At 45.7% G+C, this 125,414-nt stretch overlaps 4 protein-coding genes across 8 annotated transcripts; 3 read left to right on the forward strand and 1 right to left on the reverse strand.

The window, feature by feature from the left end:
* The first annotated feature begins 40,577 nt into the window (after nucleotides 1-40,577).
* LOC125154049 (ectonucleotide pyrophosphatase/phosphodiesterase family member 7-like) lies at nucleotides 40,578-71,430 on the forward strand. Its single transcript, XM_047837714.1, has 6 exons — nucleotides 40,578-40,827; nucleotides 58,312-58,457; nucleotides 65,135-65,761; nucleotides 67,845-68,091; nucleotides 69,269-69,392; nucleotides 71,376-71,430. Exons 1-6 carry the CDS (start codon nucleotides 40,578-40,580, stop codon nucleotides 71,428-71,430), a joined length of 1,449 nt encoding a protein of 482 aa, XP_047693670.1.
* A 1,558-nt stretch (nucleotides 71,431-72,988) lies between these two features.
* EEF2KMT (eukaryotic elongation factor 2 lysine methyltransferase) lies at nucleotides 72,989-87,366 on the forward strand. The gene is made up of 8 exons (XM_047839088.1): nucleotides 72,989-73,102; nucleotides 75,338-75,400; nucleotides 77,297-77,377; nucleotides 78,522-78,623; nucleotides 83,200-83,333; nucleotides 83,420-83,715; nucleotides 85,141-85,290; nucleotides 87,022-87,366. Exons 1-8 carry the CDS (start codon nucleotides 73,007-73,009, stop codon nucleotides 87,120-87,122), a joined length of 1,023 nt encoding a protein of 340 aa, XP_047695044.1. The 5' UTR covers nucleotides 72,989-73,006; the 3' UTR covers nucleotides 87,123-87,366.
* Nucleotides 87,367-87,581: 215 nt separating this feature from the next.
* Nucleotides 87,582-97,689, reverse strand: ALG1 (ALG1 chitobiosyldiphosphodolichol beta-mannosyltransferase). Of its 3 annotated transcripts, XM_047839084.1 has the most exons (13): nucleotides 97,477-97,689; nucleotides 96,481-96,558; nucleotides 96,260-96,363; nucleotides 95,659-95,807; nucleotides 94,101-94,190; nucleotides 93,685-93,795; nucleotides 93,134-93,255; nucleotides 92,904-92,942; nucleotides 92,532-92,591; nucleotides 91,613-91,723; nucleotides 90,295-90,409; nucleotides 89,322-89,397; nucleotides 87,582-88,242 (listed from the first exon to the last, which is right to left on the reverse strand). In XM_047839084.1, exons 1-13 carry the CDS (start codon nucleotides 97,682-97,684, stop codon nucleotides 88,111-88,113), a joined length of 1,395 nt encoding a protein of 464 aa, XP_047695040.1. In that variant the 5' UTR covers nucleotides 97,685-97,689; the 3' UTR covers nucleotides 87,582-88,110. The 3 variants fall into 3 exon arrangements, with proteins under 3 accessions (XP_047695040.1, XP_047695041.1, XP_047695043.1); XM_047839085.1 differs by lacking the exon at nucleotides 97,477-97,689 and having other exon boundaries at nucleotides 95,659-95,821; nucleotides 96,481-96,494; XM_047839087.1 differs by lacking the exons at nucleotides 96,260-96,363; nucleotides 97,477-97,689 and having other exon boundaries at nucleotides 96,481-97,460.
* Nucleotides 97,690-102,071: 4,382 nt separating this feature from the next.
* On the forward strand, nucleotides 102,072-117,731 carry CE3H16orf89 (chromosome E3 C16orf89 homolog). Of its 3 annotated transcripts, none has more exons than XM_047839119.1 (8): nucleotides 102,072-102,370; nucleotides 106,779-106,928; nucleotides 108,003-108,153; nucleotides 109,245-109,362; nucleotides 111,624-111,759; nucleotides 112,424-112,528; nucleotides 113,851-113,937; nucleotides 114,432-114,748. In XM_047839119.1, the coding sequence occupies exons 1-8, from the start codon at nucleotides 102,160-102,162 to the stop codon at nucleotides 114,464-114,466; spliced, it is 993 nt and encodes a 330-aa protein (XP_047695075.1). In that variant the 5' UTR covers nucleotides 102,072-102,159; the 3' UTR covers nucleotides 114,467-114,748. The 3 variants fall into 3 exon arrangements, with proteins under 3 accessions (XP_047695075.1, XP_047695074.1, XP_047695073.1); XM_047839117.1 differs by lacking the exon at nucleotides 114,432-114,748 and adding an exon at nucleotides 116,539-117,731 and having other exon boundaries at nucleotides 102,073-102,370; XM_047839118.1 differs by lacking the exons at nucleotides 112,424-112,528; nucleotides 114,432-114,748 and adding an exon at nucleotides 116,539-117,731.
* The last annotated feature ends 7,683 nt before the right edge of the window (nucleotides 117,732-125,414 follow it).

Below are 125,414 nucleotides of genomic sequence, written 5' to 3' on the forward strand. Positions count from 1 at the left end.
TTAAAATAACCCCCTGCCCGCAACAACCCACCCCAGGGGACCCCAAATAAGAGTTCAGAAAATCAGTGCACTCAGAAAAGAAGCTAGAAAAAGTAAAAGCCACTCGAGGGACAGGCATGGCAAAGGGAGTCTTCCCCCACAATATTTACATATTTTCACTTCATTTCCTTACAATGCCTAAAGCTCTACTAATTAGAAACTCATTTGAGATAACTAGTAACCAATTTAAAAATGCAAACACCTCAGGGGCTAGCCAGAGTCCTCCAAACAGTCCTGTAAATTGGTTTCATCAAGGATTTCCTCCTACCCATTGTGAGAGGCCTGTTGCAAGGACAGACTGCGGGAGGGCAATGGGTAACTCTGTTGCTTAAAGCACTTCCGGATGGAGAGGTGGGATAGAGACAAATGTAGTTCACCAAGAGGAGGTAGAAAGGGAAGCTTATTTATGCATCTGAACAAACGTCCTGGTTTGTGGCTCTGCAAATATAGCCCCGATCAGGCTACAAGACGTTGTGGCAGCAACATTTACACTCAGTCACTCCTCGTGGGCCCAGCCACTTTTCAAAACACCCTTGCACAGCCGTGCAGAGCGGCCGGCTCCACTGGCAACCGGCAGAACCATAACTCACGCTGTCATCGCTCCCCTCAAACCTCTTCTGTAAGCACTTTTAATCAATGTAACAAGAATAAACATTTGCTGCAGAGTGGCAATATGCAGCGAGGAACATGGTTCCGCTTGGCTCAGAAAGCAAAACCTTCCAGCTGTTTCCATCTATGAGAGCCCACAGGAAAAGCCCCTCCATCCCAGTGTCACTGCCTGGCTGGACACATTTTCCCCAACCAGGTTAGCTTCTCTTTCAGAGTTAATTTGTGCTTTCAGGTGCCATCTGTCAATGACATTGTTCTCCAGTTGACTTTTCAAAGCATCGCTTCTCTCTAAATGGTCACCAGCCCCGCCCCCACAAGCCTCCAGGTGACGTTAGACTTCAGTGAGAAAACTGAGCATCCTCAAGTCTCTGCATGGGGATGGAGCCTTTTTTTCCCAAGCTGTGGTCTAAACGTTTGTTTGTAACTTGCTTTGGTTGCTGGAGACTTGGAAACTGACTTCCCATGTAATCAACAAGAGTAATGCCATCGACTTGGGTCTAGCAATGAGGTTTATGATTAACATTACCAAGGGGTGAAACCTGACCAGAGCATTAGCACATTTCATCCTCCTGAGAGCCCTGCAAGGTGGATACCCTTGCAATGCCCACATTACAGAAGCGGAAACCGATCCCAGAGAGGTTGAGCAACTAATACAAAGTCACACAGCTAGTGAACCAGGATTCTAAATCATTCTTCTGAAGTCTGTGCTTGAAATCAATCTGCTCCTGGGCTGCACAGAGAGGTCACCTTCTCCGTGTTCGGGGTAAGAGAAGAAATAGAAGTTGATGGCCTTAGAGGAGAAATAAAGCAGGTGAGAGCATAAAAACAGGGGAGGGAGTGGGGAGGAGTCACAGCCTGTCCTTGAGAAGTAGCATGCCTTTCTTCCAAAGACAAACCAGGTGTACAGAAACCCAAGAATCAAGAGTCAACTTGGGGGAGCCACAGTGTAAAAGCAGAAGGGAATCATGGTATGGGTAAGGTGGCAGTCTTGTTTCCAGGGCACCTATGGGGAGGTGGAGGGGGTGGGAGTAGCGAGGGGGCCATAAGGTGCTCAGACTATTTGCATCAGAATCTCTAGGAGGCAGGCTTCTTAAAAATGCAGGTTCCTATATATGGATGAATCCTGAAAACATTTTGCTAAGTGAAAGAAATCAAGCACAAAAGGCCACATATTGTGTGACTCCATGTCCAGAACAGGCAAATCTAGAGGGACAGACAGCTGATTAGTTGGTGCCAGGGTCTGGGGAAGGGGAGTGGAGAATGACAATGAATGAGTGTGGGGTTCCTTTTTGGGGTGATGGAAAAACTCTGGAGCTAGATAGTGGTGATGGCTGAGCAACATTATGAATGTTATAAATACCACTAAATTGTACACATTAAAATGGTTAAAAAAAGTAAATTTTATATTATGTGCATTTTACCACAATTAAAAATGTAGCTTCCTGGGTTTCATTATTCATTTAACAAATACTAATGGTACCTCACTACATGCCAAGCACTGTTCTGAGTGCTGGAGATACAGCACTGAACAAAAAAAGACAAAAACTCTGCTTCCGTAGTGTTGGCATTCTAGGGGGAGGAAAGGAAATTAAGTAAGATAAATGCTTTAAATGTTTATGTGTTAGAGATGAAAGTGAGAGGGGAAACAAAGTAGGGACGAGGATAGGGAGTGTTGAAGGAAGTGTGGGTATCATGATTTTAAAGATATTCTTTTAATATTTATTTTTGAGAGAGAGAGAGACAGAGTACAAGTGGGGGAGAGGCAGAGAGAGAGGGAGATGCAGAATCCAAAGCAGGCTCCAGACTCTGAGCGGTCAGCACAGAGCCCAACACAGGGCTGGAACTCACAAGCTGTCAGATCATGACCTGAGCCAAAGTCGGACGCTCAACCAATTGAGCCACCCAGGCATCGTGGGTATCACAATTTTAGACAGAGAGACTACGAAAGCCTCATTGAGAGGTGACAATTGAGCAGGGAGTTGGAGGGAGAGATGGAGTGAGCCATATGGATGTCTGGGGAACGGCATTCCCGGGAGAGCACAAATGCAAAGGCTCTGAGGCAGGAGCAGGCCCAGCATAGTCATGGAACAGAGAAGAGGCCACTGTGGCTTGAGCAGGAGGAGTGATGGGGAGAGGTGTAGCAGATGAGAATGGGGAGGAGGCAATTAGGGGCCAGGTCTTATAGAGCCTTGTAGGGTATAGTCAGGGTTTCAGCTTCAACTCTGAGTGTTGGGAGGCACCAGACAGTTCTAAACAGAGGACTAATATAACCTGACTTCTGTTTTAAAAGGAACATTCCAGATACTCTGTGTAGAACAGACTCTGGGCAGGCAAAGGCAGAAGCAGAAGACCACCAAGGAGAATGAGCAGTGATCCAGGCGGGAGTCAGTCATGGCTCAGTCCAGGCTGGCACTAAAGAGGGGGCTGGAATCTGGATATACTTTGAAGGTGGAGCAACTCATTGATTCTAAGAGTGGCCCCCCACGAGTCAGCATTTGTCACAACCTTCCTAGAGGATTCTAACTCAGCCTGAAGCTGAAGAACTTCAGGTTTAAGCTAATCTTCTGTTTCATATTTTGGGAAGATCCTGCGGGATTTTCTCCAACCCAACTCAGAATAGATTCTAGGAAGGACATTCCACAACATCTGACCTCGTGTGCACAGCTCTAGACAGACCTCATGGCTTCTGGCAAATAACATGAGCTTTGAAGAGAACGTCAGGTGATGGGAGCACAACAGTGAATGACCATGGGCCCTTTCCTCAATGAGCCTTGCCTTTGATGAGGGAAATAAATAGTAAAAAATCAAAAATCAAAAATCAGGGGAACCCAGGTGGCTCAATCAGTTAAGTGTCTGACTCTTGATTTCAGCTCAGGTCATAATCTCACAGTTCATGAGTTCAAGCCCCGAGTTGGGCTCTGTGCTGACAGTGTGGAACCTGCTTGGGATTCTCTCTCTCTCTCCCTCTCTCTCTGCCCCTCCCCCAGCTCACTCTGTGTGTGTGTGTGTGTGTGTGTGTGTGTGTGTGTCTCCCTCAAAATAAATAAACTTAAAAAAAAATCCTCATTCACAACTCCAAGTGGAAAGTGCTATGACAAGAGTTCACATGGGGAAGTGGAAGCACACGGAAGAGAAAAAGAATCTAATATTAGGTGGTCGGAAATATATCTCCGATCAGATGACCCTAAGTTGAAGACTAGAAGGTAGTAAAGTTGTCCAGGTGAATAAGGAGGACCATGGAAGACTGCTCCAAGCACAGGGATGAGCACATGCAAAGACTGAAAGGCGAAAGGGTATGTGAGGAGCAGAAAGAAGTTCATATAATTTTAGGAGTAAGAGCTGAGGAATGTAGAAGTTGGAGCCAAATCATGGCTCTTGCCAACCACGTTTATTCTGTGGACAAAGGGAGCCAAGAGAGATCTCCACGCAGAAGAATAACAATCTTCTTTGTGCTATGAAAACAGAAATCCGGCTGAAGGATGGATGGGAGGAAAGGAGACCAGATGACAGACTGCAAGAACCAAGTGAGACAAGGTGTTGGCTGAACCAAGCCTGTAGTGATGTAGTTGGAGAGGAGAGGATGGACTAACTTGACTGAAGAATGGGGAGAAATACAAGATGGCATCTAAATTTTTTTGGAAGCTTTATGGATGGTGGAGTGAGTTGGACCAGTTGAACCCAGGCAGAAGAGGAAATCAGGAGAGGAGAGATAACCTGAGGTCAGTATGAGAGGGACATCCAAGTGGAGAAGAATGCCCAGTGGACAGCTGGATATGCCAGAGCAGAGCCATGGACAGAGTTCTGGAATGTAAATAAAGATTGAAGGACCTTCAGAATAGATGATCCCCCAGAGAAAGTGCAGAGGAATAAGCATAGAACCTAGGACACAGAGGAAGGGGAGAGATTTGTGATTAAAACCAACCAACCAGGGGAGCCTGGCTGGTTCAGTCGTTGGAGGATGTGACTCTTGATCTCAGGGTTGTGGGTTCAAACCCTATACTGGGTGTAGAAATTACTTTAAAAAATGTTTTAGGGGCGCCTGGGTGGCTCAGTCGGTTGAGCGTCCGACTTCGGCTCAGGTCATGATCTCACAGTCCATGAGTTTGAGCCCCACGTCAGGCTCTGTGCGGACAGCTCGGAGCCCGGAGCCTGTTTTGGATTCTGTGTCTCCCTCTCTCTCTGACCCTCCCCCATTCATGCTGTCTCTCCCTGTCTCAAAAATAAATAAACGTTAAAAAAAATTAAAAAAAATTTTTAATTAAGAAAAAAACCCACAACCATCAGACATCTTCCCAGAAACACAAATTGGAGGTTTCCTCAGTATGCGTTATTCAGGACCATATTTAAGATCACATTCAAAATAACTACTGGGAAGTTCTCAAAACATGTAATGGTGCCTTTTAAAAAAAATTTTAATAAAGAAAATAGGAGTTCAGCTATTGCACAGACCTTGAAGCAATTTTCCAGCAAGTGTCTATCAAACAAGAATCTGATCTGACTCAAGAGGGTGTCACATCAAGTGTAAGAATCCAATTCCATTGTCTGTACAAGCCTTTCTGCCAGGTACAAGACTCTAATCCAGTTGAAGTGATTTTCTATTGATTAACAGGCTGGGAATACACAGGTTGTTGGTTTTTGAGATTCCCTTTCCTGGGTCTTGATGCCAGCTGTGAATAATTTTCACAGAGTCGAAAAGCTCCATACCATCAAAATAAAAATGACACTCGGTCACGAAGGAGGCAGATTATAGGTCAATCACCTTGATTATTTTTTAACTGTGAAGCACCATTAATGTTACTGAATAAGCAAATCTGTTTGCATAACCAGATTTTTATAGGCTACTGGGAATAAAGGTTTTCCTAAGTGGATGATTTGTACAACGATAGCCTTTGGGTCTCTGATGGAACAGCTCTGATGAGGAAATGTTCCTTTAATTATGTGGAAGGCCAATTACCATGTTATAGCCACATTGTTTTGCAGATTGCATATAATTTCGCCATTTCCATAGCTTCAGCACTATAATTCTAGAGAAAACGCAGGCACCAAGAAGACACTTGAGGCACATTATGCTGGAGATGAAGATGTTTTAGCGAATTCAATTTAAGCTACAACATTAAAGTTATTTTGTTGAATAAAACATAACGCAATAATGAGCTTGTGTATGTCAACTCTATAGTGGAGGTAATAATAGCTAGAGAGAGAGCATCCCCTCTCCCCTTTCTCATGCTCATTAGAGTAATAGATAATGCTATGGAGAGAACCTTTCTCTAATATGTGCTTCATCTCAGGTTAAGTGTGTTTCCTGCAACTGTGCTTCATAGGAGAAAAAAAAAAAAGTAAAGGGACTAATTTGGGAGCCATTCACAGAAGTACTACTACTTGATGTTTTTTATCCACTGAGATTTCTTGTTCCCAATGCCAGCCAGGAAAGGACTTCCTTGAGAAGGGCAAATTAATCACTATCTTTATGAACTTAACAATGGGAGGTTCGTAGAGAGAAATTGAAGAAATCAGAGCAAACGTAGAAGAAAAACAACATGAAGGCAGAAAGGCAAAACTATTGCAGTGTTGGTCTCAATTCTGCCACTAATTAGTGATACCAATGACTTCCCTCTCTAGAACTCAGTTGTTCTTGTCTGCAAAATGGAGGAATAGGAGAGTCTTTAAAGCCCCCCAAAAGTACCACCATTCCATGACTCCAACTATCTATAAAATACTTTTCATTCATTCTAGTAGGGATCTTGACCACTTTGCCAAGAAGATACAATAATTATCAAGCTGAATACAGCGAACAACATAGCCTTGAACTATGTAAGCAAAAACTGTGTAAATTATTTGGGAAGACAGGCAAATCCCCAATAAGAATAAGAAATGTTTGGCACACTCTCTGTGTGCCAGACACAAAACTGTGTCCACCACACTGTTTCTCTTCCTGGACATGTAGGACATTTCCCAGCCTCCCTTGTGATTAGGTCTGGAACCATGTGACTGCATTTCCACCAATAGGAATATAAGAAATCATATGTCACTTCTGGTCCAAGATAATTAAAGGCAAGTGTGGGTTCTCCATGCCTTCCTCTTTTTCCACATGGCTGTAAGTGGAAAAACTGTGAGATGGCAGAATTACAAAATGGAAACCTCCAAGATCTCTGAAACACTGACTTGCACTGGACTGTGATGTGGGTGATAAATGATTGTTGTGTGAAAACTCTGAGATTTCAGGGTTTATTTGTCATAGCAGCATTGTCAGAGTGTTACTCTGACTAACCTACAAGGTTCTGAGAGATCTAGCAGAGAAAGAAGTTAGACTTCAATTATACTGCTATCCTTGGCTATATATTTAAAAATTAAAACTCTCCTAAAAAGACAGATCATCCACATGCCTTTGAAGGACACATGACATGTTTGTGAAAAGTTGACCACAATGGAGGCCCTAAGAGAAATCACAACAAAATCCATGACATAACTGGCATTTTACAGGCCACGTTTTCTGACCATAATGAAGCAAAATTAGAAATTAACAGCAAAAGATAACTAAACATAAGCATACATTTAGAAAATCCTTCTGAATAATCCATGAGTTAAAGGGAAAATCACAATAGAAACTACTAAATATGTATACTGAATGACACAACTACATATATATTTTTTTTCATGTGAATTCATTCAGCTACTTGACTTTTGCTTTCATCAAGTTATTCTAGGGACAGTAGTTGCTCATTCCAACCTACTTTTATTGCAACCCGTAATTGATAAGAACACACCTCTTCCAGAGGGCTAAACACTGAGCTGAATTATGCTTCAGCACAACCATGGCAGGAACAACTATGCTACTGGGGAGCGGTGGGGTGAGCGTGCACACACTGGCAAACCTGTGCAATGACAGAGACAAACGATGGCTTGAGCAGGTCTTTTGTTATGCCAAGCATCCAGACAGAAGCTAAAAGTCAATCACTAAGCCATCTCAATACATTTTTTTTAATTTACATCCAAGATAGTTAGCATATAGTGCAACAATGATTTCAGGGGTAGATTCCCTAATGCTCCTTGCCCACTTAGCCCATCCCCCCTCCCACAACCCCTCCAGCAACCCTCTGTTTGTTCTCCATATTTAAGAGTCTCTTATGTTTTGTCCCCCTCCCTGTTTTTATATTATTTTTGCTTCCCTTCCCTTGTGTTCATCTGTTCTGTGTCTTAAAGTCCTCATGTGAGTGAAGTCATGTGATATTTGGCTTTCTCTGACTAATTTCGCTTAGCATAATACCTTCTAGCTCCATCCCCGTAGTTGCAATTGGCTTAATACTTTGATTTCACTGTAACTTTTGGCAGCAGGTTGCAATTGAGAGGAAGAAAATAAAGTAACGAGAGTGTAAGGTAAAGTACACACACACACACACACACACACACACACACACACACACACGTATAAAAGAAGCTGGTGAGACCAGACTATATATTTATCTCTCTTTAGCTCCTCAGGTCATTTGTCTTATAACATACCAAGGGGAAAAATACAAACTTGCTCCTGTGTCTACTTCCTGCTCTTTGCTCATGTGTCCCAGACGTATGAGGCCCTTTCTAGGAGCCAGTGTGCAGGTCAGTTCTATGTGACAAGCATGTGCTCAAGAAAGCACAGGCAGGAAAGAACTTTGGACAGTGGTTTCCTCTGAGAAGGGGGGAAATGAGATGGGGTGGGGATGTTCATCTGTATCTGTGATGTCGTTTCTTAAGAAACCACAAAAGATCTGAAGCACATATTGCAAAGTGATGTTAATAGGGGTCTTTTGTATTATATTTCCTTATCTTCTGTACATTTCTGTATTTTTGAAATATTACACAGTTTAAAAGAAATTTAATAAAAGAAAAATGAATTTAGAGAAATACCTGACCTTCCTTTGGGGGCGGGGTGGGGGGGACATCCAAACTGACTTTGAAGCAGACCCAGCTGGGAACATGACTGAGAATTCATCTGAGAACACCTTCAAGGAGGGGCTCCCGGGAAGACACCTTATGTGGCCCCACCTGTCCTGCTGCAGGCTCAGCCAGGGCCCAGAAGTCCTGCATGCAGTCAAGAGTTTAATTCTACAATGGAGTTTAATTCTAGAGTGTCTGGTTTGAAATGCTTTTGTGAACTCCGTGGCTGAACCACAGATGTAACAGTGGATGGGAGGGAAATAAAACATGGGGTTTGGGAAGGAGCAGGTCACCAACCCCGCTTTCCCCACTGAGGGATGCAAGGGCATACCTACGTGCCCTCAAATACCAGCACCCTGATGGAGGTCCCCTGCACCCCTCGACATACTACTGTTCCATTCTGACTTGGGGAGAGGGTGCCTATAGCCTCCAACTAAAATCAAATCCTTCAGGGCTCTGCGAACGAGCCTGGAACATTTTTTGATTCATCTTGGGCACCAGAAACACCCAGGTGTTAGAACACTGTCCCTTCCACATCTGAAACACCAAACTTCATCACAAATTTCAACCTAAATTGGAATGTTTCTATAAAGAACTCACCAAACTCCACACCCAAAACACAAATAATCCAGTGAAGAAATGGGCAGAAGACTTGAATAGACACTTCTCTAAAGAAGACATCCACATGCCCAACAGGCACATGAAAATATGCCCAACGTCACTCCTCATCAGGGAAATACAAATCAAAACCACATTCAGATACCACCTCACGCCAGTCAGAGTGGCTAAAATGAACAAATCAGGAGACGATAGATGCTGGCGAGGATGTGGAGAAACAGGAACCCTCTTCTTGCACTGTTGGTGGGAATGCAAACTGGTGCAGCTGCTCTGGAAAACAGTGTGGAGGTTCCTCAAAAAATTAAAAAGAGATCAACCCTATTACCTAGTGATAGCACTGCTAGGAATTTACCCAAGAGATACAGGAGTGCTAATGCATAGGGGCACTTGTACCCCAATGTTTATAGCAGCACTTTCAACAATAGCCAAATTATGGAAAGAGCCTAAATGTCCATCAACTGATGAATGGATAAACAAGTTGTGGTTTATGTATACAATGGAATACTACTTGGCAATGAGAAAGAATGAAATCTGGCCATTTGTAGCCACATGGATGGAAATGGAGAGTTATGCTGAGTGAAATATGTCAGGCAGAGAAAGACAGATACCATGTTTCACTCATATGTGGATCCTGAGAAACTTAACAGAAGACCATGGGGGAGGGGAAGGGGGGAAAAAAAGTTACAGAGAGGGAAGGAGGCAAACCATTGGAGACTCTTAAATGCTGAGGACAAAAATAAAGAGAAAGAAAGAAAGAAAGAAAGAAAGAAAGAAAGAAAGAAAGAAAGAAAGAAAGAAAGAAAGAAAAAGGATGGAAGAAAGAAAATGCTGAGAACAAACTGAGGGTTGATGGAGGGTGGAGGAGAGGGGAAGGTGGGTGATGGGCACTGAGGAGGGCACCTGTTGGGATGAGCACTGGGTGTTGTATGGTGTTGTATGGAAACCAATTTTACAATAAATTATATATATATAATATAATATAAAATATAGGGGCGCCTGGGTGGCGCAGTCGGTTAAGCGTCCGACTTCAGCCAGGTCACGATCTCGCGGTCCGTGAGTTTGAGCCCCGCGTCAGGCTCTGGGCTGATGGCTCAGAGCCTGGAGCCTGTTTCCGATTCTGTGTCTCCCTCTCTCTCTGCCCCTCCCCCGTTCATGCTCTGTCTCTCTCTGTCCCAAAAATAAATAAACGTTAAAAAAAAATTTTATATAAAATATAAAGAAATAAATAAACAAACAAACAAATAAATAAGAGATGGATCTAGCTACGCAAACTCAAAAAAAAAAAAGGAATGTTTCTATACAGGTTTTATAATTCTAGCTTAAAACTGATCATTCACTCCCTAATACTTTTTTCTTTTTCTTTTTTTCTTTTTGTTTTTTGTTTTTTGTTTTTTGTTTTTTTGGAACCAGTTGAATTTCTGATGGAGCTTCCTTACAATCATGGTGCCTGGTTCAGGGCCAGGCAGGAGGTAGCAAACCCTCCCCATGCTGCCTAAGGCTGAGGGGTTGGGAGTAAAAACAAAAGTTTAAAGCTATGTTTGACAGTTTGGGCACTGACAGTGCCCTGGATGCAACAACCAGGAAAATCATGTTAATCAAGGAAACAAAAATCCTTCTAAACTCTGTGATACTCTTTTTTAAAAGCAGCAAATGAACAAAAATAAGTTGCCTAAGCTACTGCTCTCAGGATAATGGTTGGCCCGTCCACTCCAATATGTGGCTGCTGCGTTCAGAGTTCCTTGATCCAGTTATTACTCAAAAAATAGTTATTGAGCACTGACTGTGTGCCAGGTACCACTTGAGGCACTGAGAACATAGCTGTGAGCAAGAGAGACAAAAACCATGGGTTTCATAGGGACTGCAGTCCCTAAGGAACACAGACAGTAAACAAATTAATATAGTAACGTGTTATTAACTTACCATCTGTGGAATGTATTGCTATACAGTTACAGCTAATTAATACATCCTCAAGTAATAATAATATGTGCATATAACTGTATATTGACATCACATATATAGTATATACATGACATATAGTTAGTTAGTTCGTTAGTTGCAAGTGCTAAAGGGGAAAAAAGTGAAGCAAGAAAGGAATAAAAAGTGCCAGGGTTGGGTTGCAGCCTCAGCTGGTTGGCCAGGGAAAGCTTCCATTAAGTTAAAGATGACCCTGTAGACCAGAGTCAAGCCCATACCACTCCTAGGGGAAGAGCATTCCAGGTGTTGGGAACAGCAAGACTGAGTGCCCTCAGATTTGGTTTGTTGCAGGAATCCCCAGAAGCAGGGAGGAGAGGGCAGAGCAGCAGGAGATAGAAGACTCTGCTCTGGCCCACTGAGATGGAGGGAGGCCTTGTGAACACAGGAGTGACACATTCTGGCTGCTGTACATGGGGGAGGACAGAAGCAGGAGGGCCAGGTCAGAAAGTGCTGTCATAACTTGGAGGAGGGATGAGGCAGACCTGGAGCAGGGTGGTAGCTGTGAAGGTAAAGGCAGGGAGAAGCCCTTGGGAATTGCTGGTCAAAATCACTGCTAGGATGGGCAGAGCGATGTCAATCTAGGGAGTGACTTTTTTTCTATGTGCTTTCAGATTTCTGTGCCTTCTTTTCCTTGTCTTGAAATGGGCACAACATCACCTTGTCTGCTCCTTTGGAACGTTCCATTAGATTCAGTGATCTAAAAAAGGCTGTCAAGGCTCAGAGGAGAAGTTGGCTCTGATGACACTGAAGGAAGGCTAACTCACTGTCCTGGTCACACTGTCATAAACGCCATGCCCTCAAATTTGCTAATAGAGAGTCTGTCCTCTGTCAAGATACCAGTGGTGGAGAAAAACAACTCTCCCCACAGAAAGCCAGTCTCCCCAAAAGCCTGTCCCCACTTGGATCCTTTTTTATTATTCTTGGGAAAGTGGTGTGAAAATTTGATAAGGCAAGACATCAAAGTCCTGGTATTGTTACAGAAAGGGCTCTCACTTGCTGATAATGTGCAGATACGGCAGGTCAAAAAGTACTTTTTTATTGCTTCAGGGCGCTCACTCAGTATCGAAGTTCCAAAGCGGCTGGCTGAGTCAGCTCATTCTCAGCCACTCAACCTTCCAGAACATCATCTGCACAAATCTGCAGCACAATGCTGATTTCTGAGTTCATCTTCTGGGTGAAACCAAACCGTCTCTCAGGGAGCAGGATGGGTCAGCCACTATCTCCACAACAATGGCAGTCATGATGGCAGATGGCAGACACCCAAGCTCTCTCAGGTGGAGGGTCACTCTCCTAGGAACACAGGTGTTCCAAATGTAACATCTGGGAAGGATTCTCCTCTTGGTTCAGTCCTGCCACAACAATCTCATTAACACATACTGCTGTGTTTAAAACTTCTAAATCTTTCCTTTGGAATATGTGATATCTGGATTTTACTTGTAAATAACCAAGGAGCTAGGGGGAGGAAGCATATGGGAGGTATAGATTAAACAAGACTGGCCATGAGGTGGTAATTTTTACTGTTGAAATGCATGATGGGTACACAGTATGCGTTAAACAATTCTCTCTACTTTTATATATTTGAAATTTTCTATAATAAATTTTTAACCACCCTTAAAGCAGTTTGGCAATATCTCATAAAATTAGAGAGGTTCATATCTTTTGACTCAGCAATTCCACTTCTTGAAATTCATCAGACATACTAGCAAAGGTGCCAGATAAAGTGTTTTTCCTTGTAGCACTGGTTGGAATAGCAAGAGGCTAGAAACAAGCTAAGCGTTCATCAGGAGGGAATAGGTTACGTAAATTGTGGTATATCCAAACAATGGAACATTGTCTATGAGGCTGATACAAGGGAAAGAAGACTCTATGCCCTAACATGGAACAATCTCCAAGATTTATCATGATGGGTACAATAATGGTCCCGAAAGAAGTCCACATTCTTATCCCTAGAATCTCAGAATATGTTACATGGCAAAAAGGACTTTGCAGATATGATTAAATTAAGAATTTTGAGATAGGGAGACTACTCTGGATTATTCAGTCGAGTCCAATGCAATCATAAGAATCCTTATAACAGGGAAGAATGAGGATCAGAGTCAGAGAGAGATTTGAAGATGTTATACTGCTGGCTTCAAAGATAGAAGGGTCCTTGGGGCGCCTGGGTGGCTCAGTCGGTTAAGCATCCAACTTCAGCTCAGGTCATGATCTCACAGTTCGTGAGTTCGACCCTGCATCGGGCTCTGAGCTGACAGCTTAGAGCCTGGAGCCTGCTTCAAATTCTATGTCTCCCTCTCTCTCTGCTTCTCCCCCGCTCATGCTCTGTCTCTCTCTCCTTCAAAAATAAATAAAAACATTAAAAAAAAAATAAAAAAGATAGAGTGGTCCTTGAGCCAAGGAATGCAGGCAGCCTCTAGAAGGTAGAAAAGGCAAGGGAACAACTTGATTTTAGCCCACTGGGACCCATTTGGAATTTATAAACTCCAAACAACACAAAAATAAATTTGTGTTGTTTTAAGCACTAAATTTGTGGTAACTTGTTATAGCAGCAATGGGAAACCAATGCATAATTTAAAGGAAAAAAGTTGCAAAATATTATTTATAGTAAGCTATCATTTATAGGAGATGAGTAGGTATAGGTATAGATATAGATGATATAGACATAGATATTCTTTGCGGAAGGAGACCAGAAACCACTAATACTTGTTACCTGTGAGGGGAGAACTGGTAGCAGGGGGAGAAGGATGGAAGGCTGACTTTTCAATGTGTACCCCGTCTATAACAAAATACCACTCAAGCTGCTATAACAAAACACCACAGATTGGGTAGCTTATAAACAACATAAATTTATTTCCTCACATTTCAGTCAACTGGGAAATCCAAGATCAAGGTGCCAGCAGATTTAGTGTCTCTTGGTTCATAAATGGCCATCTTCTCCCTGTGTCCCTGGTAGAAAGGGTGAGGGAGCTTTCTGAGGACTCTTTCATAAAAACACTAGTCCCATTCATGAGGCTCCACCCTCATAACTTAATCATCTTCCAAAGGCCCCACCTCCTAATACCATCACATTACAGGTTAGAATTTCAGCATGTGAATTGGGGGGAGGGGAGGACACAAATATTTAGTCTATAGCAACCCTTACGCACCTTTTGAATTTTGTACTATTTGAATTTATTGTCTAGTGAAACAATAAAATTTCAATGTAAGTAAACCTCCCTCCATTACCATGACATACAGATTTTTGAAGATTCAGATTATTTAAAATGTACAAACTGAAGAAGTGTGGAAATAGAATGATCACTACCCAGTGGTTGGGGCTCCTGGGAGACCTGGAGTACCTGAGAAGTGGAGACAAAAATGGGAGGAAAATCTTAACCAGATTTCACCAGCTACATGGCATTCAACAACTCACAGGGCCAGTGGCCCATTTCAAGACTGACTTAAGGAAGAAATTTCTGGCAAATAATACATAAGCCCCTATTACAGACCTTTCTCCAGTCTTCTCTGGATCCTGCAACATGCCCCAAAATGGCAGTAAAAACAAGCTGTGATGCCACCTATCCTGGAGCCTGCTCCGTCCTTCGAGGTTCCAAGTAGGCCACAGCTAGACTCTGCAACATCCCTTGCTCTACCTAAAAAATCCTCAATCCTCTGATTTTATATGTCAGCTAGGGAAAAGACTGGAAGACTATAAGAGCCCAAGGCAAAAATGCTTCCAGACCTAAAGTGATTAGCTTTATGGAAGCCATTATGCAAATTTATGGCTATTTCAAAGCTATTCAGCCTTGAGAAGACCTGGCAGAGAATGAGAAGTAGAACTCAAAAGTTTTTGATTATCCATGTTCACTCAAATTCTAATAGGAATATTAAACTTGCTATGATTACTATATGGTCCCTGTATCATCAGATACTTTTAAGCTTTACTGATATCATGTTCAAAATCAGGGCTGTAGAGAAGTGAAAACAGTAATGACTCAAAGAACAAAGGTTGGTCTAGTGTCATCAATTCCTGGGGGTTTTCTCTCCCATCACCTTTGTACCTGGACCAAGGCATCGGCCTGATCTTACCACTTACTTCTTGGACAAGCAAGATGAGGTAGCTGCAGACATACCCAAGCTCAAAGACTTTAAGCTAGAGTCCAGACTGAGGTCCCCAACAACTCAGAAAGAGACAGGAGAACATTTACTGAGCACTTGCTACCAGCAGGTCACACTTCACAATAGAGTACTTGTACGAATTCACGTACTCCTCCCAGCAGCCCCATGAGTTCCACACTGATACTACCGACCACATTTGACAAATAAGGAAGCTAAGGCACCATTGATTAGTGACAGCAGGGATTCCATCCAGCAATTCACACTGTCTCCTGGATCAACATATGCTTCCCCCTCTAAAGCATATAAAACTAGTAATTTGGGATTTCTTAGATATGACATGTATGTATCCTACTTGGATGGACAATGTTCTGGACAGGATGAGAACGGGCTTGGGCCCTGAAAGGAGACAACCTGTGTTCAACCTTGGCTGTGACAATGCTCCTTATGTCATCACAGATGAGAGTCTTGTTGTTCTTGTTGCTGCTATTGAGATATGACTCACATATCTTAAAGTGCACAGTTCAGTAATGTTTAGTGTATTCACAAAGTTATGCAACCATCATCACTATCTAGTTCCAGAACAATTTTCTTCACCCCAAACAGTAATCCCGTACGTAATTGCAGTCACTCCCAATCCCTTTCCCTGCAATTCCAGGCAACTGCTAATCTACTTTCTATCTCTATGGATCTGTCTATTCTGGACATTTCATATAAATAAAATCAGGCAACACGTGGCCTTTTGTTTCTGGCTTCTTTCACTTAATATCATGTTTTTGAGATTCATCCATATTGTAGCATGTGTCAGTACTTCATTCCTTTTTATAGCAGAATAATATTCCATTGTGTGAATGGACCACATTTTATTTATCCAATCATCAGTTGATGGACATTTTGGGGTGTTTCCACTTTTTGGCTCTTATGAATACATTTTCTATGAATATTTGCGTACAAGTTTTTATGTGGACATATGTTTTCAGTTCCCTTGGGTATATACCTAGAAATGGAATGGCTGGGTCATATGGTAACTCTATGTTAACTCTGAGGAAATGCCAGACTATTTTCCACAGCAGCTGCACCATTTTACATTCCTGCCAACAATGCATGAGTGTTCCAATTTTTCCACCACCTCACCAAGCCCAGTTATTATGTCTTTTTTTATTATAGCTATCCTCATGGGTATGAAATGGTATCCCATTGTGGGTTTTTTATGTATTTATTTTGAGAGAGAGAGAGCGCGCGCATGGGAGAAGCAGAGAGAGAGAGAGAGAGAGAGAGAGAGAGGGAGACAGAGAGACAGAGAGACAGAGAGAGAGGAGAGAATCTCAACCAGGCTCTGCAGTGTCAGCAACGAGTCCAATGCAGGGCTCAAACCCACAAACCATGAGGTCATGACCTGAGCCAAAATCAAGAGGTGGACACTTAACCGACTGAGCCACCCAGGAGCACCCCCACCATTGTCATTTTTTAAACTGAGATATAACTCACATATCATGAAATTCACCTTTTAATTTACAATTCAGCATTTTTTGGAATATTCATAAAGTTGTGCAACTATCACCGTGATCTAATTCCAGAACATTTTCTTCATCCCCAAAAGAAACCCCATACCTATTACTGGTCACTCTCCATTTCCCTCTCCCTATAGGCCCTGAAACCACTGGTCTACCTTCTAAGGGACAAGACTTTTATCCTCTCCATCTATACAGAAAGGCTGATAATAACCCCTGCCTCTTGAGCAGTGGTGAGGATAAGATGAGATCATGAGTAGAAACTTGTAGTGCAGAGACTGGCACATGCATGCTCAGATCTAAATCTAGGCACTGGGCTGATAGTCTCCCCTCTGCTCTACTTGCCATCCTCAGGGCTGTGTCAAGAAAGACCCCCAGCTCCAAGGCATTACTCAGAAATTCAGAATGTTGGCCAGCACTTTCTTTTCCTAAATGAATGATCCTCCTGAGAAAAATTCTGTGAATGAGTGCAAACCCTGCTTGGTATGTCCTGGACCCCACACCCAGCAAAGCACTTGAATGTGACAGTTTCAAACTGGCCTGATCACACCATTCCCTTTCTTAAGAACCTTCACTGTATCCCCACTGCCCAAAAATGAAAATACATGAGTGACTCTCCACAATCTAGCCTCAACCTATTTGCTCCAATGATTACTAATTGTTGAAGAGATTCCAGTTACTCTAGAGAAGCTCCTTTCAACCCAAAGGTTGTGACCTTGCTGGCTGTGGCCTTGAAAAATCACTTCACCCCTCTGAGTCTAAGATCCTCCTTGTTAAAGTAGAAGCAATAATGGCTCCCTTGCAGGGCTGCTGTAGTTATTAGATGGAAATGTAACTAAAAAGGGTCTGCCCCAGCTTCTGGCATACACAAGACCAGGTATCAACTATGTTTTTGTTTGGTTTGGTTTGGTTTGGTTTGGTAAATGGCCAGACAGTAAATCTTTAAGTTTTGTGGGCCATATGGCCTCCATCATAATTACTCAAAGCTGCAGTCATAGGGCCAAAGCAACCATACATCATATGTGAAGGAATGGGAGTGGCTGTGTTCCAATTAAACTTTATTTACAAAAGCAGGTGGTGGGCAAGTTTTGGCCTAAGGGCCGTGGTTGCCAATCCCTGCACTAGTCAATAAATTTCTCTCATTTGCCTACGATGTCTTATTCCTATGCCACACCAGATTCCTCACAGTTTTCTGCACACAACCCTATACTCCACTCCATGTCTCCACTCAAACTTGTCTACTACCCCAAACTGTCCAGCATGAACCTTTGTCTCTTTTGTGGTGATTGTCCTGGATTCCCCCATGCCCTGCAGGCTGCCAAAGTCCATGCTCTTGTCAACACGTGTCCACATCATCCCATGATGAGTGGCTTACAATTCTCTCTTCCAAATTGGACAGAGATCCCTATAGTCCTCATAATCTCAGGGCCTAGCACAGCACACAACACATCACAGGTGATCAGTAAATATTTACAGAGGAAAAGCAGCAGTAATATTCACACAACACGATGAAGAAATCTCACAGACATGATGCTGAGTGAAAGAAGCTGGACACAAAAGAGTTCCTACTGCAAGATTTCAGTTACACAAAGTTCAAGAATAGGCAAAACACACCAATGATGACAGAAATCAAAACAGGTTAGCTCAGGTGAAGAAAGAGGTTATAAACTGGGAAGGGGCCCAAGGGAAATTTCTAGGTGCTAAATCTGCATCTCAGTGGTGGTCACATGGGTATATCAATTTGCTAGGTTTCTATAACAAAGCACCATAAAGTGGGTGGCTTAACACAACAGAAATTTGTCGTCTCAAGTTCTGGAGGCCAGAAGTCTAGGACAAGGATATGTCAGCACAGCCACATTCTTTCTCTCTCTGACAGCTCTAGGAGAGAAATCCTTCCATGCCTCTCCCAGCTTGTGGTGGCTGAAAGAAATCCTGGCCTTCCTTAGATCGTAGAGGCATCCTTTCAATCTGCACCTTCGTCTTTACATGGTCTTCTCCCTGTGTGTGTGCCTGTAACCAAATTTCTCTCTTCTCATAAAGACGCCTGTCACATTGGAATAAGAGTCCACACCAACCCAGCACAATCTCATCTTAACTAATTTTATCTACAACAACCCTGTTTCCAAATCAGGTCACATTCTGAGGTCCTGGGGGTTAGAACTTTCCATATATCTTTTATGAGGACACAATTCAAATCACAATGGGTGTATACATGTGTAAAAAATCATCAAATTGAAAATTTAAGATGATTACACCTTACTGTATAAACATCATGTCTCAACAAAACAAAATGAAAGAAAAACCATAAATAAGCATAACCAACAAGTCCCACCTCTCTGTCAGCATCTGAGAGAGCCGGTAATAATACACCTCACTTATGGAGTAGATATGTTTTATTTTTTCCTCTCACTTATGGCATCAGATATGCACTCCCTCCCCATAAAATCTGCTCAGGCCCCTGGGATCTGCCTCTTCCAGAGGTCAGGGAGAGACTGATTGTGAAACAGCCATCATTTTCAGCGTGAAGCCGTCTCAAAATTAGCAGGACCAGCCAGCTGCTCACTTTCCACCCTCACGTGCCACCCTTGGCAGACAAGAAGGAATTTTAAAAGACTGATTACACATTCTTTTTTATTGGTGCCATGTTTGTAGTATTTGCTGTCCCCAGCTGGTGCCACAGTAGGTGATATAAAAAGATATATGAATAATGTATACAACAGTTCCACAGTCATCAGAGAACCTCACTGCCAAAACAGGCAAGGGACAGCAGGTCGAGATAATGGATTCGAAGGGGAAGCAAAAGAAATGCATATTCCTGCTCAGTTGTCCCTGAAAACTGTGGGCTATAGTCGGCTTGAAGATGAGCAAGTGAGACCCTCATCTAGCCCTAGAGGAAACTCTCACCAGGAATGTACAGGGTATTTGAACACAGTAATGCCACATCCCAAAATGTAACTTACCAAAATATGGTAGCGGATGTACAAATATTTATGGACAAGGATGTTCATTTCAGCACTGTCCTACTTGTGAGGAAAATAATTAAACCTACTGATTTAAGAGGGTTTTTCCAGAAAGTCCTCTTCATAGAGCATGAGCCCTACAAACAAAAGCTGCCTCATAATGAGACCGTCCCTGACATGAGTTGACATATATAGGTCTTAAGTGATCAACAAGATATGACTTGTTGCATTGGGAAGCGCATGGAAGAACATAATGGATTAATTGGCGATTTACTTGGAAGAGTTGGAAGGTTGTCTATCCATGGGTAGAGACCCCTCCTCAGCTCTTTCTTTCTCTCTTGCCTCTGTCTACAGAGGCTGAACAAGAGATGTTTGCTTTCCCAGCCTCTCTTGCAGCTGGGGTGGCCAGGTGACCCAATCTTGACCAGTGAGATATATAGGAAGGTCTCCTGGGAAAGACATCTCCTCCTTAAAAAAAAAAAAAAAACCTTCCTCCCACTCTCTCTCCCTCCCTCTCTCTCTCCCTCCCTCCCTCTCTCCCTCTCTCTCTCTCTCTCTATCACACACACACACACACACACACACACACACACCTGGCCATACCCAGCACCCTCTCACTCACTCACATTTCACACCTTTGGATGGAGCTGTGTGAACACTTCCTGCTTGATTCACAGCAGCCATCTTGCAACCAAGAGGGAAAAGCGAAAAGAAGCACAGAATCCCCTGATATCGTGAAGCTTCTGAACCATCCCCAGAAACACCAACCTTCAGGCTTATTATGGATCTTCCCATTTACCTTCTGAGAATTGGGTTCTCAGTTGCTTGCAGGTGAACACTCCCTAACTGCCCTATGCCTAGCCTGTGACTGCCTGGCTGCCACAGTAACACCTGTTCAGCTCCAGAAAAGTCCCAGCCTTTTGCCTAGGACAACTGGAAGTATACCAGAACTCTCCCTGAGATGAGTTAAATAGTATGACTCTCCCCACTCCCAAATATCTACCCCAAGCCTCAGAATATGACCTTATTGGGAAATAAGGTCTTTGCAGATGTAATTAAGGTAAGAATTAAGATGAAATCATTAGGGCAGGCCTTAAATCTAATGAGAGTATCCTTGTAAGAGAAAAGAACACACAGATATGCAGGAAAGAAGGCCATGTGAAGACAGAGGCAGAGCCTAGAGGGACATAGCCCCAAACCAAAGAACACCAGGAGTGACCAGAAGCTGGAAGAGGCAAAGAAGGATCCTCCCCTGGAGCCTTAGGAGGGAGGATGATGGCAACACCTTGATTTCAGACTTCTGGATTCCAGAACTGTGAAGATAAGTTTCTGTTGGTTTAAGCCACCAAGTTATTGGTGATTTGTTGTGGCAGCCCTAGCAAAGAACAGCATTCACTCGAGTCTGTTCTGTGTTCTGCTAGACTCACTGGTGAAATCACTGTGCCTCCCTGACCAGATGGCCTGACTCACACTCTTCCTGAGGCCTTTCAGGCTGTGGGGATGATGACCCAATCCCCACCCCACGGCCAGAAAATTGCACTCCTTACTCCCTGGCTCAGAGACTCCTCCCCCCCACCCCACTAGATGTGGAAGTGGCAGGAGACAGCCATGAAGTACACTCTTGTTTTACTTAAGTCTAGAGAATCTGTGTCTTCAGTATAAGGTCCCCTTCAGAAGAGGAAAAAAACCTTTCACTTAATTCCACATTTACAAGTAGAAAACGCATCCTTATCTGGCTAGTATCCAAAATATATAAAAAACTCACCAAACTCCACACCCAAAAAACACATAATCCAGTGAAGAAATGGGCAGAAGACATGAATGGACACTTCTCTAAAGAAGACATCCACATGGCCAATAGGCACATGAAAAGATGCCCAATGTCACTCCTCATCAGGGAAATACAAATCAAAACCACACTGAGATATCACCTCACGCCAGTCAGAGTGGCTAAAATGAACAAATCAGGAGACAATAGATGCTGGCAAGGATGTGGAGAAACGGGAACGCTCTTGCACTGTTGGTGGGAATGCAAACTGGTGCAGCGGCTCTGGAAAACAGTGTGGAGGTTCCTCAAAAAATTAAAAATAGATCAACCCTATGACCTAGTGATAGTACTGCTAGGAATTGACCCAAGGGATACAGGAGTGCTAATGCAGAGGGGCACTTGTACCCCAACGTTTATAGCAGCACTTTCAACAATACCCAAATTACGGAAAGAGCCTAAATGTCCATCAACTGATGAATGGATAAAGAAGTTGTGGTTTATGTATACAATGGAATACTACTTGGCAATGAGAAAGAATGAAATATGGCCTTTTGTAGCAACGTCGATGGAAATGGAGAGTGTTACACTAGGTGCAATAAGTCATACAGAGAAAGACAGATACCGTATGTTTTCACTCTTATGTGGATCCTGAGAACCTTAACAGAAGACCATGGGGGAGGGGAAGGGAAGAAAAAAGTTACAGAGAGGGAAGGAGGTAAACCATAAGAGACTCTTAAAAACTGAGAATAAACTGAGGGTTGATGGGGGGTGGGAGGGAGGGGAAAGTGAGTAATGGGCAGTGAGGAGGGGACCTGCTGGGATGAACACTGGGTGTTGTATGGAAACCAATTTGACAATAAATTTCATATTTAAAAAGAAAGACAGAAAAAAAATGTGTCCTTACCTAGACTAAACATAGCTGAAATTCCCATTAATAGGAGACAGGATAAATAATTTACAGAATATTTATCAGTGGGATATTACACAATAGTTAAAAAGCCTGGGGGTCTACTGAGAAAGTTATAAATGCAGTGATATGATATATGGGAATATGTGTGGGAAGGGGGGAATTGGATGGGGTAAGTGTCTAGATCAAATATGTTTGGCTAGGAGTTGATAAATGTTAAAGTTCAGTAAAGAGGATTCATTTTATTATTCTCACAACTTTTGTATATGTTTAAAAGTTTCTATCATAAAGAATTTTTTAAACGGTCTTCAGCAATTCTAATCTAACACTGTATGTCATTATATTTCAATAATAATTTTTTTAATGAGGCAGTCCCTAAGTATACTCCAGGAAAGAGATCCATGATATATTCTAAAGTAAAATAAAACAGCTAGTTGGTGAATAAACCCACTTATATGTATAAGTGTGTGTGTATACATGTGCACACTTTATACAAATGTAAGTATGGAGAATAATCTGTAATTATTATTGCAGAAAATAATTATAAGGTCTATAATGATTTAGTTATAAAATCTATAAATTCTATAATAATCAATACAACAAACCCAACAATGGTTTTAAAATTTGGCCCGCTGTTGCGCTCTCTCATATTATTATTTCTTTTCCATAATATGCCTTCTCGTGTTTGTGATCACACACTTACAGCCTGTGCATATTAATCACTCCATGGATATTTCCTGGGTGGGTGTTTGACTTCACTTCCCCATACCTGTGCAGCTTGAGAAGTCACTGAATTCACCAAACGAACAAGTGAGATATTGGACCTAAGGAGGCTCTGCAAGTTATTACCATTCCAGAGCAGTTTATTATTTATTCTCTTAAAGACAGAAATTCTACTCTTGGCAGAATAGCCTGTGGGCTCAAGTGCAAAACTGTAACATGAAGGCAGACCTTAGGAACAACTCAGGCAGCCCCAAACAAGATCATAGGCTTGAAATCGATCAACACAAAAACTCTGGAAGGGCTTCCCACCAGGAAAAGTCCATTTTGAAAGAGCACTTCACTGGGACCCAGAGGTCAGCTCACAGTGGGAGGGTCTGCTTAGGCTGGGAGCAGTGAGGAGTGGGGGGCACTCCATGAGAAAGGATCTGTCTTGACTGGAGTTCACTCTACCAAGTTCAGCTCAAGTTGCTGTCAAAGGCTGATACACAAGTAAAGCCAGGTCTGAGGTAGACACACTGACTCAACAGGGAGTATGGCAGCCAGGCCTGAGGTCAGGATCCTACCTTCTCGACCTGTACTGTCAATTTATAGGGAGGCACCACGATGCCTCCTGCAGCTGGGAGTGGAGGTATGGCAAGAACAGATTGGAAGCTGCCCAATCCAACACACGCCACGCACTACCCACCAGTTACCCATAAACTCCACAGTGCAAAGTACAAACTTGGAACTGGACAGTGCTGCCAACAGACCTGGGCTCCAGTCCTGGCTTGGCTCCTAAGCATGGCCAAGTGGCTTCCATTCTCCAAGCCTCATTTTCCTCACCTGTAAAATGGGACTGATGATCATGGCTCCTACTGGGCAAGGATAATGTGAAGATTAAATAGGAGGATATGCTTAAGACAGTTTAAACACATACTGTCCCAGAAGCAGACCTCTTGAGACAATGGTTTGGGTACAAGGAATTGATTTGGGAGGTGATCCTAAGAAGCATTGATAGGGGAGTAGGGATGTGAGATGGTGACCGGAAGAAGCCAATACTAGGGGTGTGATGAGCAAGCCCTGTTGTGGGCAACTGGGGCTCAATTGCACTGGGCAACTCAGGGAGACTATGTACAGCTTATCTCAGAACCTGTCTCCTAAAGGGAAAGGAAGCTGGGGGTTTAACAATGAACCCCTGCCTGTGGTTGGCTGAGGACTGCTCCTGGCATGGTAACTTCCTGGTGACTGGTAACTTCCCATAAACCACTTGGTTACATCTGGTCTACCCTGTGCACTGGCTGAGCAAGCAGGTGGACATGGGTGCAGAAAGAAGCTCTGTATACAAAGTAGTGTGAGTGCTAAGCAATGAAGCAGGGCCCCAGCAGCGTCTGCTATAGCTACCTGCTACGGTGAATAAGAGAGCAGACTTTGAAGCCAGCTGCTTGGGCTTGTATCCTGACTCCACCACCTAGCAGCTGTAAGACCTTAAGAGAGTAGAGGAGGCAAGAGTCCACAGATGATAAGCAGGGCTGTTGACAGAACATGAGGAAATGGGAGTGAGCAGCAAACAAAACTACACTGGGCACAGTGATCATTTAAAAAGTCAGTCCAGTGATCCCTGAGAAACACAAGTACTTTGTAATATAAAATATATCACATAAGCAAGACAACCACTCAAAAATAAGTGGAATGACTCAGCTGACATGCAAAAAGAACCTTCTGAGCCTCATCTACGGCGGTGATTCTCCAGATTCTTCTGCATCAGGGTCACAGGGTGGGTTGGTTCCTGGGCTCCAATGTGAGAGATTCTGATACACGGTTCCCTGGCAGGGCCCGGAAATCTGCATGTTAGCAACCTCTCCAGGTGATTTGACGCAGATGGGCAAAGGACTACATTTTGAAAAACACAGTGCTCACAGAACCCAAGGCATTGGTTTTTCAGATCTCCTGGCAATATCAGATGAGTAAGAGACCCCCTCCAGGGAGAGGTCACTATTCAGCATTTAAAATGAGTACACGCACATCAACACTCATATGTGTGCGCACACATATGCACATATATGGGTGCGCACACATCAACAATACCAACAAACAAGGCTTGGAATACCAACTATGTTTACTCAACAAAATAAATGACTCTGCTCCCCAACATACTCCAGAAATTATCAAAGAATAATTCATAAGCTCTACGACCATCACCACCAACACCTCCCCCCAACCCAAAAAAAAACCTCTTGAGAATGAGCCAAGGTTAATGAGGCTGGTGGTTATCTGCTGAGTAAGTGCTGGCCGAGCAAGTTAAACTGCCTGAAGGTGGATTCAATTTATGGGTGCAATTTTTCCAAGAGTGCAAAGAAAAATGTTTGCATGGGAAGAGAGTCCAGACGCCGCAGGCCTGAGTAAGAGACGGCAGGGTTCCACTAGGCCAAACTTGGAATTTGGTCTGGGGAGGCTCTCCAAATGCTTTGTTTCCTCACTTTCAAACTTGCTCTTTTCCCATTCCAACCACTGAGCCAAAGGCAGCAAAAGGAACCTCTCCCAAACCTTTCTGTCACCTTGAGCAATGCTCCCTACTTCCTGCTTCTAAAGGCAAAGGTACCTGCGGTTTCCAACTCCCATGTTTAGCTCCCCATCCATCCACAGACAGTTGGCAACAGGCTACTTTCAGTGAGTGTTATAGCTGGGGAACTTCTCTTCTGATGTGCACAGTGGTAGCACAGATCCTTGAAAATGTTATTGCTCAAAGTGAGGTTCTCGAACCAGCCAGCATTGGCAATGGCACAAACTCAGTAGCTCGTCAGAAATGCATAATCTCAGGCCCCAACCCAGACCTGCTGAATCAGAATCTGCATTTTATTAAGATCTCTGTGCGACTTGTATTAAAGCCTGAGGTCCCCAGTGTCCTCTGAATAGGACCTGAAGTCCTCTCTATTTGTACCTTAGAAAGTTTGGGGGTGGAACAATTACAGACCTTGGCTGTTTAGGACACTAGAGTTTACAGACAGTCATTTTAGGTCTCCATAGACAGCACTTGGGATTTTTCTTCAGTGTATTTTTTTCAATTAATGAGAAATTGGCCATTTTTATTTTGTCCCTAAACAAACATGATTGTGTTTGGCTACACAGATGATTTCACATACTTTTAAACTTCTCTCATGAGGTCTCAGGCCACAGTCCAAATCAGGGCTGCAGACCTGGTTGGATTTGCCTGCACAGTGTCTTTAAATTTTTGTTAATTAGTTGCCAATATTCAAAAATGAGGATTTTCTGCATTTTCTTAAAATCAGATTTATAACTTCTCCTAAAAACTCAGAATATATGGCACAGTCAGCCAAGGCTTAGGGGTGGTTGTCCCTCTAGATAGGGACTATTTGTTCTTGGCCCCATCCAGCCCCTTTGGGCAACTGATACAGCCACCCCAGTGATCACCACAATTCTAGTGTTTATACACTTTCCTCCTGGAGAGCAAGGGGAATGAAGGAGCAGATTTGCCCCTCCTGCATTTTCCACCCCTCTGTGTTAGCTTTCCCCATGGCTAATGTAACAAGTACCACAAACCAAGTGGCTTAAGACCACAGAAATTTATTTTCGCACAGTTCTGGACACAGAAGTCCAAAATCAAGGTGTTGGTAGGGCACTGCTCCCTCTGAAGGTACTACAGAAGCTTCCTTCCTGCCTCTCCTAGCTTCTGGTGGCCCCCTGAAATGTCTGGCACTCCTCGGCTAATAGCTGCATCCCTCCAGCTGCCCCCATCACACACAGCCTTCTCCCATGCCCCCTCCATGTCTCTGGGTCTGAATCTCCCTCTTTTTTTCTTGTGAAGACACCAGTCATTGGATTCGCCCTCCCCTTCCCCAATCCAGTATGACCTCATCTTAACTTAATGTCATTAGCAGAGATCCCATTTCCAAATAAAGTCACATTCACAGCTACCAAGGGTTGGAGCTGGGGCATATCTTTTTAAGGGGACAGTGTACTGCTAACTCCACTCACTGCTAGCTTCCTTTCTTATCTTCTCCCTGCCCATCCCAACTGCCCACACCCTAATCCTTGGAAATCCCACTCTGTCCCCCACGCCTTTGCCTTTGTGGGATGCTTTTTTAGCACTCTTCCTCCTGGCCCCTGCCCCATTCCTACTCCTCCTTCAACCTCAACCCAAGCCTTACTGTAGACCGCTGACCACCCAATAAAGGCCCTTGTGTTTTTTTCAAATTATATCCCATTCCTTCAAACTGCCTTTTAAAGCATCTCTCCTACCACTGTACATAAACTCCAAGGGAAACAACTGTGTCTATTTGCTCACCTTTGTAACTCTAGTACCTGGTGCTGTGTGGATAGGTGGTAGACACTCAAATATTTGTTGAATTAATGAATGAGCAACAGTGAATGAAATGGAGAAAGTAGGGAAGAGGGGGAGGAGACAATAGCATATATCACACCCCAGATTTACAAGGATGTATGCTGTGGCAAGAGATACTTTAAACAAAATGCAGTCATTGCCTGAGATTGTCAAGAACCGCTCGGCACATTTTATTTCCTCTCTTAATCAATATTGCCCAATCTCAGTGTTTGCTCCTGTCTCATTAACATTTATCAACAACGCTCGATGATATGTGGTCTTCTGCAATTGTTTTCCGACTCTGAACTTTAGTTCATCTTACAGGCAGCCCATTTAGCATCAGGCAAGGACAAAAGCTTCTTCTAATCTGTATCCCATTGAGCACCACCAGCTTTATCAATGTCATTCCAAACCCAGGCTGGCTGAGACTCTCCCTCCCCCTTTGGAATTATATCAATTCTAAGAATCCTTCATAATCCAAACTGACGCTCCATCTTACTCTATCATGCCACCTTTTCTGTTGACAGAGGAGGGTCCTTCTCCATCTTACCTGGCAGTGATGTACAAGCAAGCAATTTCCATCCATTCTGTAGGGCAGATGTTGACAAGAACTAAGAGCAATTTCAAAGTGCAGAACAGAGCTGGATTTGAAAAGGGAGTGAAGGGGGCCCTCAGGCCAGCTTAAGACCTCCCTGGATATTTATTTGCTCCACTGTGGTCCCATTAGGGGAGCTGTGGGCACAGCTCTATGAAAGAGACCCTGTCACAGGCCCTATGAAAGAGGTCTCAGAGTGACCCTTTCTGCTCACTCCCCGGGAGTGATCCTGTCATGCTCAAGGCTTCACTGAGAGGAACTTAGAGACCTCAAGGTTAGTGGCTTTTTGTTTCTAGCTGACCTTGATTTGTATCTTGATTGTTATCAAGTGTGCCCCATGGCCCCGTGAGCAAGAAGAGACTATTTTCCTGCACAGGTGGTTAGTAATTTGGTTCTCGGCACATCACACCAGCTCCTGCAGCCCTCCTTCTGCGGAACTGAGACAGCATTTGTTTTGTTTCAAAGAGCCTCTGACATCTGGCAGTTTCCGAAAAAACATCACCACTTAAAATTCATTTTCTCTCTGGGTTTTTGTTCACTTGAAGTTTGTCTTCTTTTGCCTGTGGTCTGTGAATTCATTGGGAAAAAGTATCATGGGTATTTCTCTATCCCTGTGATCCCACCTGTTGTTCACCTGCATCTCTGATCATGGCACCTGGTAATCCTAACTCACAGCTGAAGGGTCTCAGGCTGGGATGGGGAGGGCTGGGAAACTACAGGCAGTGACTGGGGAGGAAAGAAGCAAAAGAATCCAAACAACCTGGTCTTAACATTGGCCTTGGCTTACGAAGGCACAGCCCCAACAGAAGCACAAACTGGACAAAGTTTTATACACTTACTTCCCAGCTTCCTCCATCTGAGCCCAACATCAGGGTCTCTCAACCTCTGGGCTATGCTCATCTGTGATAATCCCTCCCTTCAACATCTTTTCTTCTTAGAGTAAGGAAAAAATCTAAGATAGCCCCAAGATCCCCACTCTCTAGTGTCCATGTCCTCTATAATCCTCTGTCGCTGAGTGTGGGCAGAATCTGTGATTAAGTTACATGGAAAGGGGGAAGAAGTTTTCAAATGTGATTAAGGTCCCTAATCAGTTGACTTGGAGTTAATCAAAAGGGAGATCATCCTGGGTGGGCCTGACCTAATCAGGTGAGCCCTTTAAACAAGGTGAAGTTTCAGAGATTCACTTCTTGGTCTTCAAGGAGAAGCAGACAATCATGCTATGATCAGTCTGTGGAGAGGGGCAGGCTCTAAGGAGTTGAGATCCTCAGCCCAACACCCACAAGAAACTGAATTCAGTCCAACAAATTGGATAAGCTTGGATGAAGACCCCAAGCCTCAGATGAGACCCCAGCCCCAACTGACACCTTGATTGCAGCCTTGTGAGACCTAGTTAAGCCCTGGCCAGATTCATGACCCATGAAAAACATGGGATAATAAACCAGTGTTGTTTTAAGCCACTAATAATTTGTTATATAGCAAAAGAAAATTAATTACAGAAGCTACCATTTTTGATCACTGATAGAAGTTTCCATTCTCTCTTACATAATGATCTTTATCTCAGCCCTGAGATAAACTCCATTTCCTACAAATGAGGTTGAGACCCAGGGAAGTGATATAATTTAGCAAAGCCTTGGTATCTGGTGCACAAGCTAGAACTCATTCCCACATCCATACAAGTGAAGTCCACAATCTGTAAAACACCTACTAAATTCTGCCCCTCTCCCCCAGGCTTGCTCTTCAAAAACTTCTCCCTTCAATGATGGATCCCAGCCAAGAATTCAAAGTTATTGACCTCCTGATTTTGAGAAAATTTAGTAACTATCTACAAAAATTAATAATAATAAATACTATTTTTGAATCCATATGTTTCACATACTGAGCTCTCCCCATTGGGATAGATGATATTATTATGATTATTACATATATTTTTATTATCAATTATATTATATAATAATATTATCATTTTAATTATCTCCTCCATTTTATTTATGAGGAAACTGAAGCATGAAAAGGTAAATAAAGTTGCCAGAGATTACACAGTCAAGAAACAGTAGAAATAGCACCTGAACACAAGCAAACTAACATCAGAGCCCTGCATTTAACCATCACAACACAGTATCCTCTAACAAAGGTCTTAAGTCTGACATTCTGAAACCAAAGAGTACCCAATAAGAGCTTGGAACTACACATAGCCTCTGAAGGCTAATGGATTTCAATTTGCTTCTGGAAAATCACAAATAAGTACATTTATATGAGGTCTTCTGTGTAACTGATGGGAGTAGTCAACGAGACTATTCACAATTATTTGGTTCACGTTCCAGGCACATGGAAGTTGACATAACCATGTGATCTATTTTGTCCAGTGAAATATGAGCAGAAGTAACTTATGTCACTACCAGGTGGAAAAATTAAGACACTGTTATTTGCCACATTACTGTCCCCCTGCAATGGTGATCAAGCAGACAAATACAGATGGAGCTTTCATCAGCCTGGGTCCCTAAGTGACTAGAATGGACAGACCACCCCCACAGTACCCAGACACACATTGGACATGCAAGTGACTAAGAATAAACCTTGTTGCACTGCACAACTGAGATTTAGGGATTGTTGTTACAGCAGCATAACCCAAACCAAACTAATACATTGCCCTACCTAGGTCTTCTTACCAAAAGCAAAAGCATTTTTAAAGTTAATGACATTATAAATAAAAAAGCAAATATCAACATAATCTGCACTTTGTCAGGCTAACAGACCCCACAAAGCCAACAGCCATAAGTTAAGAGAAACAAATCATTAAGTTGAAAACATAACTGTCAAAAGAGGCACAACCGACTAATTTAGTGATTGGTGATGAACATCAGGCAAGACACAGATGTTGTCCCATCATCATTTATTGTATGCCTAATTGCACATAACGTCTGACTAAGAAAAACACAAAGTGTTCAAGCTCATTGTCTGTAGTTCAAAGAAGTCACTCTCCATTAATTTATCTGTACAATATGGATTTATTGAGCAATTCTTATGTCTCAGGTACTATGCTGGGTGTTGGCAATTCAATGATGAGCAAGGTGTGGCCTTGCCCTTGAGGAACATGGGCTACTGAGGGACACAAAAATAAAAAAGTGAGGGGCGCCTGGGTGGCTCAGTCGGTTGAGCGTCCCACTTCGGCTCAGGTCACGATCTCGCGGTCCGTGAGTTCGAGCCCCGCATCGGGCTCTGAGCTGATGGCTCAGAGCCTGGAGCCTGCTTCCGATTCTGTGTCTCCCTCTCTCTCTGCCCCTTCCCCGTTCATGCTCTGTCTCTCTCTGCCTCAAAAATAAATAAACATTAAAAAAAATTTTTTTTAAATAAAAAAGTGATTTAAAAAAACATATAAAATGAAAAAAATAAGAAAGTCCATGAAGTGAGAAGCAAGAGGCTGAGGTGGAGAACAACAGGAAGTCCACTTCATAAAGGGGGTAAGGAAAGACTTCTCTGTGGAGACAGCATTTAAGCTAAGACATAAAGGATGACAGCCTAGTTTGGGGAAAAGCCAAGGAAAATCATTCCCAGAGATGAGCAGGTCCTAAGACAGGAAGAGGCTTGTTGGGTTCGAAAACCAAAAGGAAACTAGGGTGACAGAAGCAGAGGAGACAAACAGGTGGGAGACAGGAAAGCAGTGGAAAAGTGGGAAGGAGGCTCAAGTTCTCAATTTTATGCTCCAAGCAATGGGAATCCAAAACAGGAATCCTAAGATCACTTTAGATGCTGCCAGGTGGGATATGGATTGCTGAGGGCTCTTGGCAGGAGCAGGAAGACCAGTTAGGAGGCTGCTGCCAGAGCCCAGCTGAGATATGGTGGTGTCCTAGACTAAGAAAGGAACAATAAAGATGGAGAGAATGGACAACTTGAGATAAAGTTTAGAATCACAGGACTTAATGATGGGGGGAAAGGGCAAAAGAAAACAATGCCTAGCTTACTGCTTTAAATATCTGGGTAGATGGTGATGTCATTTAAGGAATGGAAGAGGCTCAGATTGGGTGCAAGGAAGGAAAAGGATGAAAAGCAAGAGCGTGGTTTTGGTGACTTTGGATGTGTTAAATATGAGATGTCAATTTTGTTGACAAGTGGGGAAAAAAAAAAAAACAAGAAAACCACTGAATGTGTAAGTCTCGTGTTCAAAGGAGAAGTCTGAGCCAGAGCTAGACATTTGGGAGTCAACAGCCCAAAAATGGCAGGTAAAGCTATGGGAATGGATGGGCTCCCCTAGTGAGAAAGTCTAAGGAGAGCAGAGAAGTATGTCAAGACTAGGCTGTGAGAACAGCCAACATTTAAATGGTGATATTGCTGGATGAACAAAGACCTAATTGAATGCCATCCCCTACCTCCCAATCCCTGCATTACACTAAGAGGGGGCTCAGCCTCTGTGTATTTCCAAGGAAGCCCTAGGTGTCTCTCTCTTCTGAGACCTTTTCCAAAATCCTCCTTTCATGTTTAGTGAAAGGGGTTCTCAAAATACTTGCTTTTTCTTCCCCCATCCAGCCTAAGCAAAAACTTTTAACTATGAGAGGAATAAAGAAGCTTTAGTATCTGTTCTGCACTGCTAATTCCATCAAAGATTTCTCATTATTCATGCCTGGCAGTCTAATTTTCTTCTTTCGCCTCTCCCAGCACAGTCAGAGCCTTAATTATTGACCTTTTCACTCTCCTACCACCACCTCTTCCCCTCATCTCAGTTCTCAGGGAGTTCTGCTCACAAGATTATCTGCTGGATCCTCATCTGGGGATAGAAGTTGTTTCCCATGGATGAGTGTCCCCTTCAAATCTCTATCAGAAAAGTCAGAGATCTCTGTGCATCAAATATTAAACTGAACAGATCATGCTTCCGGTTTCTTTCCTTCCAGCCTGTGGTTAACAGGTTTACAACCTCTACTAAGAAGGTCACCAAATGTTCACAAGGTTGGAGTTCCCAAAGGTAATAGTATGCCAGCTCTCGTTCTCCTGCTCAGAATGCAGCATGAAACAGTATTACATGGCCGCATTTGCAGAATGATCCATCTTGTTCTAGGGGCCACATTTTAAGAGAGATGGACAAACTAACAGGTACTCAGAAAATGGTTACTACAATGAGGAAGAAAATTGAAGCCACACCAAGTAAGCAGGGGTCAAAAGACTTAGAGATGTTCAGGCTGAAGAGAATATTCTGGTAAAGGGGCCAGGAAACTACGGTTCATAGGCCAAATCCAGACCGATGTGTGTTTTTGTAAATAACGTGTTACTGGAACTCAGTTACATCCATTTATTTATGTATTGTCTGGCTGCTTTTCATGTTTTTCATGCTAGTGGCATAATTAAGTAGTTGTGACAGAGACCATAAGACCTGCACAGTCTAAAATATTTACTATCTGGCTCATTACAGAAAAAGTGTCCCAACCCAGATCTGGAAAAGGAAGGGAATGGGCAGGGGGAGAGAAGCGCAAATATGGTTGCATTCAAACATCTGCTGTAAGTAAAAGGAATTCAATTTGCTCGGTGTGGTCCAAGGAGGTCAAATGAGGGGTGAGAGACTGAAGGTACAGACAAAGGATCAGCTGAGTATGAGGACAAACTCTCCAACAGGCATAGAATCCACCCCAGGATGCCTCCCTGGAGTAATGAAGATGATACTGGTAGAAGTCTGCATGTGGCAAGTGCACTGTGTCCCCTAGGAGCACACAGGTTTAGATGGAGATTTTGTTAAAGGAAGCATGCAAACTGAAGGGGTTTTGAAAGGCGGAGTGAGACTGGAGAAAAGGCTCCGGCCAGAGAGAGCAGAGAGGAGAAATTATAGGGAGGAAGGACAAAGTGATGTGGCCACATAGCAAGGAAATTCACAAAAGTTCTGTTCTTTGGTTTAATTTTTTCTTTCATTTTATTTATTTTAGAGACAGAGAGAGCATGAGTACGGGAGGGACAAAGGGAGGAGAGATATTCCCAAGCAGGCTCCATGCGTAGCACAGAGCCTGATGTGGAGCTCGATCCCACAACCCTAGGATCATGACCTGAACTGAAATCAAGAGTGGGACACTCAACCGAGCCACCCAGGCATCCCCAGTTCTTCAGTTTAATTTTCAGTTAAAGCAGTATTTTGTCAATGTTTCTGAGGTTGCATTTGTGGAAATTTAGAGGAGAGTGGTGGCATTTGTCTTAAAGAAATAGTACATTAGCCCCCAGAGACCTAGGTCCACTCCAGAAGAACCAACCCTTCTGGGTATGTCACAGACACTGGGAGGTCATTCTGATCCTGATAACCCTGAAGCCGTGTGAGTCTGAAAACATGACCTAAGAATAACACCAGCACTTATTTCATGTGGCATGTGGCATGAATCTGGCTGAAGTGAAGCCACAAGAATACGTTTTTAAAATTTTTCTTTCATGTAAAATCCTTCCTCGGAATTTGTAAGGCTCAACCACATGGAGATATTTCCAGGAGGTAAAACAATTTTTGACTTTTGAGATTTCCCTGAGATGGTCCAAACCTGTGAAAATTTCACAGAAGCTGCCCAAACCCACAGAATGTACAACACCAGGAATGAACTATAATATAAACTATGAACTTTGGGTGACTGTGATGTGTTCAAATGTAACAAATGTCTCACTCTCGTGGGGGATGTTGATAATAGGGGAGGCTGTGCATGTGTGGCGGCATGGGGTGTGTGGGAAATCTCTGTGTCTTCTCAATTTTGCTGTGAACCTGAAACTGCTCTAAAAATTTAAGTCTTTAAAAAATGTTCACAGAGGTTTCAAGCAAGAGGACATTGAGGAAATAAGTCAGTTCTGGGTTGAATCCTATGAATTCATGGGTCTTCAGCAGATGGGAAATGCAGATCCTACATGCTCATCCCCTCATGAGCTATTCCTACTGCACCGAAAACTAAGTAGCTTTAAGCCACATCAGCTCATTATTTCTCATGATTCTGTGAGCTGGCCAGTCTTTCCCTCTGCTTGTTTCACCTGGGCTCACTTGTGTGGCTGCATGCAGCTTGAGGCCCAGCTGGGCTGGAAGGTTGACAATGGCCTCACACAATGCCTGGCAGATGATGCTGGCTATTGGCCAGTTGGTTTTCCTCCACATGGCCACTTATCCTCTAGAGCCCCTCTCCACACGGCCCCTTGAGCAGGACAGGCAAGGCTTATTTAGTGCTGGCTTGCAGGAGAGCAAAAATAAGGGAAGCTACAGGGCTCGCAAGACCTAGAACCAGAAGTCAGAGACCATCATCTCAGCCACGATCTCTTGGTCAAAGCAAGTCATAGGCCAGTCTAAGTTCAAAAGAAAGGAAATGACTCCACTTTGTTTTTTCAAGTAGGCTCCATACTGGGTGTGGACTTGAGCTCATGACCCTGAGATCAGGACCTGAGCTGAGATTAAGAGTTGGATGCTTAACCAACTGAGCCATCCAGGTGCCCTGTTGACTCCACTTACTAATGGAAGGGTTTGCAGTCACATTGCAAAAGAGCATTTGTGGCATGTTGGACTCATGTTTGGAAATTACCTACCACACACACACACACACACACACACACACACATACACACGCACACACACACACACACACACACACACACACACACACCTTTATATGCAACCCTCCCTTGAGGTGCATCCACTGCCAGCCAGAATCTAAACCTGACAGTACTCAATGGCAGAAAGAAATTAGAGTGTCCTACATGCCAGTTCTCTTCTTCCTTAATTTTGGCCTCATCATAAGCAGTGCCTAACATGGTTTACATCTCTTGAGAAACACTTTAATTGATCTTTGGATCTATCAATAAGAACTTGAACCCATAGCAACAGCCTGTGCATAGGAAATGTTCAGCTCATATAGGTTTTTCCTTTCTAGGGAATCATCCTGAGAGGACCACAATGAAACTTGATATTCAAAAAGTTTAAGTCCCAATAATTACTAGGTTTAACAGGATGCATCTCCTAATCCTTTCCTTTCCTCACAAACATGTAGCTTTTTCATCCTACCACTCCTCTCTTCTATTGAGACTTGTACCTCTTCCTACTTCAGCCATGTGGCTCTAGTGAAGGCTGCCATGAGCTTACATGGCCCTGCCCCCTGGTCACCGTTGATTGGTACAGGGATGGGCATCTAACCCAAGTAGGCCGATCAGAGTTCTTCCCTTGGATTATTTTTCCTAACTGGAACTGGAATATAGTCATCTTCTGTGATGACAGGAATTCTGGAATGAGGAAATACAGGAGCTTTTGTGGTCACATTCCTCACCTTATGGAGAAAACCACTCCTGAATGAAAGAAAATTACGGTGATACGCAAAGGCAGACACAGAGATAGAAAGAGAAATCTGGTGGTATGTGAGTACCTGCTTGTGAAACTCAGCTGAATCCCTGCCTTTCTGCAGAATGATTTCAGTGACATGGGAAATCATTCCCTAAAAAACCCATAGCAGAGGCCATGCCCATAGCATATCCGTACTCATCATTCTAGAACTGCATGTACCCAAGACTGAAACACCCCATGTTGGCCCCCTTCCCTTCCTTGAATCACTTCCCCACTCCCCTAGTGGTGCTTCCTGGGATTATCTCTCAAATAAACTCTTGTACCCCCATCCTTGTTTCAGGGTCTGCTCCAGGGTGAAACCAGACTCAAACATGGTCCCTCTTCTTACCTAGACTAATAATATATGGGTTTTTGCCACTTTCAACCAAGAGTTCTATCTATTACCTCCTTCTGGGACAATTCCCAAAATGTGTTTGGAATTCCCCATCTCCACTCCATTAACTATGTCATAAATATACAGATTTCTTTAAAAAGTTTAATGATATTCTTATAACTTCACAAAGTTTAATGGTATCCTTAGGTTTGACACAACACCCTGAAATTTTATAAAAGTTTCCATAACTGATATATGAAATTCAAAAGACAGTAAGAGCCAGAGATGGCTCTACTGGACTTGCAAGGAAGAATGGCACAATCAAGAGGGCATGGCTGGAAGATGCTTCTGGAACTGTGGGACCCTCAAGCCTGCATGCCTCAGAGCTGAATACTAGGAAGCTTGAAAACATACTGGCAAGAAGAGATTTACTCTCTCCTCCATATTTCATCCTCCACCCCATTCAAAGTGCTCAATAAATATTTGATAAACAAGTGATGGATTTATGCCTTTCAAACCAGAACTTACCAAAGAGAAAACAAGACACTTCTATAACCATAAGCATCATATTGACCATAATGAGAATTTTCTCTAGTCAACTACCTCCACCAAATTCTGCTGATTACACCAAATGTGGCACTTCAGGGATGTTTCAGTGGACATGGCAGACTGTTTGTTGCATTATTGAAAGCTATGTTTTCTGTGCTTCCAGAATACAGAGATGCATACAGATTGTCCCAAAAAGGGCCTAAGTGATTACAATTATACAATTGTATACAATTCTCAAAGGGCCAAACCACTTACTACAAGTATTCTAATTCCCTTGGAGAATCTACACACCAAGACTCAATAATTTCTCCTTGCATAGTCCCAATTCTGGGATCAACAGCAATTCTCCTCTGGGTCCAGCTTTCTCAGAGTAGCATACATTGTTCATTGCCACCAAGGGTATCCAGGGACACAAACTAAAGATAATAATGCTTTACTGTCCCTCAATCATCTGTCCCTGCCACATGTGGAAAGGAACGCCAAGTCCAGTTTGTCCAAGCACAAAATAGCATCATTGGCATCATCAGATCAGATAACAAAATTTTTAGTGGCAATTTATCATCATGCTACAAGTAACCAACATCTGTTGAGCACTTACATTGTTAGGGACCAACATAAGTACTTTACCTGCTGTATTAGCCACGATACACTGGTTATGCCACAGCAACAAATTAACCCCCAAAATCTCAATGGCTTGGCAACAAAGGTTGACTTCCCACACTCCATGTGCACCATAGGTTGGCTGGGGAATATGCTCCATAGGGTCACTCAGAGACCCAGAATTATGGGAAGCCTAACACCTCAACACAAAACTTCCAGTTAACGGGGTGGCAGGGGATAAGAGAATGGGATGGTCAGGCACCAGCTCTAGATACCTTCAGGCTGGAAGTCATGCATGTGGCTTCCACTCATAGTACATTGGTTATAATTCCAAGGGGGCTGGGAAATGAGGGGGAGAAGATGGAGAGCCCATGAGTAGTAAGCATTCCTACCAATGTACAGTACCTCATCAAAGTCTCATAAACTTAGAAAATACATCATTATTCCTTTTTACAGAGAAGAAAACAGAAATAATAGGGAAGTTAAGTGACTTGTGCCAAGGTGTCACAAACAGTAAGTGGCAGAGTCAAGATATGAACCCAAACTTCAAAACACGCTCAACCTGGAAAACTTCAAAACACACTCAACCACAATGCTGCACACTCATCACAAAATTCTATGGAAATCCCTCAAATAGCAAAACACCACGCTAATTAATAGGAGAAGCCAAGTTATGCAAATACACAATGGAGCTCCTCCAACACACCACCTCTTCACCCCAAAGATTCAACCTAAGCAAATACCTGGAACAGAATTCCAGGCAATTTCAGCAAGGGGGAAATGAGTCATTGATGTGGGGTCTGATATCCAGCCTTCAGGCCCCCATGTCAAGATAAAAATCTTCCAAAAACTTCCCCTAAATACCTGAGCAGACCTTCAACTCCTGTCACAGAAAAACCCATTGGTGACATCTTTACACAATGCAAAGATCTTTCTAAAAGAGCAAAGGTAAATGTCATCCATATACCTACAGGAAGAGGTCAGAAGCAGATGTTGTCATATCCAGAGGGATGGCTGAGCGATGGTTCTTCCAACAGGTTAATTCCACCCAGCCTGCAAAACTCAAATCTAGCACCACCTCCTCCAAAGAACCCTCCCCTACCTAGCTTCTCCAGGTTGGGACCCTCTATCTCTGCTCCCACATCACTTCCCATGCACACCTCCAGCAGGGCCCTTCCATTGCATGTAATACTTTACTTGTCTGCCTGTCCCCTGGACTCTGAGCCACCCACAGGCAACCTCTGCATCTATTTTTCTATGTCTCTTACCCCTAAGATAGAATATGTGCTCAACAAATGTGGGGTGTGGGGCGCCTGGGTGGCTCAGTCAGTTAAGTGGCTGACTTCAGCTCATGGTTCATGAGTTTGAGCCCCACATCAGGCTCTACACTACAGCTCAGAACTTGAAGCCTGAACCCTGCTTCTGATTCTGTCTCTTTCTTCGCCCCTCCCCACCCTTCAAAAATAAATAAAATAAACATTAAAAAAATAGTATGTTTTAAAAAAAAGAATAGTATACAAAGCAATTTGTTCCCTTGGGAAATTTAATACACCCCTCCCATGCCCAGCAAACATGTAGCCAAGCATAAAAACTGAAGTTCCAGCCTCACATCTGCTGTAGTACCTTGAAGTGGTTCCATAGTCTCTCTGAACTATTTATGCAGCAGATAATAAGTAAAAACCACCTGATAGATATGCTGTAAAAATTTAGTGGAAAGCAGAGAGTATTCAAACAAATATTCATCGTAGCACTATTCACAATAGCCAAAAGGTGGAAACAACCCGAATGTCAATCAGCTGGTGAGTGGATGTTTAAAAAGTGGCATATCCATACAGTAGAACACTAATAAGCCATGAAAAGAATGAAATGTTGATGCATATAACAACACGGATGAAACTTGAAAACATCACGCTCAGTGAGAGAAGTCAAACACAAAAGGTCACATACTTTATGATTCCATGTATGAAATGTCCAGGCGAGGCAAATTCAGACAAAGAGCAGATTAGTGGTTGCCAAAGACGGAGCAAGGGAAGAATGAGGAGTGACTGCTAATGGGTATAGGATTTCCTTTTGATGGGATGAAAAAGTTCTGTAATTAGATAGAGATAATAGCTTTACAACATTGTGAATGCACCAAATGTCACTGAATTTGTACACTTTCAAATGGTTAAAATGGTGTTATCCTATGTGTATTTAGCCACAGTATTCTTTTTTTATTTCTTATGGGGCATTTCCAACTAATAACCTACCTAGGATTTTTTTTAGTTAAATGGAATAGATAATGTATATACAGTTCCTAGTCCTCACAAGCCCTCAATCCATGGTGGCTGCGTTTGTAGTCATAATTCACAATAATTTGTTCTCCCTATAAAAACAGAATATACTGAGCAAAGGAAAGCACCAATCTAATTTGTTCCCCAAATCTTCACAGTAGCGGAATTGATATAAAAGTCCAAAATATTTCACATGGTTTGACTTATTTTTATCATGGTAACATATGCATGACATAAAATTTAGCATTTTTACCATTTTACAGTGTACAGTTCAGTAGCATTGAATGCATTCACAAGGTTGTACCACCATCACCACCATCCATTTCCAGAACTTTCCATCACGTAAAACATGACATCTTGTTACATTCCAGGTGTTTTGATCCACAGCGGAGCTCAGGCAGAATTATCAATTTGGACTTTGTTCAATCGCAGATAAAAAAGGGAGAAAATGGGAGCCGGCCCACAAACTCTGTGATGTTGGTGCTCGCAGCATGACAGGGTTTGGGGTCCTCACGCTGCTGCTGCCCGTCCTGCTGGGCTGGGCCAGCTGCCACCCTGTCCCTGGAAGGAAGAACTTCAACAAGCTGCTGCTGATCTCCTTCGATGGCTTCCGTTGGAACTATGACCAGGATGTGGACACCCCCAACATGGACCGCCTGGCCCAGGAGGGCGTGAAGGCCAAGTACCTCACACCACCCTTCGTGACAATGACGTCCCCGTCTCACTTCACCACCATCTCAGGTAAGCTCCACTCTGCAGCCAATTTGCCAATGCTAGTGGAAGCCCCAGTGTCTGTCATTCCCTGAGATACAGCTCATTCTCAACCAGCTCTTGGGAGACGGAGGCAGTTCATGCAAATGGAAGAAGCACTAGCTAAGAATATTCTGGTTTCTAGAACCCCACTGCTATAGAGCCCCAGTCTGCAGACAGAATCAGGACCACACAGCTGCAGCCTCCCTAGCCCCTGCTCCCTGTTCCCCAGACCCACCCACCCTGCACCTTGCCTTACACACAGTAGCTGGTGATCTTTTCCAAAAGTAAATTATTAAGGGCGCCTGGGTGACTCAGTCATTCAAGCATCTGACTTCAGCTCAAGTCATGATCTCGCAGTTCATGAGTTCGAGCCCCACATGGGTCTCTGTGCTGATGGCTCAGAGCCTAGAGCCTGCTTCAGATTCCCTGTGTGTGTGCGCGCATGTGTGTGTGTGCGCGCGCGCGTGTGTGTGTGTGTGTGCGTGCCCCTCCCCCACTCATGCTCCGTCTCTCTCTCTCTCTCTCTCTCTCGAAAAACGTTTAAAAAAATAATGATTTAAAAAAACAAAAATAAATTATTAAAAGAACTTTATAAAAACAGTAAAACATTAAAGTTTAAATAGCTCAATTAGATTAGAGGATTCCCTGGCTTATTACTGAAGAGTTGGAGGGACACCAATACTCTTTGAAGAGAATTCAAATTTTGTCTCTCTGTGGCCCAGAAAGTCCCCATGACCTGGCCCCTGATCCACTCTCTCCTATCTTCTCTTATTTCTCTTTCCCTTACACGGTTCTTTCCAGATCACAAAGGTCACCTGCCTGTGCCTCCACCCAGTCCCCACCTGTCTTAGTACCTTTGCCCTTGCCAGTCTCCCCAGCTTACCTAGAACGTGTAGCTCAAGAGGAGGACACAACATTAGACAAGAAAAGATACTAACAGATCTCATTACAACTAGGAAAGTCACTGAGAAGGAAGAGAAGAGTTTCTCCAGAAGAGAGCAAGGGCAAATTGACTTGAAATTGGAAACAGGAAAAGGCTCTCTGAGATGGAGCAGTTGAACTGAGAACTGAAAGAGTACAGGAGACAAGAGGAAGGAAAAGCATTCAGGCATAGGGAAGAGCATGTTCCAGGTGTCTGTGATAGGAAGGAATGTGGTCATTCCATAATCCCAAATACCAAAATGCAAAGGATTCCACGATAGTAAGAATAACATCAGCTTCCTTTTCTCCAACATGGGCCTGAAGCCAGGCATGTGCTAGGTGCTTAGGCTTCAATGTCTCCAATACAACAATACTGCAAAGCAAGTGTTGTCCTCATTCCACAGATGAGAAAATGAAGGCTCAGAGAGGCCAAATAACTCATCAGTCACTTGGGCAAGAAATGGGCAAGGAAGAAGCCAGGCCTGGAACCAGGGTGTCCCTGGCCACGTGGAACTGGTTCTGCCCAGCTCTGAGCCTGGAATCCACAGACCCCTCTTGTGGGGTATGGAATGGTGCCTGGCAGTATGAGCCTCACCCCTATCCAGAAAACCACTCCCTTGGGGTCCAAGGCAGCTCTGGGAGGCTCTGAAATGATACACAAACTGCTAGTACCTTTTTCGGGGAGAGGGTTTTGTCGCTTCCATCAGACTCTCAAAGGGGCCCTTGAATCAGAAACTTAAAAAATAAAGCTGAACAACCACTCAGAGGGAGATTTTCCTACATGTAAACTCTTTGAGAGGCAAGTCATTTGGGAACTATTAGTGCCAGGAAGCAGGAACTAAATAGCCCTTTTCTGGAGAAAGAGAATGCTACTTCCCAGTGGCATTAACTTTGTAACACTTAAAAGACCTCCCATGGGCAGATTCTGGGTCCCTGAACACTGAGAATATGATGGGCACAAAATATTATAAGGCATGCCCACCTTTTATTTATTCCCAGAAGATTCTTGATGAGAAGATATAAACAGTGAGAGCAAATTTTAAAAATTATAAAATTACTGCACCTCCTCATCTACATTCATTGCCAGTGGGAAATGGAATTGGGTACAGCTTCAACGGAGGGTAATTTGGCAACACCCAATACAATCAGAATTGCACAAATTTTCTTATTTGGCAATTCCACTTGTAGGACTTTATCCAACAGATATATATCTGCTGGGTGGAAAATGATGCATGATGTACATGCAAAGTTATTCATTGCATTGGCATTTGTAACCACAAGAAAACAGAAACAACCTAACTATTCACCCAGAGGGGAATGGCTAAATAAAATACCAGACACCCATTGAATGGCATAGTCTGTTACCTTCAAAAGAAAAATGAGGAAGTTCTTTGTGTCCTGATAGGAAGTTATCTCCAAAATGGATTCAGTGACAAAAGCAAGATGCAAAGAATGTGTGTAGCATGAATATATGTGTTCGTATAATATGGATGTGTATATATATGCATACAATTACTTGTAGATGCATAGAGGAAATCTGGATAAATGCACAAGAAACTGGCGATACTGGTTCCTCCGAGGAGGGCACAGGGTAGGAGACAGGATTGTACCACCTGTATAATTTTTAGATCTTGGACCATGTGAAATGTATTGCCTATAAATAACAAAGCATTGTATACAAAATAATCTTTTTAATTCACCCACTGTGGAAAAAACATGTTCCTTTTAACCCTCTTATTTATAACTAGACCTGCCATTTATTGAGCAAGTGAACATTCACTCTGCTTCAACTGTAAAACAGGTTTTTCAACATCAGCTCTATTGACATTTGGGACTAGATCATTCTCTGTGCTGGGGTTGGAGGGGTGCTATCCGGTGCACTGTGGAATGCTGAGCAGCATCCCTGGTCTGTACACCCACCTGATACCAGGAGCACCCCTCCTCCCGATATGACAACCTAAAACGTCTCCAGACATTGCCCAATGTCTGCTGTGGGAGCAAATTGGCCCCTGCCTTGAATGGTTGAACCTGCTTATGAATAGGCCAAGCAGGTACCATGATCATCAGATCTTTCAATAATTTTGACGGTGATATGAAGTCAGGACAGTTACCCTCTTTACGGGGCAGAGATATCTAAGGCTCAAAGATGTACAAATCTTTTCTGGGGCAGAGGCAGGATTCAAACTCAGTCCTGGATGGTTCCAGACACTGGCTCCTCAATCCCTACCCTCCAGCATGACTACAGCCTGTCAGTGTCTTTGATTCTAAGTAATCTTTCCAAACCCCTCTGAATGTTGTCCATCCCCAGAGCTTCCAGGAAACGAGTATATATCCTGAATATGTTGTATTAATGAAACAGAGACCACCCCAGACCCAGCAAAACCCCCAGCATTTGTCTTCATGAGCTGAGCTCAAGCCGACCTCTGTCTGACTCCAGAGTGCGCAAGAATTATCCGTAATAGAAAAATTAATGGTTAAAATGTGTGCTGCCAGCACCCAAAGACCTCATCAGATTCTAGGGTACAGACCTGACACAAACTATGATAAAGGGGGCTCTCCTAGCTCAACGACTAATTAACTTGGGTTCTTACGAACACCTCTGGGCAATTTAACACAGAAGAGAGGTGATGAGGAAGAGCCTGTTGCACTGCTTCACATCCTAGTTCCAACACAGGCTCAGGTCCAAGAAGCCATGTGGCCACCTCCCTGAGCTTCCTAGACAGAGTTCAAGGAGCAGGGGCCAGGTGGTCCCAGGCCAGGAGAAGCCATGCCCCAGGCACAAGGACCCATGAGCAAGCTTCCCTAAGACAGCTGACTCAGCTGCCCAAGGTCAGAACCCTGGGCCCCCCAGAGAATCTGCTGACCAGATATGGGCAGCAGGGCCTCCTCATACCTGGGGGCTGTCAGATGTGTGGGTATCTCAGCCCTCACCCCAGAACCAGAGTCACGTGACCTTCATCAGTTTTCCCTGCTGCTGGGAAAGAAAGTCCTCCTGGAGAGTTTTTAAGGGGGCTTCCAACGTATTCATTCTTCCACTCAACAATTATTTTAGCATCTCTGTTGGGCCTGGCAGTAGGAACAATGGCCAACTATACACTTAAGTGATTCCAAGGTCTTGCCACTTCCTAGGACTTGTCCCAAGACACAGGCTCATGTCGCCTCTGTTTCCAGGTCCCACAGATCTATTCAGGTGTTGTTTCCTTTTCTCTGCAGCTCTGCTAGGGAGAAAGATGAAGAGCCCCTTTATTGTGGATCCTTCTGCCTCTGTGTTTCCTTTCACTGACAGCTCGGGGAATCAGACAGAGAGATGTGTTCTCACTTGGCTGTGTCCCCCCCATAAGCCTTTTTCTGCACCACAGCTCCTCTATGGCTACCATAAGGGGCAGAGCTTAAGAGGAATACCCACTTTCCATGCTTTCTCCAATAGCATCCTCTCCTTGAAGCGGGAAGGGCAGAAGTCCTGAGCAAAAGACTCAAGGAAAGAAGATTTCTTGAAAACTGGCTACTAATTCAAAATATCCTACTTCATCACCTCTACACTCAAAAAAATCTTTACATCTTTACAAAGAATGTAAATTTTTCCTCCAAGTACAGGCTCCCCCAGCACCACCTACAAGACGGGGAAGTAGAGCCCCTGTCTAGGATTTAAGCTCCCAAGTGCAAAGCAAGCCTTGGCTCTGGAGGAAACATTCTCCCTCCAGCTCCCCAAAGACGGGCACTGGGTAGGCCTGCACATTAATCAAGCTCATCCCCTCCCCCAGTGAATGGGCCATTACTTCCTCCAACATAGTTTCCTTCTTCCCACCTGACTTCATAACCCCCACTCCCAAACTCCATGCCACACACACACACACACACACACACACACACACACACGCACACACACAGGGGACCTTGGCCACAGGACCTGGAAGTTTCTTAAAATAGAATGATGTATTACTTTTCTGTGGCTGCAGAACAAATTACCACAAACTTAACAGTTTAGAACAACACCCATGTATTATCTCTCAGTATCCATGGGAAAGGAGTCAGCACCAGTGAGCTGGAGCCTCTGCTCAGTATCTCACAAAGTCACAATCAAGGTGTCAGCTAGGATGGGGTCCCAAGCTCTCATGGCTGTTAGAAGAATCCATTTCCCTGCAACTGTAGAATTCATGGCAACTTGCTCCTTTGAGGCCACAGGAGAGGGTCTCTCTGCTCTAGATCCTATTTTAAGAGCTCACCTAATAAAGTCAGACCCATGCTGGATAATCTCCCTTTTGATTAACTCAAAATGAACTGATGAGGATTCAAAGGATCTGCAAAATCTCAACTTTTCCATGTTCTGTTGGTTAGAAGCAAGCCACAGGTCTTACCTATGTTCAAGGGAAAAGAATTATACCAGGCATATATATCAGGGGACAAGAACCTTGAGAACCATTTTGGAATTCTGCCTAGCACAAACAGGTCCCTGATGGGGCTTAGATAAACAGGAGGTGAGCATCAGTCTTTGTGTAAAGGCAAAAGTTAACAGGATCATGCCCCAGAGTGAAGCTCCAGAAAGCCCGCAGAATTGTGGCTAATCCCTGAACCCCAAGGGTTGATGTCAGAGGGGCAATAAATGTCCATGGAGGCTGGGCTGTCCAATCATAGTGTGTCACCACATCAGTATTAGACTTTCTGTTGCTTAGGCAAAAATGAGGAGGAGGAGGACAAAGAGGAGGAGGAGAAGAAGTTGGGGGAGAATTATTAATTGAAAGTATTTATAGTCATTTCCTAGGGCTGCCATAACAAAGTACCACAGTTTACTCAACAGTACTGGGCAGTTTAAAGCAACAGAAAATTATGAAGTGCCTGGTTGACTCAGTTGGTAGAACATGTGACTCTCCATCTCAGGACTGTGAGTTCAAGCCCCATGTTGGGTGTAGAGATTGCTTAAAGATTTTTTTTAATCTTAGAAAAAAAACCAGAAATTTATTGTTTCACACTTGTGGAGTCCAGAAGTTGGAAATCAAGGTGTTAATGGAGCTGTATGCCCTCTCAAATCCACAGGGAATCCTTCCTGTCTCTTCCTCACTTCTTGTAGTTTGTTGGCAATCTCTGGCATTCATTGGCTTGTAGATGCCACAGTCCCATCCTGCATCCAATCCACAGAATTTTCCCTGTGTCTCTGTTTTCACATAGTCATCTTCTTATAAGGGAACAAGTCATTTGGATTAGGGGCCCACCCCACTGCAGCATGACCTCCTCTCTGTAGTGGACCTATTTCCAAATAAGGTCCCATTCTGAGCATCTAAGCTTAGGACTTCAACATCTTTTTTGAGAAACAGTTCAACCGATAACAGTACCGTAAGACATAATTAATTGATAACTACAGGCATTAGTAATCCAGATGCTCATATTGTGTCATCACAATGATCTATCTCCCTCCTTTTCCCTCTCCCTCTCTTTCTCTCTGTCTCTCTCTAAGAGTGACCACAAAATTCCCAAGACTGGCTCTCAATGGACCAATTTACTTCTCAGAACAAATCGCTATGGCCCGGGGGAGAGTGGAACAATGCTGAACACCCAAGCTGAGACTACGTGTCCACCCCCAGTTTGGGGTTAAGGGGGTGGCAAGCCTCACACAAACCAGGTGGACTGCAAGTCAGGGGCTGGTGGGTTCCCAGGGGAAAGTCAAGGACTGTTATCAGAGAAAAGACCAACAGAGGAAGAACTGGCAGGAAGTGCTGAGGTCTACCACGCCAGCCTGGGGCTGACGATGTAGGGATGGGGGTGTACAGTCCAGTGGCCCAGTACTCAGTCCCAAGAAATCACAGCCTCAGCTACGGGGCACCCTGTGGATACAGTACCCACACCTGCAAACAGCCACATCCCAGCATGGTCCCCCCAGTCTCCCTGAACTGTCCCAATTCCCCTCAGATCTCACTGAAATGAAAAGCCATTCTCTGAGGGTTAGAAGCTCATTCTGCTAGTTTAAATCACCCAATTCCTTCTCCCTCTCCAGAAGCCTGTACTTACTGCTCCATCACTGGTAATGACAGTGAACATTTCTGCAATCTCAGTTTTTATTGCAAAGTGATTGAAGACCAGTGAGAATAAGTTATGCTGCTGAAACTAAGGAAATCCCGCCAAGCAAGTTGTGGGTGGATAGGAAGTCTTATGGCAGCAGCATATATTTTCTCCCCCAAGGAACCTACTGAAAATAAGAAGCTATCACCACCATGCTTCAGACAAAGGCTATAGAAAATGTAAGCTGTGATATTATAATTTAACAATTTTAAATCTAGTCAAATAGATATGGATCAGAGGTGAAAGGGGGATGCTCGTAAGGAGATGATGGTGGAGGATAATAACAGTGAGGTCCTCTCTGCTCTTCATTTCCTCCTTTCTTGGAAGGACACTCGATGGTAGGCTCAAGGTCCCTACCAGTCAGAAATTAAGCTTCTCCCAATTCCAGAACCCCACCAGAACAACTCCAAAATCAGAACCACCACTTGTAACCATGTAGACGGTGTACAGCACAATTCTGGGAAGAACTGTTTTCATGAATGCTATGTGGGTGGTGCCCCCTGGAGGTGGGCAGGGCACAATTTGCACAAATGATCAGTTACTTACATTCTATCCCAAAATCAACCTATAAGAGGTAAAAAGTCCTCATAGATGTCGTAACCAGTCATGAATCCACCTCTCCTTCTGCCTGAGACAAGAGCAAAAGAAGCATGGCCAAATGCATTTAGATGATCTTTAAGACTAGAGCAGGGTTCTCAATGTCCCACCACTGACATTTTAGGCCAAATCATTCTTTGTCTTTGGGGAGGCTGTCTTGTGTGTTGTAGAATGCTTAGAAGCATCCCTGGCTTCTACTCACTAGATGCTAGCAACATCCCTCCCCTCTCCCAGTTGTGACAACCGAAAATGTCTCCAGACATTGCCAAATGTTCCTTGGGGGGCAAAATCACCCCCTACTTGAGAACCCTTGAACTAGAGGTATAATACACAAATCACATATAAATCAGAGGGCCAAAGGTCACCCATGTGACACTCTATCCAGTGAAAAAAAATAGAGTCTGAAAGAGGTAAGAGAGGTAGGGAAAGGAAAAGGAAATTAAATCCCTGCTGCTGGTTAACAGTACAAGCCCAGCAGATGTTGTTGGAAACCTAGTTAGAAGATGTAAACCTTTTAATCAGCTCCCATCCTTCTCCCCCAGAAACCACTCTCCACTGAAAAAGTCCTGGAAGTCAACAAAGCCCAAAACACAGATGAAACAAAGCAAAGAAAACCACAGATACAGAAAAGACGTGTTTCCAACACTAATCATTTCCACAAGGAACGAAAAGTGGAGAAATAAGAAAATATTTCTTATTATTAAGAAAATAAATAAGAAAAGAAAATAATTGAAAATAAGGAAGCCTGGAAAACCAGGGTATTCCCTAACTTTTCAGTACACTAATTTCTAAAATTAGTGTAGAAAAAGCAGAGAAAATTGCACAAGGAACCCCCTATACCCATCACCGAACTGTAAGAATTTTTCCACATTTTGCCAATCTTGTTCCATTGTCTCCACTCAGTGGACTTTTCTTTCTTCTTTTCTGCCTGCCTGCCCTTCTTTCTGGAAACTTTTTTTTTTAATGTTTATTTTTTGAGAGAGAGAGAGAGAGAGAGAGAGAGAGCATGCTCAAGTGGGGGAGGGGCAAAGGGAGAGGAGGACAAAGGATCTGAAGCGGGCTCTGCACTGACAGCAGTGAGCCCCATGTGGGGCTCAAACTCATAAACCATGAGATCATGACCTGAGCTGAAGTTCGATGCTCAAGTGACTGAGCCACCCAGGCACATCATGGAATCTTTTTTTTTTTTAAGTTTATTTATTTATTTTGAGATGGAGCATGAACGATGGAGGGGGGCAGAGAGGGAGGGAGAGAAGAGAATCCCAAGCAGTTTCGGCACTGTCAGCACAGAGCCCAATGCAGGTTATGTGAGATCATGACCCAAGCTGAAGTCAGACACCTAACCGACTGAGCCACCCAGGTGTCCCCTTTCTGGAACCTTGTAAAGCAAATTCCAGACATTATGCCATGTCATCTATAACACATCAGTGTAAATTTCTAACCAAAGAATTTGATTTGGTTTTGTTTTTATATAACCTCCACACCATAATTAACATGAAGAAAGTAGGACTCTTCCAGGTGGAGAAAAGATCTAATTGCCACCTTAGAGATTCTCCTATTAGTGCTTCTCAAATTTGAATATGTATATGAATCACCAGGGGATCTGGTTAAAATGCAGATTCCAGTTCAAAGGATCTGAGGTGGGGCCATTCCAAGAAGCTCCCAAGTAATGCTGATGCTTCAGGTCTATGGATTACACATGAGAACGTGTCCACCCAAAACACCACAGCAACTGAGAAAAAAAATCATGACTGCTCTGGATTCCAAGGTCTTGAGTGAGAAAAGCTGGAACCACTTGAGAGTAACAGCACAGGTGTATTAGTTTCCTATGGCTGCTGTAACAAAGTACCATAAGCTGGGTGGCTTAAAGCAACTGAAAGTCCAGAGACCAGAAGCCCAAAATAAAGTATCAGTGGGCCATGCTCCCTCCAGAGGTTCAAGGGGAGAATCTTTCCTTCCCACTTTGTCTTCTAGTGGCTACCAGCATTCCTTGATTTGTAGCCACATCATTCCAGTATCTGCCTCCATGATCATGTTGTCTCCTTTCTCCTTTTCCGTCTGCGTCCTCTCCTCTTCTGCCTCTTGTAAGGATATTTGTCTTTGGATTTAAAGTCAACATGGATAATCCAGGATCATCTCATGTCAAAATCCTTAATTACAACTATGAAGACCTAGTTTCCAAATAAGGCAACATTCACAGGTTCTGAGAATAAGAATATGGACATATAAATGGGGGGAGGGGCGGGGGGTGCCAGTGGGCACCATTCAGTCCACTATAGTGGTAAGAGGAGAAAATAAAGTGAGAAAAAAAAATACAGCGGAGAGATCCCATTTCCGTGACAGTGGCTAGTAAGGCAGGTCAAGGGTAGAACTGTGTGTTAATAGAGTTTCCAGATGGAACTCAAGAAGCTGTCTGCTTCCAGCTACTCAAAGAGAGAACATTTCTGCTTTTGACAGCAGATTAAAGGAAGAGGTATAGAGTGTGAAAGACCATTCTCTGTTGGCCTAGTTCCTAAGGAATCGTGCCTCTGCCTTAGGGCCATTCTCAAGTCTTGTTCAAGGATAAAATGATTTATTGATGGCCATAATTAAAAAGCAATGTCAAAAAGAAGCAGCATCAGCATTTTTCATTCGCACTTACACATGAGCAAGAGTGGTTTAGTAAAATGGGCATGCTAGGGTTTTATATTCTCTGTCCAGACAAGGGCTGCCATCATGAGTGCTAGTGTTGGGGACAAGCCTCAGTTCTATAGCAGGAATTGATAAGGTTTTAAATTTTGATTGGTTCACCTGTTCTCATTTCAAGTACTTTAGTTATGGGTCCAGTGTATTATCAATGGGTGGTACCCTGGGTGTGTAAACTTGGGTGAATGTGGTTTTCAGCATCAGTGGAGGCTGCTTTCCCATCAGTGTCTTGGCTGTGGTTCTGAATGAGCTTGTTAGCTTGAGAAAGGAATGTGGGGTGGATTTAAGGTGGTTAGTTGACCTGATTTGGCAACCATTCTTCCTGACTTCATACTAGCTGGTTAACAAGACATTTTCTTCTTTGGTTTTGGGAATGTGAACTTAATGAATCACAAATCGGGAGGAAAATGAAGATATGCTTATAGTTTATATGGTAGATTAGTTTAAAGGAATTAGTGAATAACACAAGCAGTTTCTCAGCATTAAAGTGTGTCTACACCCAGATGGACTATCTGTAAATATACACTGTTCCACCTGAAAATTAGTAGATAGGAACAGAGCAAATGTTTGGGGGGGGGGGGAGAGGAATGCCCTTATTGAGTTATTAAGTTATGGTATGGTTTATTTTAATCCCACTAAAATATCTTTTTTCCCAAATTGACTTTGGATTAAATCAGGTTCTGCTTCCTACTTGTTCAGAGCATACCTGGCCATCTGCAAATGGGGCAGAAGTAAGAGGGAGTTTTTTCAATTAAACTCAACAAACATTTGTTGAATGCCTACTAAGGGTAAAGCCCTATGCTTTGTGCCAGGTTGATACCAAAATAAATGAGCACAGCCCTACTCTTAGGAAGCTTTTAAACTAATGGAGAAAACATATTTATAGATAATCACCTGAAATTCAAGAGGAAATGAGATGGATGCTGAATGCAAAGTATAAGCAGGATGGAATGGCATTAATGCCATGTGTGCCCAGTTCCAATGACACTCCCTGACAGCCAATGGCAATACTGCACAGATATCCATTTCTTGTATGATCTGAAGGCCCATGAAGGTTTGAGCCTTGGCAGATCTAATATAGGTCTAGAGTCTACGTCTGGTCGAGTCCTAACCTTAGGAGTGGTTTTCATCCATCACAAGCCAAGGAATAGCCTAAAACACTGGCAAAAACTGAAAAAATTGCAGGTTCTAGAGCAGGGCTTCTGCTCTAGAACAATAAGTCAGTCACAACAATTTTGTTGTTTGTTATTGTTCACAACAATAAGCCTGTCGTGAACCATCTCGACCATTTTGTCATTATAATCAAAAAAGGAAAGATTTTCAGCAGTCTTACCAGGTAGACGCCTGACCCTATCTTAATTCAAACTATGGAACTAAACTCTCAAGCCATCTAACAATGGCCAAAATAGTGATCTGTCCACAACAACAGAATAGAACAGTGCTCACTTCTTTCCCAAGGCATATCATGTAAGTTTAGGTCATTAACAAATAAGAACTAGGCAAACTTGAGCTACCTAATCCTTGAAGGGAGGTAACTGACAATGGTTACAACTCGAGCAGGGTATTATAAAACCACCACTATCTACTTCTGCCCAAGCAGTGAACTGCTTAGTTTTAATAGTTAAAAATCATGGCAAATACAGCTGACACTTGAACAACATGGGGGTTAGTAGTGGTGAACTCACACACAGTCAAAAGCCCACATAGAACTTTTGAATCCCCAAAAACTTAAAAACTAATAACCTAATATTTACCAGAAGCCTTACTGATAACTTAGTAAATTAACACATATTTTATATGTTATATGTATTATAATCTATATTCTCACAATAAAAGAAAATGTTGTTAAGAAGGTCATAAGGAGGGGCGCCTGGGTGGCTCAGTCGGTTAAGTGGCCGACTTCGGCTCAGGTCATGATCTCGCAGTCCGTGAGTTTGAGCCCCGTGTCGGGCTCTGTGCTGACAGCTCAGAGCCTGGAGCCTGTTTCAGATTCTGTGTCTCCCTCTCTCTGACCCTCCCCTGTTCATGCTCTGTCTCTCCCTGTCTCAAAAATAAATAAAACGTTAAAAAAAATTTTAAGAAGGTCATAAGGAAGAGAAAATACATTTATAGTACTGTACTGTATTTGTCAAAAACAATCTGGCATGTAAATGGACCTGCACAATGCAAGCCCATGTTGCTCAAGGATGGACTGCATTTACTCTCACCTGCCACCAGGCTCCAGTGTCACCTCCTCTGTGCAGCCTTCCCTGATACCCTCTTTTCTGTGTTCCCACTGCACTTTGTTCAACATCTATTGGAGCACTGATCTCCAGCTATGTCAGGGAACAACAGCTGTAAAATACAGAAATCCTTTCACACTAGCTCAAGGGAAAGGAACACCTTACAAGACTCTAACAGGCAAACTTGGGCAAGGGAACCAAATGAGGGATAATTAGGAAAAATGGAAAATGGAGTTAGAGAAACCAGATCCCACTTTTCTGGCTCTCAGAAACCCAATGGTCCCTATTTTTTTTATTTATTTTTTTCAACATAATTCATTGTCAAGTTGGCTAACATACAGTGTGTACAGTGTGCTCTTGGTTTTTGGGGATAGATTCTCATGATTCATTACTTACACACAACACCCAGTGCTCATCCCAACAAGTGCCCTCCTCAATGCCCATCCCCTATTTACCCCTCTCCCCTGCCCCCCCATCAACCCTATCCAAAATCTGTTAAGAACTTACCAAATTCAACACCCGAAAAACAAATCACCCAGTGAAGAAATAAATGGGCAGAAGACATGAATAGACACTTATCCAAAGAAGACATCCAGAAACCCAGTGCTCCTTCTAATCAGCCCCAGGAACTCTCTGATCTCTACTTCTCTCACTCACAACCAGCTTTCTCTTTTTGCTCATGACCTATCATGGTAGGCTACTGGGAGCCCACCACCAGCTGATTAGTTACTGCATCTCTTCATTTAAGTCTTGAGAGAGAATTGGGTTTCTCGCCAGCCAACTGAATGTAGGGAGGAGACATCACATGGTACAAATATGGTACCCAGACCTGCCTCTCGGCAGGGCCTGTAAGTTGGGGAATCCTAAGAGTGAGTGACTGTGAGCATTGCAGGCACCCCCAGAACATGCTCTCTTATTAACTCTCTCCCCTGGTCCCTAGATTATGAACACCATGGGACAATGGAGGATAGTACTTGGGTCACAATGTTTGAAGGGGAGGGTTTGGATCAAATGCTGGATTTGATGGTTCTCTAAATTCACCTTGCAAGTATTTGAGAAATAAATAAATGTCAGTTTCTGAGAATCAAGAGAAAGGAGTCGAATCTAGCTGGGTTCATTCCCACACCTGAAATGCTCGGCTGGGAGAATTTACCCGCATCTTGCCATAACTGGTATGGTGTGGGAGTATGCATTGTACCCTGATTAAAGCATAATTAGCAAGCAGCAGGAATCACGCTCTCTGAGAGAGCTCATCCTACTTCCTGTTTAACTTGCATAATTACCCACATCACAGACACTGAAATGACATGGATAATAGACTCTCAGAATGGATAAAGCCAGAGAGGACCTTGGAAATCATTAATCCTCTCATTTTATGAAGGTGGAAAATGAAGCCCAAGGGAAGAACAAGTGCTTTCAAGAGCCAAGACCAAACCCAGATGTCCCACTCCTGAAAGCAGCCCTGCTTCTGTAGCATCATACTGCAGTGATGGCAGCATCACCCAACCCAAGCGAACCCAGTTCCTTTGCAGCTACTGGAACTCCAGGCATGGCCAACACTGTTGCCTTCACGCAGCTTTCCCAGCCCAGTCCCTGATTGTCTCCAGAGTACAAAATGCAATTTTAGTAAAACTGATTGCTGCTCCCTACAGCTGTTCATTTCTTAGCTTTCCCCCCACCTACCCATCTTGTTCTGCCCACATTCCAGAACAGGGCCTTAACCATGATAAAAGGCTTGAGCAGCAGGAAGGAGGAACCGAAGGGGCAATGGAAATTCCTGCTGGGTCATTAGTGGTTCCCAGCCACTGGCTGGATTTAGAACATACCTTTAAGTGTCAGGGTGGAAATAACACAAACACCATGAAGACAGTTCCCTTTTTGCAATTACTGGGACTAGCCATGCCACAAAATGGAAGGGTCATGCTCCCTGAACTCATTTTAGATTAGTTGTTTGAAACTTGGGTAACATCTCTTTGAGGAGAAAAGGGATTCTATGATGGGTTCCCAGGCTAGTCTATTTAACTGATACTATAATTGATCTCTTGGTCCCAGAGCCTGGAAACCAGAATCATTAAGGTCCAGGGAGGGTAAGTTTCCATGTCCACGGTGTCCTTTGCTTCCTCCTATCCCTCCTCCAAATCCTCCCAATGTCTCTGAGCCCCCAAGCTTCCCCAGATACTGGAATACTCCAGGTTTTGAGAGCTGCCAGCCTTCCCTTTGGTCTCTCAGGGAAGCTGCTATCAACCCAGATTTTGGAGTAATGGGTAGTCTGCTAGAACTAATCCACATACATGTGTGAATGACTAACAGTCCCTGAACCAGTGGCTCTGACATGTCAGTTGGCTTATGAAAATGCAAACTTGCAGACCCAACCCTAGATGTGTGGATTGAGCAAGGGCTAGATTGGAGAACAGAGAATTTGTGTTTTTTAACAGTAGTTCAACTGATTCTAATGTTGGTGGTATAGATACCATGGATAAATACTAGAACAGGTGAAGTGGCAGGCATTTATAATTCCATGGTGATTTGCTCTTTACTGGGCAGGAAGAGTCACACAGAACAGAATCTAGGATTTGCAGGTAAAAAAGATAAAGACAAAAGCAAGCTACTACCTGGGTGAATTATCTCTGTGCTTCCATTTCATCTGCTGTGATATGACATGGCTCAGCCATGAGAAAACTTGGACACTACAACAAGGAGAGGATTTGTTGTAGATTTCAAAAAAGGAAAAGTTCTTGTCCGTTTGGTCCCCACCTACCCATAACAAAGTACCCTCACTTGTGGTATTCAACCCCCCTCGTGACATACAGTATCATGGAGAGATTAAAAGCCCAGGTCGTAATGCTCAACACCATAAGTCATTCAGTAAATGCACAGCAAACCCAATGAGATACCCCTGCACATCCACTTGGTTGACCAAAATCAAAAAAAGGAAGAAACAAGTATTGGTGAGGATGCAGAGAATTCGGAACTCCTGGACATCACTAGTGGAAATGTAAAATTGTACAGCCACTATGGAAAATGGTTTGGCAATTCCTCAAAAAGTTAAACATAGAGTCACCATATGACCCACCAATTCTACTCTGAAGTATATATCCAAAAGAATTGAAAGCAGGGACTCAAACAGATACTTGTACATGAATGTTCATAGCAGCATTATTTGCAGTAGCCAAACAACCTAGAAACAACCTAAATGTCCACTAACTAATAGATGGATAAACACATTATGGTCTATTCATACAACAGAATATTATTCAGCCATTAAAAGGAATGAAGTACAGATATATGCTACAACATGGATGAACCCGGAAAACATGAGACTAAGTAAAAGAAACCAGACACAAAAAGTCACGTATTGTGAGATTTCATTTCTATGAAATGTCCAGAATACCTAAATTTATAGAGACAGAAAGCAGATTAACGGCCAGTAGCAGGTAGGGGAATGGAGAACTGGGGAGTGACTGCTAATGGGTACAGTCTCCTTTTGCAGTGATGAAAATACCTTGAGACTAGAAAGAGGTGATTATTGCACAACATTGTGACTATAATAAGTGCCACTGAATTGTACACTTTAAACTGTTAATGGTTATTTTTATGTTTTGCAAATTTTACCTATTAAAAAAAAGTGGGGTGTAACCAAACCTCCTGGGTCCAAAGCCCAGTACTGCTACATGATCTTGAGCAAACTCTGTGCCTGATTCCTGTAAAGGGGAAAATCTCTAAAGGCAGGACAATAAATATGTGCCATGATTTCATCACACAAACCCTACCCACTATTATTCAGGCAAACCAAGCCAGGCAGGTTAGGGGCTTGTTCAAGTTCACATAACAGGTTCAGAAGTTAACTCAGAGTTGGTACCCAGCTCTTTTTGGACTCTAAGTCCATGCTCTTCCCCTATTGACCATCCAATTTGATCCCTCACCAGGAACCTTGATACCAAGACCCCAGTCCCTGACAGCAGTGCAACTTTTTCCCAGTGATTCCAAGCATGGTGTACCTACAAGGCAGAAATGATAGAGCAACAACTATTTTTGCTTCTTCCCAGATGAAAGCCTTGGCCATCCTAAGAGGACTTTACCCACCAGCAGCTTGGCAACGACTAAGCCAGGGGAGAATTTTCCCCTCTCGATTCCCGTAACAATCAAGTTTTAGTCACAGAATGTCCTGTCTTGATTTACCTTGGAAATAGGAGAAATCATCACTATCTTATTGCAATCAGTAGGGTCACCCAGAGGAATCTGTTCCAGAAGGTGGGGGAGTGGACACTCAGCTGTTCCCTGGGTCTTTTGGTTAAGTCTTTAGACTACTCCCCAGTATGCACTCTCCTTTTCCCCCAGTACAGTGTAAGATCACAGGTACTTTCTATATCTGGTTCAATTCTTATGTTTTCAAGAATAATCTAGCTTACTCACATTCCCCAAAATCCACTTTCCTTCTTTAAGTAGAGAGAAATAAGTCTATACCCATCTATGTCTAGAAATCTTTATTGATTCCATTGTTTTCCTCAAACAGCACAGCCAATGGGAGTCCTAGGAAAAACCCTGGGATATTTGCCAAGAATTAGGCCCACTGGATATTCAATATTGAATCAGACCGTCACAAGCAGAAGATAAGGAATATCACCCCACAGGATATATCTAAATCCCAGGCTCTTGCCTTCTGGACACAGAATAACCTAAGTAACCTGGCCTCCCTAAGCCTTCCCTCCTCGCCCATCAGTTTCCACAGCCCACCCCAGCTTCCTCCAGGACTGTTCCAGGCAGCAGATCCAATCTGGCAGGTGTGAGATTCTATTAGCCCTTTCTTTATGGCTACCAATGTTTGCACCTCCAGAAAACCAAATCTGAAGCCCCAGGGTGGCCACCCAGAGTGACAGTCCCCCAGAAGAAGTAGGCCAAACAGAAGGATATTGGAGGAGGTCTTAAGATCACTTTGACACCGCTGGCAGTATCCATTCATTGAACTTATCAGTACCTTCCCTCCTTCATTCCCAAGGTCGCTGGATTGAAGATCATGGAGTCATTCACAACATGATGTTTAACACAGAGACACACTGGAAGTACTCCTTCAAGACCACACAGAATAAGACTGAATGGTGGGACAATGGTGTTCTCCCCCTCTGGATCACAGCCCAGAGACAGGTACTTTCAGAAACCCTGGTTTGGCTTCCAGGGACATCGCATCTCATTCCTAAGCATGTGGGACGGGGGTTAGAAGCTATGACCTCGAGTAAGTGACTTAACTTCTCTAAGCATGTTTCCCTAAATGTGTAATGGGAATAATGATGATATGCTTATTTAATAGATTTTACATAAGTATTAATTGAAATATGCATTTAGCCATTCTTGATGGATAAGTCTCTACGAGGGCAGAGTCTGGCGTAATCACAATTGTACCTCCAGGGCTCACCATAGGGCTCTGTCACATTTTTTTAACCCAGCAGCACTTTCATAAATGTCTGTTTATACACTTGTCTCAGACTTAAGCATAAAAGCCCTTAGGAATGAAGTTGACCATTTAATGAATCTTCAGACCACAGAAAGTTCTTAAGAGAACATTCACTCGAAAGGATTCTGGTAGCCATTTATTATTGCTTCAAAAAGGCAGAAATCAGAGCTCTGTGTTTAAGTCCTCGCCCAAAACCTTTTTTCAGCTTTGTGTTTTCTTAATAAGCTTCCACAGTCATCACTTCAGAGTAGGACCTCCTCCTCGTCTTCCCCAAGACACCAATCTTTGCTCCAAAGATCCCCTTGGCACTGGCGCTTCACCTCTATGCTCCAAGGTACACTGGGTGTGTCATGTTGCAAGATGGTGCCATTGCAGCTCAGAATGCAGGCTGCGGACTTGGACACCTGGAGCAGGATCCAGCCAGCTCCACCCTTCTCCAGCTGCATGACCTTGGGCAACAACCTCCTCTGGGTGTGTGATTTGCCCCACCCATAAAATGAAAACTGTCAGAGTCCCTGCTTCTTAAGCCCATTGGGAGGGTGAACTGAGATAATGCACATGTCTTGAAAACTAAATGTTCAAAAACTATTAGTCATTAAAGGAAGTTGAATCATCTTAGCACTTCAGCTGGTCACTACAGCTCTAAACCAGAACTAACCAAAGGAACTTTCTTTGATTATGGACATGTTCTACTGTGTACTTTCCAAAATGGAAGCCACCAGCCATGTGTGCTTATTGAGCCCTTGAAATGTGGGTAGTGAGACTGAGGAACCAACTTTTTAACTGCATTTGATTTTAATTAATTTCAACTTAAATCTAAATACCACATGTGGCTAAGGGCTACCATATTGGACAATGTAGCTTCTAGATGAATCACAGGGAGTTGTCAATGACTCTACCTTAGCTTCATTTTTCCCCCTAACTGTTGGGCTCTAGATTCCTTCCTCTTCTGTCACATTTTTTAAAAATTTTTTAACATTTATTTAGTATTCAGAAACAAGAGAGACAGCATGAGCATGGGAGGGGCAGAGAGAAGGTGAGACACAGAATCCGAAGCAGGCTCCAGGCTCTGAGCTACCAGCACAGAGCCCGACACAGGGCTTGAACTCACAAACTGCGAGATAATGACCTGAGCTGAAGTCAGACACTTAACCAACTGAGCCACCCAGGCGCCCCTTCTGTCACATTTTTTAACTTTGAGGCAGAGGCCACCATGCAAATAAATTCTGTCCTCCCAAGAAAATAAGATTCATAACACTACATGTCTAATACTGATTTAAGTGCTTTACATTTATTAATTTATAACAGCTCTTAGGTGGGTGCTACAATTATGTCCACTTAACAGATAAGTAAACTGTTAAACAGAGCAGTGCCATAACTTCTCAAAGTCACAAAGCTTGCAAAAGGCAAAGCTGAGATTTGAATTCACTCAGGGTTCAGCAACTCTTAACCATAACAGAATATTATTTCCTTGGCCAAAACATTTAACCATGGATCTGATAGTGAATCTTACTGCTAGGGAGATCTGGGCAGTCTTCATTAATTCACTATTCAACTTGCTATGATATTTGTTCATTGGCATGAGGGTTCTGGTAGCATTCTTTCCTGCAGTTTTTCTTATTCACAGTTCTTGTCTCATTGCCATTTATTTTCAGGACTTCGTTTCCTTCTGCTCAACTCATAATCAGAGTGTTCTTCCTCTTTGCTGAATTCATAAGTGGTTATGCAGAAAAAGGATCTGGTTCAGGGCCAGGCAACTGAAAACACGCCATTCATTTAGCAAGTGAAAGTCATGTTGGTGCATCTCTCATTCTACCACTGATATCTCCTGCCATGGGACAGAGCCGTTGCCCAGCAGCCTGAAGAGATAGCAGGAAAACCACTGCATTCAAGGCAGACCTGTGGCCCCAGGTCAGCTCCCCAGTAACAGGATTCCAACTGGCCCTAAATGTCATTCAGGAGCCCATATGTTTTGCCAGGCAGGGCTATGGGGGCGGGGGGGTGGCCTGGCCTGTATCCATCACTGGGAAAATCCATCGTTCTCCTGAGTCTCTTCCAGGCAGGCTTTGTGGAGATTGATGCATTCACCTTTAATAGGACTAAAATGTTTTCCTTCCATGACACTAATGCTGCCAGAGTTCATCAAGATACACAAGCATTGACATGCCTTACACATGATGCCTAAAAGATGGGATTCCTGGCCACCTTTGCGTCCATTAGTCATGGTCCATGAGCATACCCACACTCCAGCAGGACTTCACTAATGGTCAGGGTATGAACAGAGAAGCTCCATTTAGAGCAATATCATATTTTAAATGAACATACCTGATAACTGAACATGATTAATGGCTGAGGTGGTTCACCATGTTCAGAAGTCCTAATCCTCAGAGAAAGGCAGACAGCCATGACTATAAGATCCAAGAAAACCATAAAAACCTAGGAGCACGTTTCACCTCTCTATGGAGGAGCTATAGAGTGTATTAAGGAGTGAAATGGCAGAGGATGATCCGAGTGAGATCCCCATGGCTGCCAAGAGTCTGTATCAGGACCATGGTAGGCTATTTTACCAGGAGGGGATTCAGAGAGACGGTGGGGAGTTTAGCTATGGTTTTCAATGTAAGCCAAGTCTCCTAGACAATAGCTTCCAAACTTGGAAGAGCTGTGAGCAAGATGGTGCCAGGTACTTTTGCCTAGAGTGTTAATAACAGAATAATTCATCCCAATATTGGCCCAAGCCATGTTTTTATAATGTATCATAAAGGCTCTAAGAATAATAATCTGACCTCCAAAAGGGTGTGGGATGGGGAGAAAATAGAATCTTGGCCGTCTGGCTCCTTCTGTTCAGTGACTCCTCTGGAGCACAGAAAAGCAATGAAAACGCTCAGACTTCTGAATTTCACATACATACAGTCCATCTCTTTCCACCCAGTCACTCCCTAGAAGGAGGAACTAACTCCTTTCCCTAAACCACACACACTTCCCACCAAAGCACAACCATGATAAAATGTTCAAGGGCCTTCCTAAAACATGTGCACCTTGTGACATTCACTCTGTCACCTAAAGGAAGAAATAAAACAAAATACAAAACCAAACTGAAACTTCTGCTCTAATAATTTGTTCTGAAGAGTTTGGTGGGATCTGTACAAGGATTTTTCCCATAGTAAGTACCAACTCTTGTTTTAAAAAAGCAACTTAAGAATAATAGCCACATTGATGCAAAACTACACTAAGGGAGAATAATGAACCTAATAAAACCAGCGATTTTCCAATTGCTATTGCTACTGGAAACACTGATTATGCTAATTAAAGGGTAGAATAGTAAATACCCACTCTTTTGCATCCAATTAAGTGCTCAGATTATTTCTCAGAAGTATTTTTTGAAAATAGCACTTTTGATTATCACGGGTCCCAAATAAACAGAGTCGTATGTGTGTGTTTGTATGTGTGTGTGTGTGTACACACTCAAATACACATTTATCTCTGGAGCTCTTTTCATGGAGTAATGGAACTCTTAAAATTCCTATGGGACCAAGTAAAAAAAAAATCATACAGCTTGGGATATCTTTAAAGAAAGTGTATGTTGAGAACACAGCACAAGAAAACAATTTCAAGTTGGGAACATGTGAGATTTAACACACAAACATCAAGAACACAAATGGATAGGCAAGGCTGCCTAAGTCCCTCATAAAGTCAATGTCAGCTTATTCTAGATAATAAAATAGCCAAACTATGTTGTACAAAACGTTGAAAGTTTTATCCTTCCAGCCAATTCCATACTTCAAAGCAAAGTCAATTTATATGTAAGTTAAACAAAGTACCATCGCTAAAAACTAAGAATTATGAGTAATGCCAATCAGAAATGCAATAAATAAATATTAGAGGATTTGCAAGTTAAAGCAACCATATAAATTCTATTATCAGAAATGAAAATGTGTTGCCTGAAGAGATTACAAATAAGATGCTAGAACCCAAAAAAGGAAGAGCTTCTGTAACTATTTCCATAAGTTAATCAGGAGTGAGAATAGGATGGGTTTTGCACCCACTAAAGGAGATGCAATTCATACATTCATTCAACATGCGTTTAACCAACGATTACCACCTACACTGAACCAGGCCTATTCTAGGTCCCAGGAAAAGAGTGGTCAAAAAAATCAACATGGCCCCTGATCTCCTGGAACTCCCATTCTAAGGGAGGGAAATAGATAGTAAACAAGTCAACAAAGTAAGATAATTTCAGATTTAGTAAAGTGTTTTATAGAAAATAAAACTAAATCACATAATAGAAAATGAATGCTGGAGGGCAGAGGGCACAATATTTCACCTATAACTATGGATAGCAGAGCTTCTGGAGCCTTGCGAAGAATTTAGTATTAAGAATTCTGCCTTTTTTTTTTTTTTTAAGTAGGCTGCACACCCAGCATGGAGGGAGTCCAATGCAGGCCTTGATCTTATGACCCTGAGATCAAGACCTGAGCTGAGATCAAGAGTCAGACACTTAACTGACTAAGCCACCCAGGCACACCTTAAGACTTCTGTCTTACTTCAAATTTCCTAAAAGTAGAGCTTGAGGCAGGGGTTTAGTGCATGTGAGGCATTGCGGGAGAGTTCTCAGGAGATGGGAGTAAGGGAAACTGACAGGGCAGGGTTTGAAAGATAAATGGTACCCAAAGTTGGATACCAGCTTCAGCATGATCCCACAGGGAGCTCTGGCGCATGAATTACACCCCATGTTATCCCAGCCTGAAGCAAGTAAGCTGGTCTTTTGTCCTCCCATTACTCAATTCCTGGCCATAGGCAGCTGGGAGTGAAGGAGCAGTATGGAACAACTTTCCAGGTGAGGCAAGATTTGGCCACTTGGCTAAAGGTAATTTTCCAGAACATGGAGCAGCTGAAGTGAATGTGAGTTCACTGGCCCAGTAAGGGGATCTGGGTAGAAAAACAACAGCATCTCCTACAACTTCCAAATTGCTTTCTTGTTTCTCTCTCTTAAACAGTATATAGGAAGTTTTCATTACTCTCTATTTATACTCTTCTGTTCATTTGTTAATCAGACAGCCACAACCCAGGTGCCATTATCTCCAAAGTCTTCCTGGTCATTTATTCTCCATACCAAATCAACATAGTTACACCAATCTTGGTTCTACTAAAACCAATAAATCTTTTGTGTTTTTCAGAACATTCAAACCTTGGGTGACACAGCAAGTGCCACAATACAGCCTTCAAGTTAATAGCTTTGCTGAGGCAAAGGAAAATACTTGCTCCCCAAATACACAAGTCATTCATTCATTGAACCAAAAATCTATTGAGCCCCTACTATGTGCCATGTCCTGGTTGAGTAGATGCTTTCCAACAACAGGACTTATTTAGTGAGATGTGTTCATCTTGTTGTGAACTCATTAAAGAGCATATATAATTTTTTTTTCCTAACAATTTTCCCAAACTTTGTCAACAGCCACCTTCCTACTGGGGAGATTACTTAAGAATATTTCATAACTTTGCAATCACATGTGTTGTTAAAACAATATATTGAATTATTTCTGGTTCAAAGCTTTCCTCAGCCCTTACTTCTCCTCCCCAGAAGTCCCAAGATCAAATCTCGTTGGCTCTGACTGGGACATGGGCCCACGTCTGAACCAACTGCTGTGGCCAATGGATGCAGTGTCCTCTAATTGGCCAGGCCACAGCCACATCCCACTTCTGGAGCCTGATGTGGAACCAATACATCCCAAACCAGCCATGAAGCAAGGGCAGAGAGGAGAGCCTCTAGGGGAAGTCAGCACTCTCTGAACCAGCAGAAGGATATTGGGTGCTAGGCAGGCAAACTGTCCACTATACAATTCAGTGAAGGCTTTATGGTGATTTGCTATACTTGGAGGCAAAGAAAAGACTACCTAGGACATGCCAAAACACAATACCCAACACTTGACCTTAAAGTTATCTGGCTTAATCCTCACAAAAATACCATCAACTTTTTGGCATTTTACATATAGAAACCCTGAAGCATAAGAGGTTAAAGAACACATTCATCATCAGCAACTTTTTCCTCCATTCCAAGGGACTTTTTTTTTTCATTTTGCCATCTCTAAAGTTGGAGTGCATCTTAAAATCAGTGGAGTGTCATGGTTTAACCGGCAGCATTTTTCTTCCAGTAGCACATAAAATAATAACATGTCTTGCAACTAACAGTGTTTTAGATTTGATGAGATCCTGGTGAAGCCAGGATGAATGAAATCCAACCCCATCTGACTCCAAAGCTCACATGTTCTCTATGCCTCTGGACTAGGGCAGAGATGTCAACAAGTCAGGCTTTGCTTATTTTATAAAAGATGTAAGATACAGCCCTGATAGAATTTTCTTCTTGTACTTGCAGGGGAGGAAGACAGCATCATTCCACTATCCTGGGGGAGGTGCAAAGTACAAAGGGGAGGCTGTTCAGCGGTCCCTGGTGGAGTCTCACACTCACCCAGACAGCAATGAGACAGAATGGAGGGAGAACATCGATATTGTCATGAACTGGTTCACTAAGGAAGACTTTGATTTTGTGACTCTGTACTATGGAGAGCCAGATAACGTGGGACACAAATTTGGGCCTGAGACGGAGAACAGAAGGGTGATGATTCAGCAAATTGACAGAACCATCGGGTACCTGGTGGAAGCCATTAAAAGGCACAGCTTGACCAAGCACCTCAATGTCATCATCACATCAGACCATGGCATGACCACAGTAAAAAAGAGCCCCAATGTCACTGAGATCCTCTTGACAAACTACATCAAGTTCAAGGACTTGGTCAAGTTTGATATCGTGGACTATGGTGGCTTTGGGATGATCCTGCCCAAACCAGGGAAAGAGGAAGCTGTTTACCAAGCACTGAAGAATGCACATCCTCACCTCAATGTGTACAAGAAGGAGGAATTCCCAGAACGCTTCCATTTTGCTAAACACAAGCGGGTGCTGCCAATTGTGATGTACGCTGACTCTGGTTATAACATCAATGGGGTGAGTCGATTCTAAAATGAATGAAGTCATCTTGGATCTGGGAGACAGCCTCTAGAGAGAAACGATTCTGAAAAAAAATTAAAACATAAGTTGTAACCCACTGTTAGTTCTAAGTGTTCCCCACCCTCACCCCATGTCTCACCCAACCAACCCTGTCCCGTGATACTGCTATGCAGTTATAATGACAAACATCCCCGACCAAAGCTCTGTCCAGCACTGTACTAAAAATTTAACATGAGTTGTTTCATTTTTTTCTTCCCATCAACCCAAAGATAGATACTCTTATTTCCCTTGTTTTATTTAATAAGGAATAAGCCAAAGATAGAGAGAAGTGATTCAGGATTATAAGTATAAGGTTAATGTTTGAATCCAAGCCTGTGTGCTTGCTTGATCATTATGCACAGATCACCAGTAGATTCACCAAAAATAACCATGTGCTGGTTCCCCCTTTACACATATCAAGGAGAAGGAGGAGGAGAAGGGGAAGGAGAGGGACAGGGAGGTAGAGGGAGAGGAAGAAGGAGAGGGAGGGGGAGGGGAAGAAGGAGGGTGATGGGAAGGAGAAAGAGAAGGAGGAGAAGGAGGAGGAGGGGAGGGAGAGGAGAAGAAGGAGAAGCCCTGTTCATACACACACACACACACACACACACACACACACACACACACACACAAATTATACACAAATGGTCACAACAGCATTATTCATAAAAATCAAAAAGTGAAAACAAACCAATTGCCCATCAACTGATGAATGAATAAACAAAATATGATATAACCATACAATGGAATATTATGTTGCCATTAAAAGGAACAAGGTACTGATACATGCTACAACTTGAATGAACCTTGAGAACACTATATTTACTGAAAGAAAGTAGATACGAAAGACTTTGTATGATTCTATTTAAATGAAATGTTCAGCACAAGCAAATCTATAGAAACAGAACACAGATTGGTGATTGTCAGATGGGGAAGGGGGAGAGATGTTGGGAAGAAATGGGGAGTGACTCCTGAAGGGTACAGGGTTTCTTTTTGGGGTGATGAAAATTGATGGTGGTGATAGTTGCACACCTCTGTGAAAAAAATTTAAAATCATTGAATTGTACACTTTAAATGGGCACATTATATGGTAATTATACAAATTATATCTCAAGAAAGCAGTTATGAAAAAATAAGCAAGACTAAAGAAGAAAATACCAAAATCAATGCTAATTGTGAGATAGATTTAAGGTGGTCTGGTTTTTGTTAACTATCAACCAATAATTCATGGCAGAACAAAATGTAAGTGATGTTTAAACACTGCATGACAGAAGACCATCCCAGAAATAGTTTGAAGAACACTTGTCCTAGGCTATGGACATGAGCCAAACGTTATATTTGCAATCTGTTCAGAGTATAATAGGTATAGGAAAATTCATAAGGTTATTGTTTAGCATTGGTGGAAATAGTCACAGTAAAATGCAACAATTACTTGATATTTTGCAATCCCTCACATGACCCAGAACACTGAGGATGCATGCCCAAAGCTAAGTTCTTGCCAAGGAGAAATTCCACAGCCACTGGCCTCTTTCTAAACCTGGTTCATGATGTAACAAGTTGAAAGTGATGTGAAGGAATTTAATGCAATAGTCACATTCCCAACATAACCAACCAGGTTTGAGGGAATAGGGAAACTTCTGAACTGACCATTAGAAAACCCTTTGGGTCTCAGTGCCTCTCACTGAGTACACTTCTCAGATCCCCATCCACCTGCCTGACTTAATGTGAAGTGGGTGTTACTCTTCTCTCTTCAGGATTAAGGAACTTGCAAAGCACAGGAGGCTATCACCAGAGGCACTATGTTTCAGCTTATATTGTCAGTATTACCTTCTTGCTGTGTCTAATGGGTATACTTTCTTTATTCTCTTTCTTAAAGATCTTTCATTCCTTGCTCTTCCCTTTGGCACTGCAGAGCAGTATCCTTCCTTGTCATTTAAATTTTCAAAGGTTTCAGGGATCTGACAAGCATGACAATAACTAAGGGACAGTTTTCTTTCAGGGGATTGGAGTCTAAAATGGCTTTTTTATTATTATTATTTTTCAGCAACTAATAATATATTTCAACAAAGGAGATCATGGCTTTGATAATGTCTACATGGACATGAAGACCATATTCAGAGCTTTTGGGCCAGATTTCAAAAAGAATCACCTAGCTGAGCCTTTTGACAGCATCCACATCTACCCACTCATGTGTAAGCTCCTGGGGGTTACCCCTGAACCCCATAACGGCTCCCTGGCAGTCACCCAGGAAATGCTTGTGCAACATGAGCACAATGAGCAGCAGCAGCCAGGTGAGATACAAGAGCAACCACCAGAAAACTGGCAGTCTGATCTATTCTGTCCTGAGATACAAAAGAATGAAAAAGAGGTTGGGCGGGGGAGTGAGGGGGCCACTGGTAGAATCGAGCAGAATAATCCTGTTTGTCCAACAGCTTCAGCATCTGCAGGGCAAGATAGCAGCAGCTCTTAAACAGGTAGCAAAGGAAACAGGGAATCCCTCCACGTGCTGGTGACATTTCATACAGTGCCTCTGGGGCCAAAGGAAGGCTCTCCGTAGACAGTCAAGCAATAATCCTTCTGATCCTTAGAAATCACATGCAATCTGCCCCCCTGATGTCCCTTGTAGTACAGAAAAGCAGTCTTCCTTCAGCAACTCAGCCTTTGCTAGTGCCTGGAAGAAAGCTGCTCACAGTGGAAGAAACCTTACCATTCCACTCATTGCTGAAAAAAGAAGGAAGGAGGTGTTTCTGTAAATGGGGTTGCTAATTCTTAAGACTTCAAAACCTTAAACCTGGGTGATATAAAGGAAGAATGGTATAGTCTCTAAGAATGCAGTTGTTTGCAACCAGTGGCCAGCTTTTCTTCTGCCAGGAGAGACTTAGATGCTGTTCAGTGATTTATCATACTTAAAGCAACTACACTCAATCAAAACAGAGTATAAAGGACACGCTTTTCCCTTCTTCTAAGCCACTGCACACAATTTTCTTGTGAACTTACAGGATGCAGGCCATTTTGTAGGAAACTACTTAAATGAATGACCAACTCAGGAAATTATTGGGATTTTTTTTTTTTAAGTTTCAGAGTTTTGCTATAACTATTTGGCCCCTACCCCGTCTCAGAGCCCATTGGGAACCTGGGGTAAGGTGTCTGACTGCTGTCAGTTATTGATAAGCAGGATGTCCCACCAACTGATTTTCAGCAAATTGGCTTTTAGCAAATTGGTCACTTGGCAAAGTGGTCATTAGGCAAATGGGTCATTTGGCGAATAGGTCATTTAGTAAATCGCCTTTCAACGACTTGCCCTATGAGGTTTCTCTACAGTGAACACTTTCTTGGGTTAAATGTACATTTCATTTCCATAATTAATATTCACCAGAGCTTGGATGAAAAACTTCCCAGAGACCCAGGGGCAGCGAGAACAGCCTCTTAATAATCAGACAATTAAAAAACCATCTTATATTTTATCAGGAGCAGAGACACAGAAGACATTCCCTCTCCAGAAGATAGCATTTGGCCTCGGGATTGTGACAGGAGTTCTTGCAGTTCTGTGTGTTGCTAGTGTGACATACACGGTCATTCGTCGGAAAAAGAAGTGAGTATTCTTTGGGTTTCCCAGGGTTTATCAGTGTACATTATAATAATCCACTTCAACCATTTCCTGCATGCCAGAGGGGATCCAGCACTTTGAGAACCCAGCAACCAGAGCCAGGTTCATGACTTGTAAAGTGAGCAGTCACTCAAGGCCCAGGGCTCAAAAGAGCCCTCAACTTGGTTTAATAATCTACTAGTCTGTCACCATTTCAAAATTCTTGATTTTTTATTTATTTTATTTGAGAGAGAGGGAGAGAGATAGAGAGTCCCAAGCAGGCTCCATGCTCAGTACAGAGCCCAATTCAGGGCTCATTCTCACAATCCTGGGATCATGACCTGAGCCAGAATCAAAAGTCAGAAGCTCAACCGACTAAACCACCCAGGTGCCCCAGAATTCTTGATTTTTTTTAACAAAGACCCTGCATTTTCATTTTGTACTGGGCCTCCAAAATTAAATACCAGTTGCATTAGTTTTCCACAGCTGCCATAAAAAAGTACAACAACGTACCTGGCTTAAAACAACAGGTACTTATTGTCTCACAGACCTGGAGGGGAAAGTCCAAAATCAAGATGCTAGAAGGTCAAAGCTGCCTCCGAAATTTGTATGGGAGAATCCTCCCTTTCCTCTCTAGCTTCTGGTACTTGCTGGCAATCATTCGTATTCCTTGGTTTATAGATGCATCGTTCCAGTCTCTGCCTCCATCATCACATGGCCATCTTCGCCATGTGTCTCTGCCTTTACATGGTGTTCTCTTCTCTGGTGTCCATAACACCACTCATGGGATTTAGGGCCCTCTGTACTCCAGGATTACCTCACCTTAATTATATCTGCAAAGAGTCTATTTCCAAATAAGGTCACCAATACCATAAGGTCCTAAGTACCAGGGGTCAGGACTTCCAACATATTCTCTGGAGGGACACAATCCAACCCATAACACTGGTTCTGCCAGTGTTAAAGAGCCTTGGTGCACCTCTTTCTATATCTCAATAGTTATATCATTACACTGAGCCTCCCATATTCCTTATTATACCCAACCCTGACCATTCTTCTGCTTTAACATAGCTCCTGTCTCAATAGAATGGAGGCCTCCTGAACACTATAAACAGCCTAAGGGAAGTCAGAACTTTACTTAACCTTAACTCCATTACAAAGCCCACATTTAATGTAATTTATATTTGAACTATAAAAATTTCCTATAAGTTGAAACATGACCTATAAAGGTCTCTATGCCCTGAAGCAACATTTTAAAAAGAAATCAATTGGTCCTTTTCTACAGAAACCATCAGCTATAGGAGAGCTAAAGGAAAAACTTCAATGTACTGATTGAACTGCCATGCCCACAGCATAATTTCTAAAAGGCAACTATTCTGTACAGTTAAAATATATTAGATGGTTGTTGTTGTTGACGTTGTTGCTGTTGTTGTTAAAAACCTCCAATCCAGAAGTTGAATCTTTAATATAGCGTGGGCACATACACATCCCCTCTCGCCACTGGCAGGACCATGGGATGGGTCCTAATGCTTCTCTCCATATCAACACTCCCCAGAAGTTTTACTTTTTGTGGTACCTAATCTTCATTTACACCTGAACACACACCTGTGAGGCCCCTGGGATGTTAACAATCCCTTCACTGTCTTAATTCTTCCAGATGCAGATCTGAGATATGTGGCCTTATGAACTCTGTCCCTCCCTAGAGCCCACACACCAAAATAAAGGTTTCTTCTGTGTGCAAGTCAGTGTCATAGACCACTCGGGGTCCTTTCCGAAACTACATCCCATCTGGCATTAGGAAAGGCTAAAACAGCCTAGATTTATTAATATCTTAGTATAACGTCATACAGTATTACTTATTATGGCACTGACTGTACATGCCCTTTTGCTCCTCAGAAGAAACGCAATTAATAGCTACTTTGTGTGTTAACAAAATAAGCCTAGTATTTATGAGTTTGCCCCTTTCCCATTGGTTTTCATTGTCTACTGCAGGCAGAGAGCTGATCAAATGAGCAAAAGTGGACCAATCGGCCTGGCCCAGTTCTGAAGCATCATTCCCTTAAGACCAAGCCTTGGCCCTGGTTAAGGCTCATCATATCTCAGATGATTCTACCTCAGGAGACCGTGAGGAAGAGGATTTCTGCAACATCAGACCCAGAAACCATTAATTCCGTGTATAAACACAGCAATAATCACGGCCCACCCTCTTGATTTAAATCAACAGTGTGGAGAGAATAAGACAAACCGTTCCTGTGTCAGATCCTGTGCTCACTTGGTACTGGTGGAAGAACAACAGATATGAGAATAAATGCATTCCATTAGAATTAATTCTTCTCTCTTGTTCTCTTAGCTGAGCAGGGCTCAGTGTGTCTCATCTGAAAGGGGTAATAAGATTTAATCTGTCCCCTCATCTACCTTCTGCAAGTATATTTAGCAAATTAGCTCTCAAGACTCTTCCAAATGGAGTTTTATGAGAGATGTGCTAAAGTAAATGTGTTAGACTTTGAACACAGTTCAAACTCCAGAGGCAGCACCGGTGGGTTGCTGTCTATCCTGCCTCTCACTCAAGACATAATAACGTCTAATGGAAATAATAATTTTTTTTTCTTTTCTTCCCCCTCCTCAACCACCCCCAGGAACTTCCTTACTCTTCAGGTTCCTTTCCCTACAAAGTCAAAACTCCTGCTGTAAGTCCTCCTAGTTCCGGGAGCTCGCCTGCACGCTTGCTTCCCCTTGAGCCCCTGAAGGGCAGGGACCACACCTGGGTTTCCCTCACCGGGCACACAGTAGGTGCTTAATAAGTGGTGAAAACAAGGCTGGTTGGATTAGGGACGGACCGAGGCCGGGGGAGTGGGGGTTGTGGCCTGGTATTAAAAGAGGTCATGGAGAGGACGTGACCGCAGGCTGACCTCGCCAAGCTCCTCGCCCCTTCCCCGCCCTGGAATCCACCTCAGCGCACGGGTGGGGCTTCCACCCGGGAGGCGGTTCGGGGTCACCACCCCAGAGCACCGCGCTGTGGAGAGGACGCGGACCACAAAGGGGACTAAACCCCGCCACGGCCTCCATGCGAACGTTTAAGATTCTGACACAGGGGCGCAGCTCATCTTGCAGCGCCCCGGTAGGTAAGGCCTGAGTGTCTAAGTTTCCTCGCCCATTGACTGAGCCACCTACCCTACCCGGAGCGGCGAACTCGCACCTCGACCCGAAGGGGCGGAAAAGGCCTGAGGCTCCTAACCCCGGTCTGGGGACGCGGTCCTGAAACGTGAGGGCCGTCAGGCTCACTCCCTCCCAGCTGCGCAACAGGGAGGGAGCTACGCGTCCGCCAAAAAGTGCCTCGTGAAGACGCGGGAAGAGCGAGAATGATTACCTGACCCTTCGCCTGACTGGACGCTACCTATACCACAAAGCCGTCGCCTCCCGCCTTGCCCTCACTTGGCGCCAAAGCCCTGACTCCGCCTCTCAAGCCCCAGGCCACCCCCATCCGACCCTGGCCCCGCCTCCCACGCGCCCAGTGGCGCCTGGCCCGCCCCCGGCCCCGCCCCAGCCCCGCCCCAAGTCCTCTGGGCCCCGCCCCACTGCCGCTCCGTCTCCCGGGCGACGCCGCGGCCCCGCCCCGCCCCGCCATGGCGCCGGAGGAGAGCACGGAGGCCGTACGCCTGCTGCCAAGTTTCGAGCGCCGCTTCCTGGCGGCGCGCGCGCTGCGCTCCTTCCCCTGGCAGGTGGGCGGTGGGGCGCGCGAAGGGCGGGCGGGGCGGCTGGGCAGGGTGGGGGTGGGGCGGGTTCCGGCGCCCACCTCCTTCTCTCCCCCCACGTGATGTTCTCGGCTCTCTCTCGTGTGCAGGGGCGGTACATCTGGTCCTCGTCCCTGGGGCTTAGCCGGGGGCCACGCGGTCTGGGCAGAAAGAATACCTGCGCGCGCTGGGGAGGCCCAGCCTGCCGTCTGCTCCCTCCACCCTTGGCCCTTCCCGCTCTCAAGTGCCTTTGCCGACTGAGTCCACGAATTTAAGGAATGCGGGGTTTCTTCCCAACTCCCTTTGTCACTTGGGGGTTAGGGTCAGGGACAATTCACGAAAAATTCTATTTGTTTAGTCAGTTGTCATCCTGGCCATTGAGTAACAGTTGCTGCTTCCCATTTAAACAGTCAACGTCCGCAAGACCACGGGAGACCACGTTGCAATGAGCGCAGTGACCAAGTCACAGACACCACACCTCCCCTCCCCCGCCAGGCCTCGGTGTTCTCATCTGTACCATGAGCATTGTACAAAATCCCCTCAGAAGCAGTTTAAGCCTCTTAGGCCTGTGATGGAAGAGACAGGGAAGTACAAAACAGGCCAGAAGAGAGACGAAAGAAGTCTCACCTCCCCTGCCCTGGAGACCTGCCCTTCTCGAACAGGCAAATGGCCATGGCGGCAGCTTCCTTCTGCCAATGCAGGGGCTCTAATGATGCTGCCTCCTTCATAATTCATGTGCAGTGAGCTCACTGGGATGACTCAGATTGGGTACATATTCCTCCCCCCAAGTTTGCCCCATCTTAAGGGGCAGTGGTTAGTCATTTGTGTCTCATTGACCTAACCCATTTAGCATTCTGAGTGGTCTTTCCCGTCAGAAAGGAATATGTACATTTTTTAACCCAAAACGTAAACCTTTGTAACAGCATCCATGGGTCCCAATTCAGTATCGACTATGATTGTTCACATGAAATAAGCGTTTACTCTGTACCAGGCCCTTGATAAATGCTTACTTAGGCTGGCCCACAACAGCCGTGCAGTGGGTACTATTACTGCCATTCACATTTGACCAGAAAGGTTTGATTAGAAAAAGAAGTAGCGTGCATCAGTGGAGAGACCAGGCCTGGGAGCAAGCATGCCTGCTTTGAATCCTGGCCCAACCCCATACAAGCTGTGTGACCTTGAGCAAGTGACTGCATCTCTCTTACACCTTAGTTTTCTTATAAAGTGGGGGATATAATGATAGGGCTCTTGTCAGAATTACAGGAGTATGAAGCATCTGAGGCAGTGCCTAGCTCATGGTAGGTGAATGTGTTAGCCAGTATTTTTATTCCATCACCAAATATTTACTGAATGCCTTCCACGACCCAGGCCCCAGGAATCAGCACACATTACAAATGAGGGCCTGCTTGGATGCAGGAGCCAGAGAATAAACAGGTAAATGAATAAGCAACACACCAGGAGATGATAGTGGCTGTAAAGTCAGTAAAACAGGGAACTATATGTATCAAAGTAGAGGAGTCAGAAAGTCCTCCCCCAAGAGGTGATATTTGAGCCAGAACCTGAACGGGTAAAGCAGCCAGCTGTGGCAAGGCCCTGCCAGTGAGAACAAGCTGCTGCAATTGAGGAACGGCAAGGAGGCCAGGGGTGATGGCACATAAGGTCAGAAAGAGAGGCAAGGGCCAGGGCTTATGGGCCTTTTAGAGCATGATAAGTCACTCTGGAGAAATGAAATGGTTTGCCTGGTGTCACACATCAGCCAGGACCAATCTGCCTGCTTCTAGAGCCTGAGCTCACTGCTGGGTTGGAGTTCCCTGTCAGAGAGGACAGCATAACCTGGCCTGGCCTGTATGTCCATTTTAACTCAGATGTCAAGTCTAAGGTGAGCCCATCGGTGTTGATGTCATGGCTTCCCCTCATAATTCCTGGTTGACCATTTCAGCCACGGAGCTGGTCTGTGACCCAGGCCAACCTAAGCATCCAGGGCTAATGCAAACCAACAGTCTGTCTTCTGATGTTCTCTCTTTGACTGATCCAGGTGTAACCCAGGACTTCTCAAGTTCAGGCTTTCAGCCCGCCTGTGGCTTCCACTTCTAATTGGCCCCAGGTCCCTGGGGAGAGATCACTTAGCACTTTGCTAACATGTCCTATTACATGTTTAATGTTCCTGTGAAAATGCCCTTGAGATTTCTCTCTTTCTCCCCCCAACTGTCTCTCTCTGAATAGAGCCTAGAAGAGAAATTACGGGACTCATCAGGTCCTGAGCTGCTGCTGGATATTTTGCAGAAGGTGAGAATCAGAATAACCAGGTCGCGTCACCAGCCTCCTGACTTCCCCATGAAGACATGACAGAGGCACAGCAGACGCACTTGTATCCTTTAAAAAAAAAAAAAAGACACTGCATTTGGGTGGCACTGCCTCAGACAGCTCTGGCTCTTTTGTTTTCTTAGATGAAGACATCAGAATATACAAAAATCTGCATGAGAGGTGGGAATCTGGGGGATGTTTTTGAAACCATCCACAATGAAAACCAAAGTGACAGCTGTGGGAACATCTTCTAGCATTTGGTAGCTGCTCAAAGACTTTCTTCTTTACATTTAAGGAAAAAATAAGGAGGCGAGTCTTACCCACTCGTGTCTCTTCTAGATGTAGATGTGTCCTGCTTTTCTGAGGTGGGGTTTGAATTCTAAGGTACATCTGGGCGAGAGTAGAGGTGAGGCCACCGCACTGCCACGTGGATCAGGTGGAGATCACACTGCATCCTGGCTATCAACCCTCTTAAGGATCATGAACCCTTCTGAAAACCCAAAGCTATGCACCCCCCCCCCCAGAAAAAACAACCAGAAGAATACATTTTTTGTACAAATTCGGGGAAGCCGTAGACACCCCTCCAACCACCAAGCCCATCCAAGAAGGCTAGGTTAAGAATTCCTCTGAGGTGAGTGAACCAAGATTGTCTGACCACCACTTGAAGAAAATGCAGCCATAGTTAGGGGAAGCTTGCAGGGCCATCCAGTGGTTCAGGACTGCGAGCTCAGAGATTCTGGGGTCCTTTTCAGGCAGCCGACTCTGATTTTCACCCTGAGGCTAAAACCTGACACCAGCCAACTAGAAACCCCCTGAAGGGTTGTGTGGGTATTTTACCTTGGGTAAAATTGTGTTCCTCGAGCCAGCAGATCCCGTGTGACCCAGCCTGGCCTCTCACTGCCTCTGTTGCCCCACTCCTTCCCAAAATGCCAGGCCATGGCCACCTTGGAGCCTGCACAAACTATCCCCTCTGCCCATGATTTGCTCCCCCTGCTCTTTGCTTCTCTAGACTTCAGCTGAAGTGTCACCCCTTCCCCTCCACCACATCCCAGTCAGAGTCCCCATCTTCCTCTGTCCTGACCATTACAGTCCTCATTCTCAGCCTGGCATGTCATCTCCAGGAGAGCAAAAGCTCTCCCACTATGCATGCTCCCACTATTTAGGCTCTCACCTTTTCCATGGAGCCAGACAATCCCACAATTGTCCCCACTACAAACTAGTTCATGCTGCCTGCCCTGGGAAGGGGTAGCATAGCCCATTCCAGCTGCTATAACAAAATACCATAGACTGGGTGACTTACAAACAACAGCAATTTATTTCTCACAGTTCTAGAGGCTGGAAAGGCCAAGATCAAGGTGCCTGCAGGTTTGGCGTCTGGTAGGGGCCCACTTCTTGGTTCATAGACAGCTGTGTCCTCACCGTGGAAGGGCCGAGGGAGCTCTCTGGGGTCTTTTTTATAATGACACTAATCTCATTCATAGGGCTTCACCTTCATGACCTAATCACTCCCAAAGGCCCTGCCCTCTGATACTATCACATTGGGGGTGAGGCTTCAACATATCAACTGAGTTTGGGGGGGTGCACACAAAAATTCAGTCTGTAACAGGGTGTTAGCTTGGGTTCATGTGCACCATGTTCTGCCCAGAATGTTCTGTCAGTCTGTGCCACTGTAGTGGAGAGATTTTTTTAGGAAAGGACTTAAACTTTATGACTTAACTTTTTCAGATGCATGAGGGTCACCTGAACCCAGAACCCTTGTGTCTGTACACATCTTTTCTGAGGGATCAGATAATGAGGAATGCCCTGTATTCACTTGAAGCTCGTGTGAGTCTTAAGACAGGGTCTTTCCAGCAACCCACTTTGTGTCCTTTGTCACAGACCGTGAAACATCCTCTGTGTGTGAAGCATCCGCCATCAGTGAAGTACACCCGGTGCTTTCTCTCGGAGCTCATCAGAAAGGTCAGTAATGGGCACTGTCCATCTGGTAGCCAGACAGCACCTGGGACTTGGCTGGCTCTCCGGAAGTGGACTCTGCTTGGCTTTGCCTGTTGGAGCTCAGATCTATCCCATACCCTTTGCCCGCTCTGCAAACCCCCATATGGCAGTGGACTCCCTGTGTAACTGTTCCCAGCTTGGTTCAGTCAGTGAGAGGCTATGGAAGGCAAGTGGAAGAGATGCCAGGGTATTTCTCTCTTCTGTGGTCCCAGCTCCGCCCACCGCCATTCCCCTAGCCCACCAGCCCACAGGGTTTTGACCCGTTCCTACCATTGCCAGTCTCTGGATTACCGCACTGCCCTCTACTGAGGGTTTTAGGTCTTGCAGTACCTTTGTAACTAGTTCCCTTTATCATCTTGTCCTCAGTAACTACCGGATGTGGGCTCTTTTCCTGACTGATACAGGATGGATTTTAAGGATGAGCCCACACTTGCTGGGTTTCACATTAGACTGGACCTCAGAGAGGTGATTCCTTAGTGGTCAGCATCAGACCTCCTGTGTTTGGTCACCAATTGCAAGGGCTGTGTCTCACCCAGGCTTAGCATGTGAAACAATCCCAGCTTCTCCATTACCTCCCCACCTAGTTCTCCCCAACATGTGCATCTAGTCGTGGCCACAGGTCTCCCCAGAACCACCAGGAGAAGCATGCCCACTCTCTGCTGCCCCCATGAGTTGCACAACAGAGGCTTTCCCATTGACGAAGCCACATCACGCCATGTAGAGTGCCCGTCCTTGTGGCTATTGCCTTAGCTCACTTAAAAGCATCAATTGTTTGATCCATGTACAACATCATGATAGAAGGGCAGAGCTCTCTGTCACCATCACATGGCAGCTCACACAGTCCCGTTCCTGCTGCCCTAGACTACCTCACCCTCACCCTCTCTGTACCTCTCTGAGATACCCTCTGCTCCCCTACCAAATGAATTTTTTTATAGGCCAGGTTGCCTATATTAAGTCAACCCATCCCAAATCTCCCATCAAAGTTTGGTAAAAATCCTCCAGCCATTTTTTACAAGTCAGAGTAAAAGCAAATACATGGAACGTCTGTTTGGTTCATGAGGGTCAACTTAAACCTCTTGGATGAAGCTCTTGCTCTGCCCACCCCCAGCACGAGGCTGTCCACACAGAGCCTTTGGACGAGCTGTACGAGGCATTGGCAGAGGTCCTGAGGACCACGGAGCCCACCCAGTGCCACCGGAGCTATCTGCTGGTAAGAGACGGGCACCCTCCCTACAAAGTCCAGACATCTGCCCCTGCACACAGAGTTGAAACTCAGCCTCCAGTCAGTCTCAGATGGGATCAAATCCTGACCCATCAGCTCCTGAGATCTTAGAGGAGGTCAGTTAACCACCCTGAGCTTCCGTTTCCCCTTCAGTAAACCAAGCATTTCAACACATAACAGTACCTATTTTATGCGAGTAGCTGAGGGTTAAATCAGACAATATACATTATCGCACACCTGGTGCTCAGTCCTCAGTAAACACTTGATGGATGGGTGTTATAGGACAGCAGTCTCTCTCTGCTGTCCACTGCCACCATCCTTACAGGCCTGGCAAATGCCACAGCTCTCAGACTGGCTTCCAGCTTCTTGGCCGACAAAAATACATTCTGCACAGAACAGTCAAGTCTTGGGTTTTTTTTTTTTTTTTTGGACCTTTTATTATAAAGTAAAACAAAGATATGGGAAATCACACAAAATAAATGTACACGGACACCTAGGTGGCTCAGTCAGTTGAGGTCTGACATTGGCTCAGGTCATGATCTCACGGCCCATGGGTTTAAGCCCTATTCGGACTCTCCACTCTTAGCACAGAGCCTGATTCAGATCCTGTGTCTCCTTCTCTCTGTCCCTCCTCTGCTCAACGCTGCCTCTCTCTCTCCCAAAAAGAAATAAACATTTTTTTAAAAATAAAAAATAAAAAATAGGGGCACGTAGGTGCTCAGTCAGTGGGCGTCCGACTTCTTTAGTTCAGGTCATGATCTCACAGCTAATGAGTTCGAGCCCTGTGTTGAGCTCTCTGCTGACAGAGCTGCTTCAGATTCTGTCTTCCTCTCTCTGTGCCCCCCCCCTCAAATATAAATAAACATTTTTTAAATGTTTTAAATAAAATGAATAAATAAATAATAAAAAAATGAATGTACAGCTTACCAAATTGTTGCAAGGTACCTACCAAGGTAACCACCACTCCAGTCCAGGGACAGAGCCCAAAAGCCCTCCATCATACCTGTCCCCTCCCAGCAAAAGTAGCCACCATGCCTTTGGAGTAGTCACTCTCGTTTGCTCCCGCTATGTGCACCTCCAGACACCAGCATTTAGTCTTCTTGCCCATTAACTAGGTTTGGTTTCAAGTGTCTCTTCATCTGCAGGCCCCCCTGTAGCTGTTTCTTCTCTGGACCTGCCTGTGTCGAACAGGCTTAGGGAGCTTTCCACGGGTTAGCTTTGGTCACATATGCATGGTGCTGTTCAGCTCGTTCTTCCATCCTCTGTTTCCCTCTAATTGCTGGCTGGATTCAGAGGCCAGCTCAGACTCGCATCCACTTAATCCCTTTGGCAGAAACACAACATGAGGTTCTAGGAGGCACATCATATCTATTATGATAGCGGTTATAGATGCTCAAAGCTTAGATTCTTTGATTCGTTGGAGGGTACAAAAGGGTGTTTTTCTAATTCTATCATTTTGTTTTCTTTCATTCATTGGTTGGAGAAATTTTATGAGCTATCTCCCTTCATCTGCTGCTTGGTTACCCACTGATAGGGCCCACTGAGGACAGGGAGGATACTAGCTTGATTCCTTCCTTGTCAACAAGGTGAATTGGTTTCCTGCCATCCCCAGAAGAGATACAATCCATTGAAAATTGTATCTTTATTGAGGCATGAAGTGTTACTGTGGAAAAGCCTGGTAATAATGGTCTTTCCTGTTTATGCCACACGCTCTTTACTCCTGGATGGCCAAAGGACTCTTCCCTTTAAAGTCCAGAATTTTAGTAGAATATATCTTGAAGCTGATTGTTTTGGGTGAGTGATCTCAGATGCATTGTGTACCCCTTCAGTGTTTGTTTCACATCTTTTTGTTTTTTCAGGAATGTTTTGTTGAATTATAATTTTTTTTAACATTTATTTATTTTTGAGAAGAGAGAGACAAAGCATGAGCGGGGGAGGAGAGAGGAAGAGGGAGACACAGAATCCAAAACAGGCTCCAGGCTCTGAGCTGTGAGCACAGAGCCCAACGTGGGGCTCGAACTCACAGACCGCAGGATCATGACCTGAGCCGAAGTCGGACGCTTAACCGACTGAGCCACCCAGGCGCCCCTGTTGAATTATAATTTTTAAAGTTTGTTCTTTGCCTTCATTTTCTGTAACAAGTACCTAAAAACGGATGCCTTAAACAACAGAAATTTATCATCTCACAGTTGGAGAGGCCAGAAGTCCAAAATCAGGGCATTGGCCGGGCTGGTTCCTTCTGAGGGCAGAGAGGAAAGGATGTGCTTCCGGTCTGTTTGGTTTGCCAGCGGCTGCGATCTCCTTGTGTCTTCACATCATCTTCCCTCTATGCCTGTATGTGTCCTGATCTCTTCTTACAGAGACACCAGTCCTATTGGGTTAGGGCCCACCTAATGACCTCATCTTAACTTGATTCTCTCTGTAAATAAGATCTCTTATTTACCCCCTCTTCAAATAAGATCACAATCTGAGGTCCTAGGGGTTAGGAGTCCCAACACATGAGTTTGGGGGAGGGTACAGTTCACCCCAAACAATCTCTTACTTTCTTTTTTTTTTTTAATGTTTATTTTTGAGAGCGAGAACGAGCAGGGGAGTGGCAGAGAGAGGGGGACAGAAGATCCCAAGCAGGCTCTGCAACGACAGCAGTGAGCCCAATGCAGGGTTCAAACTCACAAACCGTGAGATTACGGCCTAAGCTGAAGTCCGACACTCAACTGGCTGAGCCACCCAGGCACCCCTTAATTTCTTCTTGATATTTAAAATTTTACTTCCTTCACGTCCTATCTTTTGAAGGGGCTTATCTGTTTGTGTGTTTTGTTTCCATTCTCCTGTTCCTTGATGTCTGAAATGTTTTCTGTTGTCATCACACATTTCTGAGTGTTTCTAGTTGCCATGAGGCCTTGCCCCAGGTCCCTCACACCCCTGATGACTGAAGCAGCAAGGTCTCTCCTCCATGGGCCATGGTTTGCAGCTGGCACCCGCATTTCCAGCAAACACTTGTTGGCTCCTGGGGTTCTGTCCGCAGGCCTGTTGCACACCCCATTGCACACACACATGGAGTACATGAGTTTGTGTCTCTTGGCGGTTTGCCCCCCACTTATTGACATTTGGGGTTCACAGAGATGCCTTGTCACCTAGTTTTGTTAAATGTTGTCCATATCTTGCTGCTCTGTCTCCTCTTATGTGGGGATTCAGGAAGGTTCAGAACTACACTGCAGCATCTTCCCAGAATCCTCCGAGTGCTCCGCTAGATTTAAGAGGTAAATCAGAGTATGTCACTTGACCACCCAAACCTGGCAGTGCCTTTCCTTAGCATGCAGACTCAATTCCTAATTCCATGCGTGGCCTTCAAGGCCCTGCGTGCCCCGCCCCAGCCTTTCTCTCTCATTTAGTTCTTCCTGCTCTCCCTGTACTCCAGACCCCTGGCATTCTTTGTCTTCCTTGAACTCAGAAACTTAAACGCTGCTGCCTCAGGGCCTTTGCACTCGCTATGCCTGGAATGCTCTCCCCCAGAACCTCACATGCCTCACCTTTCCTTTTTATTCACATCCCAGGTCACGTGATGCCTCAAAAAGGCTGTCCCTGACCAAACTATCTGAAATAGACCCCCAGTCTTCTGTTATTGTGTAATCCTTTCTATTTTCTTCATAGCACTGAAAAACTGTGAAATTACTTCATTTATTATGGTTTTATCCCCTATTGGCACGTAAGTTCTGTAAGAACAGGGAACGAGTTCATCTTGTCACATCTGAATCCTCAGCACCATAGTAGATGCTCAGGAAAAATGTGTGGATGAATGAATGAAAAAATGAATGCTCACAACACCCCAGAGACCTGAGTCCCCTATGTGAGTTTTCTGAGCTCAGAGATAGCCAGAAACCACCCCTGGGTGACTGCATGTTGGAAGCACCATTCTCAAAAGCCCCATATTAAAGAACACGTTTCAGAATTGCATGTTCCATGAAGCGCTTACCAGCAAACCACCTGCTCTGGGGGCGATGGGAAAGTTCAAAGGCCAGAGAATTCCCAAGCCCTAAATGTCACACTAAATTGAGGAAGGCCCCACACCCTAAAATTTTTCACATCTAGCTCATGATGCCCAAGAGTTGTGACTCTTTTGTTGTTAATATTATAGATTCCTAGAAATGGCAAACATAGTACAAAGAGGTGCCCTTTCTCCATTTTCCCCCATTGGAAACACGTGACCCAACTTGTGCAGCATCACGACCAGGACACTGATGTAGACACCATGCCTATGTAGTGGCCCTCGGACCCCCCCGCCCCACCCTGGCAGACACTGATCTGTTCTCCCTTTCCACAATCCTGTCCTTTTGAGAACGTTAGGTGAATGGAATCACACCATGTGTGGCCTTCTGAGATTGACCTTCTGTTGTGCAGCGTCACGCCCTCTGGACCCGTCCAGGTTGGCGCAGACAGTGATTGCTCTGAGGCAGGATGTTCCATAGTCTATGTGGCCATCCACCTGTTGTGATGTTTTTCTTTTTACAATCAGCTCCTTGTCTCCTGGTAGCTGGATTAATTCTCTCTCCCTCTCTTGGCTCAGCCTTCCGGAGACTCAGTCACGCTCTCGGAGAGCACAGCCATCATTTCCCATGGCACCACCGGCCTGGTCACATGGGATGCTGCACTCTACCTTGCAGAATGGGCCATGCAGAACCCAGCAGCCTTTGCTCACAGGTGCCCTCGGGGTGCGGGGCAGGGCGGCAGGGCAGGTTTTCCCCAGCACGGTCTCACACACAGGCCCCCTTCTCCCCCCAACCCAGGACTGTCTTAGAGCTCGGCAGCGGAGCTGGCCTTACGGGCCTGGCCATTTGCAAGACATGCCGTCCCAGTGCATACATCTTCAGTGACTGTCACAGCTGCGTCCTTGAGCAGCTCCGAGGGAACATCCTTCTCAACGGCCTCTCATTAGAGGCAGACGTCACTGACTCTGCAAGGCACCCAGAACACAACACCTGCAACTCAGAGAGCCCCAGGGTGACGGTGGCCCAGCTGGACTGGGACGTCGTGACGGCCCCTCAGCTCGCTGCTTTCCAGCCAGAAGTCGTCATCGCAGCAGGTACTGCCCCCATCCCCGGGCCACTGGAGCGGCTCCACCCAGCTCTCAGCTCTGGGAAGGGGACAGTGGGTGCTGCCAGGGCAGAGGAGTGATGAGATTTTTAGAAGGGCCATTGTGGGCCTCCAGGGTGACATCAAAGCATAGCTCATGCCCCTTGGGGGCCATAAAGCCACAGCCCTCCCATTTGACATAGTGGACACATGTACTCCTGTGCAAATGGTCCCATTAGATAAATGAGCCCAGCTTTTCTCAGCAAAGCCTGACATGGAAAGAACAGGCCCCAGGGCACCAAACCAGTCTGACCTATTAGCCCGGCTGCAGCCGAGGAGAGAGATTATTATGTCCATCTCTAGAACCAAAACGAAATGGCCAGAGCAGCTGAACACCCGCCCCACTTGTACCATCACCCCATCTTCAGATGTGGGGAAGACATAGCCATGGCAGCCCTGACTTTTCAGGGCTGCGAAGGACAGTGTGATTCTCCCAGGACCATGTCATGGGCATCCAGCCCCGGGCCAGCCCTAGCGTCAGGCCCCAGTGGTGTCTGAGTCAGGCAGAGAGCTCTGAGTGTCCCCCACCCCTGGGAGCTTCTGTCTGCTCTGCGCACAGCTGTGTTGTCACATGTCTGCATGTCTGTATCCCAAGTCCATGCCCATGTCTTTGGACAGGGTCCTTGAGAGGAGTGTTTGGCCAACGGGCCCCTTGTCCTCCACCAAGCTCACCCAGTCCCCTATCCAGCTGACAGTGCTGTGCCTCTGGTCCTGGGCTGTGACTCGGAGACCCACAGTGGTCAGAACACAGAGCCTGAGCAGCACCCTCCCATGTAAGCATGCCAACAGGGAGCGAGCTTGTCCCCCACCCCCCCCCCATACAGCTAACAAAGCAGCAAGGTTTGAGATAAAGTCAAGGTGTGCTTCATTAAGCATCTTCTAAATAGACCACAGGCAAAGAATTGATTTTTTTTAATGTTTATTTTTGAGAGAGAGAGAGAGAGCAAGAGCACAAGTGGGGGAGGGGCAAAGAGAGGGGAGACACAGAATCAGAAGTAGGCTCCAGCCTCTGAGCTGTCAGCACAGAGCCCAACACAGGGCTCAAACTCCCAAACCACACGATCATGACCTGAGCCGAAGTTGGACGCTCAACCAACTGAGCCGCCCATGCGCCCCTGATTTTTTTTAAAAGGAACATCAGTAGGTCCTAGGTATGTTCCATTTGTTGCATGGTCTTTCAGCAACTTTCTTTCTCTCCTAAGAGTTTTCCTTTTTACCCACATCATCTTCTTTGTATCCAATAGGGCGAGTCTAAAAAAAACTGCTGGTTTCCAGGCTCCCACCCTGCTGCTGACGTCAGCACAACCAGGCAAGCTTTCTGGGCACTGAATCCTAGACCAAGCCCCTTTCAGTAACCTGAGGTTTTTCATTGCAGATGTGCTATATTGCCCAGAAACTGTCCTCTCCCTGGTCCGAGTCCTGCAGAGGCTCTCTGCTTGCCTGAAGAACCAGCAGGCTCCTGACGCCTACATTGCCTTCACCGTCCGCAACCCAGAGACATGCCAGCTGTTCACTAGCGAGCTGGGTGAGCCCTGGGCCCTGGGAGGGGCTGCTATCTCTGAGAGGCCACCTGGGCCCCACACGGGACTCCGGTGAGGCAGAAATAAGCAAAGTAAAAGAATGAAGCCCTGGAAACAAACCAGAAAGCCCCAGAACACACAATGTGCTGGGCCATCCACCCACCCCCCCCACCCCCCTGGGTGGTCTGCAGAGGAGGCAGGGCCGGGGAGCTGTGCTCTGGAAGGAGGCAACTTATGCAGCAGTCCCAGAGGTCAGAGACTAGCAGCCCTAGAGCAGGTTTCAGGGACGTGCAGGCCTCTTTCCTGGTAAAATGGAGAGGATGGCGGATGCCAGTGGGTGTCAGGGTAGGGGAGTTCTGTCCACACAGCGGTGAGGTCAGGCTCTGGAGCAGATCCCACCACCTGCTCTGGTGAAGCCGGGCCACTACTCACATCCCTGTCCTCATCGGTATGGTGGGAACATCCCCCTGGGAGGTGACACAGGGACTGGCATGCAGGGAGCACTCGGGAACGTGGTAGCTGCTGCTGTCACTACAGCAAGCATCCAGTAAATAGAAGAGGAGGGAGGCCTCTGCCATTTACACCCTGAACGAGCACTGCTGCGCCCAGGCACTGTCCTCAGACCTGACCTGTCAGGAGGGAGGGGTGTGCTGCCATCCTCTGCTCTCACCCATGGAAACTTTGGGGTGCAGGGGAGCCGTTTCCCCAAGCTCCAGGGTGGAGTCAGGCAGCCGAGTCCCGCTCTCCATTCTCCACCCCACAACCACCGACCACTGCCCTGCAATCCCCGACACGCGCCAGGCCCAGCCAGGACTTTCCACACATGACCGGGCAGCAGTGCAGGACTGGGTTTGCCCTGATCCACGCCCCCAGGCGCAGCCCCACCGACAGCAGCCTCTGCTGTCACAGCAGACACAGAGACGACCCAAACACCCACCACGTGTGCTCATGCCCCAGACGGTGCATGTAACCTTGAAAAAGAATGAAGTCCTTCTTCAGACACTATGTGAAAATTATCTACGCTGTAGTTTAAGGGAAGAAAGCAAAGTACCAAACACCATACGTGTATAAGCCCATTTGTATTTTTAAAAATAATCATGTTTGTGTTAATCTGCATCTAGGGGATAATCTGAAAAACACGTACCAAGTAACAGTAGTTACACTTGGTGGCAGGATTATAGATACACACACACACACACACACACGCTTTTTGTAAATAACCACTAGGTCCAACATGGGGCTTGAACTCACGACCCCAAGATCAAGAGTCGCATGCTCCACCGACTGAGCCAGCCAGGTACCCTGACACTTCTGTACTTTTATGTCTAAGATTTCATTTTTATAAATAATTATTTTCATTTGTAAAAACCTGATGACAAAATGATTTTTGCCAAGGGCTTCTGAGACATCTGTGCTTATGAAGAGATGAACCCCTTCTGATGCACATCTAGCCTGTGTGAAGAGGCACCAGGCTGAGTGGGCAAGAAACCCAGACAGGTCTGTGACCTTCCAGGGATGCACATGGCCCAGAAGGCAGGGGCAACAAACCTGGCTGCTGTGAGCCATTTAAAAACTCAGTTCTTGGTCCATCCCTGAAATGCCTCTAGGTGTCTGGTTGGGGCCTGGAAGTTTGTGGTTTGTATATAACCTGTAGGCCTGTCCTGCAGTCCTAACCTGTATCGGGTGGTGTCGTGTCCCCAAACCCCACCTTCCTGAGACACATATTCTGTTTCCAGGCATTGCTGGGATCCCATGGGAAGCAGTGCCTCATCACGACCAGAAGCTGTTTCCCTATGAAGAGCACTCAGAGATGGCAATTCTGAAACTAACTCTGTAGGTTTACAAATGGTTTTAAAGATTACCATTAAAATTAAATCACCATCCTGGAAAGAATTTTTATGTGGGAAAGCTGGTAAAATTTCCACTGGACTTGAATGCTTGAAGAATGTTAAATTCAGGGAGCGCCTGGGTGGCTCAGTCAGTTGAGCGTCCGACTTCGGCTCAGGTCATGATCTCAGTTTGTGAGTTCGAGCCCCACATGAGGCTCTGTGCTAACAGCTCAGAGCCTGGAACCTACTTGGAATTCTGTGTCTCCCTCTCTCTGCTCCTTCCCCGCTCCCGTTCTGTGTCTCTCTCTCTCAAAAATAATTAAACGTGAAAGAAAAAAATTTTTTTAAGAATGTTAAATTCAGAATCAGGAACCACAAACTGTGTTCTAATAAAATACATTCAAGTGGGTGCCCCTTTCTATCACTAGTTCTGGCTCTTAAGTAAACAAACCTCCATAAATCAAAAATGAATTTTTGGCTCAGAAACAAGCATTTCATTTGGGCAAATAAAAACAGATCAAGTATGTTTCCCCCCACCGGTGCCTGGACCCACGTCCATCACGAAGCCAACCCTGTTGTACATGTGGCACGTCTTATTAAACTCTTACAAGGCAGCAGACTGCAGTGCCTGTCCTCAAGGCAGGAAAGACAATACTAGGGACACAACAGGGCAGATGCTGGGAAAGGCAGACACCATAACAGGCCTAAGAGATGTTGACGATGCCACGTGCAAACAACAGGAAAGTAATAATACTGGGGGGAAAGACTCAGATCAGGAGGAGAGGAGTGATTGAGAGCCTCGAGGGAGGAAACCAGGGTGAACCAGTTTCTTGGGCCACAAACTGGGTCATAAAAACACTTCATTCCACAGCCGTCATTCCAGCTGCTGTCCACTGGGAGGCACTGCTCTAAAGCATTTGTCAAGGCCAGATAGGCTAGAAGAGACTAAAAGGAATTGGGCGTCGCTCAGGAGCTCTCAGTATTTGGCCCAAAGGGTCATGTGTCCATAACCAAAGGCAGCACCGTCTGCTTCCAGCTCTCATCCCAACGAAGCTGCTCTGATTCCCGGAGGTTCTGCCGGAACTGGCTTAGTTTGCCAGTAGGATCAGGAAACGCTGAGAAAAGCATCTAGAAGAAAAATAAAGACCAGAACTTACCTCATCACTGCTTCCCACCCCTATCCCAGGTCCCACCAGAGAGCTGTCCCTCCTCCTTCCCAGCAGCCTGGATTCTGGTCCCACTCCAATCACAGGCAGCCAGGCCAGTGATGCTACTGAAACCCTCTGTCACTGCACTTCAAGAACCACTGTCAGTGTCCTGGAGCCCCCAGCAGGCCTCCTGCTCTGACCCAGCCTCCATGGCAGGCTTGGCTAATTAAATGTTCTCAAAACACAGCTCTGACCCGGAATATCCCCGACCCAGCAAGCCCCTTCCTCATGGGGCACAAGAAAACCCTCACACCCTGGCCCGTGCTCCTTCCCCTTCTCTGCTCCTACTTAACAGTGCAGCCAGGCTGCAGCATTTTCCACCCACTGTGCCCTGCTCAGCCACAGGCCACTCCAGCAATGTTCTGTCCACCAAGAGCACCCACCCTCAGCCTCTGCCCAGCACCGTCCAGCCCACATGCTGGAACTAGGCAGTCTTCCAGCTTTGCTAAACTTTATCAGGAGTCTCCAAACTAAGCCAGTGGACCAAATTTGGCCCCCAGCTGTCTTTGTAAGTACAGTTTTATTGGAACACAGCCACACCCCTTCATTCACAGGCTGTCCGTGGCTGGTTTCATGTTACAGCAGAGACTATGGCAAAGCCTAAAACTTTTTCTATCTGGGCCTTCCCAGAAAGTTTGCTGCCCCTGGTCTCAACTGCGAAGAATGATGATGTATTACTTTTGTAGTAAGTGCCCTTTGAAGACTCCCACCCACCCTCAGGGAAAGTTTGGGAAGCCCCCTTCACGCATCCCTCCTACTCAGAACCAGTCGCTCCCTAGACAGAGCACACGGTCTACCAGCTCTGGCATCATCTGTGTGGTGTAAGCTCCACAAACCCAGAGGGCAGTCAGAGCATGTCCAGACCCCCGAGCCCACTGAGGCCCAGCCTCTGAGACCACTGCTCCCAGCCTTAGCTCTCGGATCCAGCCTGGCCGGCCACAGGAGCAAAGAATCGGGGGGCGTGGGTCGGTGCCCTGGCATGGGGGCAGACGTGATTACCTGCAGCTGAGCCGCCAGCTCCTCAGAGCCCTCAAAGACCAGGCCATTTTCGTCATGTTTCACAAGCTCGTGTAAGCTGCAGAGGGAATCACAGAACCAAGAGGTGCCTAGAGAAACCCGAACCCTACGGTGCCCACCCAGCCTCCCACACCACCCCTCCCACAGGCCAGGCAGGGGTCAGAACAGTCTGCTTTCAGTGAGTCTCAGGTTTAGCATCTGAATAGAAAAAAGGCCTGCAGGGATACACATTAAAAATCCAAAATGATTCCAAAGAGGAGGTACAGTGAACACACATTTGACCTTTTCTGCTCTATGCTCTTTTCAGTGACTATGTGCTCAGCGAGTTCTCCATGTTTTCCTTAATTGCACAGCAGAGAAACAAGGTGAAAGGCAACCCCAGTGGAGGTAGACTTCACATATTAAGGATGACTTTGCTGGGTCACCAGGGAGTTGATGCCAATGTGCCCAGAGCTCAGGATCTAACAGAGGCTATTTCCCATTCAGAGGCTGGCTCCTGAGCTAGTGGTGGAGCTACTATTTCTCTTGTACTGAACCTCTTGTAACACCACCCTCTCCAAACACCATCTTCACCAGGAAAAGTGGTGACAGAGAATTACACTCATTTAACGGATTCCAATTCAACTGTATGAGCTCAGAAAGAGAGAAATAAAACCAGGTCAACTGTGCGGTCAATACCAGCCACCCGTCTATCCATGAGCAAAGGCCCCCTAAGTAGAGAAGACACATGTTTTCTGTCGGACGTCAGCTCTCCGTGGAAGCCCACCCCTTCAGTAGGGTGCAGCCCGCCCACAGAAACCCCAAGGGCCCTCCCCCCAGAAGACCACCTGGCAATGCTGCACAATCTTCCAGGGCAATTCCTTGAGCAATTTTGACCTCACTGGCAACACCCCCCCTCCACCCCCACAGCTGACTTGAGAACCGAACCCCGGGAAGATTCAGTTTCTGCTCCTACCACTGGAAGTTCACGGCACACACGGGCAGACAGCACCCGAACATGTCCACCACCTTCATGGGCAGGTCCAGGCCGCTGGAGGATTTGTGCAAGCACACACCCAGGTCTGCCGACCCTGCGAGGTGGGGGCAAAGGGAGTGGTCAGAGCACCACCCATGCACCCATGGAACACAAACCCTGAAAGGACTGTGGATCGACACCCCAAGTGGGGAATGGAACGTGGGTAATAATGCCACAGGCTGGAGAAGGCCAAGTACACAGCAGACCTCCCCAACTGCCACTCCCAGCCACTCGGCCCTGTTTGAAAACTACCTGCCTGTCACGAGTAGTTTTCTTTAGTCACACCCCCTTTGTCTACTTAACCACAATTTCTTTAAAAAGAACCTGTAGCAATTATTGCTCAAGGGGTTCAGAGTTTCCGCTTGGGATGATGAAAACAGTTTGGAAATAGGGCGATGAATGTACAACACTGAACATAATTAATGTCACCAAGTTGTACATATACTTTAAAATGGGAAAATCGTTAAAATAGCAAATTTTTATTGTATGTTTTATCACAGTAAGGAGGGGGGAAAAAAACGTAACAGAAAACCAGCTGTCTCTATGAAAATAAAGCCAAATAAACAACCTGACACCACTAAACACTGGCTAGAAAACCCCTGCCAACCAAAGGCTTTCCGCTGGAGACTGCTCACTGGCTGCGGGAAGATGAGGCCTTGGAGATACATCAGCACTAGGCCAACACACCCCTCCCAGAGAAAGGAAGACAGAGGAAGCCAGGGAGACATAGGGGAGTCAATGCTATTTAACACATTATTTCTACACCTCCCAAGCCACTGCCCTCCCAGACCTGGGGAACGTGGACCCCAACCCAAGCCCAGGACCAGCCCTTCTGCCCAGATGGAAAAGCAGGACTAAGTGGAGGGCTTGGAGAATAAGAGGACAGAACCCTCCCAGACCTGTGGAGAAGAGGTCCAGGCCCCAAAGGCAGGAGGAACCGGCACACCAGGAAACAGCCTGGATCTCCCCCAAGTACAGCCAAGAGCTCCTCCAACAAGTTCCTGGCACATGGCATCCCCCTGCCCCACGTGGCCCTCGATCAGGATCCAATCCAGCCTCAGGCCTGTGTGTGTATGGCCCTTGGTCTAAAAATGACTTTTAATTTGTATAGGGTTATAAAAACAAAGAATATACAACAGAGGCAAATAAAACACTTACTATCTGGCCCTTTTCAGGAAAACTCTGTCCCCCGTACCATAAGATACTCCTGTTTAACCCTCAGCTCTCTCCCTGCAGTCCCCCTACTGAATGCCCTTACCTAGAAGCAGGGGGTAGTCCTCAGCCTCCAGCCACGGAGTACAGACTTGGATGTGCTGGAAATGCTTCTGGCCGATGAGGCCTCTGTAATACTCCTTCAGAGGCCCTTTGCCTTGCAGAGAAAATGTGAGTCACTGCACTGGGCCCATCTCTGGCTCCATCCCATGGCCTTGGGACTAAGAACCCCTGCACAGGTGTCAGGAGAAGGCCCACATTCTACAGCTGTGATCAGGTCCCCATGTGGCCCCTTCCAGACCCCTCAGGGGTATGCACGCTGACCAGTGAGGCCACGGCCCTTCCCCCAGCAACCTGCATCAGTGGGTCTCAGGCTGGGAAGGTGGCCAAGATAAACTCTGGCGAGGCACCAGAGTGCCAGCTGGATACAACTTCTCACCCAGACAGCCCTGTGTCCTGCTTGATGCCCCAGGTGGCATGGTGTGTGCAGTGGGCTCCTAGCCACCCCTGCGAGCTCTGGGGCCAGGAAGAGGGGAGTATGCAAGTTGGGGCAGCAGGCCCAGGACCCTGCTTCAACCACAGCTTTCTGCTTCTATCTCCCATCCTGGGCTACTCTGGAAGCAATTTTACATTGAACTCTTTAGTTTAATGTGGATTCTTTCATTTAAAAAAAAAAAAAAAGATGCCTGGAAATTGCTGCAAGAGTGGAAAGCTCAGCATCTCTGAGGCCATGCTATCCAAGATTCAACTAGAAACCATGCCCTGCTGTCAGGCCCCTCTGAGCCTCAGTTTCCTTCTCTGTCAAGCTGGTATAGAAAATCCTGTATCACAGAACTGTGGTCAGAATTAACAACACAACAATATCACATGCCTGGCATGGGGAAGGCACACAATAAAGGAAGATGCCTTCATCCCCCTCCACTGCCCCCCTTTAATATGGGAACATGGAAGATCCTTGGCAATACCTGTTATCACACAGACCAGAGAAGGAAGGCTCTCTCCATCCAGGATCAGCTGTTCAAACTCTGTGTATAAAAAAATAAATGATAACCAGGATTTTCTTGTCAGGTGAGGAGCGGTTGGGGGAGCACTGGGGGGACGCCTCTCCCAACCACAAGATCAGTTTCCCAGAGGTGGCACTTCAGACCTAGGGTCTGGTCACTCAGTAACCCAAATGGGGATCAGAGGCACCATCTCCACCACCGTGTCCTTAGGCTGGCCTACCCAGTGGCCCTGGGGGCAGGAACATGCTGCCAAAGACACCATGCAAGGCCAGGTGAGCACCTCACAGCTCAAGAGCCAACAAGCCCAGCTCCTGATCAAAGCCACACACCTACTTTCTAATGCTGCCAGCAAGATGGAGAAGTCTTCATCTTCTGTAAGAAAAGAAACCTAAATGTCACGGGCTGGTTTCTAGATGCCTCCCTCCCAACTCAATACCTCCCCTTTCTCATCAGGGCCCAATGTCCTTAAATACATGTGGGGCACAGGCCTGGCAAGGGCAAGGATAATGCAGGCTTAGCCAGGTGCTCATACAAGCCCCAAGGGTCCAGAAGGGTCCTGAGACCTGTCCAGCTCGTGCTGCTGACCAACAGGGCCGGCCGCCCACGAAGATGTGTCACCACCCCACTCTGAGGATCCCGCTCTGTGAAGGCCGACCTCTCTGTGTCTGGGTCCAGGGGTTCTGAGCTGAGGGAACAGAAACAGATCCCATGAGATGGTGTCAAGCAGGCCCTCGGGCCCCAGGAGAGCCATCTCCTACCAGAGTGAAGCCCACAGGCTCCCAAAGGTCAGGACGTGGCCATGTCAAAACCATCATCCAGCCTCTGTTGCAAACTCTCCTCTGTTGTTGCAGTGCAAAAGCAACAAGGGACGATGCAAAAACGGATGCATGTGCTGCACTGTAATGAAGCTTTATTTACCAAGACAGGTGGCAGGCCTGTGGTCATAGTTTGCCAACCCCTGGATTAGTGGATTCCCAGGTCTGCAGCCAGAAGATGAGAGAGGCCAGGCTAGCAGTGAGCAGACAGGGGACATGGGGCAGCAAGGACATGGGGGGAGAGGCCAGACAGTTGCAAACACAAGAGAAGGGAGATAAAGATGGGATGGGAGACCTACCAGGCCTTGAATGCAGAGTAGGTGCAGCTCAGCTTCATAAAGAGCTGGTGTTGCAGGCCCAAGGGCGTCTCTTTAAAGAAAGATGCTGGCTTGTCATAGACAGTCACGGCTCTGCAATGAGATCGTTGAGGGCTCTAGAGAGAGCCAGAGAAAAGCCTACAGAATACATGATCCAAGAGGATCAAGAAAATAAGAGCGCTCAGAAGATCCAAGTCTCAGACAAGGACAAGACCTGCTTGGGGAAGCACAGAGACATGTTCTAAGACCAAAAGTGCATGGGCCATCTGGCCTCTTCCTGCTCCCTTGGCTTCCCAAACCAGGAACCCTCTCCCAGACCCTTAGGGATTTCTAGACACCCTGCCAATAGGACATAGTAGGCATTGCAGCTGGGACCCCTCGCCTCCCCAGGCACCTACTTGATGCCCCAGTTCTGTGCCAGATCTTCCCGCATCGAGTTGGTCACACACAAGTTCAGGTGTGACAGGCGCCCGCAGAGCTTCTCGTACCTGAAAAGACGTATCACTGTCAGCCCAGAGCCTTGGGCCTTGGGCCTTGGGCCCCACCACCACCACCACCACCACCACCACCACCTCCACATGACTTGACACCTTCTGATGCAGAAGAACACAGAGCTGGGGTCTCCCAAATCGGGTTGCTGGTGAGGCACTTTCCCAGAGTTTGTGCTGAGTTCCATCTGTACTATTATTTCCTCTACCCCTTTCTTTAAGTCATATCGCTTTTCAGCTTAAATACGGTTAGAAACCTTATCTCTAAAGAAGGGAAAATCTAGTCTCTCTTGCCACAAGAGAAAGAAATATAGTAAAGGCCTCGTTATTAATCTTAGCCACACTGTGCTCTTGCTGCAAAGGCTGTGGGGCTGAGGCTTGTGCGTTACCAAGGGATGGTTTTAAAAATGTTAGAGAGGCCTTAGTGACAGATTAACTCCCACCTGAGACTTGAGCCCTGATCTGAGGGCAGAACTGAAAGAGAACCAGAAAGGGAAGGAGCACACAAGGTTGTTCAATGCCACTGGTTTATCACAGCCAGCTCCTCACTCAGGATGCAGAGAAGGCGAGAGAGCTGGACACCCTGGGACTGAATTTTGATCCTCATGCAACAATATCAGCTGTGTGGCAAGCAGCAAAATGGTGCTCGACCTTGGTTTCCTGGCTTGTAAATGGAGAGTGACCACAGGACATTCTCACCAGGGGGTGTGTAGACTGAACAGGATAAAGGGCTTGGCCTGAAGCCTGACATGCAGCATGTACGCACTGATCGTTTGCTGCGGCAGCTGTTACCACCCTCAGTGAATGTCCCTCAGAGAGAGGCAGCAGATGTCACCCACTCAGGCTGAGAACATGACTCTTCCTGCTCCATGTCCAACCTGCTCCCACAGGCCCTTCTTCCCTCTCCCTGTCTCACTGACTGCAGCAGGCTGTTGCCTGAGTCCCATTGTCTAACAGCAGCCTCAGTTTTTATTTGGGCATCTGGTCTGGGTTCACCTGGGACCCCAGGTCTCACAGAAGAGCATTTCCCCTAAGCCTGAGACATCGGGTACTGCAGCCCCCCTACCTCAGTGGGGTGTCAGAGCCTGGCAGAGGAGCACAAGCCAATCAGAAAGGGTCCCTGTCTCCACTGAGCCTGTCAGTGGGGGTTTGAGTGCCGGGAGAGCTCCCAGCACCTAAGAAACACCTCCAGGACGGAGTGTGGAGAGAGAAATGAGAGGGGATCCTGACAACGCCCTTTTGAGCTTAAAGTCAGCCACGTCTCTGGACTTTGCAGTTTTAGGGACCAACAAATGCCCTCCTTGCCTTAGGCTATTTCTGTCACTTGTAACCCAAGTCAGCCTAATTCCCCAGCCTTGCTCTCACCCCCAAAGAGCACACAGGGGACAGCTTCACCAGGTCTCTGCACTGGCCCTTCTTCCTACCAAGGTTCAGGGAAGGTGTCTGCACCCTCTTCCAAGACCCTTACCACTTGGCCAGGAGAACAAGCGGGTGGCTGGAACCATGCACCAAACCCATAATGGAGTAGCCATAGTTGTGCCAGTCAATGACGAGCTTGCTTGCACAGAGGCAGCCCACAAGCCAGCACACAGCAATGGCAGGCAGGCCCGGGGGGTTCTGGGAAAGAGACACTAAAATGAAGAGAAGGAAACCCATACCATGGTCAACAATAATAAACTGAGTGGAAACAGTTGCAACATACATAACAAAGAGTCAATTTATCTTTACAAACCTCCTGATAATTAATAACACTCTCTTCTCACCAAAAAAGAAGTATAAAAGTCATAAAGGAAGGGGTGTCTGGGTGGCTCAGTTGGTTAAGTGTCCGACTTCAGCTCAGGTCATGATCTCACAGTTTGTGAGTTCAAGCCCCGGGTCAGCCTCTGTGCTGACAGCTTGGAGCCTGGAGCCTGCTTCAGATTCTCTCTGCCCCTCCTCAACTCACACTTTGTCTCTCTCTCAAAATAAAGAGACATTAAAAAAAATTTTTTAATAAATAAAATAAAAGGCTGGACAGTAAAGGAAACTTAACAATCGTTCCGAGAGAGCAAGAGGAGACTGACATTTACCTGGAGAAAGATGTAGGCTGCTGGCTCCCTGCACATCAACTTCCACAACAGGTACACTGACTGAAAAACAACTTTGACTCCATACTGAAAAATGTGGGGCCCAACTGGAAGTCAAAAAACACCCGTTACTCCAAAAGGAATTCTTGGTAATGTGCGGGTCCTCCCCTCACCCACACACACACACACAGATTCAAAGGAATCTGGAGTTGACAGCATCCTACCTGCAAGTTTTGGAAGTTCTGTCAAACTCACAATCTGAATTCTGTTGTTCTGCAAGAGCTCATCATAGGGTCTGGAGTCTGAAAAGAATGTCCCCTTCAATGCACTAGACAGGGCAATATAAAGTCAGATGATCCCCCAGCTCAGGCTGAATAGTGAAGAGTGTTTTTGGAAAATAAGACTTCTCTCTGTTCCTCCATAGCCAGAACAGAGCATGAGGACACTTCTTGTCCAGAGTCTCCCCCAGAGAGGGAGGGCCTCAATGGTGTCCACCTTTATTTAGTTAACATAATGTCTGGCACATAGTAGGCACTCAAAATAATCTAGAGTCCCTGAATGGTGGATTTATCCCACCATAGGGAGACCCCTAGGAAGTCTCACCCCACTCCTGCACCCTCCCACAGCAGAATCTAAACAGAGACCAAAGGCAACCAGTGCTACTCCCCCTTTTCCCTGATACACGGTTGAGCTACCCTCTAAAGATGTCGTCCTGGAGGAGGATGAAGGAGCAGACACCCCTGCTTTTGCACACTGAGAGTAAAAGGTGGAAATGCAGCACAATGAAACCTCTCCTGCCTGCACAGCTCTGCACCGAGGGTGTGGGATGGAGAGGAGACAAGTTGTCCCGAGACACAGCCTGACAAAAGTAGCCACAAGGAGCTATGGTTAGCAGCACTGGCCCCGGAGTCACACACACACTAGATTCCAGTCCGTCTTTGCACTCACTAGGAGGATTAAGTGAGACTATATGATGAGTTCACTTAATTTAGCACACTCTTGGCATACGGCAGGCACTCCACTAACGCCAGCTGTTCCTAGAGACCCACCCAGCAGAAGCTGGGCAGAAACCTGGCCAGAACTAGATAAACCCAATCTCGGAGAGCTGTCCGAGGGAGGAGGGAGAAAAGGGACGTCCCCGTCCCGGCCCCCCTGGGCAGGTCAAAGCCGCGGGTTAAAGGCTGAGAGCTCAGCCTCCCTCCCAGACCCCGAGCACTCACTGCAGAAGCCCATAAGGGTCACGGAGAAGCCGCTCTTGACAAACGACAGTGCGTGGTACTGCATGCGGGGGCTGCGGCCCACGTCGCCCAGCACCACAATGATCACGTGCCAATCCGCTCGCCCCCGCCGCCAGCGCTTCCACAGGACCAGCAACAGCAGCAGCAGGGATGCGGCCATCACCAACACGGCCACGCAGGAGGCCGCCATCTTGGCCGAGCCGGATGGCAGTCACGTGACGGCCCTCTGTGGGCCGGGTGCTCAACGCGCAAAGACCCAGCCTCCGAAGTGGGCGGAGAGAAGGAAGGTGGGGAAGTGGTTCCCTAAGTGGCGGCCCACTGAACCTCCCAGGAGCCTCTGGGGGCCAAAAATTAGTGGTATTAAGGTAAAGCTTCTTCCATGTAAGGATCTAGGAACAATTTTTTTCAAAATTCTAAGATAACTTCAAAATACAGTGAAGCAACAATTTGTATGACTCTCATCAGCATAACGTTAAGAAAAGAGGCCAATGCCAGAGTACACACTGGCTGGTTCCACATGTATATAATCAAAACCACACTTTAACTGTTAGAAGTCAGGAGAGTGACCTGCCTTCGAGGGTCGGGGAGTGAGTGGGAGGGAGCCAAAGTGAAGCTGGTGGGTTCTCTCTACTGACCTGGGTGCTGATAAGGTGGGGGTGATCCTTTTGACACAATTCATCAAGCAACAAACTTGTTCATTTTTCAGGATGTTATGTTGTACTTGAATGAAACACTTAAAATGTAAAGGAAAAGGACAGAGAAGGAAGTAAAAAATATGATTTTAAGTCTATGTCGTAAGAAGGGAAGTTTTGCCACTGACCTTTTCATTTTACCTTCGAAAGTAGTCACACCGAAGAGTTCAGTGTGTGTCCACGTGATAGCCTTTTCACTTTGAAATGGGTCCCCTTGCTAAGAAACATCGACAGCAGGATGGTGAAGCCACCCTCACTGCCCTGGGTGGGAGCTGCCCTAGAACCTGCAGAGCACCAACCGCCCGCCAGCTGTCTAACGCACTCATGCATTGGACAAGGAAACAAAACAGCTTCTCCTCCTTCAATAAGAGCCTAGACAGGCAGCACCTTGCAGATGTGTTTCCCGAGTCCCTAGAGCCCAGGTCAAGACTTGGCATATGCTTCCCACCATGTCTTGTGACTCCTTTTTTATGGATAAGGACATTAAAGGTCACACCATTAGTCAGTATGTGACAGAGGCAGGGCTTGAAATTTTAGCTAAAGAGGGAAAGGAAAGATGAGTACATATGTACAGATGGGAGAGAGAAGCAAATAGACACTGAGGGCAGCCTCCTTAATCCCTCAGATGCAGGTGCAGGGTCTGAGAGGCTGGAGCACATGCCCTGCCCACTCTCTGCACCCTTTTGTGGTGAGATGGGGCTGGGGTCTGAGACCTCAGCTTCATGGATTCCATGATCTGGAATAAGCCACTCTCAATCAGTTGGCTTTTCTGACCTATAATTAAAAGAGGGGACTTCTGAGCTCAGCCCCTCCTGTTCTGATGATCTATGAGGATAAGGACCAGGTGCCATGGATACGACAAACCAAGAGTAAATGTCACATTCTGGAAGCTGAATTCCCAGTTGGAAAACGAGTGAGGATTGTTTCTCTAGAGAGAAAGGGACAAGATGCATCACCAGCTTGGGGTGCTTTGGAGCTCAGCCAGCCCTGGCTTGTTCTCCTTGCCCACTTGGCATACATCACATGGAAAATTCAGTCCTTCCAGAGGTCAGGAGGGGGTTGTTTCCCCTTCCAGAGATGGGAGGTTGAACCCTAGCAGGATCACCTCATGGTTAAGCTGTGGATTCAAGGATCGGAATTCCTGCACACCTCATACTAGCTGTGAGGCAATATGTCACAAGAAGTCACTTACCCCGTCCCCTAGAGCCTCAGATTTTAAGTTATAAAAGGGAATAGCAAAAGTACCCACTTCAGGGTTGTTTTAAGGATTAACTGAAGTGGTGATAGTGACAACTCTTACCTGGAACATTCATTCTCAATGGTACACCCAAAGGAATAAAAAATGGTTGTGTGTGGGGGGGAATCTAGCTCTTTTTATGTATAAGGCACAATATAGATACAGTACACACAAAAATATACAGTATAACTGCAGTATCATGGGGTTACTACACAAAAACATATGCATGAGGAACTCTCATACATCATCACTGGTAGGAATGTAAAATGATGCGACCCCTGTGGAAAATCCTTTGGTGGTTCCTCAATAAATTAAGCATAGAGTTACCACAGGGCCCAGCAACTGCATCCTAAGTATGTGCCCAAGAAAATTGAAGACAGGTTTTGAAACAAAAACTTGTAAATGAATGTTTACTCACAATAGCACAAAGGTGGAAATAACTCAAATGTCCATCAGCTTATGAATGGATAGGACATAATGTGATCTAGACACGGAAGGGAATGTTATTCAGCCATAAAAAGGAATGATGTCCTGATTCATGCCACCACATAGATGAACCCCTTGAAAACGTTATGCTGAATGAAGACAGTCAGACACAAAACATCATATATTGAATAACTCTCCATTTCTATGAAATGTCCAGAATAAGCAAATCCATAGAAATGGAAAGTAGATTAGTGGTTGCCAGGGGCTGGAGAGTTGAGGAGGCTGGGGCGGGGGTGGTGGGAAATGGGGAGTGACCACTAATGGTTACAGGTTTCTTTGGGGGAGGGGGAGGAAGGAAAATATTTCAGAATCAGACAGAATCAGACATTGGTTGAGCAACCTCGTGAATATACTTTAAAAGACACTGCTGAATTGTACACTTTAAAAGGGCGAATTTTATGGTATGTGAATTACATCTCAATAAAGCTGTCATTTTTAAATGTTCAGGAAAAATGTATAAAAAGGCTGGTGGGGGTGGGGGAAGGAAGGACAAGAATGAAATTAAATGGTTGGCCTACAGCATGCCCACGGAGACCATCAAGATGCACATTTTGGTGATGGTATTTTTATTATTTTTACAGATCTGTAATCTGTTAACTGCAGCCCTTGGGGCCAGATATGTTTCTAACTTCAGAATTTTTTGGACTTTAACATTATTACGGTGCACATCACGTAACCATCCAGCAAGGTTCAGGATAGCACCTAGTAAATGAACATTAAAATTCCCACAGGAAAACAGATGTGCTTTCACACTGAATGAGCTAATAAGGGCTGAGGGTCTTCTCTGTCCAATACAGAAGCCACATGTGATTGCTTGGCTCTTGAAATGAAGCTAGCCTGAGTTGAAATGTGCCTCGAGTGTAAAATGCCAGATTTCAAAGACTCAATTTGAGAAAACTGATATTTTTAAAAATGTTACAAGGTTGATCATGTTTATATTGATTATAAGTTGAAATGATGTTTTGGATCCATTGGCTCAAATTAAATAGATCATTAAAATTCATTTCACCTGCTTTTCTTTACCTTTTTTTTTTTTTAAGTTTATTTATTAATCTTGAGAGAGAGAACATGAGGGCGGGGCAGAGAGAGAGAGGGAGACAGAGAATCCCAAGCAGGCTCCACGCTGTCAATGCAGAGCCTGACATGGGGCTCAAACTCATGAACCATGACCTGAGCCAAAACCAAGAGTCTGACACTCAGCTGGCTGAGCCACCCAGGTACACATTCTCTCTTTTTTTTTAATTTTTTAACGTTTATTTATTATTGACAGACAGAGATAGACAGAGCATGAGCATGGGAGGGGCAGAGAGAGAGGGAGGGAGACAGAATCTGAAGCAGGCTCCAGGTTCCAAGCTGTCAGCAGTCAGCACAGAGCCCGACACGGAGCTTGAACTCACAAACCATGAGATCATGATGTGAGCTGAAGTCTGATGCTTTACCGACTGAACCACCCAGGCACCCCCTCTATTTTTCTTTAAATGTGATTATCTAGGAAATTTTTTCAGTACCCATGTGCTCTGTCTTTGCAGCTCATATTCTGTTTCTAGTGGCCAGGCAGGCAGGCACTGCCCTAAGGAGTCTTCTGTCTCTTCTGACAGATGTGCAGTCAAACAAGCTTATTCCAAACTTATTTTAAAAAAGAAAAAGAGTGGGGTACCTGGGTGGCTGAGTCGGTTAAGCATCCAACTTCAGCTCAGGTCATGATCTCCGTGTTTGTGCGTTTGAGCCCCATGTCAGGCCCTGTGCTGGCTGCTGACAGCTCGGAGCCTGGAGCCTGCTTCAGATTCTGTCTCCCTCCCTCTCTCTGCCCCTCCCACACCCCCCCCCCCCACGCTCTGTCTCTCACTCTCACAAATAAAATAAACACTAAAAAAAAAAAAATCCTTTGCGTTTCAGTGCTTTTTGATATCTAGAGTGTAAGTTCAATTGGGGGATCCAAAATGTAGACCACAAGCCTGGGGAATCAGGACTGAGAAGGAAAGGGTGGGAAGTTACAGCTCCAGCTGGCTCCATTCCAGGGCTGGCCTGCTCCCCACTGCCCCATCCCCCACCCCCTGGCAATCAGACCCCTGCAGCTGCCCCTCCCAGACACCTCTGCCAGGCCAGCCCAGCCTGCTGGGTCAGCCCTGCCTGCCACTCATCTGCAGAGTTGCAGGGGAGGGGCAAGGAGGAAGGGGCTGGAGGAGGGTACGCGGGGGCGGGCCGCCCCACGGCTGAAGCACTGCACCAGACTCAGGCAGAGGGCCAGCCATGTCCAGCCCAGGGCTCCTGCTCCTGCTCTTGCTGCTGTCAGCGTCACCACCACTGCGACCCTCCTCGCTGGCACCGCCGGAAACCCCAGAAGGCAAAGCCACCATCACAGGCCTCATCCTCTCCGCGCTGGAGAGAGCCGTTTCCTTCCTGGAGAAGAGGCTGCCTGAAATCAACCTGGATGGCGTGGTGGGGTTCCGGGTGCTGGAAGGTAGGTGCACTCTTGTTATCCTAGACTGACCCCTGGAATACCAGCCTGTCACCTCTCTGCTCTGTACCCCTGGGACCTGACCACTTCCTGGCCACTGAAGTATCCTGCTCTAACTATAAGGAAAGAAGGGCTGGGCAGCTTGCTCCTTTTGGGTGTCTTGGGACCCTGCTCTACTCAATTATTTTGGAAGCAAGAAGGATTCAGAGGCCACGTGAGAAAAGATTGGGAACTTATTGTTTTCCCAGGAGGAAATGATTCATGTGACAACCCCTCTCCTGATACACCATGAACCAGGTGGGCAGAGGGAGGGTGCCCTTTCAAGAGGCATGTATGGGAGGGCGCCTGTGAACAAAGCCAGGAACTCTCAAGATCAGGTTCCAACTCCACTCCCCCTACTTCTAGCCAAAGCCATCTGAAGCCTCCACAAAAAAAGCCAAGTGTTTGTTCAGCTTTCAGGGATGTAAGATCCTTGTGGAGGGAGCTGGTGACAGGCCAATGCAAGCAAGGAGCCACTCCACACTCACTTCGAGTTGCAGAAAGCCCCTCTAAGAAGGCCACCTTGACCTAAATGACAGAGCTGACTTGGAATCAGCCTGGGGCTCTGGCTGGCCCCCCTTTCACACCACCCTCCTCTGGGTGGCCAGTGCAACTTGCCACCCACCACCCACCCAGCCTCCAAGTCTCAGTGGAAGGAGGGGCTCCCAGACAGGTCTGCTTCCATGCCTGGCACCCCAGTGTCCTCCCCACACCCTTGACCCCCCATGTGGCATCCTGGAGACCCCTAAGATCCAAGATCCTCTCAGGCTAGGACCAGGGTCTCCATTTAATCCCAGGCACACCCTGTATCACCTCTAGAAATGAATTATAGTAATAAACCACAGAGCTGGCTACCGCATTAGGCACAGAATACTTTCAGGGATCCAGGAAAATGTTTTCGTTTCTCTTTTAGTCAGAAGGAATAAAAATGAACTTTTAGGTCAAAAAGAATGCTGTAATATATAACATAAACATATCTGTCTTTATACTAATGCAGTTGCAAGACATAACCTTTTTTTTTTAAATGTTTTATTTATTTTTGAGAGAGACAGAGATAGAGACAGAGTACGAGTAGAGGAGGGGCAGAGAGAATGGGAGACACAGAATATGAAGCAGGCTCCAGGCTCTGAGCTGTCAGCACAGAGCCTGATGCAGAGCTTGAACTCATGAACAATGAGATCATGACCCGAGCCAAAGTTGGATGCTTAACCAACTGAGTCAGCCAGGTGCCCCGTAAGAGATAACATTTAATCTATTTTTTAAATCTTTTTTAATGTTTATTTTTTAGAGAGCATGAGCAGGGGTGGGGCAGAGAGCAAAGGGGACAGAGGATCTGAAGTGGGCTCCAGGCTCTGCACTGACAGCAGAGAGCCCAATGTGGGGCTTGAACTCACAAACCACAAGACCATGACCTGAGCTGAAGTCCGACATTCAATCGATTGAGCACTCAGGTGCCGCCAATCTATTTTTTTAATAAAGGAAGGAACCCACAAAGCCATAGCATGTGGCCCGGCAAACATGCCTTGGATGTTACCTGGGTACCCGCTGTAATCCCCAAACGCCCAGAGCTGGTAGTGCTTTGTTTTGTTCTTTCAGCACGTAGGGACTCTGAGGCACAGAGAGGTTCAGTAGACTCCTTATTCCTCACAGCTGATAGGCAGGGGGTCTAGTATTCAAATCTAACTGCTCTAACAGCCCTTGAGGGCAGGGTGGGCACACATTGACTTTCCTGACCACCCTGGAGGTGAAACACAGCACTGGGCTCCCTCTGAGCAGCGGTTGAATAAATATTCCTGAAACAAGGCAACAGACCTTTGTCAATAATAGTCCCATGGGTCTGTCAGTTCCTTATGAAGACAAAAGGGAGGGACAGGTGATTCCCTTGATGGAGTGCTTTCTGGGGTCCGTGAGATAATAAAAGATAAGGTTCACTAAGTACCCCCCAAGCCCTGGCATAATGTAAATGTTTGCATGGGATAATTCACTGACCCCACATAACCCTTGAAGTAAGTTCATTATGATTATCCTCTTTTTACCAATGAGGGGACAGACTTTAGAGAAGGGGTCCTTGGGTGGCTCAGTTGGTTGAGCATCTGACTCTTGATTTTGGCTCAGGGCATGATGTCAGGGTCATGGATCAAGCCCCACGTTGGGCTCTGCACTGGCCATGGTGCCTGCTTAAGATTCTCTCTCTCTCTCTCTCTCTCTCTCTCTCTCTCTCTCTCTCTCTCACTTTCTCTCTCTCTCTCTCTCTCTCTCTCTCTCTCTCTCTCTCTCTCTCTCCCCCCCTCTCCCATGCTCACTTGCTCTCTCTCAAAAGAGAGAGAGAGAGAATGTCCAAGTTCACTTAGCGAGTAAGGTCACATAGTGAATAAGTGTAGGAGGCAGACTTAGAACCCTGCTCTGACTGAGCTCCCATTCTCTGAATCATTACAGGGTAGAAGTGGCTGGGAAGGAGGGAGGTGATGGCCCGCACCAACACCACACAACAGCCTCAGACCAGGGCCACCCCCTCCTCCTTTCTCTCCTCTCCACAACTTTGCCCTTTCCTTTTACAGTAACCTACTGATGCCTAACAAATTATCCCCGAACTTAACTGCATAAAACAACATAACAGTTACCATGTCACCATTTCTGTCAGGAATATGCAAACAGTTTGGTGGTTCTGGCTCAGGTCTCACATGAAGTTGGAGTCAAGATGTCAGCCAGGGCTGTGATCATCTGAAGGCTTGAGTGGGACAGGAGGAACCACCCCTGTTCACTCCCAGGCTTGGCAAGTTAGTGCTGGCAGGTGGCTGGAGGTCTCAGTTCCTCACCACGTGGACCTTCCCATAGGGCTGCTTGGGTGCCCTCACAACATGGCAGCCGGCTTCCCTGAGAACAAGTGGCCTCACAGAGAGCAAGACAGAAGCCTCAATGTCTTTACAACCAAGCCGTGGAGGTCACACACCATTTCCCCAATTTCTTATTGGTTTCAAGGGTCAGCCCATACAATGCAGGAAGGGCTTGAAAGGGCATGAAAACCACTGGCTGCCACAGAACTCACTGTGAGGGTCCTACCTTCGTTCTCAGCCTCCTGGGAGAGCGAGAAGGATTTCACATTCTGGGGGGCCCAATAGTAATGGCATATCCATTGGTTTTCTGAATCCTTCTTCTCAGAGGTAGACAGGTGGACATTGACCTTCAAAGAGAAAAGGGTCCCTCCAACTACCTCCACCCGCCAAGAGGGTGATCCAGAAGGTGGCAGCAGCAGCCACACAGGCAGGGAGGAATAGGAGAGATAGAAACACGACTCAGGACCCAGCACCACCATAAGGCCAGGTTGGGTTCATCTCATTGATGACTTGGCTACCCCTTCTGGGTGCCAGCACAGTACCCTCCTTCTGCTGTAGAGCCAAGCAATCTGGAACAAGGCTTCAGGAGCAGATGGCCTAGGTCCAAGGGCAGGGAAAGAGCCAAGCCTGGAGAAGAGTGCTACAGAGCTCATCACCCCGAAAGGTTTGCTTAGCACCCTCCTAAATCTCGCCCATCCTCCCCATCAAAGCTCTCTTCCTGGAGCAGAGAACAATTCAGGCCACCTCTTACCCTCTCAGCCCTGTGCTGAGGCTTTCCCTCCCATCTCCTCTCTTGACCACCTCTTACCTTCCCCCCACCACCATTTTCTCCGACCCCTGTAGGGCCACTAGTAATCCATAAGGCACCTTTGTGAAAATTAGAAAAAAATGTCTCTTTCCTCAAGTCATTTGCCTGCCATCTGCTGGAAACTTGGCTTAATACATACACAAACCCATGATAGGATTGTGTGCAGTTCTTGTGCAATGTACAACCTGTTCAACTGTATACAGCAGCTCTCCACACTGCATCTGAATCCCTCCCTCATTTTTTTTTCTCCTGGACAGCAAGCCTTAAATGATTAATTGATACTTATATCTAAACTTTATTGAGTGCTTACTCTGTACTATGGACAATGGTAAGTCCTCTCTATGCATTAGTTCATTTAGTCCTTAGAACTCCCCACTCCAAGAAGTAAGGGCCATCATTACCCCCATTTTATAGATGAAGAATGTAAAATGGAGAGAAATTAAATATCTTTCTCTGGTCACCCAACAAGAAAGTATCAGAGTCAGGATCTGAATGAAGGCTCACCTCCAGAAATCAAGCTCTTGGCTGCCAATTTCCAGCACTCTAGTGCCCCCACCAACATCACCCAGCTGAGCCCCACAAGGTCTAATTTCCAATAAGCTCAGTGAATTCCTTCTCCTCAGGAGCTGGAGGAGGCAGAGAGGCTCAGTAAGCATTATAGCTTAGGATAATTTTTCCTGTCCAAATGATTTGCCAAATGATGGAATGAATGATCTCTTTTCCTTTCCAGTGCAGCTAAAAGGTGTTCAGGAAAAATGGGCTCGGGACCCCCAGCTGCAGCCGCTGAGCCTGAGTGTGGGGAAGCTGGTGGAAAAACTAGCACCTCTCCTTCACAGATCCATTTTCTACCTCGAGCTGAGTGACCCTAAGTACCTAAGAGGTAATAGCAGGGGTGGGGGGGGGGTGGGGATCTCATTTCTTCAAGAACACAGCAGCTGGGGGTGCTCCTCCCAGTGTAAGGGATGGTCTGGGACAACCTGTAACCAATTGGGTCCTGTGGGCGAAGCACACCACAGGCTGACCCTGAGGAATGTTTGGGCATCCTTGACTGGGTTGAGATGACCTCTCCCACCCACACAGGGAGTGGCGCAGTGAGGGCTGAGAGTAGGGAACATGTCCCCCCTCATTTGTTTAGCTCCCCCCAGGCTTGGGACCCTTCATCCTAGCCCGGAGGGGAGGGTCTGGTCTGTCCCAGAGAGTGGGATACCTCAAAGGTAATTCAGCCCTTTGTGCTGCCAATATTAGCCTCTCGCTAGTATCTCTCTTGTGCCTTATAATGCTAAGAGTCTCTGACCCACCCTATAAACCTGGGGTGAATCATTGCTGGGGGTGGTGGAGGGGGGCAGCCCCTCATACTTGTCCAGTCCTGCCTCCCAGGCTCCCAGCTCCCAGTCAGAGGTGGGAGTGAGTGGGGGATAATTGGCCAGTCCTCCCTTCCTTCTCAAAGTCCTGTTGCATGTGACCATACCCAGCCCTCTCTACCTCCAACATCCAGGTTCCCCACCCTCTCCCAGGCCTGGCCCTTGGGACTATCCCAACCTGTGTCATCCTAAAGAAGCCCTAAGCTGGGCATCTTTTTTGCAAGAGCTCCACTTTCTAGCCAAACCAAAGGAGTCAACTAACCCTTTTCGTGTGTCTCAAACTTCCAGGGGATGCAGTAGATTTGGTCAAAGCCTGTCCCAACACTATTCCTATGGATTTAAAAAAAAAAAAAAAAATTTTTTTTTTTTTTTTTTTTTTTTTTTTTTGGAGAAGCGTTTCCTGAGTGTTTCAAACACAATGTGCAACCAGCAGACAAGGTTCAAAGCCCTAAGCACGCACTTGTGTGTGGTCAGGGGTAACGGGGGTGGGACACCTAGTTGCTTGGCTTGGAGTTAGAAGAACCTGGGGGCAGTAAGGTAGGGGATGGCCCACTGCCTCTGGGTGTTCCCCCCCACCCCCACCTCTCTGCCAGAGTTCCAATCAACCATCCAGCCTGGGTTTTGGAAGCTTCCGCGTGCCTGGACCTGCACAGATGCCTCCATGGTCTACCCCACGTTTGAGACTCAGGACTCCTTCTCAGAGGAAAGCAGTGACTCGTGTCTGGTGCAGCTGCTGGGAACAGGGTGGGCCTCCTGTACTTGCCTTGCTTCCAAAAAACCCAAAAGTACTTGCTCTTTGCTTGTCCTCTCATTCCACGCACTCTCCCAGTCCCCAAGGGTCTGTGTGAAACCAGGTACAGCCACCCCCCACCCCAGACACCAACCTCTCCCACCCCCCATGGCATCTGAGCTGGCCCCCACTGTCCACTCAATACTTCACGCCTGGTCCAAACATGCATCCCACCCCACTCCACACCCCACCCGTCTCCCATATCAGAGGAATCCTTTCAAAAACCACATTTGAACCTCCTGCCTGCTGTGTGATGCTTCCTATTGTTCTCAGAACAAAGCCCCAAGTCCTACTGCCCTTCCAGGTCTCCATGTTTCTCTAGTCCAGCCCCTGGGGCTCGTGTCAGACTCTCACTGTCAGACAGACAGTGCCTACTCTGTCCCACTTCTAAACCCACGCCTGTGCCCATCTGGCCTCTGTGGGCCTCTCCCACCCTGCCCCACCCCTCCCCCATGCCTAAGTAACTCTGCTCATACTTTAGGGCCACCCCCAGCATCCTTCCTCCAGAACCTTCCCTGACCTCACTACAAGCTGAGCTCCCATGGTGGGCTGGCTCTCTTAGGACCACTGGTAGCCATAGGTGCAATTTACTTTTGTCTTATGGTTCTGCCCCTCTCACTGGGCTGTAGGTCTCTGAAAGCAGGACTGGATCCCAGTTAACTTACCATTTTATCCAGCTGTGCAATGGGCTCGTGAGCTTGGAGCAAGCCCTGAATCAGCCTGAGGTTCAGGGATCTGCTGTTTAGGGTAGGGTGGAAAGGTTGTACTTGGAGGTTCCAAGGTGCAATAGGAAGTTGCAGCCTCCTGGAGCTCCTCCAACCCAGGGTAACTCCAGTGTCACCTCCCCTGTGCTGGGATACTGATTTAGCAAATCAAGTCACAGTACACCTGTGCTTTATCCAGCAACCCCTTGTGCACAGCTGGGTGCCTGGAAACTACCGGGGTTCTAATAGCTAGTGGGGGAATAGGGACCAGGGAAGTCTCCATGTCCCCAGGCTTCCTTTAGGACACCCTTTCTCTTGGGCCTGAACCACTTTTCCCCCAGGACCGACGGTGGCCAGCCCTGCAGGCTCTCAGACTTCTGCAGGACCCTCATGACCAAGCCCGGCTGCTCAGGCTATTGCCTGTCTCACCAGCTGCTCTTTTTCCTCTCAGCCAGATTGGTGAGTGCCCATGTGGGCTAGCCTCACACTCAGAGGGGGAAGAAAAGGTAAAGAGGGGCTGGGGTGGCGCAGTCAGTTAGGTGTCTGATTCTTGATCTCGGCTTGGGTCATCATCTCACCGTTCATGAGGTTCGTGAGTTCAAGCCCTGCATCGGGCTCTGCATTGACGCTGCAGGTCCTGCTTGGGATTATCTCTCCTTCTCTCTGACCCTCCCCTGCTTGTGTTTTCTCTCTCTCTCTCTCAAAGTAAATAAACAAACTTAAAAAAAGGTTTTTTAAAAATAAATTTTTTTTTCAACGTTTATTTATTCTTGGGACAGAGAGAGACAGAGCATGAACAGGGGAGGGGCAGAGAGTGAGGGAGACACAGAATCGGAAACAGGCTCCAGGCTCTGAGCCATCAGCCCAGAGCCTGACGCGGGGCATGGTTTTATATGGTACCAACCAGGAAAATAAGCAGGTTTTTGGACTTGTGCTTTGAGCATTGGGAAGCAGTAGTAAAAGTAGCCTGCCATAGGGGCGTGTGCATGGCTCAGCTGGGTAAGCATCTGACTCTCAGTTTTGGCTCAGGTCATGATCTCACGGTTCATGAATTCGAGCCCTACATCAGGCTCTGCGTTGACAGCACGGAGCCTGCTTGGGATTCTCTGTCTCCCTCTCTCTGCCCATTCCCCGCTCATGCTCTCACTCTCTCTCTCTCACTCCCAAAATAAATAAATATTAAAAAAAAAAAAAAAGAGTAGCTTACCATCTGCCCACTATAACATTGAACCAAACTGGAGGGGATGGGGGGAAGGGATTTTGTTGGACAGATAGCTTTGCATGCTGAACTGGATCATAGGCATCCGGGAAAAAAAGAGAAAGAATAAAAGAGAAGCAGCAGAAAGAATTTAGTAAACGATTCTGTAAACGATTTAGTAAAGGGATTCTGTTAGATAGCTTTGCATGCTAAATTGGATCATAGGCATCCAAAAAAAAAGAGAAAGAATAAAAGAGAAGCAGCAGAAAGAATTTAGTAAACTATAACAAATTGAAAAGGATTTAGAATATTTGGTCCATAGCAGCTTCCAGAAAACAAAACCAAGACAAGCCAGCCCCACCCCCACCTCTGCAGCCGGCCATGCTCTTCCAAGCCCAGGAGCTCAAACTTTGCTAAATAATGATAATAATTTCTTAAATGTTTATTTATTTATTGTTGAGAGAGAGAAACAAGCATGAGGGAGGGGCAGAGAGAGAGGGAGAGAGAATCCCAAGCTGTCAGTGCAGAGCCTGATGCGGAGCTCAATCTCACAAATCATGAGAACATGACTCGAGCCAAAATCAAGAGTCGGACTCTTGAGCAACTGAGCCACCCAGTTGCCCCAATAACGATAATAATTTTTAAACATATATATTTCCTTATATAGAAAAGTAAGCCTCATTATCTCTATTGAAAGATGTTATTCCATGACCAGAAATCCTTAGCTGAAAAGGGACTTAATATTTTTGTTTGTCAGGTTTTGTAAAAAATGTTATTTATATGCAGGCTGTCACAGTCCAGTATTTCTGTAAATACAAAAAAAAAATCAGATTATGAGTAAAATTATTTTTTAAATATAATGTCAATTATTTTTATTAAATTATTTAAAATTAAACTAAAATTTAAAATTTAATTAAAAATTTTAAAATTTAAAATTATTTAAAATTAAATTATTTTAAATTATTAGGTTGGACTGATAGAAAGCCACTCTGACACATTGTTACAGAGGTTTCTAAAGTCTCTTCTCATCTCCTAACCTGTCCCTGAGACCAGTCCATGGCTCACAGTTTGAGCAGCCCTGAAGCTGCCAGCTGGGTTAGCCTGCAATCTGAATGTGACAGCAGCTACTGCTATAGTGTGTCCTTCAGTGTTGGGCTTGTGTCGGGGCCTTCCTAACTATGGAAGCACCCATCCATGTGAGTGCCTTTGGTGTGGCTCCCAGCAGCATTGCCCTTTCCCTGTGTAGACCCTCGAGGCTCAGAAAGGTTAACTTAGCCAGCCAAGGTCACACAGCTCCTAGTAGCAGAGCCTGGATTCAAACCCAGCTCTTTCTGATCCCCCAGTGACAGAGCCCCCAGCAGGTGGGGTGTGTAGATGGGGAAGAAATTCTGGGAAAAAGGGAAAGAGCTTCCCCAAAGGCAACCACCTGCCAGACCATCTCAGAATTGCAAGTCTTCTGTAACAGTGCCAGTCTGTCACCCATGCCACTGACTTCCTTATTTCCGGGTGTTTGTCTCCCCAGAAGGGATGCACGGAGGGGCTGTTCCGCCACAGCCAGCACTACATGAACCTCTTTTGTGCCAACATGATGGACCTGAACCAGAGAGCTGAGGCTATCGGATATGCGTACCCAACCCGGGACATCTTCATGGAGAACAGTGAGCCCTGGCGTTGCACTCTAGGGACAAAGCAGTTGGGTGTCCCTGATTCACAGGGCGCACACAAACACACACACACACACACACACACACACACACACACACACACGAGCTGCCAGATATAGCAAATAAAAATACAGGGTAAATTCAAACTTCAGATAAACTAAATACATTTTTATGTATTTAGTATGAGTATATCCCAAACGTTTCATGGGCTATACATATACTTTAAAATTTGTAATTGTATTTATTGGACACTCAAATTTAACTTGTCATCCCATATTTTATCTGTCACTATGTGACTGCTTCCTGCCCCCAAAGGCTGACTCAGTGATGGAGCTCTGGACTGAGTAGCTGATGGGCAAACAGACGTTGAAGCCTCAGAGATGAGGCAGAAAAGGGGTCTCTGGGTGGCTGCTCCTTAGCTTGGGTGTCTAGATCCCTCTACTGACCCCAACTCTTGAGTGACTGTAATGAAGGGTCTAAATGGGAGGCAGGACCTAGCCTGGGAGCTGCCTTCTTCCAGCCACTGCATTGAGCACCCACTTCCTGGCGCTTATTCACCTTGGTGGGAGGAGGCAGGTGGTGCTGTGCAGCTTTGAGCAGTGGAAGCAGGTGGGCTTGGGGGACAGGCCTGTAGGAGGCCCTCTGTCTTTGCTTCCAGTCATGTTCTGTGGAATCAGTGGCTTCTCAGACTTCTACAAGCTCTGGTGGCTGGAGGCCATTCTCAACTGGCAGAAGCCAGAGGAAGGATGCTTCGGGAGGCCTGGTGAGCTGCACTTGTACCCTGGCTGGGAGCAGGCGGGTGGTTGGGGGCTGGATTTCTAGGCCAAGTGAGGAGAGGTGATGCGGTGGTGTTAAGGGCTCAGAGAGAGATTTGCAACATGTATGTGCGTGCAAACACACACATGAACACTCACACATACACGGAAATGAGGTCAGACCTTTTAAAAAGCCAAAACTCTGCAGGAGGGGAGACAGTCTTATTGGAAGATGTTGGCCCCGTGACCTACATTAACAAATCCATTCCTTCAATGAGTATTCCCTGAGCACCTGCTCTGTGCCAGACACTGTTCTAGGCTCCAGGGGAAACTAGGGTCTGAAGAAAAGAGGCAGAAACTACCTAAATTAACCAATAAGTGAAATAATGGTGAGTTCTGATAAGGGCTGTGAAGGAGACAACAGGCTGAGAAAGAAAAGACTATGGAAGACAGTTTTTTGGGCAAGAGTGGTCAGGGGAGATGTCTGGGAGAGGGTGACACAGAAGCAGAGATAGGGAGACAAGAGAGGCAGCCCCTTTCCAGCCGTGTGACCCTGGGCAGCTGATCCTCTTGGGAGTAAGTCCCTTCACCTCTCTGAGCCTTGATTTCTTCATCTGTAAATAAATGACTATAATAATCTCCTTCCTGAGCTGTGAGGAGTAGACTTAAAACATAGGAAACCTCCTGTCCTGTGCATGGTACAGAGGAGGTTCCGAATAAATACAGAAGCCTGGGATGTTTTGCAAGGAGGCAAAGGGTTGGTTGGTTGGTTGGTTTTTTAATGTTTATTTATTTATTTTTGAGAGAGAGAGAGAGAAAGAAAGAAAGAAAACACGCACACATGAGTGGGGGTGGGGCAGAGACAGAGGGAGAGTGAATACCAAGCAGGATCCACACCATCAGCACAGAGCCTGATTCGGGGCTCAATCTCATGAACCCAACTGTAAGGTCATGACCTGAGGTGAAATCAAGAGTCGGAAGCTCAACCGACTGAGCCACCCAGCCGCCCCAAGGCAAAGCTTCTGAAATAAAGATAGTCTGCTTTTAAAACAGCAGGTACAAGGTAGGCCCGTGGAACGTGCATTTTTAACAAGATCCTCCAGCCATTCTGATGTAGGTGGTTGGGGGACCACGACTGGAGAAAAATCAGTAGATGACAAATTTAGACAGTGGGTAAGGATCTGCAGATGGGTGCTCAAGGAACCTTCTGGAAGAACCTCCAGATTCAGGAGAAGATCTGAGTTGTTTGAGGTGTTGTGAGGGGGAGGAGGTTTGGTGAGTAATGTGTGAAAATCCACCATGAGAAGGTCACGTTTCACCCTTCTCCCAGCTGCTGAAGATGAAGAATTATTGACAGCCATTCAACACCAACAGCACGTTTTAAGAAGAGTGAAGAGGCGAGAAAAACAATTTACAGGTAATGAAAATACCCAGGGACCTTCTGGGCGTGAAACCAGGACACCCTGGAAAGAGTGCACACAGGTTGACCTCAGTGGAAAAGTCCCCTGGCATCCCTGAAGGGCCAGGTCTGGGAGGTAGAGGGCAGGGTAGGAAGTGGAAATCCAGAGGTCTTGTCTCCAGTGAAAGGAGCATGAAGGAATTTTCAGTGTGTTACTGAAAATCACAGAGATAACCCTTCTCAGACAAGGTCACGTCGGGAAAACAGAACCTGCACCAGGAACTTGAGGCAGAGGGAATTTAATATAGGGAACTCTTCTCAGAGGTTTTGCAAGAGTTGAACACAGAAAAGTGAGAAAACCCAGAGATAAATCATTGCAGTAAGCCACTACCCTCCCTCGAGGCAGAGCTGGAGAGACTGTGGAGCAAAGTGGGGTTAGCAGAGCCTGCAGGGGCTAGACACGGAGGAGGCAGAGATGGGGAGGAAATACCCCGGCTTCTCCACTCTTTCAGCCTGTGGATGTTGTTGCTCAAACCTGACCAGATGATGAGCGAAGTATCCTGGGAAATGTAGTTTGGAAGGGTCAGTGCACTGTGGTTTGAAGCAAGAAAGGACAGGAGGGAATCCTCGAGCCAGCAGGCAAGTGACCAGTATAATCCCTGTGACCACATGTCCAGATGTCCCCAGCTTCCATCTCTTCCTGGAGCCATTATAAATAGTGCCCCCTTTCCTCCCCAAAGTGTCCTGATTGAGATAATAAATTATTTGGTCAGTCCACCAGTGTAGAGAAAATGAGAATAAGATATAATTGTATTGAGAAGGGAAGAAAGAAAAGGTTTAATATGGGAGGAAGGGAGGGGGAAAGAGAAGGAGGGAGAGAGAAAGAAGGAAGAGAAAACTCGATTTCATGTTTTAAAATATTTATTTATTTTGAGACAGTGTGTGTGCACAAGCTGGGGAGGGGCAGAGAGAGAGATGGAGAGAGAGAATCCGAAGCAGGCTCCACACTGTCAGTGCAGAGCCTGACGCAGGGCTCGAACTCAAGAACTGTGAGATCATGACCTGAGCCGAAACCAAGAGTCAGACGTTTAACCAACTGAGCCACTCAGGCACGCCCATTTTTTTATTCAGAAAAAATAAATAACTGCAAGACAGATGCAGAAGGAGGTGGAACAGCCAGCTTACAGAGTAGATGCCCAGCATATGTTGGTGAATGATCCCAATAACTAAATGCCTCCCCATGAGCTCCCCTGCAGCCGCATCATCTGCCTGCAGGTAAACAAGAGAGGGAGGCATAACTTCAATGGGTTGTTTTGTAGCTGTCACCAAAGGCTGGGCTGGGGAAAGGAGAGAAGTTCTCTGGAGATTCCAGAGGCCCCTGCCCAGACTAGGCCTGCCTGACACAGGGGGCTGGGGCTACCTATGACCAGGTGGTAGGGGGTATGCTGTGCACACCCTGGAGAGCTGGCTGCTCCCTAGAGGCACACAGCTGAACCCCAGGACCGTCCTGAGGGCTGGAGAGGAAGCTGCAGAATTTCTGAAGGCCGAGGTCCTTCCTGGGCCCCTGCAGATCGACAGCAGTCTAGGAAGCTGCCCAGGTGGGAGTGGTGTTTTCTCCTTCCTTCTGCTGCACACCTGTGGAGCAGGGGGGCAGCTGGCATGGAGGTTTAGAGTACAGGGTTTGAAATGACGCTGTCAGGGTTTGAATCTGCTTCTGCTCCTTCCTCACTGTGGCAGTCACTCAACCTCTCTGAGCCCCAGTTTCTTAATCTGTAAAATAGGGACCTAGCAGTGCCTCCTTCATAGAGCTGTTGGGGGTTAATATCAGTTCACTGTGCAAAGCACTCCCCACGGAACTTGGCATATGTTAATGTGGACTGCTAGAGTTGGTAATTAGGCTCCTTGAAACCTGCATTCTCCCTCCCCCGCCAAACGACCTGGCTGGGGTCTGTCCCTTCTCCAAGACTCTGAGGGGAGAGGAAAGTCCTGGCTCCTTCTATTCAGGAGTGAAAGGTGGGCATCCCACTTTGAGTTCAGAGAGCTAAGTAACATCTAAGGGGTTTTTGTCTCAGGCAGGTGCTCAGGGTCACCTGGGAATGGGCAAGACTGAGGCAGCAATGCAGGAGGCTGTCAGGGTCAAGAAATGAGCTGTGGAGTCGCCAGAGCTGGGGAGCTCGGCTGTGCTACCTGAGCCCCAGTTTCCCTATATGCAAAACAGGCATGGGGGGCTGTCCTAGAAGGTCTCATGCAGGGCCTGAGAACAAGGGAAGGTGGGAAGGAGCTGGACAACGATGTGGCTCCTGGTCAGATCCCAGGGGAAGGAGGCTCTGGAGTGGGAATCAGACCTGAGTCACCCCCCTGAGATGGAGGGCTAGGCTTTTGTGTCCTGTATAAGTGAGTCATTGGAAGGAGGCATGACGTCCCCAGTGAGGAGGCTCCAACTGGCTGAAGTCATTTCTCTGGAGAAGGGAGCCATTAGTGACCAGCACTCATAGCAGCTGGGGGATGGGTGGCCAGCCAGCAAAGGGGATCTGGCTGGCTGAGAAAGTATCTGAAAAGCACTCATAACGGAACTGTGGCCACCACACAGTACTCACAAAGAGGACTCTCTCTCCCCAGATGGCTGCTCCTCCCACAACACAGCCATGGCTGTCGCAGCCCTGGGTGGCTTCCTCTACGTCCTGGCAGAATACCCCCAGCAAATGGAGAGCTGTGGCAGTCCACACTGGCACGACCCAGCGGCCACTGAGACAAATGGTTCCACTCCTGCCACTGGAAGATAAGACAGATGCCTTTAGTCCTTCCTCCCTTAAATCCTGGGTGCCTGGGTCATACCTTGACCTGGAGGTAGCTGAAGACGCAGACTAGCCGAGCAACCCAGCTTCTCCGCACCGAGCAGGGCCAGGGAAGGTGAGGCTGGGATGGATCCAGGCGTAGAAGCAGAGAAATAAATTCAGAGTGCCGTCGAGTGGGGAGTCGAGTGTTGTTTCTCAGCCGTGTGGACAGCTTCTGTTTCAACACAAATTCCAAGGAGACCCATAAACTTGAGTCTTAAAGGCAATTTATGTAGATGTCAACTGTTGTGTCTTTCCCAGTGGGAGAAATGAGGGTCTCCGAACCTGATGGTTGGAGTCATGACCAAACTTGAGGTCCGACCACGAAAAGCAACACATAAACTCTTTGTACCCATGCAAGGAACTCTACGCTATCATGTCACAGCCTGTCACAGCCTTGTCATTTTACAGAAGGCAGTGTGACATAATGGTTAAAGATGAGGTTCTGTGTCCAGGCTGCCTTGAGTCCACATCCCAGCTGCCCCACCAAGTAGCTCCGTGTCCTTGGGCGAAGTCATTTAGCAGCTCTGTGACTCTGTTTCCTCATCAGGACAGTTGGGATCATTACAGCACCTACCTCCGGATTACTTGCAGTGCTGTGAGAATCATGTTCTTAGTGTCCTAAGAACAATTCCTGTAACATAATAAGTGACAGGGGAGTGTTCCCTGCTTGTACTTCTTCCCTCGTGTTCTGCTTCATTGTGAGTATATCTAAACATGTCAGCTAGAATTCCTTTTTGTTTTCAATTAATTTATTTATTTTGTTGAAGTACAGCTGCCATACAATCTGCTGAAGCTCTAACACTCATCTAGTATTCAAGGAAAGGCCTTTGGAACATTACCACGGGTCCAGGTGGTGCTGTCTATGCTGCAGATTTCAGGCTACGTGCAGACGCATGTCAAAATGAGACTCTGGGGTAGAAAAATCAGCTAAAAACCCTGTCCTTGGGCTGAAGTGTCTTTAAGTCCATCATCTTGTTTTGCCTCAAAGTGAAAAGTAGCTACTGATTGTCCTGATGTGATTATTTAGTTGTATTTGAGAACCTGAATTAAAACACCCAGGCTCCTTCTGTGCTCAGCTGAATAACCTGGTGGGGGCAGTGGTTCTTCTAAATCTTCTTCTTGGGAGTTAGTCTCCTCTGTCTAATCCTCTTTGCTTGTGCCCCTGGATGCTTTCCTCAAAGTGCTCTTAAATTGTCAGGCACGCCGAAACGGTCCTGGATTTCGCTGACAAGTTTGACTTGCTTTCGAGTTGCTAGCTTTCTTGGAGAACCAAGGGGCAGAATTTAATACCCACCTGGTGCTCCATATGCTTCAAGGATTTCTCCCACACTATCCCACAAACCAAAGTTTACCAAGACAGGCACACAGCCTAGAGAGAGGTGGGGGGCACACAACCGGATTAGGGGGGGGATTATGCCCCACCCCCATCCTTCCTGAATTGAGGCTGGATTAGTCACTGGGGCCTGACGCTGAAACACGTTTAGAAGGTTTAAATTACCAAAGTAGGGCAGGGGGGCGGGGGCGGGGCGGGGGGAAAGGAGGAGGACTCTAGCAGACATCTGGGTCTGTAAGTCACTTTCAGGAAAAGAGAATCCTAGTGCAGAATGGAGACATGGGAAGAAAAATTTGCAAGATGAACCCCCTCTGAATTGTGACTTCCTTGCATTATGGTTGCTGCAGGGCACCAGGAAGAGGTAAAAACACCAAAGGATGAATCTCTTTATCACTCCCGCACCCCACACCTCAGCTTCTTATTGAAGATAAATTACATGAGCACGTAACATGATGTGGAGGTGGGCCTTCATTTCCCATTCTTTGTTTTTTTCATGTTTATTTATTTTGAGAGAGAGCACGCAAGAAGGGAAGGGGCAGAGGTGGGGGGAGAGGGAGAATCCCAAGCAGGCTCCGCGCTGCCAGCTCAGAGCCCAACGCAGGGCTCGAACCCACAAATCGTGAGATTATGACATGAGCTGAAACCAAGAGTCGGACAGTCAAGCGACTGAGTCACCCAGGTGCCCCTCCCATATTCTGAACACTGTTGTTCTATCCAGTACCAGGGCACTGCCTTCCCAGAGGAGTTTCTCAATGTGTGGCCTGTGCAGCTGGCATCAGAACCCGCTGGGGAACCTTGTTAAACATGCAGATTCCCCACCCTGCCTCTAGAGATTCTCATTCAGCCACCGGGAGGGGGCCTGGGAACGTGCCTCTCTGACAAGCTCCTAAGGGACACTGATGCTCGCCAAGGCTGAGAACAGTGGGGTCTCCAAGGCCTGGACCTGTATGATATCAAGGGATATCTACAGTTAGATAAGGGGCACATCTAGGGTGGTGGCCTTGATCATGTACATCCAGAGGCATAAGTAATGTCTCTTCCATCACATGCTCCTCTACCCTGCAAGATTCTTTCGGCTGGTCTAGAAATTAAGTTGACATTAATAGAAGAAAAAAAAAGTTCAATAACATGCATACTGCCTGTATATGTGAGAGAGACCCACTCCCCACAATGATCTAAGGTATCACTTTAAATACCATCTCCAGCTAAAGACAAAAGAAGGTGTTGGGGATGAGCCTCTCATTTATGAGAGGCTCCCGGGGAAAGCACAGGAAGCAAGAGTAGATTTAAGTCCATGCTGTCTCTATTGATAACAGTTTCTGGAGATTTATTTATCCATCCCCCTCTTTCTGCTTGTGACAGAGAGAGACATCCCTACAAAAGGGTGTTTCCCTTATATGTATGAATATCTCTTACAAAAGGGTAAATTCTCAGTTTTCAGAGCATCTCTCATGTCTGCAGTTTCTTAAAAATAACCAGCTGAAAATAATCAGTGCGCCAAAGAGGCATATCTTGGGGTGGCAAGATTTGCTCCCCTATACCTTCCTCAGTGCTCACACTCATCCACTGTGACTTTAGGTGCTCCAGCAATATTCCTGTCAAAAGTGTGTTCCATATAGGCCCCCTGTTCAAGATAAACAATTTCACTATAAAAGACTAATTCTGGTTAATAAATCATTGTGTTTTTTAAGCTTTTCCCTTTAATATGTAAATACGTACAGGAAAAGCTGAGAGCTCAAGCTTCAGAACCATCTGCCCCCTCTGCTTACAGCTGTGTGACCGTGGGTCAATAGCTTGCCCTCTCTGTGCCTCCATTTCCTTTTCCGTAAAATGGGTATCATAATAACACCCACCTTTAGGACTCAGGAGGAGATCTGATAAAATGGTGCAGGTTGGCCCCTCACACGCTGCCTGAGACTTAAATGAGCTCAGTGACTATTAGCAGTGAGTGAGTTTTCTCAGAAAACCCAGGATCCACACCACCTCCACCTCTGGGGTTTACTGGCAAATGATGTCATTCCCAGTGAAATACCACATCCATGCATTCAATAAATAGTAGCTGATAACCTACTGTGTGCTAAGCTGTCCTCTGGACAAGGGAGATGCAGCTGAGAACAAACAAGGACCCTGTTCCCATCATTTATTTAAGAAATATCCATGAAGTACCTACTTTGCTCCAAGGACTGTGCCAAGTGCCAGGGGAAAGCAGTGAAAATCAGACATAGTCTCTGTCCTAAGAGATGAAAGCCAAGGTGGGAGAGACATTAAGAAATCGGGGGCGCCTGTTTGGATCAGTAGGAACATGCAACTCTTTTTTTTTTTAATTTACATCCAAATTAGTTTGCATATAGTGCAGCAACGATCTAAGGAGTAGATTCCTTAATGCCCCTTACCCATTTAGCCCAGCCCCCCTCCCACAGCCCCTCCAGTAACCCTCTGTTTGTTCTCTATATTTATGAGTCTCTAGTGTATTGTCCCCATCCCTGTTTTGATATTATTTTTGTTTCCCTTTCCTTATGTTCATTTGTTTTGACTTTTAAAGTCCTCATATGAGTGAAGTCATATATTTGTCTTTCTCTGACTAATTTCACTTAGCGTAATAGCCTCCAGTTCCATCCACATGGTTGCAAATGGCAAGATTTCATTCTTTTTGATTGCTGAGTAATACTCCATTGTATATATATACCACATCTTGTTTATCCGTTTATCCATCAGTGGGCATTTGGGCTCTTTCCATACTTTGGCTATTGTTGATAGTGCTGCTGTAAACATTGGGGTGCATGTGTCCCTTCGATACAGCACACCTGTATCCCTTGGATAACTACCTAATAGTGCAATTGCTGAGTCGTAGGGTAGTTCTATTTTTAGTTTTTTGAGGAACCTCCACACTGTTTTCCAGAGTGGCTGCACCAGCTTGCATTCCCACCAGCAGTGCAAAAGAGATCCTCTTTCTCTGCATCCTCGCCAACATCTGTTGTTGCCTGAGTTGTTAATGTTAGCCATTCTAACAGGTGTGAGGTGATATCTCATTGTGGTTTTGATTTGTATTTCCCTGATGATGAGTGATGTGGAGCATTTTTTCATGTGTCGGTTGGCCATCTGGATGTCTTTGGAGAAGTGTCTATTCATGTCTTATGCACATTTCTTCACTGGATTATTTGTTTTTTGGGTGTTGCTTTTGATAAGTTCTTTATATATTTTGGATACTAACCCTTTATGTGATATGTCATTTGCAAATATCTTCTCCCATTCTGTCGGTTGCCTTTTAGTTTTGCTGATTGTTTCCTTTGTGGAGCATGCAACTCTTGATCTCGGGGTTTTGAGTTTGAGCTCCATGTTAGTTGCAGAGAGTACTTAAAAATAAAACTTGGAAAAAAAAAAGAAAAGAAACAGTTATAATCAATCAGATTGCACTTGTGGTGGGAAAGACGGGATGCACTGCTTAGACATAGTATTCTTTCCTTCAATCGATAAGCTGACAGTAATGCATAAGCATTGTTCATGCTCTGGATGAAAGAAACACAAGATACTTGCTATATTCCATGTCCTGCCAGAGCTTAGAGCTCTCAGTCAGAGACTGCTGAATGCATGAAAAAAATAAGCAGCAACAGAAGAGGCATCTTCGGGAAATGTGTGCTCAAAAGCTGAAAAAAGTGGATAAACTCACAGGCAGCATGTGGACAGAGGACAGAGGAAGAGGTCCAATCCCCAACCCCCATTCATTCAGCGTCTAGCTTCAAACCCTCTCATGCTATTTGCAGTCACTCCCTGCTCCCAGCCACAACTAATTGCTGTGGCTCCCAGCAACCACTAATCTGCTTTCTGTCCTTCCAGATTCGCCTTTTCCAGACACTGAAAACAAGTAGAACCACACAACAGAACTTTTGGGGGTGATGAAAACATCCTAAAATTGGACTAAGATATGCTATCTCTGCAACATCTACTGAAAATCATTGACACGTACACTTTAAAACAGTTCAATTTTATGGTATGTAAAGGAAGTTTGAAGTAAAGTAACTGGCCAGCTTCGTGGACTTCTGACCTATATAAAAAAAACAAAAACAAAAACACACAAAAAAACCCCCAAGATCTTCCAGTAGCTTCCTGTTTCCACTTAGGCTGAAATCCAAATGAATTTCCCTGGAGCCCTGCAGGATCTGGCTTTGGCCTGACCCTTCCTCCTCTACCCTCCCCGACCAAGCTCCAGCCCATCTCCGGGCTCTATAGTGCCCTCTGCTTGTGAGGCTCTGGCCCTGCATCTCCCACAGCTGTCCCTTTTTTCTGGTCCCTTATTACTCAGTCTACAATGGGCTTCGAGAGGCCTTCCCTGCCACCTCCCCCTAAGACATGGTTCTTTCACCATCCTGCTTCTTCCCACCACACTTGGGTTGTTTAGTGTGTGTCTCCACGAGGGCAGGGCCAAGCTGTCTGTTTCATCAGCCTCTAGCACAGAGGAGGCGCTCAATCTGTTGAATACCCAAGTGACTATACAGCCAGATGAGGATGTTGAGAAGAGACAAAGGTACTCCTAAGGAAGGATAAATGTGAGCAGAGGAGACATCCCTGAGTTAGTTAGCTGGTATGGCCTGAACTGTGGGTTCGGGCTTGTTGAAAGATAAACTGAGGCATATTAAAAATGTTAAGGGTTAATTTGGGCAAAAATCAATTCAAATCCAGCAGTACCAAATTGAAGTGGAGAGGAGCCAGGGGAAAGACCTCAACAAAGAAAGCGAGAAAATAAAGACAGGAAATTGGTTGCCTATAGTTTAATGCCTAGTTGGCTGTTAATTAAAGCTCTTTGTAAATGGCCATTCTTAGCATTTTGGTTTCATAACCTTGAGGCATTTACAGTCTTGGGTTCTCGTTTGCTTCTGTAAGCAGTGTTAAAGAAAAAGAGGTGCACCTGGCTGGCTCAGTTGTGTAGCGTGCAACTCTTGATCTCAGGATCCTCAGTTCGAGGCTCACGTTGTATGGAGACAGGAAAAAAAGAACAAGAGAAAGAGAGAGAAAGAAAGAGAGAAAGAGAGAAACAGAGAGAGAGAGGGAGAGAAAGGAAGGAAGGAAGGAAGGAAGGAAGGAAGGAAGGAAGGAAGGAAGAAAGAAGAGAGACAACGGGCCCCAAATAGAGTCACATATGCCAAGCCCCACGTCAGCAAACCAAGACTTAATACCTAACTTAACTGCAGTTTCAGCCTCTTCCAGGAATGAAAGTTTTAACTCCAGTCTGGAGTAACCTGGTCAGCACTAGTGAAGTCATCTACAAGATATGCCCCTGCCCTTCCCCCAAAGGAAGGTTAAGTTGCCAGAAACAATCTTTCTTTGTCTCACTCCCTGTCTGCCTATAAACGCCTGTCATTTTGTACGGCTCTTTGGAGCTCCTTTCTATTTGCTAGATGGAATGCTGCTTAGTTCATGAGTCGTTGAATAAAGTCAATTTGATCTTTACATTTACTCAGTTGAATTTTGTTTTTTAACAGCAGCCTTGGCATAAAGCCACATCAATCCGATGGCCTCCTTGTTTAATTAATGTCATAGGCTTCTCAGCAAATGGAGAATTTCAATAGCACATATGTGCTTAGATATTATGTGCATATTATGTGTTTGTTAAAGAAGTGACAAAGCTGGGAGGAGACCAAAGGTCAGAACTCACTAGAGACGGCCTGCACCCACATCGCCCAGTTGACCTAGAGAAAAGAAGACTTCCTAGGGCAAGGAAGCTGGTGGCAGGTCTGGGTTTGTTTGCTAATGATTTTTGACTCCTGGATGTAAAGATAAGAAAGACATAATCCCTTCTCATCAATATATTTGCATCAAGCTGGATCATTTAACCCCAGAAAGGAAGTCATTTTGAATGTGGTTAACTGACTTGAACTAACTTGTTCCCCCACAAGCCTCAGAGCCACTCTTGGGGGTTCATGTGAGGGCTTTGACTGTATCAGTTCCAAAATTAAAGTGTCAGCAGGGCTATTCTCCCTCTGAATTCTTGACGGAAGAATATGTTTCTCTCTCCTAGCTTCTGTTAGTTACCAGAAATCTTTGGTGCTCTTTGGCTTGTGGTTGTATTGGCAGTCTCTGCCTCTTTCTTCACATGGCTTTCTTTCCTCTGTGCATGCCTCTCTCTGTGTGTCTTCTCACAAGGACACCAGTCAGGCTGGATCTAGGGCCCACCCAATTCCACTATAACTTCATCTTCATGAATTACATCTGCAAAGATCCTATTTCCAAAGGTCACATTCTGAAGTTCTGGGAAAGATGTGAATTTGGGGGAACACTATCGAATCCAGTACACTGACCCTAACTGGCTTTAGGGGGCAGTGGTTCAAAGAGGGGTCTGAGTTCAGGCACTAACCACGCTGACTGTGAACCAAAACAGGCTGGTGGCTGGTGGCTGGTATGGCCCTGAATACCTGTGCACCAAAGGCTAACTCAACTCGTACTGTCTTCAAGGTGGCCTATACGTTGCACTGGCACCCAAAGGCAACCTAACTCTGGCCACTGCCCTGGACCAGAAGCCCAAAGAGAAGTATTCCCTCAAAGGAAGTTTGAAGTAAAGTAACTGGCCAGCTTCGTGGACTTCTGACCTGTGCAGGTACAGAGGGCCTGCACAAGGATGGGTCCCATGCTTGCGTTCACACTCTGCTGTCTCCATCTTAAAATTCGTAATTTTTAGGGGCACCTGGATGGCTCAGTCGGTTGAATGTCTGCCCCTTGGTTTCAGTTCAGGTCATGATCTCACAGTTGTGAGACTGAACCCCTCATCAGGCTCAGTTCAGAGCCTGCTTGGGATTCTCTCTCTCTCTCCCTCTCTGCCCTTCCCCTGCTCGTGCTCTCTCTGTCTCTCTCTCTCTCTCTCTCTCTCTCTCTCTCTCTCTGTCTCTCTCTCTCTCTCTCCCTAAGTAAATAAATTAAAAAAAAGAAATTCCTTAAAAAAATTTTCTTAAATGTTTGTTTATTCTTGAGGGGGGGAGGGACAGAGAGAGGGACACAGAATCTGAAGCACACTCCAGGCTCTGAGCTGTCAGCACAGAGCTCTAAGCTGGCAGAACTCACCAGCTGAGCTCTGAGATCATCACCTGAAGTCGGAGGCTTAACCGATTGAGCCACTCAGGCGCCCCCGAAAAAAAAAATTCCTAATTTTTAAATAAAGATCCCTGCTGATTATGTTCTCAATGCAACTTGTCTGTCCTCTTCCAAAATGTGAAGGTCATAGAACACCAAGGCTGAGAAACTGTTCCAGAATCAGGGAGACTAAACAGACATGACAACTCAATGCAACTCCTGTATTAGACCCTGGACGTGGGGGAAATAAGGACATCATACAGAAA

Source organism: Prionailurus viverrinus, chromosome E3 (assembly GCF_022837055.1).
Source record: "Prionailurus viverrinus isolate Anna chromosome E3, UM_Priviv_1.0, whole genome shotgun sequence".
In the NCBI taxonomy this organism is placed as follows: domain Eukaryota; kingdom Metazoa; phylum Chordata; class Mammalia; order Carnivora; family Felidae; genus Prionailurus; species Prionailurus viverrinus.

Excerpts from the sequence above, each read along its gene's own strand:
- LOC125154049 (XM_047837714.1), top strand. The coding sequence starts at position 40,578 with ATGACAGGGTTTGGGGTCCTCACGCTGCTGCTGCCCGTCCTGCTGGGC. Across the intron at positions 40,828-58,311 it reads TCACTTCACCACCATCTCAG|GTCGCTGGATTGAAGATCAT; the intron begins GTAAGCTCCACT and ends TTCATTCCCAAG. Across the intron at positions 58,458-65,134 it reads GGATCACAGCCCAGAGACAG|GGGAGGAAGACAGCATCATT; the intron begins GTACTTTCAGAA and ends TTGTACTTGCAG.
- EEF2KMT (XM_047839088.1), top strand. The coding sequence starts at position 73,007 with ATGGCGCCGGAGGAGAGCACGGAGGCCGTACGCCTGCTGCCAAGTTTC. Across the intron at positions 73,103-75,337 it reads TGCGCTCCTTCCCCTGGCAG|AGCCTAGAAGAGAAATTACG; the intron begins GTGGGCGGTGGG and ends CTCTCTGAATAG. Across the intron at positions 85,291-87,021 it reads GCTGTTCACTAGCGAGCTGG|GCATTGCTGGGATCCCATGG; the intron begins GTGAGCCCTGGG and ends TTCTGTTTCCAG.
- ALG1 (XM_047839084.1), bottom strand. The coding sequence starts at position 97,684 with ATGGCGGCCTCCTGCGTGGCCGTGTTGGTGATGGCCGCATCCCTGCTG. Across the intron at positions 96,364-96,480 it reads AGAACTTCCAAAACTTGCAG|TTGGGCCCCACATTTTTCAG; the intron begins GTAGGATGCTGT and ends TTTGACTTCCAG. Across the intron at positions 88,243-89,321 it reads AGCTGGCGGCTCAGCTGCAG|ATGCTTTTCTCAGCGTTTCC; the intron begins GTAATCACGTCT and ends TTTTTCTTCTAG.
- CE3H16orf89 (XM_047839117.1), top strand. The coding sequence starts at position 102,160 with ATGTCCAGCCCAGGGCTCCTGCTCCTGCTCTTGCTGCTGTCAGCGTCA. Across the intron at positions 102,371-106,778 it reads GGGGTTCCGGGTGCTGGAAG|TGCAGCTAAAAGGTGTTCAG; the intron begins GTAGGTGCACTC and ends TTTCCTTTCCAG. Across the intron at positions 111,760-112,423 it reads GGACATCTTCATGGAGAACA|TCATGTTCTGTGGAATCAGT; the intron begins GTGAGCCCTGGC and ends CTTTGCTTCCAG.